General features: G+C 32.8%; 11 protein-coding genes across 25 annotated transcripts in view; 4 read left to right on the top strand and 7 right to left on the bottom strand.

The window, feature by feature from the left end:
• Window positions 1–29858: 29858 nt before the first annotated feature.
• LOC145949175 (U-box domain-containing protein 44-like) lies at window positions 29859–33947 on the bottom strand. The gene is made up of 3 exons (XM_083059444.1): window positions 32712–33947; window positions 32053–32371; window positions 29859–31455 (listed from the first exon to the last, which is right to left on the bottom strand). The coding sequence occupies exons 1-3, from the start codon at window positions 33945–33947 to the stop codon at window positions 29987–29989; spliced, it is 3024 nt and encodes a 1007-aa protein (XP_082915570.1). The 3' UTR covers window positions 29859–29986.
• A 1836-nt stretch (window positions 33948–35783) lies between these two features.
• Window positions 35784–38586, bottom strand: LOC109789600 (sporulation-specific protein). Of its 2 annotated transcripts, none has more exons than XM_020348589.3 (3): window positions 38430–38586; window positions 38196–38344; window positions 35784–36040 (listed from the first exon to the last, which is right to left on the bottom strand). In XM_020348589.3, the coding sequence occupies exons 2-3, from the start codon at window positions 38322–38324 to the stop codon at window positions 35939–35941; spliced, it is 231 nt and encodes a 76-aa protein (XP_020204178.1). In that variant the 5' UTR covers window positions 38325–38344; window positions 38430–38586; the 3' UTR covers window positions 35784–35938. The 2 variants fall into 2 exon arrangements, with proteins under 2 accessions (XP_020204178.1, XP_020204179.1); XM_020348590.3 differs by having other exon boundaries at window positions 38196–38340.
• A 2729-nt stretch (window positions 38587–41315) lies between these two features.
• LOC109789599 (uncharacterized) lies at window positions 41316–42265 on the bottom strand. Of its 2 annotated transcripts, none has more exons than XM_083059447.1 (2): window positions 42110–42265; window positions 41316–41604 (listed from the first exon to the last, which is right to left on the bottom strand). In XM_083059447.1, exon 2 carries the CDS (start codon window positions 41592–41594, stop codon window positions 41421–41423), a length of 174 nt encoding a protein of 57 aa, XP_082915573.1. In that variant the 5' UTR covers window positions 41595–41604; window positions 42110–42265; the 3' UTR covers window positions 41316–41420. The 2 variants fall into 2 exon arrangements, with proteins under 2 accessions (XP_082915573.1, XP_020204174.1); XM_020348585.3 differs by having other exon boundaries at window positions 41316–41597; window positions 42110–42258.
• A 21964-nt stretch (window positions 42266–64229) lies between these two features.
• Window positions 64230–65714, top strand: LOC109789596 (CBL-interacting serine/threonine-protein kinase 7). Its single transcript, XM_020348582.3, has one exon. It carries the CDS (start codon window positions 64271–64273, stop codon window positions 65564–65566), a length of 1296 nt encoding a protein of 431 aa, XP_020204171.2. The 5' UTR covers window positions 64230–64270; the 3' UTR covers window positions 65567–65714.
• A 5914-nt stretch (window positions 65715–71628) lies between these two features.
• On the bottom strand, window positions 71629–82960 carry LOC109789601 (neurochondrin family protein). 2 transcript variants are annotated; one of them, XM_020348588.3, is made up of 20 exons: window positions 82806–82960; window positions 82617–82727; window positions 82307–82484; window positions 81921–82068; window positions 81691–81827; window positions 80709–80812; window positions 80480–80575; window positions 79898–79991; window positions 79330–79450; window positions 79055–79248; window positions 78269–78360; window positions 77552–77607; window positions 75727–75816; window positions 75524–75623; window positions 75147–75251; window positions 74990–75062; window positions 73781–73944; window positions 72417–72459; window positions 72226–72334; window positions 71629–72104 (listed from the first exon to the last, which is right to left on the bottom strand). In XM_020348588.3, the coding sequence occupies exons 2-19, from the start codon at window positions 82677–82679 to the stop codon at window positions 72279–72281; spliced, it is 1914 nt and encodes a 637-aa protein (XP_020204177.1). In that variant the 5' UTR covers window positions 82680–82727; window positions 82806–82960; the 3' UTR covers window positions 71629–72104; window positions 72226–72278. The 2 variants fall into 2 exon arrangements, with proteins under 2 accessions (XP_020204177.1, XP_029125303.1); XM_029269470.2 differs by having other exon boundaries at window positions 82307–82475.
• A 106-nt stretch (window positions 82961–83066) lies between these two features.
• Window positions 83067–89598, top strand: LOC109789594 (putative CRM domain-containing protein At3g25440, chloroplastic). Of its 5 annotated transcripts, none has more exons than XM_020348575.3 (5): window positions 83067–83153; window positions 85988–86196; window positions 86490–86811; window positions 87884–88291; window positions 88898–89598. In XM_020348575.3, the coding sequence occupies exons 2-5, from the start codon at window positions 86072–86074 to the stop codon at window positions 89435–89437; spliced, it is 1395 nt and encodes a 464-aa protein (XP_020204164.1). In that variant the 5' UTR covers window positions 83067–83153; window positions 85988–86071; the 3' UTR covers window positions 89438–89598. The 5 variants fall into 5 exon arrangements, with proteins under 5 accessions (XP_020204164.1, XP_082915550.1, XP_020204166.1 ...); XM_083059424.1 differs by lacking the exon at window positions 83067–83153 and adding an exon at window positions 83330–84346; XM_020348577.3 differs by lacking the exon at window positions 83067–83153 and adding an exon at window positions 85749–85898.
• A 1375-nt stretch (window positions 89599–90973) lies between these two features.
• Window positions 90974–97198, bottom strand: LOC109789604 (tRNA(His) guanylyltransferase 2). 4 transcript variants are annotated; one of them, XM_020348593.3, is made up of 3 exons: window positions 97041–97197; window positions 93597–93663; window positions 90974–92900 (listed from the first exon to the last, which is right to left on the bottom strand). In XM_020348593.3, the coding sequence occupies exon 3, from the start codon at window positions 92666–92668 to the stop codon at window positions 91133–91135; it is 1536 nt and encodes a 511-aa protein (XP_020204182.1). In that variant the 5' UTR covers window positions 92669–92900; window positions 93597–93663; window positions 97041–97197; the 3' UTR covers window positions 90974–91132. The 4 variants fall into 4 exon arrangements, with proteins under 4 accessions (XP_020204182.1, XP_082915548.1, XP_020204181.1 ...); XM_083059422.1 differs by lacking the exon at window positions 97041–97197 and adding an exon at window positions 96937–96991; XM_020348592.3 differs by lacking the exon at window positions 93597–93663 and having other exon boundaries at window positions 97041–97198.
• A 7137-nt stretch (window positions 97199–104335) lies between these two features.
• LOC109789593 (Tetratricopeptide repeat (TPR)-like superfamily protein) lies at window positions 104336–108509 on the bottom strand. 4 transcript variants are annotated; one of them, XM_083060482.1, is made up of 5 exons: window positions 105815–108509; window positions 105518–105583; window positions 105025–105153; window positions 104637–104747; window positions 104336–104561 (listed from the first exon to the last, which is right to left on the bottom strand). In XM_083060482.1, exon 1 carries the CDS (start codon window positions 108395–108397, stop codon window positions 105974–105976), a length of 2424 nt encoding a protein of 807 aa, XP_082916608.1. In that variant the 5' UTR covers window positions 108398–108509; the 3' UTR covers window positions 104336–104561; window positions 104637–104747; window positions 105025–105153; window positions 105518–105583; window positions 105815–105973. The 4 variants fall into 4 exon arrangements, with proteins under 4 accessions (XP_082916608.1, XP_020204163.1, XP_082916610.1 ...); XM_020348574.3 differs by having other exon boundaries at window positions 105518–105566; XM_083060484.1 differs by having other exon boundaries at window positions 105834–108509.
• A 3528-nt stretch (window positions 108510–112037) lies between these two features.
• Window positions 112038–121570, bottom strand: AARE (acylaminoacyl-peptidase-like protein). 2 transcript variants are annotated; one of them, XM_020348580.3, is made up of 18 exons: window positions 121404–121570; window positions 121171–121316; window positions 120782–121091; window positions 119769–119993; window positions 119475–119684; window positions 119315–119383; window positions 118562–118700; window positions 117444–117595; window positions 117267–117349; window positions 117049–117173; window positions 116878–116956; window positions 115099–115276; window positions 114803–114863; window positions 114519–114641; window positions 113212–113409; window positions 112743–112811; window positions 112545–112621; window positions 112038–112341 (listed from the first exon to the last, which is right to left on the bottom strand). In XM_020348580.3, exons 1-18 carry the CDS (start codon window positions 121553–121555, stop codon window positions 112278–112280), a joined length of 2460 nt encoding a protein of 819 aa, XP_020204169.1. In that variant the 5' UTR covers window positions 121556–121570; the 3' UTR covers window positions 112038–112277. The 2 variants fall into 2 exon arrangements, with proteins under 2 accessions (XP_020204169.1, XP_020204170.1); XM_020348581.3 differs by having other exon boundaries at window positions 121171–121313.
• A 5759-nt stretch (window positions 121571–127329) lies between these two features.
• On the top strand, window positions 127330–129076 carry PNSB5 (NAD(P)H dehydrogenase 18). The gene is made up of 5 exons (XM_020348591.3): window positions 127330–127626; window positions 127704–127767; window positions 128399–128461; window positions 128567–128625; window positions 128776–129076. Exons 1-5 carry the CDS (start codon window positions 127402–127404, stop codon window positions 129004–129006), a joined length of 642 nt encoding a protein of 213 aa, XP_020204180.1. The 5' UTR covers window positions 127330–127401; the 3' UTR covers window positions 129007–129076.
• A 12786-nt stretch (window positions 129077–141862) lies between these two features.
• LOC109789598 (serine/threonine receptor-like kinase NFP) overlaps window positions 141863–144179 on the top strand; it is a 3309-nt gene continuing 992 nt past the window's right edge. Inside the window, exons 1-2 of the mRNA XM_020348583.3 lie at window positions 141863–143147; window positions 144031–144179. The exon at window positions 144031–144179 is cut by the window's right edge and continues 992 nt beyond it. Coding sequence (XP_020204172.1) covers window positions 142020–143147; window positions 144031–144179 — 1277 coding nt within the window. The 5' untranslated portion in view covers window positions 141863–142019. The remainder of the gene's footprint in view (window positions 143148–144030) is intronic.

Below are 144179 nucleotides of genomic sequence, written 5' to 3'. Positions count from 1 at the left end.
CTAAGGTACACACACCATAAACATTAAGCAAACTATAATCCAGAATCGCCCACAAGCAAAACAAGTATCAACAAGATTAAAAACCATGCCAAGGCAGACTATTCACAAAAGAACTAACAAAGTAATCACCAAAAAGACTATATATAAAAACAGTTAAATACTAAAATTAAAAGACAGAAAAATAAATTACAATAGACAAAGGTAAACTAAGGTAGGCTCCATCTGCTTCCATCTATGGGGTCTAGTCATCATCATCTTCAGGGGCTGCTCCACCATCATCGGCTCCGTCTGCATCAGCAGCTCCACTACTCCCCCAAACTTAGGAGCTTGGTCCCTAGGCCAACCAGTATATGCCTGAAAGTCCTAGTAACTAGAAGTGGTGAAAGAGTATAATCATGAAAGAACATGGTGAGCATAACAATTAAACACAGTGATGACCATGCAATTATAACCAAGATGAAGAACATCCTTAGACCAAAATTAAACACAACAAACAAACACAAAGAAGCATGATTGAAAACAGATAAATATGGGGTATCAGGAGAGTGCGCGCCGGGCGCGACACAGGCGCGCCGGGCTTGTTATCAGTAAAAAAAATAATAGAGGTTTCAACTCTGATATCGCGCCGGGCGTGACTGATGTCGCGCTGAGTGCAGTTTCAATTGTGCCCGGCGTGGTGGTTCCAGAGACCATAAATCGAGTCTTGCACTGGGCGCGAGGTAAATCGCGCTGGGCGCGTAACCCTGATATGGTCAGTTTTTGCCTAAATTTTTTTTGAAAGAAGGCCTTATAACCACCCGGAAACAGAGTTACCTCATCTCTCACACTCTAAACAAAATATACCCTATATTTACTCATTCAAACATGATTCAAACACTTAACAATTAACACAAACAACACATAACACAACAACATATAACACAAAACATATATAACATAAAACAACATATAACACAATCCAACACATAATACAAAACAACACATATATCACAGAACAACATGCAACACAAATCTAAAACACAGTTCAGATCTCTGGGTTGCCTCCTGGGAAGCGCTTGTTTACTGTCCCGAGCCTGACGATGACCAACTTGAAGTGCTCTACTCTCCTTCTCCTCCTGTTGCTCTTGTTCCTCCTTGCTTTGTGCTCAATCTGAGGATTGCTCAGCAACTGCTCAGAGGAATTGGTCAATCTAGTTCACAGTACCTTGCATACAAGAGAAAGCAGAGGACTAGAGCGCACAGGTTAGCTTCAACAATTCATTGCCAGCACACAAATAAAAATAACAATAAAAACAAAAGAATAAGTCACAAATAGCTACAAATACTAAATCGCCATTCTAATCCCCGGCAACGGCGCCAAAAACTTGTTGAGTTTTCCGTTGAAGTACTTTTGTTATAATTGTAAATCAGTTTGATTCAATCAACGGTCTGAAACACGGCAAGTATACCGGCCGTTCAAGTAGTAAAAATATCGTATCCACAGGGATTAGAAGGTAATATAAGCATTTATTGACTATTCGTGACTAAAGAATAATTCAAATTTCATAGTTTGTGCAGTGAATTCAAAGTTGTGACTATTGGAATGAAAGCTGTAAATAAATATTGTTTTGTGAGTGGAAAAGGTAAGGAATGGTATTGTGGTATTGTGAGGTTGTGGGGGTCAGATTTCACCAAACGTAACACTAATGTATCCTTAATCTCTTGTTGAATTCATTGCTTAGTCAACCCAAGAGTTTACTCAAACCTAATCCCTTAGAGAAAGAGCCTAGGTGCGGATATTGAATATCAATCCCTTGAGTACCCAATATCTACACCCGCATTACGGGCTAGGGTTTAAGACTACTAATGGGTCAAGCTCTATCCCTAGATACAATCACCACTAGGATATGTTTCAGAACTAGTTTCAAAGGTTATTTTCCAATACCCATGGAACCTTAAATCATGCAAAGGGTGATCAATCCAAAGCAAGCATTAAGAATAGAAACAAACACAACAAAGAATAAAACAACATATATATATATATATATATATATATATATATCATTAAAACCGTAAAGATTACAATAGAGTACGTTGGTTACATCTAACCCCACAAAAATTGGGTGAAACCACTCACAACAATGAGGGCAAATACAAAATAGAGATGGAAGAGGAAGTGAAGAACCGAAGGAAAGATCCGCACACGGACGATCCCAAGCCCTGGGAATCCCTTCCGCAGCTCCTAGAGGCGCCCAATGTGAGAATGGGGGTTTCTCCCCCGAAAATGGCTTCAAATACGGGCCAAGGAGATCAGATTAGGTTTTCGCGCCCGACGTGTAAGTCTTCTCGCCCGGCGCGTACTCTTCTTTGCACTTTCTGCCTCAGTGTAAGCCCGACGCAATTTCCTTTTACGCCCGGCGCGATGTCTTCCAAAGAGTTTCAAGCACTCTCTGTCTCGGCCACGCCCGGCGCATGTATTCTCTCACCCGGCGCCATGGCTTCCAGGCTCTGTTGTTACCAAGCCCGGCGCGAGTCATCTTGCGCCTGGCGCAATTTCTTCTCTGCTCCTTAGCCTCTTTAGTTTCCAATCCTATGGATCTTCAATCCTCAAGTCCCTAGCTCAATACCTGCACAAAAAATGAGGTGTATTAAGGTATTGTTAGCTAAATTTGGGTTAGTTATATCTGCACACAAAATGAACCAAAAAGAGAACAATTATATTGCAATGGTTCAGCGGATGAGTGGAATTCGTTCAATAAGTCTCATCCAAAAAGAGGTAAAATTGAGACTTAACATGATGCATTACTAGATGTTAATTTTGTTTATAATATTTAATATAAAATTTTTAAATATTATTGTCAATTAAGTAAAAACCTATAGGGTCACACACATAGAGTAAACATTTAGGACAAAATATTAAATTAAATATTAATTAACTGTGATTCAATTAATTGGCGGCAAATTTAATTAAATGGACGGGATATTGGACTTGTATTGAACATGTCTAACAAGGAGGAAAAATAGGTTAACAACAATCTATTAATAGACAGGTTAGCATAATCACTCCTATGCATATTTTCTAAGAGAGAAAATAGGTAAGAGACTCTAAGACTTTTGTGAAAGGCACAAAACTCTAACCTTGTCCACTCGTGGCTAGCACCAAAACCTCACCCTCTGCATAGCTCGTATAGACTGATTAGAGGCACCATACCTTTTGGTGCTCGGTGATTAGAAGAAAGAAGGCTTTCATTCTTCAACTGCATAGAGGAATATCCAAAAGGCATAAAGCATGTTATAAAGGTAAAACCCTAGACCCTTAGTATGATTTTTGTGTTTAATGTGATCCTAGGAAAGAATATTCCCACTTATAGATTCCATTTTTTTGGAAATTGTTTTTGAATACTACCTATGAAACTCCAATAAAGACCACCTTGTTTAACAACTCAACCTATCCCACGTTTAGGGACCACTCATCATTGAGCAAGACCACCTTGCTGAGCGACTCACACTCACCCCTTCGAGGGACCTATACTAGTTGAGAAAGCCCTTCTCACTCAATAGAGCTTCATCATTTTCATTAGGCTTTGTTGGGCGAGAATTCGATTTTCAGCACTTAGGTTTTTAATCTATGAAGACCCTCCCACCGATGTTCATCTAGTAAGCAATAATGCTTTACAACTACAACGTGCAAGGCACTTCCAAGCCTCATCTTCCACATGCAATCTAATAAAGAGCAATTAACCAACATAGATTCAACATATCTAGCTCATAATAATACATGCAATAAGTTTTGGGGCTCCAAAAACCCAACTCAAGGACAACTTAAATCACAACAATTCTCTCAACAAGACAACATTAAACAACAACAAAAATAACAACGTTTATACAATATGTATAAGTTATAATTAATATTTTCTTATCTCAATCGAGTTCCCCTATCAATAAGAATTAAGGTAGAAGAGAAACTTCCTTTAAAACTCCCAACTAATGCTCCCACAACTTTGATCCTCAAGATCTTAGCTCCACAATCTTCCTTTGACTTCAAGATATACCAATCTCAAGCTTTGGGAAAGATCCATAGTCTTAGGGACAATCACAAGCTCAAACAACAACCTAAAATCTCATAGACCTTTTCTCTAACTTCTCTCTAGAATTCTAAAACACAAAACTTGTGAAGTTTCCTTTTCAAAATTTCCTTATATAACTCAACCTCCTTAGATCAACTCTTACACACTTAAACTATATAATTTATAACTCAAGCTAAGGTTATCTTAACACTAACCGACCCCTTACGGTAGACAAAATAGCATAAAACAACACAAAACAATACACATAAATACATATATCACAAATATACATATTTATGAAAAATATAGTATTACAATTAATCTTAACATAAAACCTTTAAAAAACAAATCCAGCGTGATGTCTTAGGGTGGTTTTTCTTAACACAATTTAGCCTTCATTTGATAATGTTTATAATGCATTTAGAAAAACACAGCTACAAAAATACTTATTCTATTTGTTATTGATCATTAAAACTATTTCAAGAGTTATGTTGTGTGGTAATTCAGAAATAAGACATGTGTAGGCATAGGTTGCAATGCAAATTCCATTATTATTTTAATAAAACCAAATCACCTCATTACGTATATATACTACTATCATTAGCAATAGGGATTGTTTATGTTGCATCGATTAAGGAAGAAGAAGGAAACATAGTAACATGTTTTGGACATTCCCAAGTATTTATTTTCTAAAACTTTCAACTAGGACCTAAATATCCATGATGGGAACATATGCTTGTGGAGGGACCATCCTCTAACCATATTTATCACACTAGAAAAAGACCAATGGGCTTTTCTTGAATCTAATAATAAATCCTTCCTTTAGAACTTCCTTTGTATTGTAGATAGATCTTTATAGAAATGAGTTACTTAGTTTAACCATAAAATAAAGAATTCACTAGATATTGTTCAACTTATTAATTGGTGAGACTAAATCATTTTGTCCATATATTTGAATGATCCGTCATATAGATTTACAAACATTCACCACATACATATATACATACATATATATAATATGTATGTATAATGACTTAAGTGAGAACACTTGATTTATAAAAGCATGAGGGTAATTAATAATAATCTTTAAATCAAAATAAATGATTTAAATTGAAAGATTACAAATAAAATTATTATGTATTCTCATCATATATGGTTATTCCCTATCTTTATCATTATTGTTATTATTGTCATCGTAATCACTATTATTACCACTACTATTTTCACACCACCACCACCGCATTACTATTATCATGGTCATCATCAATGATGATGATGTGATAATAATGATGGTAACACGATGGTTTTTACTGCAAGGCCATTTGGGCCTTTGCCTTATGCCAAAAAAACAATTTATGTATACATTATAACTAATTTTCATTTATTGAATTTTATATGTAAAAACCTAAACATAATTCATTATTAATATTTAAAGAAAAGAAAAACTATGAAGATAAAATATCAAATAAAAAATTTAACTATAATTTTGAAAAATTAAAAAGATTAATATAAAAATAACAATACTAGTAAATAATTTTACAACTTAAAATGATAAATAAAAAAAATCAATACATAGTGTTATATTGTGTTTTAATTTTTTTGTTTTAGGCTCAAAATTCTTTTACATAACTTTGGTTGACAACATTGGTTGTAGTGGTAGTGACAATGACGATTACAATAAAATTGGTGACAATAATAATGATAAAAACAACTATGATGATGATAATACATTATAACTATATTTAAAATATTTTAATCTAAATCGTTTATTTTAATATAAAAATTATTATTAGTTTTCATATAAATATATATCCTCACTTGAGTTTGCCCTATGTATAAAGATACATTTTCATTAATTGTAAGTCTTGAATGAAGATTTTCAACGATATATAGTAAAAATTGGAGATAGCAACCAACCTAACTTATTTTGGCTTGCTCAACAACAACCATCCTGAAAAAAATGGGATAAGATGGTTGATTTGCAAGTTAAAAAGGGGCCAAAAATATTAGTCCGCAAAAAATAATCAATAATAATAATAAGGCATTTGCTATTATAAAACTGTTAATTTTTACATTATTCTATGGTAATGGTATGTTATTCTTTCTTCAACAGAATATAACTTTAGCTGAATTTAGCTAAAAAGATCGTCCATTATGTTCACCGGTGGTACTCCCGTCAAAAGGAAGAAATTCATTTCAACCAAAAATGTATATTCACTAGCAACCATAGATTTATAAGTACGACAAGATAAATATTAGACGCATAATACAATTATACAAACCGTAGTCACTTTTGTTAAAATAGAAGATTACATATTTATCACTCAATTCCATTTGCCAATCCCACCCAACCCAACATAAAGCTACACCAATATTAAAGTCTCACCCTCACACACGTGACCCACCCTAACCTTAAAAAATAATATTTAAAATTCAAACTGAGGAAACCAAGATATCCATCGAACTTCTTTTTTATAATTAAATTTTTTTTTATTCATGAAAATGCAAATCTAAGATTACAAATTTAAAAGCTAGCATATATCGTCAACATTCATTCATAAAGATTACAAATTTAAATAAACACCCACATCAATTTATTTTACGTAAAGGTTTTTTTCTTTATGATGATTGCATAAAATAAAGTTGATTTTGAAGCAACGCAATTTATATCTAGATGTTTTTTATTTTAAAAATAAGTTAATTGTAATATTTAGTATAACATTTTTGGTTCAACTTTAATCAATGAATTCTGAAGTAAGAATCAAATCCTCAACTTAAAAAAAGTATTTAAACATTTTGATATTAGTTAATATTTGATGAGAATTGTAATTAATTAATTAAGGTGGTAGGAAAAAGAAAGAGAGTTAGGGTATTAAAATAGTGACAAGTGTGAGGCATGAATTGTTTGACTTTGGTATCTAGAAAGCGTGGCGAATTGAATTGATGAATCCAACAAACTCCTAACTATTTGATTCTTAAATGCAGAAGCTTCCCACCAAACACCCACCTATGGCCAAAGCCAGTTGTTGGTTGCAGTTGCAGCGTGTCAACGTCTTTTCCCATTTCTACAAGTAAATGAGACATTTTTAGGTTCATAGGGAAATTAATTACTAACTTTATTTGGACAATATGCCTCACACGAAACAACCTACCATATACTATTATTATCACTTTACCCCTCTTTATATATCACAATATCATATATTGCATTTGGTCCCATATATTTTCAACAGTAAAATTTTAATGTTCTAAACTTCAATTATTTCATTTGCTGCCTATCATATTGCTTGTCTCGGTGAAAGATAGTGAAAACAACTTTTCTCATTATTGCTTTCATATATATGTACACATGGACTTTTTTTTTTTTTTAGTCTTTATAGTTTCACTTATTTTATATTTTAGTCTTTATAATTTAAAATAGACTTTTTTAGTCCTTATATTTATATTTTTTAATCCTCTTAAGTCCCTATAATTTAGGATTGATCTTTGTAGAGAGAAAATACATCAGGGGGGGGGGGGGAGGTGAATGAATAGTGTCAACAAAAAAATATTTTTTCTGAAACAATGAAACCTTACGAGTGTAGCTGAAGAGTTAAGAAAAGAATAAACAATATTTTTATACTAGTTCATCTAAATAACCGAGACTATGTCCAGTTCTTGATCAACCCAATCAAGTTCCACTATCTTTCACAATGCTACAAAGTGTTTTTTTTACAATTCACTTTTAGGTCAATAACTTAAGTATTTTTTGACTTGCTTCTTCAAGCAATAACCAAATATTCTTTGAACACAAAGTCTCTCTAGGCTTCAATAATCAAGTATTCTTTTATAGTTAAACCTCATCAAGTTTTAACAATCAAATATTCTTTTACAGTTAAGCATTTTCAGACTCAAAACAATAAAACAAAGTTAAAGTTAGGAAACACTTTGTTGTTTCATCTTATTATTAAGACGTGATACAATCAATTAAGTACAAAGCTTTTACACAAAGAATGTATATAAATTTTTATAATTATTGTTCTTTTTATATGTGTGTCTTTATTCTTTTTAAATCTTCAAACTTCTTTATATAAGTGTTTCATGAAAATGATCATTGCACCTTAATCATCTCTCATAGGTTTATTTTGTTTGTCTTCATCTTTGTTCCTTATGGAAGGAAGTGTCCATTGGTATATTAAATATAGGCAATAAATATATTTTATTAAATTATCACTTCTTATCTTATTAGAAAAACTATTTATCACCTTTTTGGTACCAAAAGAGAGAAATTGTTGTGTGTGTCAGTCCGAAACAACTTCCTTTGAGACTTTACCTGTTTCGAGGGATTTACTTGTCCTTTCTCTAATGCAAAGCATGTTTGTGTTCCTTTTTTTTATAGTTTGAGAAGAAGTTTTTTCGATCTATTAAGGAATAACATAGACAAAAATAATTTGATTATCAAACATCATAAATGATATATATTAGATGTTTTTGCCTTATAGATGAAGTAATTCGTCCAAGAGTCTTACTATCAAAATAATCAATCGTCTATCAATATTCGTCTTATAGATGATCTAAAAATCTTGTTCTCTTGAAAAAAATTTGAGATTGTGATCATTAAAACTTATATCCAAAGGGACTCAAGATTGTCTTTTGACCTAATAATCTTTTTAGTCCCATTACTTGCCATTTTTTAATCTTTTTAGTCTCCATCATTATTTTTTTTAATATTCTATTTTATGTTGACTTGGTAGAGGTCTTCAATTTTGTGAGAGTAAAAGAAATGGTTTCTCAACAATCAACATTCTAGGTGAGGATACAAAAAAGACACAAAGCGTCAAAAGACTTGATATAACTCCAACAAAATAAATTTGTCATCAAACACAAAGTTGAATTAATAACTTTGTCACATTAACATAAAAGAGACAATGTTACAAAAAAAAATTAACGATAGGATTAAAAGGATTAAAAATTTGTAAATATAAGGACTAAAAAGATCTACTTAAACTATAAGAACTAAAGAGGATTGAAAAATATAAGTATAAAGACTAAAAATTCTATTTTAAATTATAAAGACTAAAAAGTAAAGTCAAACTATATGGAGTAAAAAATCATTTTAACCTTTTACTAATGTTAGACTACTAGTTTGGTTATGTAGCCTATGATTTCGAAGGATCTTTAATTTGTTGAAAGAATAATTATCTGTTATGGAGCCTATGTTCAAAAGATCCTTGTTGAAGGATCAATTATGGAGTTTACGGGTTTGGAAGATCCTTGTTGAGGGATTTGTGAGTAAAAATGATATCTTTGACTTGTGATTGAGATATACATGGTACAATTTTGAGTAAAGATGATGTGTGATAATAGAACTTGAAACTCAATAATGTTTATGATGTTATATAATTATGATATACATGTATCTCTCTTATATGATTATTTCTCTTGATATCAAGTTTACTCTTTTGTCGTATGTTTTAACTGTGATGATCGTGTCTTTGACACGAAAGCAGATAAATAATATTTTGATAAAGGTGGCTTGGAGCTATGAGAAGATCACCTAAAGATGATTGGAGTCTTGATATGTTGATATCTTGGTTGTTATATAGAGTTTTAGACCGATTATAAGGTGTTTAAGTTCCTTTTAGCTTATGTATATATGTATATTAGGAATGCCGTAATCTTATAAGGGAATTTGTTTTATTATGAGGCTCAAATTCTCGCAAGGGTATTAAGTATGCCTTTATCGTTGAATGTAGCTACCAAGGTTACCATCCCGACCAACGGAACGGGAATGGGATAAGGCCTTGGCCCTGTTAGGAAGTTAGTTAATTCAGGTTAGTTAGAAGTCAGTTGAAAGAAGAGCTAAATTAGATTTTTGCCAATTTAGCTCTATAGATTGTAATGTGTATAAATACACTTCATTGTGATAATAAATAAGTATTCATTCAGCAATTACTTTCTAACAATTGGTATCAAGAGCAAGGTTCGATCATTGAGGACCGTGATTGTAATTGATTGTGGTGATCAATTTGCAAGATTTTCAAGATTCCATGAGGTGTTCATCATTCTTCTCATTGGTCCGAAATTCTGATTAAAGTTGGTGAAAATGGCAACTAATGGTAATGGATTTAGGGGAAATTTTCTTGGTAATCTACCCATGTTGGATGGCAAGAACTGGGATAGATGGCAGGTGCAGATGAAGGTTTTGTTTGGGTTTCAAGATGTGCTCGAAGTCGTGGAAAATGGAACTCAAGAACTTGGGAAAGATTGTAAAGCCCTTTTCCTCATTCATCAATGTGTGGATGTGGCTCATTTTGAGAAGATCTCTTCTGCCAAAAGTGCAAAAGAAGCTTGGGATAAGCTTGTTCAAGTTTATTCAGGAAATGAAAAGGTCTAGAAAGTTAAGCTTCAGACCTTGAGAAGGCAATATGAGTTGCTCCAGATGGAAGAATCAGAATCTATTAGTCAATACTTCACAAGATTGCAGAGTTGAATCAATCTTATGAAGGGTTGTGGAGAAGAGATAACAGATCAAACAGTGGTAGAGAAGGTTTTGAGAACTCTCATCTCAAAGTTTGATCACATAGTGGTAGCAATTGAAGAGTCAAAGGATCTTGCAAAGATGAATGTCCAAGAACTGCAAGGTTCATTGGAATCTCATGAACAAAGATTAAATGAAAGAAATGGGGAAAAGAACATTGTGCAAGCACTACAGACACAGGTAACAAAACAGAAGTTTGATAAAAAGAAAAATTGGAGTAATAAGGGTAAGAAGGGAAATTGGAAGAATAACAGTGATGGTTCAGCAAAGAAGGAACAAGGTGAGAGCTCGAATCAGAATGAGAAAGGGAACGATAATCAAAAGCCAGCATGGAAAAAGAAGATAGAATGTTATAATTGTGGCAAAAAGGGTCACTTCAGTAGAGAGTGCTGGTTCAACAAGAATAATAAGGGCAATCAGAAGCATGAAAAGGCTAATCTGGCAGCAGGAAGTGATGACTCTGGTGAAGAAGAAATTGTGTTGATGATCACTATTGATGTAAAGGCTTGTGATGAAGATTTCTGGTATCTTGACACAGGATGCTCTAATCATATGACAGGAAATAGAAATTGGCTGTTTGATGTTGATCCAACAGTGAAGCATAAAGTCATGTTTGCAGATGGAAGTTTTACCAAAACAGCAGGACTTGGAAAAGTTGCAATCAAAAGGAAGAATGGCAAGCCAGCTGTGATAGAAGATGTACTTTATGTTCCTGCAATGAAGAGTAACCTGATCAGTCTTGGACAATTGACTCGTAAAGGTTTTGAATTTGGTACCAAGAAGAAGGTGTTGAGAGTGTATGATGAAGAACACCATCTGGTTTTCAAATCAACTCTTACAGGAAACAAGACCTTTAAAGCAAAGCTAGATGTGGCTGATTTCCAGTGCTTGATAGCAACTCATCATGATGATGCTAAGTTGTGGCATCTCAGGTATGGACATCTCAACTATGACAGTTTGAGTATGTTGCAAAGAAATGATTTAGTAAAAGGGCTACCTATGATTAAAACAGAAACTAGAATTTGTGAAGGATGTTTGCTAGGTAAACAACCTAGAAAGAATTTTGCCAAAGCTGTAATTGAAAGAGCTACTAAGCCACTTGAAATAGTCTATAGTGATGTTTGTGGTCCCATAGAGCCTGCTACTGTGGGAGGAAACAAATATTTTGTATCATTTGTTGATGAATTTACTAGAATGACTTGGATTTCTCTAATCAAGAAGAAGGAAGAAGTATTCAGTGTGTTCAGGTTATTCAAAGTGGCAGTGGAGAAACAGTATGGATATGAAATTCAGATCTTTAAAAGTGATGGAGGTGGAGAATATACATCAAAGGAGATGGAGAGTTTCTGTCAAGAAGCTGGAATCAGTCATGAGATCACTCCTCCATACACACCACAGTTAAATGGCTTGGCAGAAAGAAGAAATAGGACCCTGCTGAACATGACAAGGAGTATGTTGAAAGCAAAGAAGTTGCCCAAGGAGTTGTGGGGAGAAGCAGTAACAACTGCAGTTTACTTGCTGAACAAGTCACCAACCAAAAGGCTGGTGAATAAAACACCTGAGGAAGCACTCACTGGTAGAAAGCCATATGTTGGTAACCTGAAAGTTTTTGGATCACTATGCTACAAGCATGTGCCAACAGAGAAGAGAAAGAAGCTTGATGTAGAAGTGAAGCAATGATTCTGGTAGGCTTCCATCACATAGGAACCTACAAGCTCTTTGATCCAAGAACTAGAAGGATTGCCATTAGCAGGGATGTTGTTTTTGATGAAGATGGCATATACAATTGGGAGCTGCTAGAGGAGAAAAATGTGAAGAATCAAGTTTTGCTTCCAATAGAAAACAACACTGAAAGTGAAACTGAGCAGAATCCTTATGAAGTTGAAAGAAGAACTGGAAGGCCTAAAAGAACTAAGAAGCAATCAACAAGGTTGGAGGAGTATCATGTCTTTCCAGATAGTGCTATCACTGATGAAGGTGAACTGGTTGAAGAACAATTTCTGGAGGATCAACAGCAGCAGGAAGAACAAGTTCACTATGTTTTTCTTGCTGATGTTGAGCCTATAAGTTTTGAAGAAGCTCAAGAAGATCAGATCTGGAGAGATGCAATGAAGGAAGAGTTAGCCTCAATTGAAAGAAATGAGACTTGGGAACCTGCATGGTTACCTAAGGGGAAGAAACCAATTGATCTAAAGTGGGTGTTTAGGATAAAGAAGAATCCTGATGGTACTATAGCAAAGTACAAGGCAAGATTGGTGGCTAGGGGTTTTTTACAGAAAGAAGGAGTAGATTATGATGAGGTGTTTGCTCCTGTAGCAAGACTGGAGACTGTGAGAATCATCACTGCAGTGGCAAGTTTCAATAGCTGGCCAATGTATCAATTAGATGTGAAATCTGCTTTTCTGAATGGATTTCTAGAATAAGAAGTCTATGTAACTCCTCCACCAGGTTTCAGTACAAGTGAAGATGGCAGAAAGGTGTACAAGTTGAAGAAGGCCTTGTATGGTCTTAAGCAGGCTCCAAGGGCCTGGAATAAAAGAATTGACAATTTCTTGCAGAAGATTGACTTTGTTAAAAGCAAAGTAGAGTATGGAGTGTACACACTGACCAAGGGAGATGATGTTGTTATCATTTGCCTATATGTAGATGATTTACTTATCACTGGCAGCAATGAAAAATTGATTCAAGAAGTAAAGAAGAAGATGATGCAGGAATTTGAAATGACTGACCTGGGAAGAATGTCATACTTCCTGGGACTTGAATTTAAAGATACTGAAGCTGGCCTGATACTTTATCAAAAGAAGTATGCTACTGAGATGTTGAAGAGATTTAACATGTTGAACTGTAATGCTGCAGTGACACCAATGGAGACTGGATTGAAGCTTGTGTCAAATTCAGAAGAAAAGCAGGTTAACCCAACTCTTTTCAAGCAGATTGTAGGGAGTTTGAGGTATTTGTGCAACAGCAGGCCATACATTTCATTTGCTGTTGGAATGATCAGCAGATTTATGAGTGATCCAAGACTCTCACATTTGCTTGCTGCTAAGAGAGTTCTAAGATACATAAGAGGAACTCTGGAATTTGGTTTACTGTTTCCAAAGAAACATGATCAACAAAAGGTTGAGTTGGTTGGTTTCTCAGACAGTGATTGGAGTGGTGATGCAGAAGACAGGAGAAGCACTACAGGATACTTGTTCAAGTTCCTTGGAGTGCCTATCAGTTGGAGTTCAAAGAAGCAATCAGTGGTAGCCCTATCATCATGTGAGGCTGAGTACATAGCTGCTGCCTCAGAAGCTTGTCAAGCAGCATGGATCAGATTCTTGTTGAAGGACTTGAAGGTGAAGCTCAACTCTACTGTGAAGCTTCAGGTAGACAACAAATCTGCTATCAACTTAGCTAGTAATCCTATTGCACATGGGAGGACAAAGCACATTGAAAGCAAATTCCACTACATACGAGATCAAGTTGAGAAGAAGAAAATTGAACTGCAATATTGCAGCACAGAACAACAAGCAGGAGATGTGCTTACAAAAGCACTTGGTGGACAGAAATTTAAGATGATGAGAGAACTACTTGGAGTCATAAACATGGATAACCTGAATTAAGGAGGTGTGTTAGGAAGTTAGTTAATTCAGGTTAGTTAGAAGTCAGTTGAAAGAAGAGCTAAATTAGATTTTTGCCAATTTAGCTCTATAGATTGTAATGTGTATAAATACACTTCATTGTGATAATAAATAAGTATTCATTCAGCAATTACTTTTTAACAGGCCCGACCCATAGCTAATTATGAGCTAATGGTAATTCTCGATAGGGAATTGAGTAAGGCCTAAGCCAAAAATAATTGAAGCAAAAATCCAACAATAAGAAAATTCAAAATATTTTATCCCTAAATTAACCATATGGAGCCACCGTCTTTTGCCAACGTTGCTTTATGATGGCCTTGAAAGCCACTATTCTTATCTTTAATTTCTCAATAAAACATTACATTTAAATAAAATAAAAATATATTTTAAGCATGTTGACTTGCCAATCTGTCGGCAAGTTGATCTATCTTTTGGTGAGGCAACAGTATGATGAACTAATTTGACTCGTTTTGTCACTCTTAATATAAAATAAATTATTATTTAATTATAAATTATTATATATAATAAATTTGTTAATTTTTATAATAATTAGCTTAAAAATTATAACAACAATAGTTCTTGATTATTTGATAATATAATTTTTTTATTTTAATAATGCATGACTATCAAACTTAAAAAAAATATGCAATTATTAAAAATAAATAAATTATTTGTTAGTAAAAATCACAATCTTGTTATTAGGGATGTTCACGAATTAGATTAGATTGATTTTGAGGGAGAAAATCATCTAATTGAATCTCTTTAATTTTGTTTATTGATCATTCAATCAATTTGGTTTAAAAATCAAATTGAATCCAATTCGAACATATTTCAATTTTGATTAGATAGGTTTTTAGTTTTTCATACATTGTTATAATATTTTTATGAACTAAAAAAGCTAAAATATTTTAGTGGACAAAAATAATTATTTTTTTTGAAGGGGAACAAAAATAATTATTAATATCATTAAATAATAATAATAATAATAATAATATAAGTCATATATACAAAATTATGATTTAAGATAATCTATCAATATTCAGTAACACGATAAAATCACTAACTTAAAAAAAATAATTAATATATTGTTTACCACAATATAGAATACCAAATAAAAACAAAAAAAAATACAGTAATTTTTTCATTGGAACAAAAAACTGATCCTATCCAATTAAAAAAACTGATTTTTTTTTTAATTTTCAATTTTTTTGATTTTCAATTTTTCAGTTTTCAGTTTTTTTAATTTAATTTATATGATTTACATTGGATTGGATAAATTATGAACACCTTAAACAAGTATAAAAAATGTTAATGGGGAGCGGCTGTTTGGCAGCATCCTATGATAATTTGATTTGTTAAATGGACCTAAATCTATGATAAGGAAGCTAAATGACTACACACTAACTGGCATGCAACAGGTACTATATAGGGTCCAAAAGTCCACGTATATAACACTACACGTTTGCATAACCCTACTCCAAATTAATTTTGAACAAATCCATGAATTTGAAAGGTGGGTTCAAGATCATACATCAACTGATATCACTAAAATCATATATGTAAGTGAAAGTAACCTTTACTTAAAAGAAGTAATCTGCTTCAAAAAAAAAAAAAAAAAAGTAATCTTTGTATGATTAAGTTACTCTTAAAACTCACATTTGTAAGAGGATTTTTTTTTCTTTGAAAACATAAGAAATACTAGAATATATCACACTTTTAGATACACTTTTGCCAACACATTATTTTTTATTGGTTGAAATCTATTTGAAATTACAACTTTATGAATCTTACATGTTAATTAATGATTCTCTATTGTAATTTTATAAATTTTAGTAAAAAAAATATACCAGAAAGTAGATTATTAGCCTGATCCTTCTAAAGAAATGCAGCTTGCATGTCTACAATATGTTAGCTGACAATCAAAACAGATTGGTAAGCTATTGTAAACTTTTTTTTATACCATGTTTGATTTCTATGAATTAAAAAAATATATGTTAGCTGTCTTGTTCTGAGTTCTGTCTTTTGGAGTTGTAATGCTGCAATATGATTGTCATCGATAATTGTTGAACGTGAAATGTTTGCAAATTGTTGAAGGCTCGAATATCAAGTTTAGTTGCATCTATAGAAGAACGTGAAAATGTGGGGGGAATGTTTGGTTGTTCAAATCTACGATTAATTTTGTTACGAAAAATACGTTTGACTAAAAGCAAGAAAATGTAATTTTGACACTGAGTTTTTAAGATAATGTATAAAGTTATTTTTAGTTCCTCTAAAATTTTTAAATTCGCTTTTAGTTTTTTAATTTTTTTATTAAATTAATTAGTTTCTATAAAATTATATAATGTTAAGATCGATCTTTTTTTTTTCTTTTGAAACCTCACTCTATGTGACAAATAAAAATACATATAGTAAACCAAAATAAAAAGATTAGCCTCTAAAAAATTTTAAATTCTCTTTTAGTCCTCCAATTTTTTTAATTTTTTTTTGGTAAAAAGTTAGTCTATCTAAAAGTAAAACAAGTTAAGGGCCTGTTTGAACACATAATTTATTTAATATCTTATTTAATAAGATTTTGTGTAATAAGAACTTATGTTATAAGTGTTTAAAATTCAATACATTTTTGTATTTGAATATAGATGTTGACAAATACTTATACATTTTTAAAGTGTTTAGATGTATCATTATTTAAGTACTTATAAGATATTATATTATTTTAAAAAATAAAAAATACAAATTAATTTTGATTGAAAAATAAAATAAAAGGTTTTAAAATGTTATTAGTCCCTATAAATTAGTTGATTTTGATTTCAGTTCTTATATAAAAAAATTCTCTATTTTTCATCAATCTAAAATTAAAATTATTATTTTTAGTCACAATGTTTATTAAAAGATTAAATGAACATCCTAGGTGTCACATATGAATGTTATTGATTTTATTTTAGTATTTGACACCTTTAAAAATTCATATAAATTCTTTAAATAATTTGTATTCATCTACCTTAAAATAATCATTAGAAAACAAGATATAATGACTATAAATTTTAGAGGAATGAAAATAAAAGAAAAATAATTTACAAGGATCAAATCAAAAGTTATTTACTTTACAAGAATAAAAAATAATGTTTACAAATTTTAGAAGAATATAAAAAAAAAATTATAGGAATCAACATCAAAACTCTCTAATTTTACACAGACTAAAAACATATTTAAGTCAAATAAAAATATAAAAAGTAACTAAATAATTTTTAAAAAAGATATTATACATCAAAATAAAGTTAAAAATAATAAAAATTACTAGTCACCACTCACCTAATTTTAGTTTATAAAAAAAATAAAATTATTAATGTAATATTATAAACCAATTATATATATATATATAGATGATGATTAAAAATTAAGAATCATAAATTTTAAAAATTTAAAATTAATTCTATATATTTTATAAAATTATGATTAAAAAATTATTGTATAAGTATTAATAATAAAATTATTCTAGATGTGCTATTTTAAAGAAAGAAAAAAAGTTATGAGATTTTCTTTAAAATAAGGGATTTTGGATTTTGGAGGAAAGAGATAAAAAAACAAATTGGGGGAGAGGAAAAAAAATAAAAAAGAACAAAAATTTTTGGATAGAGAAACAAAAATCTTTAAAGGAACAATGAAAATATATAATTAATTTTTAATGAAAAATGAAAAAAAAAATTTATTTATGCTACTGACAAAATTCAAACTTATATAATTTTTAAATAAGTTATCATATAAATTAAATAATAAATTATATTAAACAATTTATCAAAATAAATTCAAAATATCTTATGTACTACTTATGATATTTTATAAATTTATTCAAATACTCTTATAAACATTTTTAATAAAAAAAATTGAAAGATCAAAAGTGAATTTAATTTTTTTTTAAAACAACTAAAAACAATTCTTTTATCACATAGGACACAATTTAGAGTTAATAAAAAGACGAACCTTAACATGTAATATTTTAGAGAGACCAATTTAATATAAAAAAATAGAAGATCAAAAATGAATTTTAAAAAAAAAATAGAAAGACTAAAGATAACTTTTACCTTAAATAAAAGCTTTTGAACATTATGGTTTCACTTCAAATTCAATTTTATTTAAAATAAACTTTGTAAAATAAAATTCATATAATTAAGTTTATAAGTATTCACTCACACACAATGATAGTCCCTCTCCCTACTAATTAACGGCAAGCTGATTTCACATTCGAATTCAGGTTTCAATACAAGACATCTGTAACGACCCGACTGGTCACTACGCCCGGCACAGCACACTAGAAACACCAGACAGATAGAACAAGTATATGAATATAGGATCTAGAATATATAGATATACAAGGTTCCAGTCTGACTAGAGTTAAAGTGTACTAAAGAAAAAATACAACCAAATGCTACTATCCCACGTAGCCACAAGCAAAACAACATCGCCAAGCAAAACAGCTGCAAGGTCCACCAACCTCACCCCAAGACGCACATATATTCCTGCCCTGCTCCCATACACAGTATGATCATCGCAGTCCAAAAACATGGAAAACAACAAAAGGGTAAGCTAGTGAAATTAAAATTCAACATACAATTATATAAATGTCAATATAAATAACAACAGATACAGTTATCAGCACACTTGTACAGCTTATACCACTCAACAATATCAGCACCGCAATGCGGCAATATCAGCACTGCTTAGCAGCAACAACAACACCACTCTAGTGGCTATAACGGCACCGCAAAGCGGCAACAACAGCACCGCCTTAGCGGTTAGAATCAGCACCACATGTGTGGCTAACAACAGCACCGACTTAGCGGCTATAATATCACCCAGCCCAGCATATCTCAGCACAGTACAGCACAGCACAGCACAACAATTCAACACAATTATTACTTTCTACAATTCAGCCCAACGGTCTATAATTCCGCTATACTATATAATTTCTCTTATTAATCCATTGATTCCAGCTCAACAATACACCTCTAATACAACTAACATATTTATCTCAGCTTAATCCCCTAATCATCACAACATATTTATCAAATTCGCTTGGTTCAGCATATAACATCATTGATTAACAATTTCGGCACAACTCAACAGTCAACATCCTATAGATCATCATCTCCTTGCGCGCCCGGCGCACTCGAGGTTGCGCCCAGCGCGACTCAACCCGAGAGCACCAAGGCTCTCCCGCGCCTGGCGCAATTCCAAATTTCGCTTAGCGCCTGTCTGGCAGAGACTCAAGGAGTCTCGTGCGCCCAGCGGAGCCTAACCCGCGCCCAGCGTGGGGAAGGCAGAGACCTACCAGGGTCTCGCGCCCAGCGCAATTCACAATTGCGCCCGGCGTGCCCTTGGCAGAGACTCCCAAGGAGCCTCCGCGCCCAACGAGTCCAAAAGTGCGCCTAGCGCAGTCCAAGTATCCCAAAAACATGTTACTCTTGATATCGCGCCCAGCGCAGCTTGAGTCACGCCCGGCGCGTGCCAACCAGAGACCCCCATTTGCAAGCTCGCCCAGCGCACACAGCCTTGCGCCCGGCGGGCTTGCCTAAACAGAGTCTCCTGGTGGTCGCGCGCCCGGCGCGAAGAACAGCGCTCAGCGCGAACTCATCAGTAACTCTCCCAAGTTCGAAAAATTTCCAAAACCTGCAAAATTTCACAGAAAACTCACATGCAAACGGTTCAAAGTGCCACATTTTCATCAAGGAGCTCGAAAGTACCAGCTTTATGCGCATGCAACAACAGATCAAAGAAAATCTCAAATTTTGACTCAAAACCATAAAACCCCAAAACCCCAATTTTCCAGCAACTCAGCCAAACACAAAATCAATCACCAGCAGCCAAATGAGTTCCTAAACCCATTTTCCAGCCAAAAACGCAGCCAAAATACTAACTTCCCTTACCTCGGTGAAGAAATCCGAGCTTCCGGGAAGAGACGATTGAGGAACGGAGAAGAGAGAAAAGTTGGAGAAGAAGAGGAACCCCCAAATGTTCAGCTAACAACCTTAATCACTCCACACCACCACCTTGAATCCAAGAAACCAAAGTGAAATCAGCCAAAATGAGAATGGAGGGAGAAAAGAGAGTGAAAGGGAGAGTTAGAGTGAGAGTTGGGAGGGGAGTATGGTCAGCTAAGGGTAGGGTCTCACAATCTCCCCAACAACAAGAGTTTTCGTCCCCGAAAACAGGCTTACTTGGGAATAGAAACGGGTAACGCTCTCGGCACTGCTGCTCAACCTCCCAAGTAGCCTCACCAGTAGTTGCATCCCATAATACCTTTACCAGAGCAATGGACTTGCCCCTCAGCTCCTTCAGCTTATGATCCACCACAGCTACTGGAAACTTCTCAAAAGTCAGGTTCGGCTTCACTTGTACATCGTCCAGCTCCACCACATGATTCGAATCATGCACATACTTCCTCAGCTGGGATACATGAAACACATCGTGTAGGTTTGAAAGAGACGGTGGCAAAGCCAACCGATAAGCAACCGGACCCACACGCTGTATTATCTGATAGGGACCCACGAATCTTGGTGTTAACTTCCGAGCCTTCAGCGCTCTACCCACACCAGAAGTCGGAGTCACCTTCAAAAACACATGTTCCCCCTCAGCAAACTCCAAAGGCTTACGCCTTTTGTCAGCATATGATTTCTGCCTACTCTGGGCAGTCCTCATTTTCTCCTGAATCATCTTCACCTTCTCAGTAGTCTGTAGGATCAACTCCGGTCCCACAACCACTAACTCACCATCCTGATACCAGCACAGAGGAGTCCTACATCTCCTGCCATATAAGGCTTCAAACGGCGCCATCCCAATACTAGCATGGAAACTGTTGTTGTAAGTAAACTCCACAAGCGGTAATACTTCCTCCCAACTACCCAAGTGATCTAACACACAAGCCCTCAGCAGATCCTCCAAGGACTGGATTGTCCTCTCCGACTGACCATCCGTCTGCGGATGATAAGCAGAACTCAGCTTCAGCTTTGTGCCTAAAGCTTGGTGTAGACTCTGCCAGAATCTGGAAGTGAACCTCGGATCTCGGTCGGAAATAATACTGGAAGGCACCCCGTGCAACCGTACTATCTCCCTCACATACAACTGTGTCAGCTTCTCCAAGGACCACTTCATGTTGACAGGCAAGAAATGCGCACACTTGGTCAACCGATCAACAATTACCCAGATAGCATCACTATTCCTAGCGGACCTAGGCAACCCCACAATGAAATCCATAGTAATGCTATCCCACTTCCATTCTGGAATTTCCATCAGTTGTATTAACCCACTCGGCTTCTGATGCTCAACCTTTGCCTTCTGACAGGTCAAACAGGCCGCCACATACTTAGCTATCTCCCTCTTCATACCAGACCACCAGAAAGTCTTCTTGAGGTCTTGGTACATCTTAGTCATACCTGGGTGTATGCTAAGTCTACTTTTGTGGCCCTCCTCCAGCACAGCTCTCTTCAGCTCAGCATCATGAGGTAGGCAAATCCTGCCCCTAAACCTCAAGATCCCATCTTCTCCCAGCTCAAAACCAGCAGCTTTCTCGGTGCCCAATAAACCAAGAAGTCTCATCAATTCCTCATCCTGCAACTGCTTGAGTCCAACCTGCCTCAAGAACTCATTAGTTATGGTAACTGCCCCACAACTAATGTGATCCTGAGCTAACTTCACACAGAGATTCAAATCTCTGAACTTCTCAACCAGCTCCAGCTCCCTCACCATCATGCTCGACATGTGGAGGGATTTCCTACTTAGTGCATCTGCCACCACATTGGCCTTGCCCGGATGATACATCAACTGAAAATCATAATCCTTCAGAAACTCCATCCACCGCCTCTGCCTCATGTTCAGCTCTTTCTGATCAAATAAGTACTTCAGACTATTGTGATCACTAAAAACGTTGAACCGAGCACCATATAAATAATGCCTCCAAATTTTCAAGGCAAACACCACAGCTGCTAACTCTAAGTCATGAGTGGGATAGTTCCTCTCATGAATCTTCAGTTGCCTTGAAGCATATGCCACCACTCTCCCGTTTTGCATCAGCACACACCCCAGACCCTGATGAGAAGCATCACAGTACACGTCAAAAGGCTCACCAGAATCCGGTAACACCAACACAGGAGAAGTAGTCAGCCTTCTCTTCAACTCCTCAAAGCTCCGCTCACAGGCATCTGTCCAAATAAATGGCTGCTCCTTCCTCGTCAACTGGGTCAGAGGCGCTACTATCCTAGAGAACTCTTCAATGAACCTCCGATAGTAACCCGCTAAGCCCATAAAGCTCCGTATATCCGTGACAGTCCTCGGGCGCTCCCACTGCAATACTGACTCCACCTTAGCCAGATCAACAGCAATCCCCTCAGCTGAAATCACGTGGCCCAAGAACTTCACCTCATCCAACCAGAACTCACATTTTGAAAGCTTAGCATACAATTGCTTCGCTTTCAAAATCTCCAACACTGTCCTCAAGTGCTCTCCATGTTCCTCCGGGGTCCTTGAATAGATTAAGATATCATCAATAAACACTACCACAAATTTATCCAAGAACGGCCAGAAGATCCTGTTCATGTAGTCCATGAACACTGCGGGGGTGTTGGTCACACCGAATGGCATCACAACATATTCATAGTGACCATACCTAGTCCTAAAAGCAGTCTTCGGTATGTCACCCTCCTTCACCCTAATCTGGTGATATCCTGACCTCAAGTCAATCTTAGAAAACACCGACGCGCCCCTCAGTTGATCCATTAAGTCATCTATCCGGGGAAGTGGATATTTGTTCTTAATGGTCAATTTGTTCAGCTGCCGGTAATCAACACACAGTCGACTACCCCCATCCTTCTTCTTTACCAACAACACAGGGGCACCCCACGGCGAAACACTCGGTCGCACCAACTGCTTTTCCAATAAGTCCTCCAACTGACCCTTCAGCTCAGCCAGCTCAGCAGGAGCCATCCTATAGGGAGCTACTGACACTGGTCCCGCACTTGGAACCAAGTCAATGCTGAACTCCATCTCCCTAACAAGAGGCAACCCAGGCACCTCGTCAGGGAACACCTCGGCATACTCCCTCACCACATCGATACCAGCTAAGATCCTCTCGGTCTCCACACTCGTGGCAGCAAGCAGAAGACAGCACTCTGCCCCATCCCTCAGCAAGGACTCAGCTTGGACAGTTGAGATCAACAGCTCATCCTCCTCTTGAGGAAAGATTAACCGCCTATTGGCACAGTCTATAAGGATGCGATTGGCAGACAACCAATCCATCCCTAAGATTATGTCAATATCCACCAAAGGTAAACAAATCAAGTTCACCTTGTACTTCTTCTCATTCACCACAACTGGACAACCCACGCATAATTCAGAAGCAATCACAGAAGTAGAAGCGGGCGTCGACACAAGTAGTCTCAACCCCAACTCACACACAGGCACACCCAACAAAGCAGCACATGCATATGATATAAATGAATGCGTAGCACCAGAGTCAAATAGAATCATCACATCCTTACCAGCGGCCTTGCCCTTCCCCTTCACAAGATCAGAAGAAGTTGAAGCCTCAGCACCCGTCAAAGAAAATACCCTACCAGCAGTAGTAGGTCTGTCACCCCTCTGTGTATCAGCTCTCTGTGCACTACTCCTCTGAGTATTAGCCCTCTGTACATTACTCCTCTGAGAGCTCCTCTCTGGTCTATCCCTCGTAGGACAATTTGCCGATTCGTGGCCCATCTGATGACATCTGAAGCAACGGCTCTCCGTGTGCGGACAGTCCCTGATAAAGTGGGGCCCAGCACACCTAAAACATCTCAGAGTAGCACCTCCACTCTGTCTACCTCCACTAGCAGCACTGGAAGATCGCCTAGAAACAGAACCCCCTTGTTGTGGTTGGGGCCTGTCATATGGTTTCCTCTGACTCTCACCCTTCTTGGACCCAGATGGTCCCCCAATAGTCCTCACCGCACGGTTGCCACCTTCCAACTGCTCAACTACCTTCGCCTTCTCCACTAAGGCTGGGAACTCCGTGATGGCCATAGGCACCACCATCCTCTTCAGCTCATATTTCAATCCATCTGCAAATTTCCTGCATTTCCAAGCCTCAGGCATACCCTGCGAATAAAAACGGGCTAGGTGCTCGAATTTTATCGCATACTCTGATACTGTCATCCCACCCTGATGCAATCGCATAAACTCTGCCTCCTTGGCATGCCTCACGCTTTCCGGGAAGAACTTCTCCATAAACATTGTCCGGAAGCACTCCCAATCAACTGTAACTCCCCTAGCAACAAGCATCTGATAGGTGCCTCTCCACCAATGCTCAGCCTCCCCAACAAGCATGTATACAGCGTATGCTAACCTCCTCTCTGGAGGACATCCCAGTACTGTAAAGATCCTCTCTTATTCACGGATCCAGCGGTCAGCCACTTCTGGATCCGCATCTCCTGCAAACTGTGGAGGATTACACTTCCGGAACTCAGCAAGATCCCGGCTCTCCTGTGACCCTACAAGTCTTGCTGCACCAGCTGCAGCTCTCTCAGCCTCCATCCTAGCAAAATAGGCATTTTGCTGTTGCATAGCCATGGCCAACATCTCTAGGGCACGTGCTATCTGCTCATTTGTCCTAGTCATCTTCTACAAAGGTAACAACATCTTTAGTAAACAATAACTAAACCACACAAAATCAACAGCACAACAAATCACCACAACAATTTCAGCACAGCAATTTTCAGCACAGCAGACATCACAGCAAAACAACACAGCACAGAGCTAACACAGCAAAAAGCCTAAAGGGACCACCCCCAAAGAGTGTCTACTAGACTCGAACTGCTCTGATAGCACTAAAGTGTAACGACCCGACTGCTCACTACGCCCGGCACAGCACACTAGAAACACCAGACAGATAAAACAAGTATATGAATATAGGATCTAGAATATATAGATATACAAGGTTCCAGTCTGACTAGAGTTAAAGTGTACTAAAGAAAAAATACAACCAAATGCTACTATCCCACGTAGCCACAAGCAAAACAACATCGCCAAGCAAAACAGCTGCAAGGTCCACCAACCTCACCCCAAGACGCACATCTATTCCTGCCCTGCTCCCATACACAGTATGATCATCGCAGTCCAAAAACATGGAAAACAACAAAAGGGTAAGCTAGTGAAATTAAAATTCAACATACAATTATATAAATGTCAATATAAATAACAACAGATACAGTTATCAGCACACTTGTACAGCTTATACCACTCAACAATATCAGCACCGCAATGCGGCAATATCAGCACTGCTTAGCAGCAACAACAGCACCACTCTAGTGGCTATAACGGCACCGCAAAGCGGCAACAACAGCACCACTCTAGTGGCTATAACGGCACCGCAAAGCGGCAACAACAGCACTGCCTTAGCGGTTAGAATCAGCACCACATGTGTGGCTAACAACAGCACCGACTTAGCGGCTATAATATCACCCAGCCCAGCATATCTCAGCACAGTACAACACAGCACAACACAGCAATTCAACACAATTATTACTTTCTACAATTCAGCCCAACGGTCTATAATTCCGCTATACTATATAATTTCTCTTATTAATCCATTGATTCCAGCTCAACAATACACCTCTAATACAACTAACATATTTATCTCAGCTTAATCCCCTAATCATCACAACATATTTATCAAATTCGCTTGGTTCAGCATATAACATCATTGATTAACAATTTCGGCACAACTCAACAGTCAACATCCTATAGATCATCATCTCCTTGCGCGCCCGGCGCACTCGAGGTTGCGCCCAGCGCGACTCAACCCGAGAGCACCAAGGCTCTCCCGCGCCTGGCGCAATTCCAAATTTCGCTTAGCGCCTGTCTGGCAGAGACTCAAGGAGTCTCGTGCGCCCAGCGGAGCCTAACCCGCGCCCAGCGTGGGGAAGGCAAAGACCTACCAGGGTCTCGCGCCCAGCGCAATTCACAATTGCGCCTGGCGTGCCCTTGGCAGAGACTCCCAAGGAGCCTCCGCGCCCAGCGAGTCCAAAAGTGCGCCTAGCGTAGTCCAAGTATCCCAAAAACATGTTACTCTTGATATCGCGCCCAGCGCAGCTTGAGTCACGCCCGGCGCGTGCCAACCAGAGACCCCCATTTGCAAGCTCGCCCAGCGCACACAGCCTTGCGCCCGGCGGGCTTGCCTAAACAGAGTCTCCTGGTGGTCGCGCGCCCGGCGCGAAGAACAGCGCTCAGCGCGAACTCATCAGTAACTCTCCCAAGTTCGAAAAATTTCCAAAACCTGCAAAATTTCACAGAAAACTCACATGCAAACGGTTCAAAGTGCCACATTTTCATCAAGGAGCTCGAAAGTACCAGCTTTATGCGCATGCAACAACAGATCAAAGAAAATCTCAAATTTTGACTCAAAACCATAAAACCCCAAAACCCCAATTTTTCCAGCAACTCAGCCAAACACAAAATCAATCACCAGCAGCCAAATGAGTTCCTAAACCCATTTTCCAGCCAAAAACGCAGCCAAAATACTAACTTCCCTTACCTCGGTGAAGAAACCCGAGCTTCCGGGAAGAGACGATTGAGGAACGGAGAAGAGAGAAAAGTTGGAGAAGAAGAGGAACCCCCAAATGTTCAGCTAACAACCTTAATCACTCCACACCACCACCTTGAATCCAAGAAACCAAAGTGAAATCAGCCAAAATGAGAATGGAGGGAGAAAAGAGAGTGAAAGGGAGAGTTAGAGTGAGAGTTGGGAGGGGAGTATGGTCAGCTAAGGGTAGGGTCTCACAACATCAACAAGCAGTGGTTCAGGACTTTATTATTAGAGGATAAAAATGTTATTTTAGTATATATAATATAAAAATAACAAACTATATAAAAAAAATATATTAAAGAAAATAAATTAATTATGAATAATTAATTAATAATTATTTTTTATTAGTTAACAAAAGTTTATCTATAATTTGAGAAAAATAAATCAATAATATTAAATATAAAGAGAAAAGTGTGATATATTATTGACCTTTTTTTTCCTTCTATCTTTTAACTTTCTCTTTTTATCTTTATCTCTAATTTCTTTAATTTTTTCAAGTTATAACTTATTTTATTTCATTAAAATTTTGAAATCAATATAAATTTTTTTTGTGATGCATCATTATTATTAATTATTTTTTAATTATAGTAATTTTTAAAGATAATTCCTAATCTCCTGAAAATGTATTGTATATTTAGTTTTTTTTATAGTAATTATGTATTTAATTATTTATACATTTTACGATTTTAACTTTGAAAACTCGAATCATGCATAATATTAGAATAATTATTAAATATCATTTTTTTTATTTTTCTCATGATAAAAAAATAAATAAATAAACTCAAGGCCGGCGCCATAAAAAAAACCATAAAGCCAGGAAAAGGAATTGACACTATTCTTACTGTTGTATCTAAAATAAATTTATTCCTTAATGTTTTAACAACTTTCTATTTCAATGGTGTAGTCATTTAAGAATTTACTTTGAACTTTTTAATGCCATGTTAACGCCCTCCTTCAATGGTAATCTTGAGTAAGGATCAATTCTTAAACTAAATAACCTAACTACAAACTTTCATGGAGATAGAGCTTAATCTACCAAATTTAAACTTTTAAATTTATCTTAAAACATATTGTCGCTTTAAAACTTTAATACTTAATAATTATTTTTTAATAACTAAATTATATATATTTTTAGTTTTTAGTTTTTTAGCTTATTTGAAAATTCATTTTGACTATTCATCTTAAATTTTGATTGATTAAATCTTTCTAAAACAATGATCAATTTCAATTTTAGAATTTTATTTTTTTAATTAATTTAAGACATAAAATTTGTTTCTTATATAAAAATTATGAAACTCAATTGATATTTGAATTCAAAAGGTTATAAATATAGTAAAACTCAATTGATAAAAGAAATTTATGGTTAACCAAAAGATAATATGATATTAGGTTTTTTATTTTATTTTTTAGTTTCTTATTAGAATCATTTTTATACAATTTTATAATTTTTACGACTTAGTTTTTAGGACAAACATTAAGTAGTTCAATAGTTTTCATATATATATATATATATATATATATATATATATATATATAAATAATCTAATTAGATAAGTTTGATGTTTGAATCAGTAAAAACAAATAAAAATAGTGTCTTAAAATTAAAAATAATGGTTATTTCAGAAGTAATAAATTAACATAAGTTTAAAAGACAAATAACTAAATCAAACAATTTAAAAGATAAAAAATTAAAATAAATTTTAAAAAAATATAATAAAAGATTAAAAAGTGTATATATTTTTTTAATAGTGCTCTCATTTATGAGTACCTTACCTAAATACTTGTCTATCATAATAATATATGTAATTAATAATCTTTTTATATGTATACATTGCATCATAAGATAAAGAGAAGTCCTATTTTGACTTTCCAAGTTGAGTTGAGCTGTTTTATATTGCATCAGTTGGCTGTATAAGAAAAGTCGCGCCCGCCCTATCTATTCTGATTTAATGGTAAGCCAACAGTTTCTGCAATACATTTTCCTCCTTTCATTATGAGTTATGACCAGTCTCAATGTGTTCCCATTACCACTATACCACCTGTTTCAGGTACAAAAGAAAGTGAATTATCAATGTCTTTGGCTAAACACTTGGCTTTAATAATTTAGATACATCACCAAGCTGGCAGATCAACAGTTACCAACATCAAATTTGAGATTCAAATTTTCAAATGTATAGGCCACATTCAATGAATTAAGCTCCCATTGGTAAACAATTTAATTAACAAGGTCATAATGAGTAATCGAGATGAAAATAACAAGTTAAAATAATTTGAGATTCTCACGTAAACTAAAATCAACCTATACACTTAACTTTTATGATGCTCTCTCCAAAAGTTAAGTTGCATCATTGATCTTGGTTTGTTTCAGAAGTTCAATTCCTTTTCCCTTTTATGAGAGAAGTAAATTTCATTTTTTTTTTCTTTTGAGTGTTTATAGAAAAAATTATCCAAAGCCTTTATATATATTGTTTCTACAATTAAAGAGGAAATTGGATTCAACTATTCTCATATTAGGTTATTTTCACAAATTATCTCTGCAAGCTTATTGAAATAAGATAAATGCGGCATATAGATAAATCGTAAGCTATTTTCATTAGTTTTTCCAAACTCTTGTACAAGTGCTTATGTCACAAATAAGTTGTAAGTTAAGCAAACCCTAAATAGACTTAGAGACTATTTGAATAAATTTATTTAAAAGCACTTATCGAAAAAAGAAATAAAAAAAATTATTGAAATAAATTTTTTCATAAATTAAAATTAACTTATGCATAAATTAATAATAAAATTGCGAAAAAACTAATAAGAGAGAATTTATATAAATTAATTTATGCTTTAACTAATTTTAACTTGTGAAAAAAATCATTTCATTCATTCTTTTTATTTTTCTCTCTAAAAAGTATTTTTGGAGAAGTTTATCCCAACAAACCGCAAAACATTATTTTTTCATTTTATGTTCACTTGATCAACTACTGAGTTAATTAGAAAGTACCACGGATTGTTAAATAGCAAAATAATGCAGAATGGATATGAACCTCAGTAGGGACATGATATAGAGTTGGCCATTTGGTCAACATCCAATATAGAAACTTAGTGAATGTAGACAACTAGTTTAATGAGTTTAAGTTATATAGAAGTATAGCAGATTTTGGAGCAAATTCTGTCCTAAGTTGTAATTCTTGGGCTTAGAACTTCAGTCCAGAACTCCAGAGATTGCAGATGATGATGACTTTGAATAGCGTTCAAGCAATGAAAGTACCCTGGCAGCCTTTCTCCTGAGGTGGCCATCCCCATACACATTCATGTCAGTCAGTAACCTTGCTGTTGTACCATAGTATTCAACCATTTCCTTTGAGACAAACACCTTCTCCAAGAGTCCTAGAGCTTGTGCCTTGAGAGAATCACTTCCCCAATTCAGAATTTCCAATAGGGGTCTCATCGCATTTGACTCATGCAAGACAAGAGCTCCCCTTTGGGGAAAGTCTTCCAAAATCAATGTGGAAAGAGTCTGTATGGCTTCATAAGCAGTTGCATGAACCTCCCCATGTAACAGCTTTATCAAACCAGGCAAAGCATTGGCTTCCAATAGACAAAATGTGGAACTCACACTGCATACACTCCCATGTGCTGAACACAAAGGAACTTGTGATGATCTAAAACACTTGCACCACCAACCATTGGATTTGGAAACAGCAGTGAGCTTTGGAGTGCTCATAGAAAGATCACCAATGAATGCTGCTGCTCTTGCCTTTGCTGTTACTGAACCAGTGTTGAGAAAATTTACAAGCAAAGGATATATTCCTCGTTTAACCAAATCGCGCTGTGACTCGATGTTTGTGGGATCTGTGAACCTGAAGAGTGAACTGAGAGCATTTTCTTTTGCTTCCATTGTACCATTTTTCAAAATGCTTATGATTGCATCAAGGCCACCCAAGTCAATCAACTTCACAGTGAGTTCCCGTTCTGATTTTGGAAGGTTAGCTAGTAAACCAGCAGCAGCCATTTGCACATCATCATTCTGAAGAAACCCAACTAAAGCTTCTAGTCTTCTTGGCCCGAAGAGGTACTCGACTACTCCTGGTTCATGTTGGGAGAAAAGAAAGAGAAGATTTATGGCGGTTTCCCTGATTTCTGAGTCGGAATCATCAAGAAGGGGGAGGATTAGAGATGCCCCATTGGCTGCCACAACTGCTTTTTTAACTAAACTACTCTCAAACTTGCAAATGCCAAGAAGAGCGCGCAACGCAGGCTTACGGTAACAAGAGGAGTTAGGACTCTGATGTAGAGCTAGCAAATTGGTGATGATGTCATCTAGGTCAAGTTGTTTCCCTTCTCCGTCAACAAAGAAATCAATTCCATCATCATCTAAAGCAAGCTTCTCAAGGATTTCACAACATTTAATGGTAATGAATGCCTGTATTCGGCAAGAGAACATTAAATCTAGAACAAGAGGCACACCTCCTGATGCTGCAATAATCCCCTTATTGGTATGCAATCTTGATAGTTTAACCAGGGCTGACAATGACAGTTCTTTAGATTCAATGTTGCCAGATAACATTTCTAGCAAAGGAAGTATTACTCCTTGCTCGCCGAGGAGTTTCAAGTTCAAATCTTTCAAGTCCAATATGGCTTTTGCCATTGACATTCTTGAAGACTCCGATCCTATGAAGACAGAGAAGGACAAATAACTCCATTTAGTAAACTTTCTATCAAAAGGACTGTAATCAGTCAGGCAAAATTGCTTTATTTGGTGCATAATACACCAGATAATTTTAAGATACAAATTTGAAAGGGGAAAAACTGCCCAAATTTGAGTATTTAACTATGTACAAAACAAAATAGAGGAATCTCTATGCATCATAAAAACAAGTATATGAACAAATTAGCCTTTAATTTCAAGCAAGTCAATTTGGTCATCAGAACGCATTTTTAATCATAAATATTTTGACATGGAATTTTAAGGAAATATTTTTAACCACTAACATTGATGATTTTTCTCCAAATCTATGAATGGAAAAGGAATGAAATCTAATACATGGATATTTATCAGTTCTTTTGAATTTTTAATGAACATTCATTTTACAGAAGTTAACAAGAGAAGAAATATTGTATTTCCTCAGCTAGCCAGATGACAATTGACAAGGTATCCTTGTATTTTCTGCCACCGCATGCCAGAAATATGTTGAATAAAATGAAAATGTTCACTGCATGATCTCACCACAATAAAGATAAACTAGAAGAAAAAAAAATATATCTTACCTTGAATCATGCAATCAATAAGTGGTTTGTACCAGCCAAACATTGCAGCAGCTGAAATGATTTCCTCGTCTATTTCAAAAAGCTCCACCAAAATCTTTTTGGAGACTGCAGCTGAATCACTTACAGGACCCGTTAGAAGAGTGACAAGGTAAGAAACTGCACTTTGATGCTCGGAGAGTTTTTTGCAGAAAATTTTATTCCAACCAGATCGGTCTTGAAGCAGCTCATATAGCAAATCAATTGCCTCCTTTGAAGTTCTAGAGTCGCTCCCTAAGCAGGAAATAATGTGATACCAACCTTGAGATTCAACCACTTTTTCCTATAAATTTTTATGCAAATATTGAGTTTAAATTGGTATTCAAGTTTGCAGGTACAAATAGAAATTTAAGACTCAAGAATCAATAAATGGGGTAAAACGGTGGAAACCATACAAGTTGGTACCATGGAATCAGTGAACCAAACTAAACAAGTAACTACTTTAAAAGTGTTGTGCTCAAGAAGATATGATCAATAGCATATTCAAGGAAACTCACACACATATTAAACCATAAACTGCAAGAACCTAGGTGAAAGTGGGGGTCTAAATGAAGCAAGGAAGAAGATGCGAAGAAAATTAGTAGAATGCTGCCTACACCTCAGGGCAGCACGTGTATTCATACCTTGTTTCTTGAATGCCCCTCTACAGCATCCTTCAAAGTAACCAAAATCTTCATCTTCGTATCTCTGGAATCAGAGTTCCCAAGGATAGAGATAATAATATCAGTAAGCTCTCCAATAGAAATCCAATCCTGGTTAATGGAATTCTCTCTTGTGAGAGCTTGCATTTCGCTCAGGGATTCTTGCACTAATATGTCAGAATTGGATAATAGGCTTTCCCTGATAGACCTTATTCTAAAGCAGTAATTAACTTCTTTCCACTCTTCTATGGATTCTCTTAATCGAACATTTGATCTAAAGGTAGTATCTTCAAGAACCTCTTTTGTTTCTGGATCAGTCCTGTTGCCATCATCAAACCAAGCTTCAATGGCAGATCTCTCACATGTAGTACCAGTGCAAAGGCTGACAGGATCTACCATAACAGCTCCAGTTATGGGACAAAGGAAAGAATTGAGTGGTGGTATATATTTTTCCCTTGAATCATATCTCTCTATTACCTGAACCCTTTTAAAATATTGCTTCTTAACTTCTTCATAATCCCTTGCAGCATCTGCTCGTGATAGTAGCTCAATTATATGTTCCAAAAAAAGAAATTCAGCTCTTTCTTTTCTGTTGGCTGCTTCCTCCCTTTCCTGCCTAATGCTGGCTAGCTCTTTGCTAATCTCTGAAGGCACCACTGGCACCCCAACTGCCCTTGCTATTTCCTCAAGCATGTCATTTACGAAAGCCTGATCTAATTTCTGCTCCCTCATTCCATGGTTCAACTTGCCAACAATTTGAAACTGAGATTGTGAAGCCTCAAACTCCACCTTTTGTATCTCATTTTGTAGTTTGTCAACCTGATCAGAAATTTTTGATAGGACTTCAGTGTTTGCAATGGACAGTGCAGCTACAGACCTTCCAATATCCCTCGTGACTTGTTCAACCTCCTTGACTAAGCATCTGCACCTCACCAGCGGGTAAAAGCGGCCATGGTTCTTGTACTTCTCAACCAAATTATTCGCCTTTTTGACATCTGATTCAAGAGACTCCAGAGCAACCCTTGTAGCTTGAGACTCATTCAATTCCTGAAGCTGTAATTCCTTTAGGACTGGTGCAATATCAAGCAGGTGTTTTGAAAGGATCTTGAAACTTTCTTTATCCGTAACAACATCGATTGCTGTATTAGCTGATTTCACAACATGGCTGCTTAGAACAGACAAAATTGTACCTACGGGTATGAGTTCCAATCCAACCATGGTACAATATCAGTACTGAATTTCTAATCAAACCTATTGCCCAGAGGTTAGAAGTTGAAACCAACACCGGAAAATAGCTTCTCTTTTTTTCCTGCAACCAAATTCCTCTTGATCAATCTTCTTATAGAGCATAAAAGAATTTTCAGTATTAACTCATTAAATAAACTAGTAAAACTAACAGATACCATGACAGATATATTAGGAATATTTGAGATATTTTTAATATTGAGATCTTTATGATAATACCTCTTGCAGCAATCTGCTTGAAACTTACAAAATCAACTGTAATATTCTGTTTAAACTTTTGCAAGTATATTGAAAATTGCAATACATGAATTCTTATCCTATCTAATGGAAAATGCAAAATGTAAATCACAAGTATAGCTTGAGTATGTAATTCAAAACAGCCGGAATCCATATGTTTCTACCTTTTCAAATACAATTGATCTCTATTTCATTTTTGGGGTGCTTAACACTACAAGCAATATAACAGAAATTAACTGAATATGAGAACCAATCCCCAACAGAAGCAAACATAAAATTGTACCCAAGCTGTAACCAATATAATTCTAACATGAAGAGGGCAATGGTGTTCACATGACAAGGTGGTGCATAATAAATTGGGGAAACAAAAGAGAGGGAGAGGGAAAAAAATAACAATTAAATAGACATGAAAATCATGACAGAAATCAACAAAGTAAAAAAGAAACACTATATTCATATAAGACCTTTCAAGTATAGATTCAAGTATTTTCAAGCATATACAATGAACTGCAACAATTAGGCCTTTCCCACTCCCTTCAAAGACTGAATGAAATGAAACACAAAATTCTTGCCACTGATTCCTGGGCACCCCATACTATTTATATGTTAAGAGAGTAAACAAACAAAAGCGTAGCACGTACGTTCATTTTCATCATAATATCATTCTCGTTCAATTCAAAATCTATAATCATTTCCCAGCAGGCTGGTGGGGACAAGGAAGAACCAAAACAAATGGAGTTGTGAAGGTGTATGATGAGGGTGGAAACGACTTTGAGCAAGTCAATATTTCCCGGGAAAAGCATAGGAAACTCAGGTTTTTCAAGAACTCTATCTTTCAAGAGACTACATGAGTTGGGAAAGTTGGGTTTAAAGAATGCTTAGAGAAGCTCCATGGAAGTTAGGTGCAGATGACCATTTCAATAAGCTAAACTGCTAAACTGAACACGTTTTCTCATGTAGTGCATTTCACTGCGAGGTATCTGACGTTCATGAGTCCATGCCAACGTCTATAATTGATTTGTCGTGTGATAATGAAAATGTTAACGTTGACTCGTTTACTTAAAACTTTATTCATTTCTCAGTAGGAAGTTTCACTGAAAATAGAAAGTTTAGATAAGCCATCGTAACATTCATTAACATGAAATATTTCCAGACAAGTATCAAATATTTATGTCAAACAAACACGATAATTGAATAAAAAACCAAACATGAATAACTTGACAGCCCAATTTTATGCGTGAAGATCGTGCAAATTAAAAATGGATAATAAAGCAACGAAGAAAAGGCATGCGATTGTGTATTGGTTTCATTAATATAGCTTCAATGGAAGACAAGTTCATAGATATGCAGAACCAACCATTGAACCTTACAACGAGAATATCACACAATGTTGCTAAATTTTCCACCATCCGGATGTTTCTCCTTGACTTTCCCATTAGATAACAACCACCGCTTAAACAGAAAATATGATAAAAGCAATCAGGATCACCACTAGCATTTCTTTTTCGCTAGATTTGAAGGTACCAATTAATCCAGAGTGGAGCTTTTGGTAGACCATTGCACCAAACTATCTAAGCTTTTGAAAAAACAAAAAAAAACGTTTATTTTTATTTAGAGTGGTCTATAAATCATTATTTATTATTACACATAATAATAACCATATTTACTGCATAATAAGTGATACTGTTACACAACCACTGGTGCAACCAAATCAACCACATGGAGCATCAGGAACTGCTCCTTTTACGTGCCATCTCCCGCGCCATCTCCCTAAGTTCCTCCGGTGATGGTGGCCTTTCTGCCTCCGGGGGATATTCAATGTATGACTTCTGTAACATAATAAGAAAATATGGTTCAGAAGCCATATAATAGATTATAGATCAAAACAATTACAAAATGATTGCATTCATGCCCAGTATAATAAGAATTCAAAGCCATCAAGCCAAGATAATAAATTTGGCAAACATGCTGTAGCTACTGTAGTATAACATAATATTAGGCCATCTCTGGTGAAAGGCTCTTATATAGGTTCTTAAAATAAGAACCAGTTCTTTTTTTCTTTTTTATCATTTGAGTACAGTGACATAGCTTCTACGTGTAAAATTGATTCTTAAAGAACCCATAAAAACCGGGTTCTTGCAGCTAAAAAAGAAGAAAGTAGATCCATTGTTGAACCCACATAAATTGAATTAAGAATCAAAGTTAGATTCTTCCACTAGAATAAAAACTAGAAATAGTTCTTAAATCCTACAAGGCATTTAAGGGCCCACATAAAGGGCATAAAGAACCTAAAATAGGTTCTACTATTAAAGATGCTCTAAGATTTCATTCATGAAAACTTAATTAGCAATCTAAATTTATATCCAACAACTAGTCACTAGTATGTAACATATTGAATACTAAAGGTACAATTCAATAAAACCCCAAGTTATTATACTTCACTTGCTTATTGCGCATTTAAACTTACTGGTTAGTTTTATCTGAAATTATTTAATCCGATTTCAGGTTGCTTCAATGTGCACAAGTGATAGATATATCGTTCCACCCTAACAAAATACTCTATTTCTTTGATTTTACCAATATTTATAAATAAATTTTGCACTTCTATAAGTTAAATTGTTGCACCCTCACAGTCCAATGTATTTTAGAGAATTTATGATATGTTCTGAATCTGAAGGAAGAAAATCCAACTTCAGCTCATGATTCTACCATTTACTTCAATCCTTCAAATCAACAATGGAGTAAAACGAACTTCTCTAACAATCTATGAGTTGTCACCTTTTAAGGACAACATAAAGATGATCAGGGGAGACTCACTCTAAATCTCTCATGTTTTTTCATCACAAGTGATGGAATCAACACACTGTCCCTTTTTTGTTCAGAATGGAAGCATCACTCCAAGATTATATTACATGTGGATAACCCTCTACCTTATTAGCAAATATCAGATTTTTGGGTGAAGCAATAACTCCTCTACTACCAAATGCACACAATCAAGCATCTTTGGAGAAACTAACTTTTCTATAAATTTTTGTAAAGCAATAAGCAAGTTTGGATAAATTTTTCCAAAAGCACTTATAGGAGAAAAAAATATAAAAGAAAAATGAAATTAACTTTTCTATCAATTAAAAATAACTTTTTTGGAGAAACTAATATGACAGTTTCTACAAGTTAACTTATACATAAGTTAATTTTAGCCTTTAGAAAAACTAATTTCATTTATACTTTTTATAAGTATTTTTGAAAAAGTTCATCCAAATAGGTCCATAGTATCCCGTCATAGATAAGTACACTCTTAATTCGCAAAATGCAGAGTAGTGATGTAACAAATCAATGCATTTTCAATCCTGTTATTCGTAATGAAGTCCCAAGACTTCCATAAGACTTATGTAATATCAGTTATACGGTAACCTAAGAAAGCGGCAAAAATATAAACCATTCATGAATTAGCCACTGCTTACTCTCTGACCAATGCCCCAGTTTACAAAATGCAAATTTGAAGCACATAACACAACCAAAAAAGTCTTGAAAAAAGGTCAACTAGATCTGTTTTATCTTGGCAATAATTTATAGTTTGTTGGGATAAACTTAATCATAAACACAAATAGCAAAAAAAAAAAAGTAAGAAAAAAAAAAAAAAAACTTTTGCACAAGCTAGCTATACAGTTAAACATGAATTAAAATATAGTTTTGAAGAAGCTAATTGAAGACAACATCTACTAATTAGCTCATTCATATACTAATTTAAATTTTTTAAATAAGCTTTTTTTTTTTCCCCCTTCTTATACTGTTATCTTTATAAGTTTATCCATACAAACCCGTTTAAAACACAATTAAGAGAATTACGAAGTCGTGAATCAACAGAAGTAGCTCACTCAACAGAGGCATAAAAAAAATGAATGTTTTGGTGAGCATTGATTAGATAAAAGTACATAAAAGCTAAAAAGATAGAATTAGATATGAGAAGAGGGAGAAGGAGAATACATGTCCCATGAACTTGCGGAGATTTCCGGGATTGTTGGCGAAAGTGTACATGAGAATGATGGGAACGGTAACATACACACCGAACTTCGCAATCTCTAGAATCCCTTTCGAAGTGCCCAGCGATGACATCTTTCCTTTCTTCTATCTATCTATCACAAACAAATATCAATAGCAAGTGTTTCAAATTTCAATTCAATCAATGATGCAAAATCAAAACCCAAACAAATATTTCACCTGAACCGACTGAAGTGTAGTGAAGCCGATAACACAAAACCAGGCGGTGGAATGAAATGGAACACAAGACACTATTAAATGCCTTTTCTTGGCCCAACCTAACACACTTCCACTTTTCGGACTTCCTATTCACACCCTCTTTTTCTCTCTTCACACTCATGCCGCTTTCTTTTGTAATTAAAAAAATCTTAAATATATATTTACGGACATGTTTTAATTTTAGTCTTTGCAAAAAAAAAATTTCATCTTTTCAAAAATTTTAACATTATTTTTTTTATCTAAAATGAAAAAAAAATGATTTTGATAAAATATTTTTGTTTCATTTTCATTATTTTGAAATCTAAAGCCATTGTTTATAATCTTTAACAATCATTTTAAAGTAGTTAAACAACACTTATTTTAAGAATTTATGAAAATTTTAGAAGTTTTACATTTTAAAATAATATCACAAATAGTTATGGGTATCATATTACTTAACTTTCTAAGAAATATATAATTAGTAACAAGGACTAAAATCAATTATTTCAAAGTCTAGAGAGATGAAAAATAAAAAAAAATAAAAATCATAGGAACCAAAATCAAAATATGCTCAATTTGTAATGACTAAAATAAATTTAAACCTTAAAGAATAGAATCTATGAAAACTAATTTTTGGAATTTTTTTCATAATTAATAAACTTTTGAAAAGTACTAGGCTAATAATAAACTTTTATTACATAAGAAATTATGTCATAAATTTAATTGTGAAATTTATTAAAATAAGTTTAGGAATAAATCAGAAAAATCATTAAAGAGATTATGAAAATCATAACCTATTTTTATAAATTTAATTTATTTCTCTACACACCTTCCAAATGCCTCCAAAAGATAATAAGATTGTAATTATTTTAATTCTAACGTGGGCTTATTAGCAGAACACATGGGCTCTCTACTTCGTTTCAACCCAAATGCTTTTAAAAAAATCCAACTAAAAGAATAAAGTAGTATTATTACTTCCTAAAATAGTTAAAACTTTGAAGGTTGCTGAGAAGTTGACACTGTCAAAACCTTCCCTTTGTGCTCCCTTTGTTTGTTTATAATATATAGAATAGACATGGATAGAAGTCCTGTAGAATAACAATCAAATAAGTACGTTGATATTATATATAGGTATGTAAATTTAAGCGTGATAAATCTACATTGTTCATTTTTCGTTTCATCAGTGAGCAAAGCTCATATTATTTAAAGGCCCCTATGCTTGCTTAGACCCGAAACTTGTTTTCCTGATCATTTCAATAATTAACAAATTCTCAAACAAATGACATGAGGCTTGTTCATAGACGATGTGCAATAGAACTAAATAGTTCTTAATTCCTTTTTACAAAAATAATTTATTCCTAATATATTTGTCTGGTATTCAGAAGAATGAACCTTAGATATCTCGTGTTAGAAAATGATTACGGTGTGCTTCCTAGAAATTTGAACATAATCAAATCGGGGGTTTCTAAATCCAGTTGACAGAATGCAATCTTTATGTTAGTTAATTATCTCAAGATGTCAACATCTCGTCCAACAAAAAAGAATAGAAAAGTTAGTTATGCACCTATTAATTTCATCAATAAATCACATGTTATTATTGTTAATCAAAAGTCACGCCTTCCTAGCAAAGCAAAACACTTAGATATCAACATTGAAGAAAACTACGATCATTATCCAATATTAATCTCAGCTGACTTTCATCCTCATTGGGCTAAGTTATTTTTATTTGAATTAATCACTTACATACCGCAGTGTAAAGTTTTTTTACACTGACAACCAATTATATCTTTTAATTATGCCATATCACTATAAACACATTTACTTTTAACAGTGACATGACACAATTAAAAGATATAATTGATTATCAGTGTAAAAACACTTTACACACAGTGTATAGGTAATTAACTCTTTTTATTTATTATTACGTGTGGGAAATTAATGAGCAAAGGAAAAATTGTGTCTCGGTTCTCAACATGCAGGGTTCATCAAGGGTTTACACGAGTAATATAAGAATTCCAATGACTGTTTCCTTCTTTATAATATCTTAATGTATGCCCACCATCGTATCGAATATGATAGAGAGAGAGGGAGAGAGAGAGAGAGAATTAAAGGGATTTCTTGTTTGACAGAATCATGTATTGTGAGTAAAATGTGCTTTTATGTACTGTTATGGTTGCAAGGAAGCATTTTTTTTACAAATGTTAATTCCATATGCTAAATTTTCATCTTCTAACCAACAGAAATGATGTAGGAAAAAGCTCTCATATTTGGGAAGAAGCAAATTCATACTGGGAGTGCCGGTACTAGAGTCAGTGAAGCTGGTGCTATGTGCAAGGACATGTGCATAATAATCTCTGTTGAGCACAAGGGAGAGTATACATAATTGACACAAGAATTGTTTGTTTATAACTTCAGTTCTAACTGAAATCAAACAGGAGCTAGGGAATTGGTGAGAGTAACAACCAATGAGCTTTGCTATAGGCACAATAATTTTTCCCTGCTATGTTGAAGCTCAAAAGCAAATTAGTGAATCAGATAGGCACTCATCATCTCAGTCTCAGATGGATCTTGTACTGTACACAAGTTTGGAAAAGTTAACTTTGTAGAATTAAAGTGACTCGAAACCTTCAAGTATTTTTGTTCAAGCAAGCCTTCATGACAATTCACAACCTGGAATGGAATGGAATGTTATGGAATGAAAAACTAGCTGTGCTAAGCCTAATGGTCACAAGATCTGTAATAAAAAAACAGCACATAATTTGCTTCCACTTATTGTAGGATGCTACTAATGGACTGCTTAATTGGCTTTCAGAACAGGAAAAAAAAAATCCGCAAACTCAATCTGATCAAGAAAAGAATAGAGGCAGAGACAGTAAAAGGATGGGCCTAATTATTCAACCTACTGTGACAATCATCTCAAAAAACAGTACAAGATTGGTCCGTTACAAGGCATCCTTGAAAAGTGCCCTATCATCACTTCATTTTAGCTTCTGTAAACAGCACATGTCGATTAACCCTAGGATCATATTTTCGAAACTCAAGCTTCTCTGTGAACTGTCTTGGTTTCCTCTTAACATAGAAGAATCCAGTCCCAGCAGCAGACACTAGTTTCACAAACATCTGAGCCTTCTTCTTCTTGTCACCCATTCTCTTTACTCTAGCAAAAGACAAATGAATCACTATCACAAAACCAATAATTGCTTAACACGATCAGCTGCAATCTTTGTTTCCTTTTACCAATTAAAAAAGTACACCTGGGAACTACTTCTGATAACATTGTCTTATAAGTTGAAACACCAATTCTATTCTATACAAAATCAACCTAAACTTTGAGGTCCACAAGATATAGCATCAATTTTGGTTGTGCTTGGGGAATAAATATCATGAATTCAACTCCAAGATAAATGTATATGCTAAGAAATTGGGAAGAAACTGCTATCGTTGAAACAGGTAAATCATAAAAGAAAACCAGGATGCTTATGTTTTTTTCTTCACAGTTTCATGTTAACGATAAACTAATGTCGACATACAATACAACCTTGGTCAAATGTACGAAAAAACAATACATTCAAACAAATCTTACGGAGAATAAAAATAAAAACAAAGAGAAAGACATCGGTGAAGAATGAATCAATGAAATCATAATGAGGGAAAAGGAATACCTGTAATTGAGAAGATACGAGATCGAGAGGGACCAACTGAGATCAGCGTTTCTGAATGAAAAGGGGAAAACGTGGGTTAGGGTTTTCTGTCATCTATAGTATGTATGATCCTCTACTTGCAACTAATCTCCTACTCTCTCCAACTTTAACGTGGACCGCTAGATATGTGTAATAAAATAATTGTGAACCGTTGGATTGAAATGAATGAGGCACCATAGTTAGTTAGGTATTGTGTACAAGGTTGTGGAACAGTCCATGAACAATTGGACATGCAAGTGGAGTCAGACTATCGTGGGCTTATGCAAGATTCCACCTAATGATGGGCCTAAACAACCTCAAAAGCCCAAATAAATAATTTCAAGGGTGCTCCCATACCCATTCCCATATACAAGGATATGTTGGAAAATATACTAGACTTTGTCTCAAATTATATATTGGAGAAACAAATAACCTCAAAGGATAATGGGTTGGTAAAGTATCCTAATTGTTTTATGCGGCTCTAGTTGAATCAAAAGGGCACCTAACCTAACCCCCTATTTCTTTTGGTGAGATTGTCGTTTGGGTGTTAATCCAGTTTAATTAAGTGGCCTCTCACTAAAGCACAGTACTTTGTTTGCATCAAATGTCTTTTCTACATTGATTTGTTCTTCTAATTGTCCATAATGAAGCTTATAGAATAAACTAATGACATGACATGGACATAATATCTAATACCCTCTTCTTAATGGTTGAAGCCTTGAAGGCATCTAATAATATCCTCTTATTAAGCCACCTCGGCATTGACCTCTCATCAATCATTCCAAGCAACATAACAGGTTTCTCTTCACATCTCACTAAGAAAACAAAACCCTATTTGCCATTTCTTCTTAAATCCTGCTTAGCACAAGTTGTTGCACTTTCTTTATTGCAGATATTTTTACTTTGATGTTGAGATGTGGTTTAAAATAATTACAACTTACATCGACAAGAGCGACATCGCACCTTGTTACAACAATAATAGCAGCTAATTTGCTACGTTAATCGGATTTCATATTTCAATGTTTAAGCTGGCTAATTTGTCGATCACTAGTGTCTTGAGTAGAGGGAATTGGAAATAATATCAATGAAACAGTTGATTAGGAAAAACAATGTTCTTAAAATTGGATATTAATTAACTCGATTGTTGACTTGCAATTTATGAAGCAGATTTCAGATTTGAAGATTGTTCCAAACTTCCTATATGCACAATACCTATATTTATACATATGTTCCACCGGATAATATTGTTCAAAAATACTTAAAAATCTGAAAGAAAATTATTAAAATTAGGTTCTCCATATATAAATTAAAACTAGTTTATGTATGAGTTAAAAATCAAATTTTAAAAAAGTTAGTAAGAGATAATTTTTAGTACGTTAATTTTAATTTATGAAAAAATTAATTTTATTTTTTTCTTTTTTATTTTTATCGTAATTCTGGAAAAGTTTATTAAAATTGTAAGTAACATCATTCTGCTAAACTAACTGTACGTATAGCTTTTCGGGAGTATTTTTTTTTTCTTTTTTCTTTTCTTTAATAATGATAAATATATTTTAATTTATTTTTACTGAAGGGTGTCTAGTTTAGAGAGTCGGGGTTTAGGGGGAGTATGAGTATTTCTCTTTACAATTTACATATTATTTCATAAGCACGTATTTGCGGTATATTTTGGTCAGTTTGTATTTTTTAATAAAATAAAATATTTTCATTTTTAAATATATTTGTATAAAGCATAAACTTTATTTTTAAAGCTATTTTCTATTTTTTTTTAAAAAACAACTTCGATATACTTTGTAAAAATTTACCTTTTTAAGAATCACTATTTTTAGAAACATTTTTCAAAAACATTCGTAAGAATTTGGGAAAATAGCCTTTATACATATATATATATATATATATATATATATATATATATATATATATATATATATATACATTATTCTAATAAGATGAAAACTAAACTCTTTAAAATAGCTGATAAAAACAAAGCAAAAAAGTTATCTTGAATACAATTAATTATTAAAATAATATATTTTTTACGACTTTCCTAAACACACATCAGTTTAATAAGGAAAAAAAAATAAGCACAATCTTAAAAAAAAAAGTAAATTAAAAGTCTAACTTAATCTACAAAATTAGCTTATAAGGTAATGATTATTCTTTCATTTATATACATTATTATGATCTTATTTTTTGTTAATGTGGTATCTCCAACACACCCCCTCAACACAAGAAGTGGACATCTCAAACCTGAAATTTGCAGGACTGGACATATGTAAATAGTCTAATAATGAGCCAATAGTGGGTGACCTAATAAATTCAACAACAATCCCAGACTTTATCATGCATTGATACCATCTTAAGAAAATCGATTATGAGTCTAACTCAATCCTATAAAATCGATTTGTAAGATGAAGATTACTCTCCACTTATATATACTATTATGATCTTATTCCTAATTAATATAAAATCTCTAATACACAGATCAATGACTTATTTTTATCATTTGAGTATCATCACAATGTTCTAACCATCTAAAAGATCACTAAATAAATAAATAAAATTTGCTATTGATAAATTCTATATTACACACAAATATCTAACTAGTTAAACTTTAATCTCTAAAAACATTTCATCTTTTTTTTTTTTTTATCAAAAGTAAATAGTATACATCAACAAAATTTTTACAAGTCTCTTAAAAGAAGTGATGATAAAACACAAGACACTCTTCACTAGCTAGTAAAGAAAAACATGTTATTTTACAAAATTGAATGTTTTAATATTGACAAGAAAGTGTGTATATGTGTAACATGGAGAGGCTACATAGGGAGAGGCAGACAAACAAAGAGAAAATGAGCTTTAAATGTTACCCTGCGTTTTATGACATTTCAACTATTGTTTATCAAGATTTTAAACAATTAATACTACAACTTTTTTTTCTTTATATCTTCTTAAAATCAAATTGCCATAGAAAATGAATGAAAAAGATCAATTTTACTGCTAATGTAAAGTTGTTGCAAAGACTACTTGAAACGTTCAAACTTTGATGCTCTATTGTTCCCACATCATTTTTATCTTATTTTAGTACACTAAAAGCATTGTAACATTATTTATAATAACACTTTCTTGTTGGAGTGTTGTTTAATGTGCTCTATATATTTTTAATACTACTTTAATTTATAAATGTTGTCTATGTTGTGTTGTTATATGTATTTTTTGTAGTATTGACTGATGCACAGTTGAGAATGTTATCATTTTTATAGGTCTTAAGTTAAATAATTTATTATTAAAGGATTGTAAATAATGGTTGTTGATTTGTTGATCTGGTTACTAATATATATGCTTATTAATTGTTTTTTTGGTTCTTATAATAGAGGAAGGTAAAATGGAGACCAGAGTATGAAAATAATATCAAAAAGCATGATAACACAAAAGTTTCTCATAAATTTTCTGAGATATTTATGGAAGCTCAAAGGAACAATAGGAAACCATACTAGATTGGAGATCATTTGTGGAAAACTTTATTAGAATATTGGAATGCACCTATATTTCATTCTAAGTGTATACAAATCCAAAAAAACTAGCATCTAAAAAGGGTGGGTGAATGCACACATGTGGCTCCATTAGCATCCATGAACATGTCCTTCACATTGTATGTTTATATTTTAGTGGTCTTTTTTAACATATAATTTTATATGAACATTTTTTATTTATATAATGTTTTTATTTACATGTAGAGGAACTTGGTCGACCTGTACATATTGATGAAGTCTTTCAGCAAACACATATATGAAAAGATATTGGTCAGTTTGTTGATGATAACTCTAGGCAGACACATGTGAGTCCTTTGTGTTGCTTATTCTTTTTTCTTTCAATTTTATTAATATTTACTTTATTTTTACACAATGTTTATTTTGATAATAGTCAGATTTGGAAACTAGACTTTCTCAAATCAGGTTTGAAGTTAGATCTATTGTTGGCACTTCTAAATGCACTCCTCTAGACCTTGTTGAGGAGGAGAGACTTAGGAATTGATGTTGGGATGTAGTTGTTGGTAGAAAATATATGTGATGTCATTACAATACAAGAGATCTTGCTCAAAGTTATGAGAATGGAGATGGAAACTTTATGCATCAGATGGGAGAGACATCTTCTAGTCAAACTCAAAATTCATAAAAATTTACTCAATTGAAACAACAAGTTTTAGCTAATGAGGAGGAGATGCGTCAAATGCAGATGCAGTATTAGACTTAGTTTCGAACCTTTGTTAGTGTTGTACTTCCTTTCTTACCACCTACCATGCAAAATATTTTTTTAGCTACAACAACTTAACACTCAACAACAACAACCAAATATGACCCCCAAGAGCAACAACAACATGATGATGGCCACCAGCAACTAACACGTGATGAACCAAATGACCAACATTAGCACTTATCAGGATATTCTGATTATTAAATTTTTAGACAAACTATATTTTAATATATTTATGCTTAATTTTATATAACTAGAATTTACTTTGTTATGTTTTAGTTTATTAAAACCAAACTCTTCAAATGAAATGTTATGAGTGGTTGAATTTGTCTTAGTTTAAATTATATTAATGTTCTTATATTTTATTTATTTTGATTTGGTGATATTATAAACATGTTTATTAATAATTTAATAAAAAAATTAAAATGAGTTTTTAAAACTATATGGGCATTACAAACGGATTTACAAACAAATTTATTCGTTTATAATTTCTCACAAACAAATCCGTCCATAATTACACACGAATATATTTGTCGAAAAGAAAAATATATATATGCAGCCAATGTTCCCACTTACCCATGGATATATTTGTGGGAACTTATCCACGGTTTTATCTGTCGATAAGGCCATGAAATTATAGAAAGATTTTTTCATCGATAATTGTATCTGAATATTACCCACAATGTGAAATCTGTCGATAATAATTTCATACGAGCATTTTATCAATGTAATTTGGTCTGTTTGTAATTTGTGGAAAACTTGACATTACTCACTGATTTACTGGATTACAGACAGATTTTGCCCATCTATAATATCCATATTTCTTGTAGTGAAAGTCAATCTTGCTACAATTTTTTTTATTGATTAACATGCATAAAGCTTGTATGAATTAATTTTAAAGCTTTTTACACTTATATTATATAAAAAATAATTTAGTTTATCAAATATGAAAAATTTTATTTTTTATATTATTTTCTAAAAAATATTAAAATACTTCCTATATCAAATAACACCCTAATAAATGCTCAGAATGTTGACATGATGCTTATTTGCTTGGTGTAGCTCATCAAAGTCATGTTCGTGGTTTTGGATGTTGATTGTTTTCTCATTGATGGTTGCAATTTATGTTTCTAGATATTATACTTTTTTGTTTCAAAATAATGTGGATTTCAAAAAAAACTTTTGTTTTATTTTATATGACACTTCAAGAAGAAATGAAAATGTTAATAATTTTTTTTTATCTCTTGATATTCTTTTAACTGAAATTCTTACAAAAGTGGATTGGAGTTTAATTCAATCAACCTTACAAAATCGACTTGTAAAGTAAGAATTGTTCCAAACTTATGTACACTAGCTAGTATATTCATCTTATTACTAGATGATGTAGGATCATCACCTCTCTCACGTAGAGTACTAGATATCTCACGCACAAAATTTGTAGGACTAAACATTTAGGGATGGTCCAATAACAATCTAATAGCATGTAGCCTGATAAGCTTAACAACAAGAATCATTATAGACTCTGATACCATCTTATGAAAGTGGATTGGAGTTTAACTCAACCTTAGAAAATCAATTTATAAGGTAAAAATTGCTCCCCCTTACAAATATTAGTATGTCCATCTCACTAGTGATGTGGAATCTCAAACATACTCCCTCATGTCGAAAATATGACATCTCAAATGTGAAGTTTACAAGACGTACTAAATATCTACAGATGGTTTGATAACAACCCTATAGAGATTGTTTGATAAGCCCAACGACAATAAATATCAGCTAGGATAGGCTCTGATACTATCTTAGTATGATCATCTCTCACTAGTCGGTGTGGAATCTCCAACACACCCTCAAGTCAAGGATTGAACATCTCAAATGTGAAGTTTTTAGGAATGGATATTTGCGGGTGGTCGGATAATAACCTTATAGAGGATGGTCTAATAAACCCAACAATAATCAATACATGTTGGGATAGACTTTAATACTATCTTAGTATGGTCATCTCACTAGTTGATATAGAATCTCCAACACACCTCCCTCAAGCTAAGAGGGCTGGATATCTTGAACATGAAATTTGTAAAACTAGACATTTATTGGTAGTCTAATAATGGCCTAATAATTGATGGCTTGATAAACCCAACAATAATCTCATCATTTCCTACAGTAAAAATTTCATACCAATACCTTCACTATAAAAAAATAATTTCATAAACTTTACTTTTTAGTCTCTATAATAATAAATGGCAAAATCAAAAACTAAAAAAAATAATATATATATATATATATATATATATATATATATATATACACACGAGAAACTAAAATAGATATCTATATCTATATGAACTAAAAAAAACAATTTATAAAACTACATTTAAAAAGAAAAAGAATTTAAACCTATTAAAAAGAAGAAGAAAAAACGTCATTGTTTGCCTTTTATGGTTAAAAAAGCAGCCATAGCCATCCACTTCTAACATTTCTTTATAATTATTTATGGGAATTATTAACTTTCCTAAAAGTTAAGCAATACAAATCGTAAGATCCACTAACATTACGAATAAAAGTTAAACATTTATATCAAATCTTATACTTTTAATAATTTTTTATATAATGCAAATTTTTAATCGTTGAATATGTTCACTATTTATATCAAATTTCATATGATTTCAAAATTATTTAGTAATTTATCACATTGTTATATTTTAATATATATTATGAAATTTAAAATATGTATAACTATCCATTTTTGGAAACTATATCTATAATAGTTCAAATTATGTGAAATTTGATATACATAATATTGAGCATAATATCACATAATTGAATGGTTGGATAATCAAATTTGAATTATACAAAACGTTACTAAAACTATAAGATTTAGTGTAAGTGTTTAGACTTACACTTAGTATCAATTATCAACGAATCCTAATTTCATTTCATTAATTTAAATTAATGAATAATCATAAAAATATTTTATATGTTGATTTGAATTTTTATAAAAATATCAAATGGTTTTCAATTTTTAAATTTTCTTTACAGGTTTAATTTATGTTTTAATTTTAACGATTAAATCGTTAAAATTTATTACAAAATATAAGTTATTGAATAAAATAAATCTATCTAAACTACTCTTAAATTCATCATACCTCTATATATATATATATATATATATATATATATTAGATTGACTTTTTTATTATTCATAAATAGTGCTTATATTGTTGATGATAAGGATTATTACGATCCTTTATGCTAAATTTAGATATTTATGCCATAAAATAATATTCTTTTATCTAATGGAATGAGTCATCGATCCATTTTAAACTTAAATAATTATATAACTGATTTGAGTTTTTTTTTTTTTGTTCGTCCCTGGAGTATCCACAGTCGACAGCAGTGACTAATCTCCTCGCTACGTTGGAGGCACCTCAAAGGGTGGGATAGCTGGCCCCAAGATTTAATGCGGCTGCATACACAAGGCAGAATTCGAACTCCTGACCTTGCTTAAGCGTGGATCAACCCCTACCGCTGAACCACACGCTTGGGATTACTAATTTGAGTTTAATAGCTCTTTGTGAGAAGGGTTTTATATATATATTATTACGTGTAATGTTGAGGACGAAACTTGAATTTCATATAAACTTATCAAATTTTCATTATTAGGCTTTTATTTTTTGGGAGATAGTGATAAGTAATTTCACCTCAAATCTTATGTGAGTTTAGGGGTTTTTCTGACCTTAAAATTAAAAGAATCTTAATGATCACTTGAATCCTTTTCTCAAAACTAATCCCTTATTTAAATTCCAAAAACTGGTTTCTGATGAATTTATTTATTTATTTAAAAAACATATTACTTTAATCACCTTATGTCCAATTTTTTTATTGTTTTTTAAAAGTGAATTGATTTGAAATAATTTTGAAAATAAAATAAAAATGACATCTATTTTATAATACTTTAAATCAAATGCGAAACCAAAATAGTATTTTAGCATGCTTGACGCTGTACTTGTTCATATCAATAATTGCTCGTTTTAGTGTTAAAATTTTCATTTAGCATTATTTTATAAACCTAAGCTTGTATGTCACTGAATACATATATATATATATATATATATATATATATATATATATATATATATATATATATATATATATATATATATATATATATATATATATATATATATATATATATATATACGAATAAAGGCGTGCTTGTATTAAAATTTTCAAATAAGTTAAAAGCAAACTTTTTAAAGCTAAACTATATATATAACTTAATAAAGTTATTATATTTTATATAAAATAAATATATTTTTTTGGTGAATAAATATAGTAATAATATATTAATAAATTATGTGTATTATAAAATCTTAATTATATTCCTAAATAAAAAAGGTTCACTTGATAGTTGATACGCTAACTATGACTTTTCGGAAGCATTTATGTCATGCATAATTATTTAAGATAAACTTTAATTGTTTGTTAAATAAGTTTAACTAGTTGGCAAAAAATAATTTAGGTCATAAAACTCGACGGAGAATTAAAACTTATACAGTTTTTAAAGGAGTTGTTGATATTATTTTCTAATTAAAATTAAATTACGATAATATACATGATAAAAATTAAAATTGCATTAAAATAATATAGATTATTTAAGAAAAATTCCAATTTTAATGAGAATAATATTTAAAGCACTTAAAATTTTTGTGTAAGTTTTGTCCAAACTCCTCATGCTTGCTGAATTATTGTTACTCTATATTTTTTGTATGTTCTCCACAATAAAATACAGCAAGTGTCATTTTATTGAAAGAAATAAAATATTTATATCATGATTACTTCGTTGATAATTGGTTTGTTATTATATAGTATTTTTATATGAACCACTAATCCTACTTTCCGATCCGCTCCAAAAGTTTCCAGCTTACGAAACATATACTGGCATAAATTAGGAAAAATATCTTCCTAATTAATCAATTTAATGAAGGATACCGTTTGTTACATCATAATTAACCAATTTAATGAAGGACACCTTTGAGGTTTAGTCTTCGCAGAAATCATATATCTTGTTCATCCTCGTCAAAACATTATCATGGGTATACTTGAATATAAAATGCAATTACTTTAAATCAAGAATATTAGTTTTTAGTTTTAAAAAATTCAATTTTATATTTAGAGTTGATAGTGTTATTTTTTTTTCCCTGCAAAAATACTGATACATTTCATCTCGTCCTAATTAAATCGATTTTTTCCATAGTAAAAACTATCATTGAGTCAATTTCACAATGGACTTCTATGGAAATATACCTTAAAGATGTCAGTCAAATGTTCTTAAAATATTTGTTGCGCACATAGTTTAGTTTTCATCTTTTGTTTTCTACCTGAAACGAGGTACTAGGATTTGACTTCTACAAAATTTAAACCAAACAATTTGCATAGCTCACTAGTTTAATTTGGTTATTTATGAGACTAAATCAGGTTCAATAGTTTATATTAAATTAAATAAATTATAAACCGTTTAAAATATTATGTATAAATCTCGCCGTTTTTAAAGATACGAAGACCTTTTTTATGAAATAATATATAAAGATCACGGTAAGGAAAGAACCGGCAGGTCATAATCATGTAGCTTAGCATCGAATTTTTATATTAATCATAATATATATATATATATATATATATATATATATATATATATATTAATTACTTTATAGTCCAATTCTTTACACACAATAAGGACAAACATATTGAAGTGAAAAGTTTGTTGCATGCCTTATAGCTTTGTATACATGTCCCGACATTCAGCTACCAAACAAGGGAATGGTATAATTTAATAAAACCAATGCCCAAAAGAAGAAATGAAAGCAAGTGATGGGCAAGGAGCCAAATAAATAAATACATCAAATCATGATTAAAGAATCCAATACAAAATGATAATAATTGCTAATAAATAATTAGGTAGATATTTTTCTTGGCAATACTTTATATATGCCACTTTCCATAAAATAATATACATGCTAGCTAGCTTGTAATTAATTTTTTTAAAGAATCCCTGAATGGCAAAAGCAAGTTTTATTTTTCTCTTTTTACATGTTCCATAAAGAAAAAGTGAATATGGCAAAACTATACATAAGAAAAAGAAAGATAGTTATCTTAGTGTACAAAAGAGGCACATTTTAGTGGAGAGGTTGGTTAACCAACAATTTTAGGGGCTCGCTATGTTTTTTCATCCACAATACTCGTGCCTTTTTAACAAATTAAGTTTAGGGTTTAACTCGATTTAAGACAATCACAAATCCTAATGTAGATAAAATTATAATATACATAAAATATGAGTGGTTAATATTATAATGTGTTTAAAAAAAGAATGTAAAGATCACCTTAAGTAACGATTCTGACAAAGTAAAGTTTAAGTGATTAAAGAAAATGATAAAAATCAGTTGCTTACAAGTACTCTAATGATCTAGTCACTAAAAGATTTAGTAATGTAACAATTTGATAATATATATATATTAAAAAAAAGTGTAACCATACCTATGACATGAGTCTCTACTTATAACCACAAAAAGAGAGTAAGAGAAAGAAAGTTGTTATCTTACATAAACAATTTATTATGGAACACGTTACACGGGTGAGTTGCTTAGTGTAAATGTGCCTAAGGGTTTGGACGTGACTAAGTCAACCTAGGTGCGGTTAAGTCGATTTGTAAGTGATCACTAAGTTTATTTATGATTAAGTCAACTCTTGTATGTTGTTTGAAAATGCTTATTACTAGGTTGATGGAGTGACAGGTTATCGATTTAGGTGTATTAAAAAAATAATTTAAAATGATTAATTTCAATTAGGTTTGATTCAAGTTTTTGGACTCAATGGTGTCTAAACAAAATAAAAATCAAAGTAATTATCATTCAGACCCAAAAACTAAGCATATTTTGACTCATCTTTAATATTTATTGCTGATGCACAAAAAATTTATTTGAGGGTGTAGTTTGTAACTTTCTTTTTTGTAACATGTACCTAAAAAAATTATTATAATATTTAAATTATTTGAAACCTGAATAATTTTATTCATTTTGAGTTTAAACAAATTAAATAATATTTAAATGAATGAATGTATAAACAAGGATACAAGAATTGAAAAGAAAGATATAATAAATTGGATAAAAGCTTTATTTGGGCCAATTAAATGATTCAAAGTTCAATACATTTCTACTCGTAAAAAATTGTCCGATATATAAAATTGAGACTCGCCTAAATTAATAAGTCATTTGGTCAAGTTCAGGTTTAAATAATGCAACTTGTAGATTATATCGATTTGGGCTATATTTACCCGAAATTGATTGTTGATCACCCCTATTGATTATACCCTCTAATATTTTTATTTTTACTATTCAAAATAGCCTATATTTAACTTTTCTTTAAATTAAAAAAGTAAAATTAAATTAAATTTCTTTTTATATTATACATAAAATTAAAAAAAGTAATAAAATAAACATACATATATTATTTAATTATATATCAAATAAAATGTATCTAATGAAAAGATAACTAGATGGATAAAAATTTAATAACATACATAATAAAAAAATATATCATGTTTAATTTCTATATTAGAAAACACATTTGAGAAATCATTTTTACTTTTTAAAATATTGAACATAATTTTAAAAACAAAATAGAAACATAACACATGAAAATTGGAAAGAAGAAGAGAAAATATCATTCAATTTTTTTAAGTTTACATAAAAAGAATTGATGAATTATAACTTTTATTTCTATTAATAAAAATATAAAAATAGTTGTCAAATATAATTGGAAAAAAAAACAAAAGAAGAAGTTAAATTTAAATAAAGATAAGTAAATAAAAAAGACTGAGTGATTCTTGCATGATTCTCAAAAAATTCTTTGCTTCCTTTTGAAAGTAGGTGGTTATTCATCTATTTCTCATCATATTTCGTATATAGTTAACACATCGAAGAATATCCAAAAAGAATTTTAGAGAATTTCTTGATTCTATAGTTGTTTGTTTCATTTGAAGAATGAAAGGATCTCAACAAAGAATCATCTTTCTTTTAATTATTGAATTTTATTTTATTGATCAATGTGTAATATTTCAACTCCCCATTCCTAATGGAATCAAAATGATCCTTGGATTGATCATAAGATAGAATTTGTTACTTGAATGAAACTAGATCTTATGGAATCATATTAAATATTGGATTATACATTCTTTACCTTGCTAAAAGACCAATACTTGTTTACCAACAACACATTAAATTAATACACTAAATATAAAAACATAACAGAAGGAAAAAAAAAGCATATTAATATCATTATTTTTTCACTTTTTAGTTTACATAATAATTTGATGAATTATAACTTTTATTTCAATTAATAAAATGTTACTATATATCACCAATATTATCGCCACTTCCGCTAGCACTATCATTATCACTAAAACCATTATTATCAGTATCACCATTGTTGTCTATTTGAATGAAAAAAAATGACATACAGGTGCATTTGGTCTTTAAGATAGTCTGGAAATACATGGTAACCAATGAACCACCACAATATTGATGTCCAATGTCCTCAATCTCATTAGTAGTATAACTTTATCACATAAAATACGCTTGTTAAGTCCTAGACTTGGTCTTAATCACATGTGCTATGTCCCGTATTTAGTCTTTATTGCAACATTTTTTCTATGTCTTAGACTTAATCTTATCAGATGATTAAGCCTCAAGTCTTTCACAATTCATATTTGTTAAGTCCTAGGCTTAGTCTTATTGTATGGTTAAGTTACATGTGCTTAGTTTTTCATAGGTCATATATATCACACATCATAATTTTTCATGATAATTGTTAAGTCAAAAGACTAACTTAGATCTCTTAGTTATAATACAGATGTTTTATTTAAGAAAAGTTTTTAAACTATTTGCTAAGATGAATGCTTTTTGTAAGACAAATAAACTAAGATGACCAGTTATCTTGACATAAGTGTCTAATAGATAAAATACTTCATCTACAAGATATTTACTTTGAATTAATATCATTTATGATGTCTGATAACTAAATCATCTTTATGTATATTATTCCATAACATATTGAAACAAAATAACTTCCTAGGTACCTGCAATGACAAAAGAGAAGATAGGCATGCTTTTCATAAATAAAGAGATAAGTGAATTTCATGAATCACATAAATCTTCATAAAAAGTTGTTTTGAATTAACACATGCATGACTTCACTTGTTCAGTACTTAAAAGAGGCTTGACTGTAAAAGAACACTTGGTTGTTTGGGTTTTGGAGAGACTTTGTGATGAAAGAGTACTTGGGTAGTTACTTAAAGAGACAAGTCAAAAAATACTTAGGATTGAGCCAAAAATGGCTTAGAAAAATAATACTTGTATCTTTCCATAACATACTGGAACTTGATCTAGTTAGATCAAGAATTGAATGTAATCTCGATGATTGAAATGAACTAGTATAAAAATACCTTGTGTTCAGCTCCTTTACTTTTTGTCTGCACTCCTTCGTGAAGTTACTATTTCACTATTCAAAAAGGATGAGTTTTTGATTAACACTATTCAACTCCCCCTTCTATATTTTATGATCTAAGCTCACCAAGTTCGTCAATGACTCACTCTATACCTCAATGATAGTCTCACAATTCACAACACACACATGGTTCTTAAATATACAAAAAGGTTTCATTCATTTTATCTCATATATATTTCAACTCAATTCACCTTTTCTCAATCTTATCTAATGATTCTATGGCCTTTATGAGGTGTAAACAAAATATATAGAGTTATACATATGTTATCAAGTTGATCTTTAATTCATTATAAATCTAAGATAATTATTTACAACTCTTATGTTGACCTCAAATATTGGTTTTACCATTTAATACCTAAAATTTCAAAATCGTAATATTTTTTATCTAAATCTGACAACTTGATCTTTACTCACTAATTTGATCATATATTAAGTTTTAGATATTCTTTTTAAGTGATTCCAAAGTCATTAGTTAGCCAATAACATCCATTGCTACAATTTTTATGAAAATCACTCAACCTAATTCTTTCATATATTGCGCTTGATGAGACATTTACCTTACTCAATGCCAAGAGAACATAAGGTAAGGATGCTTTATGAAATTCTCACACCCAACCCCATGTTTCTGCTTCCACCATGATCACAAAGTTTGTACCTTTGTAGAAACATGATTTTTGCAAAATAGAGGTTTCTTATGGCATTCAATTGCTCAATCACTAGTAATTCAACATTAAACAACATACTAAAATGTTTCTATATATAATTTCTAAACATTGAATTCATGTACAATAACCTAAACATACAAATTGTACAAAACTCCTGAAAGTAGTGATGGAAATCCACTTCTTTTAATACACTTATTTTTGTTAGTTAGAATTTATTAAAAACAAAGGAGAAAGAATCCATTGACAACTTTTGGTTGTTTGTCTTATAGACAATATTATGGTATGTTTATGTTCATTGTATGAGTCACCTAACAAGTAGATCTAACAAATATTAGATGCATACTTTGTATAACTCTATGTGTTCAAAGTTTTTCTTAGCATCATGGTTTACAAAAATGAATTTCTAAACACTAAGTTGTAATAAATTGTTTTGTGAAAAAGCTCTCAAGTTATCACACACACAACTCAACTTATCTTATGTGTTTGTATTTATTTCAGTAATTTCAATTTCAACAACTTTCCTACACTTCATTGATATCAATCTTCTAAATAATTACTTCCTTTGCTCTTGCATCTCATTATATATGAAAATGTATGTGTGGTGTTCCTTTTCTAATAGGATGATGACAAAGTCACCAAGAACTTCTAACAATAGCATCATTAGGTTTAGAAAGTGCTTGAGGTTGCTCAAAACAACCTCGCCAATATTTAAAATGAGATAAAAAAGTGTAAAGAAGATAAAGAAACGTAACGACATCGTAAAAATGATAAAATTAGAGAGAATTAATAAGATAGATGAAAAATATAAATACTTAATATAAAAGTAGGGCAAGCATTTCAAATTTAAAAGAACATTTTATATGAATTCACTTTTTTAATTAACAAGCCTAGAATATTCGTTTTAAAGTAGTTAAACTTTAGATGATGTAAAATTCTTTTTGTTACATCAATTAAAAATTAAGAAATTAATCAATGAAAAAATATTCTTTTAAATTTTGAAAAATACTACTGTGTGACTTTCTACGTCATGATCAGTAATTTAACAATTGATTTAAAAAGGCTACCGTAGTATAGCTTTTTTCTTTACTATATGAACATATATATTCCCCGAGATTTAATAAGTGGATCACAAATTAATTGACGCATGAATATAATTTGATAGAACTTTTACATTAATTTAGCCCATAAATTAGAAGATGTCATGTACTAATTTATACGCACGCACACATTTTTATATTGGAAGACTGTCATGTGCGAATTTAGTAACCAAAATTTTAAAATTATTGATGTAGCTAATAAAAATCACATAAAGCATAGCGTCAACATCCAAGTTTTGCGCTGGTCCAATAATGAGAGTAATTTTGAGAAAATAATGAATTATTAGAAAAGAAAATAAAGGTTTATGGCGTCACATGCAAGCATCGTGGCATGCTGTGGGAGGCAGCATTGACCTGTTGTGTTGCTCCTAATTCATAGTATTATTAAGAGAGAACAAAGTAGGTGACCTACATTTTCGTCACGTGGCGTTTCTGGGACCATAAAATGCAAAAATCAAATTGAGCACACATGATTTGATTTTGGAATGTAGCAACGGTTATGGCTGCAACCGCAACGTACTTAATAATAGTAAGTTGGAGACAATTAACCTACACACACGTTCGTGGGGTAGTCTTGCGTTGTACGTCCCTTTGAGGCCTTTGTCCTACCATTTCTTGACACCTCAGCACATGCATCTGCCATTCTTAAGGAGATATAGATTCCTTGCCACTTGGAATTGTATTCCTTAGTCACTTGTCACTATGCATGCTATTCATTTTGGCCCTGTTGCATGTGAAGGGAAGGATTTCCTCAAAGGTATTGGCCACACCATAACCCTACTTCTCCTTCTACTTCCATGCATGTTGATTCAGATATATCAGTTTTTTAAATTTTATTGCATCTTTGGTTCCTCATAAATCATAATTATTTGATTTTACAATTGTGCAAATTGAGTATTATAATTATGCAATTTTTCTTTTTATCAATATTTTAGTCATTAAATATTTTACAAATATTGTTAACATTAAATTGGATGGTGACATGTTACCTAACATATGTTGATGTGACTTCATTATATATAAGTTTTGGTTTCTTAGATATCATAATCTTGAGTATAATAAAATCACATCAACATGTGTGTTAAGTGATATGACAATTGTTGCATTGTCATATAATTTTGTCAGAAAAAATATTTTAAATATTAAATAAAAGATTGATAAAGAAACTAAAATTACATCATTGTAATACTTTATAGTATCTAATTTGTGCAATTAGAACACATATTATGTTTAGTAAAGATAAAAGAAATGAAGAGAAGAAAAGAAAAAGGAAGTGTGAAGAAGTGTAAGGAAGTAGGTAATAAGTAAAGTATAAATAAAAATTGTTTTAGTAAAAGAAAAATAGAGTGAAAATTATTTTTTAAAATAATAATTTTATATAAAAGTAATAAATAAAAATTATTTATAGTAAATTTCATAAAATAATATTATTATAAAAATGGATCTCTCCTCTCTCTATCTATCTATTTATCTACCTTTCTATCTAACACTTATGAGCATGAAATAAAAAAAAAACCTAGCAAAAATAACATACTTACGTGCACCAGATACAATATACTAAGCAAAGAGCCATACAAATCCACAAGCAGCAGTTTTAAACATTTAATTCCCCTCGTATTAGAGGAACGATTTTAATAATGGATCCCAATCCCACTTCAAATTATACACACTTTCTTTCTTTCTCCTCATAGCAAATACAACACATTTTTTCAATTTTCATCCACTTCTTCGAAATTCCTTTCCCTTCTCCACACTTCTCTCTTTCCAAATACACCATTAAAAACAAATTAAAACTACACAATTATAAAGAATTATAAATGCACTTAAACCTATAAAATATATCTTAATTTATGTTTTATGTTTCCTTTATTCTACCATTTAAGTATATATAGTATTAAAATTGATATATTCTTAAAAAATTAAGTTAACTTAATCTTATCTCATATATCATCTTAATCAGGTTAGAATTGAATTAAGTAAATAGTTTTATCAACATTCTCTACACAAAAAATATTACATATAGTGACATATAAAAAGTGTTACTATAGGTACAATATATATATATATATATATATATATATATATATATATATATTTGACATATAGTTATATATAATTTTAGTGTTGATTTTAAATGAGATTTAACAATATATTTTATGTGTCACTATATCCTATACTCACACTTTTTAATAATATATCAATATATATTATATTTGTTGTGTAGGTAAAAATAATTCTTAATGATATGTATTGTGTCACTATAGGATATATGTCAGTATATGATAATTTCCTTGTAATAATTATGTGTTAAATAGATACAAAGATATATATGTCTCTCAACTTTGACATATTTAATTAGTTGAGTCTTGCATTCTTAAATATTAGATATGAATTTAGTTTGATTCTCAAATTTTATTTATTTAAACTTAAAATATATTTTTAATCTTTATAAAATGAGTGATTTTTAATTTTGGACTATCTAAAAATTTTACTTGTGTTTTATCTTTTCAAAATTTATAAACATTACTTTTTATTTTTGTAAAATAGTAAAATTAATTTTATTCCTTATAATATTTTATTTGATTTTGATTCCTTTATATTCTAAAGTCATTATTTTTAGTCCCCTAACTTATTTTAAAATATATAAATAACATTTGACTTAATTATCTATAATTTTTTTTTGGAGATGTTATATATTAACATAGTATTTCTAATATTGTAAGTTACACTTAAAGTGATTATTTAATCTTTTAATATACAAATAAGTGATCCAAAATGATTACATAATAATAGAGATTAAAAATGATAGTTTCAAATTTTAGAAGAATGAAAAAATGAAAGAAAAAATAAATTTTAGACCAAAATCAAAATATACTTATTTTACATTAAAAAATATATTAAATTTTTTGATTTATTGGTAAATAACATATATACTAACTCCAAGCGTGTGGTTCAGCGGTAGGGGTTAATCCACGCTTAAGCAAGGTCAGGAGTTTGAATCCTGTCTTGTGTATGCAGCCGCGTTAAATCTTGGGGCCAGCTATCCCACCTTTTGAGGTGCCTCCAACATAGCGAGGAGATTAATCACCGCTGATAGCGGTTATACTCTAAGGACGAACAAAAAAAAAACATATATACTAATACTTTAGTTTATGCAATGCACATATGTATTTATTATATATAATATAATTAAAATTTATAATAAATTTTATATAAAAATTTTATATTTAAATATATAAATTATATTTAAAATAAGTATATATAAATATTTTTAAATATATAAATTATATTTAAAATTTAAAATAAATAATTTATATTATTAAACTTAAAATAAATAATTTATATTATTAAAAATTATTTATTAATATTTTATTTCAAAATATTAATATTTAATTAATAAATAATTATGATAAATAAAAATTGAATTTGATAAAATATTTAAAAAATTTATACAGTCTCTGCCGTTACTATTTGTTTTTTTAAAAGCACCTTTCCTTGATCTAAATTTTCACGCACACCACGCTGAAAGGACTTGCAAACTATATATATATATATATATATATATTAAATTATATATATATATTAGGGTTGCTTATAAGCAATTCCTCTACCATATCACTGCTACATTAGTTTGGTTCTATTTTATGAGTTGCTTAAATTTTAGTAGAGTTTCTTGTAGAAATAATTTTGCTAAAATTTAAGCAATTCATAAAGTAGGTTAGAACTGATTTAGCAAACTCTTTGAAGATGCTCTTACTGCTTACCGCTGAGTTTGACCACCCAACTCTTTGAAACAAAAGTATAAAATTTAATATTATCTCTCTCTAACTACGTTATCCCACTAAATTAACTGTATACAGCAAAAAAATTCAAAAAAAAAAAAAGAAAAAGAAATACCAATGCCCTAAAAACACGTTTAGTAGTAAGAGAAATATTTTAATTTAGAAGAGACTATTTATATTTCAATAATACTTCATATCTTTTTCTCAAGAAACAAATTAAATTATATATGAAGTATAACAGCTACTAGCTTCAACGTTAAACTGCTCTTGCTGCAATGGGTATGATTCATTGAACCTGAAAAAGGCAACTTCAACGTACTTGCAGAAACAAGAAAATATAAACCATTATTGAAATAGAAAATGTAATTGAACTGGTCAATAGAAAAGATAAATTAACCATCGAAATAACAAAAAAGCAACCAACTTAAAAAGATAAAATTAGTTTAAATTATTAATTATTTAAATATATTTTTAGTCTAAGAAAAAATGTCTTAGTGTTGTAATTTCAAAACATATTATTATTTCCCATTATCAAAAATATATATATATATTTTTAATTTCTCATAGTCATCAATAACATAATTAACAATAATAAATTAAGATGATTATATAATATTTAATAATAAAAAAAACTAAGTGCAATATATTTAATAATTGTGAGTTTTATTTAAAGACTTTAAACATAGAGGTTAGAGACTAAAATGTTTTTTTCCCCTCAAATTACATAGGATAAAAAATCAGTTTTAATTATAACTTTATATTTAAGAAACTAAAAGCTAATATGAATTTAAATTTAAAATTAAAAATAAAAATTTTGAAGAGGAACTGATATTCAAAGTACGAAAAGAAAAGAAAAGACCTGAAAACTTCATCTATACACAGAAACATTAATTGACAATGAATGAATCCGTGAATGTTGGGGAAATTAAATAAAACTGGGAGGTGTGGCTGCAGATTTCATTGACTAGGGTGGTTCTATTATATTAATCCACTTGCAAAGGGTTGGTTCATGCATGTTTGATGATTATGTTATGCATGTGGTGAAATAAGAGAGGTAAAGTAACAGTGATTGCCAGTTAACACGTGTTTTGCATATTCTAATTCCAGATTGTCACACATTTTCTGGAAACTGTTGTCATCGTTCCTACACAATTCCCCAACTCAATTCCAACACTCCATAGTTATACACAACACGCCTCTATCAATAAGAGCTATTCAAATTGCTGGCTCCTCTTGGTTAAGCTTTTTTTAAGTCAGAGATATTTCTCTTTCGTTTTCTCTCGTCTTGTCGGCATTAAAATCAACCATCATTGTTACATAATACAACCTTCTCATCTAACTCATTTTATTATAAAATTTGTTACTGGATTCATTTGAACATGTATCTAATTACATTCAACAGTATAAAACTAATATTTATACAACTTTAAACGGGAATGATATATGCAAGGACAAACATCTGTCAATAATTTGTTCTTTTTGCGGTTCTTTAATTAAATCACCTATAATGAAATTCATTTTTAACAACAAAATGAAAATTATATTAAAAGAGATACCTCAAACCTTACATTAAATAATATGTCACCACCATCATGGCAATGCCTATAGTTATGATGGTGATGTAGTGAAGATGTAATGGAGGTGAAGTTGATGAAGATAACAATACTCATAAAAAATTATAATAATAAAAATAAGTGATAATTTTATTTGTAACCTTTTTTAATATAAATAATTTATTTTAATTTAAGAGTTGTTAAGTATTCTCATATATTCATATTAATAAATGCTTTCAGTTGGATTCCCTTATATATTATTTATTTTATTCGTTAAAGGATCTAACTAATTACAAATTACGATCATTTTCCTATAAATAAATAATTCTATTATATTTTTTTACTTTTCAATATCAATTCTTATATATTAAATATAAACATCGTTTTATCTTATACGAGAACCTTTTTGGAGACGATGAGCGTATTTTTATAGATTTTTTAATTTTTATATAATTCAATTTTTATTTACGATATTTATCTGTAATTAAATTTCAATATTATTAATATAAATTTAATGAGAAAATTATTAATGTTTTTTTTAATTTTTTTTATTTAATTCAATTTTTATTTATCATATTTATCTATAAATTAAATTTTAATAATTTTAAAATGAATTAATTATTTAAAAAAATACGTCGATATAAATTACTTATTATAAATTTAAAATATAATTTATATAATTAAACTATTTATTTATATAAATTTTAAATATAATTTATATATTCAAATATTGTATGTATATATATAATTTATTATAATAAACGTCTACATACTTAAAATATTAGTTAGCAAGTGTGGTACCGAAAATTAAAAATGAAAGTGATAACTTTATATTTTTTTATCTTGAGATATTCTGTAATTTCTTCCTACGTAAAGATATAACTGAAATCAATAATATAGATTTGTTTGGATTTTCTTAGATCCAAATTTTAAACAGAAGATAGGTGTACGTATAGTTGCACAGATACAAAGTTAAGATGGAAAAAATTTAACCTTGATAATGTGTATTGATATATACTGATTAATTAGTAAAGTAATGATAAAAAAATGAATTAATGAAGTCTTAAAAAAAAGGATTATTGATTGAAAAGAATTTTATAAGTGGGGACTGGGGATGGTAGTTGGTTAGTGAAGGCTGAAGGGTAGAACAGGAATTAGGAAAAGTGAAGAAATTTGTATATAAAGCGTAGTGGGGATGGTAGTTGGTTGGCGTTGTTAATTGTTTCCCACAGCAATGGAGCAACCGCCGTCGCCGCCGCCACGCACCATCCTCGGAAAGTACCAGCTCACGCGCTTCCTCGGCCGCGGGAACTTCGCCAAGGTGTACCAGGCGCACTCGCTGCTCGACGGCGCCACGGTCGCGGTAAAAGCCATCGACAAGTCCAAGACGGTCGACGCCGCCATGGAGCCCCGCATCGTGCGCGAGATTGACGCCATGCGCCGCCTCCAGCACCACCCTAACATCCTCAAAATCCACGAAGTCCTTGCCACCAAGACCAAGATCTACCTCATCGTGGACTTCGCCGGCGGCGGCGAGCTCTTCTCCAAGCTCTCCCGCCGCGGCCGCCTCCCGGAGTCCCTCGCGCGCCGCTACTTCGCGCAGCTCGTCTCGGCGCTCCGCTTCTGCCACCGCCACGGCGTCGCTCACCGCGACCTCAAGCCGCAGAACCTCCTCCTGGACGCCGGCGGCGACCTCAAGGTGTCGGACTTCGGGCTCTCGGCGCTCCCGGAGCACCTCCAGGACGGGCTCCTCCACACCGCCTGCGGCACGCCGGCCTACACGGCGCCGGAGATCCTCCGGCGCGTGGGGTACGACGGGTCGAAGGCGGACGCGTGGTCCTGCGGCGTTATCCTCTACGTCCTCCTGGCGGGCCACCTCCCCTTCGACGACTCGAACATTCCCGCCATGTGCCGGCGCATTTCCCGGCGCGACTTCCAGTTCCCTCCCTGGATCTCGAGAGCCGCGCGGAGCCTCATCTACCAATTGCTGGACCCAAACCCTAAAACCCGAATTAAACTAGAAAACGTGTTCGACAACGCGTGGTTTAAGAACAAGAATTCGGCACGTGTGAACGCGGAAGAGAGTGTTTTCGAGAGTGACTTGTATAACAAGTGCTGCGACGGTTATAAGTTGGGGATGAACGCTTTTGACATAATCTCCATGTCCTCGGGGTTGGACTTGCGGGGGCTGTTTGAAACGACGTCGGATAAGGGGAGGCGGTGGGAGAAACGCTTCACTTCCGATAAGAGCGTGGAGGCCGTGGAGGCGAAGGTGAAGGAGGTTGGGTTGAATTTGGGGTTTAGGGTTGAGGTTGGGAAGAACGGTGCGATTGGGTTGGGGAAGGGGAAGGTCGCTTTGGTGGTTGAGGTGTTTGAGATTGTGCCTCAGCTGTTGCTTGTGGCTGTTAAAGTGGTCGATGGTGGGGTAGAGTTTGAGGACCTTCATTGGGATGATTGGAGAATTGGCCTCCAAGATGTTGTTCTCTCTTGGCATCATAATCATGACAATTTGGTAACCCTGTCTCACTAGAAGTCGTAGCTGCTGTTGCTTGCTTTGTAATTTTTTTTTATTAGATTATTACAAGACAGGGTAATGTACAGGACAAAAGTTGTGCTACTCCTAGTGTAGTGTTTCTGTCACGGTTCCTCTTTTCAATGAATAACACAATTTTATGTCATCTTTACTTTTTGTTGAAATCTGTATATACAAGTGAACAAGTATTTTAGTAAATCAGGGTAATGAAGATCTCAAATTTATTAAAGGAGATGACTTGTCTTTTCGAATGTTTTCCATATATGAAAACAAGAGAAGGCACATAACAAATCTGATGATTCGCTAACAATGAAAAAAGAAAAAGTAAAGTTTATGACTTGTATTGGCTTCTTGTCTGTCATAAATTTAGTTGGGTTCCAGAATTACATGAGTTGTAATAATTTTTGCGTGGGAACTGAATAATGGTTTAAGACGGGTTCTACCGTGGGAGAGTGTCTCATCATCTCATGTCTCTCACGGTGGGAAATAATTTTTTTTCTGTATGTTGTACTCTTTAAATAGATGGTTGAAAATTTTCATCTTTTTTTCTGTTTCTCAATTTGTCCTGAAATCCTAACCTCAGCTTCTCTCTCAGTACCGCTCTCTCTATAACCCACAAGGCTCTCTCCATTCCACTCGTTGCTTTGCTCGTTGCCGTCTCTTTCTAACTCAAGGCTTTCCCCACTCCACTCGTTGCTTTGCTCGTTGCCGCCTAGTGTTATTACTAGGATTTTAGAATGTTTATGCAGAGTGTTGGTCAGAAAATTATCAGGGATAAAACGTGTTTTTTTCTCAAAGAATGTGAGGTGCATCAAAAGTAACATACTAGTCAGACTTTTAGTCATACTTTTGGATTTCAATCCACGGGAGACTTGGAGAACTATTCGGCTTTTCCAATTCTCCACCACAGAATATTTAGAGAAACTTGCAACTTTATCATGACTAGAGTAAACACCACATTATCAAATTGGAAAGGTTATAAATTTTTTATCCGAAGATTTACTTTGGTCAAATCAATTTTGCAGACTTTATGTTTTTATACTATGCAATTTAATAAATTATCTTCATCTATTTGTGATGAGATAGATAAGAAATGTAGAAGTTTTCTGTGGAGAATTTAGAAATGAGCAGAAAGATTCACATCGTAGTGTGGAGTAATGTGTGTAAGTCAAGATATGTTGGAGGATTGGGGTTGAGATCGTCTCGAGTGACCAATCAAGCCTTTCTCATAAAGTGTGGATGAGAGTTATGGATGCGATGCCATGTTCTATGGGTACAAGTTATAAGAGCCAAGTATCAATGTGGGGACTTCATAATTCCTTCAGTTAATTTGAATTGGATGGGTTCAAACTTCTAAAAGGGATTCTATAATTACTGGTGCCAAATTAAACAAGGTATTACTTCGAGTATTAGTAATGGAGAACTGGTGAAATTCTAGAATGACGAGTGGATTCTAAAGTTGGGGAGATTGATTGAACAAGCAACAAAAGTCATTTTCCACCTTCGCATTAGTCTTAAGGTGAAAGATTTGGTTATGGAAATAACTAAATAGAATTTCCTACTTTTAATATGTTGGAAGAGCATGTTTTAAATTGTATCCATGCAATCCTTCCTCTAAATGAACTAAGTCCATGTGTTATCCTACAAAGAAACTTCAACAAGTGATTTCTCCATTTCTTTAGCATATGCACAACTGATAGTTGGCTTTGATTTAAAAAATGAAAGTAATTCGTTGTTTGTGACAATTTGGTCTTGACCCGAGCTTAAACGGATCCACACTTTGTTATGGAAAATTGCAAATCCTACCTTATTGACTAATGCAATTAGATATGGTAAACATTTAACAGAGGATCAATCTTGTTTGCATTGTGAACATTGCATTGAAGATGTGGATCATGTTATGCACTTTTGTCCCCCTTTTAAAGCAGTCTGGTATGTTACTCTCCAAAAAACAACATTCTTGGTTTTTTGACCTAGATTTTTTGTCATGGCTGCTTGCTAATTTAAGCAAGCCTTCTAGTACAAATAATAGAGGATGAAACACTTTTTTTGAAGTGGCTTTGGATGTGTTTTGGAAATGTAAGAATGAGTTTGTCTTTCTAGATAATACCTCACGGCCTACAAAATTAAAATTTTGCATTCTTGGAGGTGAATTGTCTATTAGGTCAAGTTACTTGCGTATTGAGGACACATCCAAAGCTATTCAATGTCACTTGTTGAATTATGGGTAATTCATGTTGGTACACCTATTGCTTGGAATAAAGGGTCTAGAAAACTTTCTAGTGGAATCAAATTCAGTTGTTGTGGTGACTTTGTTGAAGGAAGGATGTGCTCCCTATCATCTTTTTTTTTTTTCGATTGGTGCAAAACATTATTTATTTCAACATGGCAGGTAGAGGATTATTTGATCTCATGTGTTGCGTGAAGCAAATTAGATAACTTGTAATATGATCAATTTTGGTTTGATTCTAGAGGATAATATTTGTGTGTTTGATAATATCAAATATTTTTTTGTTTTGTTTATAAGAATTGGTGTTGCTCATAATTTGTACCCTTGTGATTTTAATTGATTGCGTTGAAGTGTTTTTTACCCCCTTCAATTCACCAAAAAAATAAAAATAGATTCACATTAGATAAGGAATTAAAAAAAATTGACTCAAGAAATAATGTTATATTTAATATATTGTTCAAGTTATTATCATAAAAGTTAAGTGGTTTAAAGTCATATTTCTTATAAAGTCATATTTGATCATTTTTTAAATAAATTTTATATTTCTTTGTCATGTTAATGTCACATTGCTAGTTAGTATTATTCTTATAATATTATCTCATCAATCCATGGGACTTGCCATGTCATTATCAAAATGACATGTTATCAATTCATTTAAATATTAACACGGTATCACAATTTAATTGAAAAGTGTACTAAAATTTTGTGATTTTAAAAACTGAAAGATCAAAATTAAATAATTAAAAATAGAGAAATCAAAATTATAGATTAAAAATTATAGAAAGATTAAAAGGATAATTTAACTTTTATTTTATTTTTTAAAATTCAAGATAAATAATTATCGTTATAATTTTCTTCATTGACATATTTATTTAATTTATTCTACTATTATATTTTAAAAAATATTAATTATTTTTAGTATGAAAAGCATTTATATATAATGTGTTATTTTTATCAACCATTTTATGAAAGTTTTAGTAAAAAAGTACCTATATATAATATTTAACTATTAAGATATAAATTTATAAAAGTTATGATTTTATTTAATCTTTGTTGCTTAATTATTAAACTTTATTACTCAGTTAACAATATTAAATAAAAACGCAAACAACCTGTTGAAATAAGAATTTGGATCCTCTCCTACAATCCTCTCTCTAGCAATAATAATAATCATTAGATATATCTAATGGTTCAAATTTAATCTTATAAAAATCATTTAAGAAATTACATTAATTTTAATATTACAAAATTAATCAAAATTATTATAATATTATTTAAAAAATATTAATTTTGTAATAATATTTTTGGCCATGCAATAATAAAAAATATTTAAGAAATATATGCAATTATATTGATAATAGTTAACATTTATTTTAAATTTTTATAAGATTGATAAAATAAATGTTAACTATTATCAATACAATTATATATATATATATATATATATATATATATATCTTAAATAATTTTGATTATTGCACAACTAAAAATATTATTACAAAATTAATATAATTTCTTAAATAATATTATAATAATTTTGATTAATTTTGTAATATAATTAATGTAATTTTTTAAATAATTTTTATAAAATTAAATTTAAATTATTAGATATATCTAATGATTATTATTGTTGCCGAAGAGAAGGTGGAAAGAGAAGATTGCATGAGAGCATCTAGATCCGTGCATAAACAGAAAAGGACAAAAAAAAAAAAAAGGGTGATTGATCATAAATGATGAGCGAAACATCATGAGAAGCACCTATGTTGGCCAATAGATTCGCACAATTGTTTCTTTCTCTCAATGCATGCTTCACGGGAACATCTCAATTTCTACCAAAGAGATCTCGAATGGACGAAATGATAGTGTGGTAAGCATGTGTCATTAGTGGAAGATAAGAAACAAGTTGAAAGGCATAGGATGAGTCTGTGTAGCAGATAATTTTACAGAATCTTCGATCACAGGCAAACTCCAGACCCTAAAACCCATTATGGATATGATTAGTACCTCAGGGAAACTTGAAAACTTATATTGATGTTTACTTTTCTTTTTATGTTAAAGATTTTTTTATTTAACAAATAATGAATCCTTTTACTTGATGGACTGTTTTAAATACCTTTTAATTAAATGAATTTAATAAAAATATTTATTGATTATATTTTAGGGTAGAAAAGTATCATAATAAGACTAATTAAAAGAAAATAAGATACTCGATATAAAATATTTATCTATTAAAAATATTTATTTATTTATTATATTTTAGGGTAGAAAAGTATCATAATAATGATAATATAAAAAAAAAGTGATTTGTTATTCATACTAATGACCCTAAGAAAATAAGGAAATAAATCATGATACTATTAAAAAAAGTAGAAAAGCTAATCCTATGGGATAATTGGTCTATTTGTTTAAACTTTTTTCTTCTTATAAATTATTTTTCAAATGAAATAAGCATTTTTTTAATTATTTATGTGTTTATCTAAAATTATTTTTAAAAAAGTAATTTTCTATTTTTTTAAAAACAATTCTTACCTATTTCTGAAGAATTGTTTTCTTAAAAAAATATTTGTTTTAATTTTTTTTTTAAATTTAAACAACTAGATCTAAAATATAATGTAAAATATTATAGTCAAAATACTATACAATATATTAGAACATAACTCTCAACTTAATCCATTAGTGCATAACATAACTCAGTTCATATTTATTTTATTATATAAAAATATATCTTATTTATTTTAAAAGTCAAATTAATAAATTAATTAAGTTCATCAAATAAATATTATTATAAAAATCAAGATGTTACATGTGATGTGAGGGTTGCATAATAAGCATGAGAATGAAATCATAGATTCTGACGCTAAGAAAAAAAAAAAAGAGCCTCTCTCTAAAAGAACCTTATTAATCTTAAAAGGAATTGCTTAGTTGTTATAATTTTTATTTTTTAATTCTGTTTAAATAAAGTTTTCCATAAACAATTTTTTTATTCTGACTACTAGGGTTAGTCTAGTGATTAGGTAAGGAAGGGTTGGAGTACTAATTAAAAACATGAAGACCTAGATTCAATTCTCATTGCGACCATCTTTGTAATCTTTTCTATCTTTACTTAAAAAAAAAAAAAAACAATTTTTTTATTCAACATTAGATGCGTTAATTTATTGAATTCCATTCACAGCGCTTTGGATGCTGTCGGAGTATTTCGAGGGAAGAGTTATTGATCACTTTCTATTCTACTGTATCTAGAAAATAAATATTTGGATAAATTTATTATTTACATGAATTTATAACTGTTCTCTCGTCTTTATATTTTTAGACTATTTTTATTTTAAATAATACAAATATTAAAAATTAACTACGAGTAACAAATATGTTAATTATCTTTAACTACTCAAATTCTTAAACAATTTTATAATTTAACCTTAATTTTTATTTCATTTTGAAATATTTAAATAAAGCATAGAGACAAGTATTTTAATCTCACTAATAATTTATAAACAAAAAAAAAAAATTCAAATATAAGCGATCATGATTTTACGTCTACGATAAAATTAATTTCACGATATATATTTAATTGTGTTTGATTTTAATATATTATAAATATAGCCTTTTTACACTGTAACATTTTTTTAGGACATTCTACACTGTAACATGATCATGTGTTAATCATTTATCTTCATTTACTGATATTGATTATATTACAGGGTCAAACTCGTGAAAACTAATATATAACCTTACTATATTAATAAATGTATGCAGTTACGTTAAATTCCCATAATATATCATAAAACTTGTAAAATTCAATATTAAAACTACGATCAAATCTAGCTACCAATAAAAAAAGAGAGTGAATGCATATAAATTACAGCTCAATACCAAAGGAAACAATTAGGATCCAAAATCTAATGGGCAAAAACCACATGAACTAAAATGTTATCCAAACCTATAACTCCTGATAGAAAATAATGGTACAAAAGGTTCGGATATACAGACTAACTATGTAATGTTATTTTTCTATCCTGTCCTAAAACCAACAAATTTTTTTCCCCATTAAACAAGGGTCACTAGTCTCTGCTCAAATTTCTCCAGTTTGGATGATCTCGTCAGATTATTCACAATATGTGAAGACAGGAAACTTTTGTAGCCTGACCATGATTTTCCTACCCTGTAATAGGTCTGTTCCCTTTTTTAAGGGATTTGTAACCATGAGCTTAAATCATCTGATCTGAAGACCCTTACACCCCATCTCCACTAGTAGCTATTTTACAATTCAATGTATTGGCACATCATTAGTTGACTTTAACAATGAACCTGGTAATTTAAAGTTGTAACAAGTAATTAGATAATAGAGTAAAAGATGTTTATACTACCATTGAATCAAAATTAATCTCATTATTATAGATCTTTGACCAAATGAATTTAGTGATGCTACCTTGGAAGTTGAAAGCATCCACCTATAACCAATCCAGATCAAGAGGATCAGAATCAGTTCTTGACAGCCTCTCTGATGTGGGGATACCGATGAGCCCATCGAGAGAAGCCTGCACAATTTGAGTAAGAATATGAAACTACCTCAAAAAGCCTTTAGTGCTCCAATGACTAGCATAAAGTAAACATAATCACCCGAAGATATAATCTCAGAAAGATCCATATCCGCTTTAGAATCCTGCAACAGAATATAACAAATAACCAGGTATTAATTATAGCATTAAAATAAAAAAATCTAGTTCACTGCTAAGTCTTAACATCAAATGCATGGCTTCAGTAGAGTTCAAGAAATAATTAAAAACCAGATTTGGATGCAAGGGGGCAATAAGCTTTCTTTAAGGCCAATCCTGGTTTAGGAATGGAGTAAATTTGACTGAACAAAATAGTAAGTATCAAAACCAATGCGTGATCAGAAGTATATGTATACTGTATGTGGTGTTCACATTTAACCTCTTTCAAACATTTTTCATAAATAATACTACCTTTGGTCCTAATTACAAGTAACATAAGACCAATCAAGATCAAAAAAAGTAATTAATATGGTTACTTTTAAATAATTCTACCATAAATTCAAGTTTTATTCCAAATAAACTCTTTACTTTAAGTGGTTGTCATATTTAATATTAGTTGTAAATGAATGTATATGAAATAAAGTTAACAATAAATGAAAGGTATAAAAGAAATTTAACCCTGAGTAACTTTAAAAATTAATGAATGTTACTTATAATTAGGACAAAAGAAAAAATTAATTTGTTGCTAGGACCACAGGTAATATGATTTAGTAGATGAGATGCAAGACCTGGAGATCAAGTTCAACAAAACAGAAACTTGTCAAGAAATCCGAGGCCAACAATGTTTGATATCTTGAATCAGTGTTGGAACAAGATATGGAAAATCTTATTGTCTTAATTAGTGACTCCAAATAGTAGATATGTTAATACTTCAGAATTATGTACAATCCTTCTTTATTTTGATGCACGAAGTAATGTTGTGGCTGCACTAAATTCGACAGGAAAAAAATTTAAGCAGTGAAAGGTGGACTCATGCAAACAGGTCAGCAATTTTTACATTTCTAATGAAAACATTAGGTCACAATCACATTAAGTGCGTTTGATGTGATGAAACAATAAAGAGAGAAAGAGAGATAAAGGATCTTCAATAGCTAAAGGATCATGTCACCAAAGATTGCTGCAAAACCATTATCCTATTTGGAGTGACTGAAAAATCACACTACGACTACATAAAGATAAATATAGTAGAAAAACGTTGATGTTGGGATAGTGAGATAACAAATCAATTATTTTAAGAAATATTACTTTTATAGACAACAAATACAAAAGGGAAGGGATACTATTGAAGCTAAAATTAATCATTTATGGCTGATTCCTACGAATCATGTGCAACTGCAACAGTATCTTCTGAATCAACAAAACAACTTGGACCAAATTTATTTTACATATTACTTTACGAATAGTAATGAAAGGGAATTTACAATTCACCTGTTCTGATGAAGCCAGACATCTTCCAATGAGCTTATAAAGACTGCTAAGAGTTCTATAGTTGAAATCAGGACGGTTTAAAAGAGCCTCTTCTGATGTATAATCAAATATCAGTGCGCAAATGCTTGAAGCCATCATCAAACATGACATTTCATCAGTATTTTCTACAAACAACATTTCAGTAACTAAGTTAAGATACATGTGTTATTCCATACTGGCAATTCAATAAATAAAGTAATAAGCAAATAAACATTAAAAATTAATGTTGATGATACTTCCCAGAGTTAAAATCAACAGTATAAGGATCAGTTAACAACATCCATAAAACTTCCATTGTTAAATGTTTCTAAGCATAGTAGAAGCATTTAATCCCATCTACCAGGATTTTTCAAATTTTGAAACTCATAATTTTTTCATGGGGCCTGATCACGCATGATAATCACTGGACGAAGCATATTCACATGAAATACCAAGATGAAGGTTTTTCCAAATCCCAATCTTCAATAATGTCTGCAAGATTACTTCCCTCTTTCCTTTCAATATTTGATTATAGTATCTTAGCAATGATTGAACAATTCCCTTATCATGCTTTCACCTTTCAAGACTCAATTTCATGTTTTTCTTTGTGAGATTTAATTGTAAAAAATTATCTTCACTCTCACTCATTGATGACACCATACTAGGTTTTGATAACAAGAGTTTCACTTATTCTTTATTCCATATAACCCAAAACAAAACATAGATAAAATATTAAACAATATGGGATTAACTTATTGCTACTACACAAATTAATAGCAAAGATTCACTTGGTTATAAATTAGGGGCGTAAGCAGGTTCGAGTTCAGTTGACTTGACTCACATACCTGGCCAACCACAAAACTTCACATACACTCACAACTCCGGGTAAATTCTCATGGATGATGTTCATATGCACTTTCTACACAATTCTGACCCTAATGCTATTTCTGGCACATGTTCACTAAAAGCTAAACTGAAATCTTCCAGTAAACTACAAGGTACTAAGGTAGTCCAACCTGACAAACATAAACCACTTGCTTTTATAGATGCATGCTAATACAGTTGCACCAGGGCACCTGTTACTAATTAAACATGCATATGCAAACAAGTAGATGAACAAGAAAGGAATAGGTCATGTAATGATGCAAAATGAAAAACACTCATTTTAATGGCTGTTAAATAGTACCATACCTGACCAATAAGCCAACGTTTTAAGAAGACCAACAATGGCTAATTCATCCAACATTATCTGCACTTTGTCTTTCTACAGTATAAAAGATGCAACTTATGTCACGATTTTGCACAACCAATATAGTATAATAAGGCTGGTTTATGATAAGAACATCACCTTTAATAGAAGATTCATTATTGTATCACATGCCAAAAAGATGCAACCGTTATCTTCAACCAGAAAAGCATGTGACCCAACTAATTTACTGAAGCAATCTGAAACCTACAAATGTATCCAATATATTTAGTAAAAAAAAAATTTTCTTTGCTAATAATGTTATTAAAGGATGTCATTGCAACACATTACACATGTAAAAGACAAAGCTACAATATTAAATTGAACTAAACATCAATCAAGCAATCATTAGAATTTGTTGATTTACATGCATAGATCCACCTTTAGGTTAATGCAGTTATAAATCAACAGAAAAGGGAGTGGGGAAAGATGAAGTGTAAAATAAAAAATATAAGAATTTGAGCCAGAAAATAACTTACGGCTTCAAGTCCTTTGCACGAAGCCAAAGTTTTGCATCCTTCAATCTCCATAGTAATTTGACACAACATAGGTAGCAGAAAGCAAACAGCAGAGAAGGGCCTGGAACACAATTAAATTAAGCAAAAGCTATTCATACTCCAAAATACACCTTACTCCCACAAAACAAAAGAATTTGTTAGCAATAATTATCTATTCAAGATACCTCTGTTCATCTTCACCTTCAACAGAAAGCATATACCCTAAAAGATCTTGAACCTTCTCCTTGCATGCTACAGGCGCTTCTGCAAGATAACTGAAAAAAAAAAAAAAAAGAAGCTCATACTCTTTCCCCCTTAGACTACAGTTGCTTTAAAAAAAAAGATAAAAACTTGCAATCTCCTACCATATTATATGCAGCAAATATAAGAGAATGTTATCACAAAACTATAGTTTTTCAAATTGATAATGATATATGTTACAGATATTGTGAATATATTATAGATATTGTGGATACATATATTATGGCTATTATCCTCACTATCAATTAGGGATATGATTAGATTAGTTTCCATAATATTAGAGATTAGTATCTCTATTATTTATTGTATTCACTCTATAAATAAGATTGGTATGTGTACAACAATACACACAATTCCTGAATTACAACATGGTATCTAGAGCTTAGGTTTTTCTTTTAGAATATATTTTTCTCTCTTCTTGCAAAGGCCCTTGCTGCCACCTCCGGCTGCCGCCGGCCGCCGCGCCGGCGGCTACCACCTCCGATCGCTGTGCCGCCGATCACCGCTTCTGGTCGCCCACTCTGACCGCCGTCGGCCGTTGCGCCGGCGGCTACCACCTCCGGTCGTCGCACCGCCGACCGCCACCTCCGATTGCTACCTCCGACTACAGCCTCCGGTCGTCGTGCCGCCAGTTGCCGCGCCGCCGACCGTCGCCTCTGGTCGCTTCCTGTCACCGCCTCTAACTGCCGCTTCCGATTGCCACCTCTGACTGCCACTTCCGGTCGCCAACTTCGACCGCCGCCTCCGGTCATCGCCTCCGGTCGCCGACTCCGACCGCCGCTTCTGGTCGCCAACTCCGACCGCCGCTTCCGATCGCCACCTACAACCGCTTCCAGTCGCTGACTCCGACCGTCGCTTCAGGTGGCCGTCGCCTCCGATCGCCGCCTCTGACCACTGCCTCCGGTGACCAGTTAGCAGATATGTTCACAAAATTGCTTAAAGGACCTCGGATTGATTACATTTGTAACAAGCTTGGTGCATATGATATATATGCTCCAGCTTGAGGGGGAGTGTTACAGATATTGTGAATATATTACAGATATTGTGGATACATATATTATGGCTATTATCCTCACTATCAATTAGGGATATGATTAGATTAGTTTCCATAATATTAGAGATTAGTATCTCTATCATTTATTGTATTCACTCTATAAATAAGATTGGTATGTGTACAACAATACACACAATTCCTGAATTACAACAATATACATTCTTTCATGACTTGCAACCCTTCCTTCAATCCTTGACATGATATCAAAGTGTACCTTCTGCACGAGTTCTATTCAGTGAAGGGCGTATTAACTATAAAACCACTCTTAGACCTGCACCAGCATCTAGAATAGTTCGTCCTTGAACAAAAGTACCCTTTTTTTTTTAGAGGATGAGGATGAAAATCGACAAAACAACTATCTAAATTATAGCTTAAGATGCTCCATACAACTTACAATTAGGTTTCAGAAAAAAAAATAAATCAAATATGCATGTTTTTATTGATATAAAATTTCAATGGTATAACACAAGTTTAGTCAAAGCATGAATTACAAGTTAAAATGGTCTATCATTGTTAAAACTTCTACACAACCACAAATGCCACATTAAAATATGAAATATGTCTTCTACATATGAATAGAAATAAATCATTTAATGGATTGAAGAAATGCTAACACAGCACCTTGAACTACTAATCCATCAAGTTCTAGAGACAAGTACAAATAATGCAAAGGGAGCAACATCAAAACATCATACCTCCCAATAATCCGCACAGAAGCCAGTAAATCATCCCCTTTATTTTGCCTGTGTTCCTGTACAGTTTCACCATTATACTTTGCTACCTTATATAATCAAGGTAAAGAGAGTAGGAAAAAACGTATTGTAATGGAATCAACAGTATACAGTATACCACAGTCTCCATGTGTATATTATATAATGCTACATTAAAGGGATGTTTGATACATGAAAAGTTTTTTCTTTCTCAAGAATCTGACGTTGGGAATGTTAATTTCTTATATTTGCTCTGTTATTTAAAAAAATAAAATTTCTAGGAAACATTGTTTTCTGGGAATGGTTTTTACATATGTTTCCCACATAATTGTTCCTGTGAGAGGAGGTGGTAAATTAATAATTCTGAGTTATTTTTAATGTGGTAAAAACATCATGTTACCTTTATATGCTTATTTATAACAGTAAAAATCTTTGATTCCCAAGTAATATTTATAAACATTCTAAAATATTTATGATCAACCAAACAAATTTTCATCATTTTTAGAAATCATGATTTCCAAGATTTATGATTCCCAGATATGAAAAATTTGTTGTGTATGAAATGCCTCCTAAGAGCACAGTAAATATTACATATGAATTGGGCCCATACCCAATAACCTAATGCTAACCCTTGACACTAACAATGACTCTTAACAATACTAGATGTTAAAATCACATTAAATAATTAATCATCAGCATTACCTTTGCATCTTCTAAATACTCTAGTACGACAGCAATTGTCTCATTGAGTTGGAGAATCAGCTTTGTCAGTGTGCCTTCATCAAGCGGGTTTCCTAAAAAAGAATGAGTATGATGAAGATGCATTATACCCAATTCACATGAAGTTACCCACAAAGACAAGTTTCCCACAGTGTCATCACCAGTTTCAAAATGATAGATGGGTATCACATTCTCAAGCAAATCAAAATTGCAACAGAAGTAAAACCCAAAATTCCAAATAGTATCTACATGTTGATGGTTGACAATGGTAGTTTGCTATACGGGAGTATAGACAACTAAGCCAGCATAATTAAAAAAAATGCATTATTGTGGAAATCCAAAAGTATCATTTGAAAAGTACTTAAAAGTGATGTATTCATATTTTCTCCCATACATGTTCCAAAAGTACTGAAAACACTAGTCAACCTAAAACCAATGATATTAATCATCCCCCAGATTACAGATAAAAGAATTGAGAACAAACCCTCCTGCCCAAATTCATCTTTTAAAAAAAGATATTTTCAAATGGCTGTTTGTAGCCCAAAATGTCAAACAGCGTACATTATCTGTGTTAAAATATATAAGAAGTATGTCATAATATCATATCACAACAATATAGCCTCTTTTATCTCTTTTCCCCTTTACCCAAGTCCCTATAATTTCAACAGTATGATCATGATTGAAGGCCAAGTGGACTGAATTTGAGCAGAGGAGGAAATGGAAAAGCAGAATTTAAAGGATGCATGAATTGAGTTTCTTTGAATATACCATCATCAACATTAGATATTAATTTTATTATCTTCTCAACCAAAGAGAAAGCAACAGCCACATTATGTTGCTTAGAAAAAATTGCCTCGGCAGTAGCTGAAGTATCTTGAGGTGCTTCGTATTTTAAATAGGCCAACTCATTCAGAAGAACAGCAATTTCTACCCTTGACTGCTCCAAGACAAGCAACAGGCACCTAAAATGGGAAGAGGGAAAATGAAGTAATGAGCGCACAGTGCAGATGACTTAAAAGTTAACATTAACGAGCATAGCTTACATGTCAGCTGGAGCTGGATTTTTTGCATCATTTTTGCTTACTTGGCTCACCAACCAATGTTCTCCATACATGGAAACCATAGACTCAGCTAAAATGAGAGCCTGCAGCCTTTCAGCAGGAGCTGCAGATGAATAACAAATTAAGCAATTCATATAGCTTAGTGTTTTATTGTTTTAACTCAAACCTATAATGCAGTAGAGTAAGATAAGGGCATTTGCTAATTCTATAAAAGTAAAACATCAAATTACCCATGTGAACATGCAAAGAGGAAGTTCCTTTTCATCCACAACCCTTCCCTCAAACAAACAACCTTATTTAAACTAACTTTTCCAACTTGAGAACAGAAATCAGGCCCCGTTTGGAAGAGATAATGAACAACTTATTTGTACTTATCTTGTTCCATAAATACTTATGAGTGTTTAGACAAACCTATAAAATATCTTATGAGTAGCTCATAAGATGTTTTGAGTTTATTTTGGTAAGTTATGTCAACATAATTAAGTTTCTTTGTGCAACATAAATACTCAACATAATTCATTGTGCACATAATTAAGCTGTGTCAACATACCAACACGATTCTGCAAAATAGCCATTATACCAATGCGGATATTGGATGACCAGCTATCTTGAGGAAGCAACCGGAAGGCATCACGGAGTTGTGACTGAAAATATGAAGAAATCGCAAGGTAAATGAATCAATGAAACTCATAAAAACACATATGCTAAAGGTATATAGATTTGAACCCATGAAGGTCATGAAAAAAAAAATCCAAATAAATCAGTTAAATTTATGCAACTTTGTGGTCATCCACATAGCAGGCTCGCTAGACATATTGATCTCATAAGGAATATGAACTATCAAACCAAAATAGACACTCTATGAAAATTTTCTTTATTAGAGCCAAATATTTTAACAAGCAAATGCACTAGATTTACACCGAAGAGAGATGACTCAAAAAATATGGAGAACAGCATCCAATTTCTTATCCAGAAGTAATTGGATGAATATCAGGGAAGAGAGTACAAACCCAAATATATCAAATTTCAGTGCCATAGTTCACATTTAACAGAGCTTTCTTCATCAAGTATATTAGAATCACCGCACCATAAAAACCATAGGACTGAAGGAAACGAAGACAAGATTACATACTGAATCTTTTGAGGAAAGAATGGCATTTAGTAGATGGAGAGCTTCAAATTTCAAGGAATTGTGCAAGACAGCAAACTGCCTTGCTATTGCTGCCACCTGTAGAGAGACATGTAAAAGTATTTCTTCACCAAGGATGTTATTTTTGTTTGTTTAGCGTGACACAAGATTAGCAAATAAAAATAAGAACAAATTAACAACAACAAAAAAAAATTAAAAAAAACACACTTACAATAACTGAGATCTCAGATAAGACATCATTCTGGATTATGTCCAAGGACTTCCTACTCAGAATCAATTGCAACAGTTTGAAAGATAATTCCATCAGATGTGAACCTGCATAGTGTTTAACTATTGTGAATTATGATGCATAAACAACAATTAGGAGCAGAATTTCCATGTTAGTAAATGTGTGTATATATGCACCATGAAGATAGTTAATATAAAAAAAATGACAATATTAATGTTACTGAATGCTATACAATGAAATATCTAGAGACATTCTTGGAGACATCAAAGACAATCCCCAAGCACAGAAATGAATTGATTGACTCTGAAAAGATATAACAATAATCTTTTTTTCTTTTTTGGGTGAAAAGCAGAGGATCGAGCATTGGTAAATGACACATGGAAATCATAAAGAATCTTAACGTTGGGAATATGTGATAGTACTGGTACAAAAATAACAAAAAAGATCAAAATTGATTAACTCTCATTACCAGTTTCCTCCTTAGTGGTATGGCGACAGTGGTGTGATGATGATTTTATAAATGGGCAGGGTAGGTGGCAAAAAGGGAATGGATCAGAGGAGAATTAATATGCTTTTTTTGTTTTTTCGAGGGGGTGGGCGGGGGCTGACACAGTAGGTAAGAGAAAAGTAAGGTTGATTTTACAGGCAAGAAATCAGGATGCTCAAAGTTCCTGCAGTATCTCTAGTTTTTCTTGTATTTACCTATTTTGTGAATCTGTATACTACATCTGGACCCCTATCTTGTTGATATCAGCTCCAGAGGTCAAACATAGATAGTTATACACAAATAATAAAGCCTCAGTTTCAGATACATTACAATTCCAAGATTCTGTACATATTGTATTAGTGTATATTACCCCGATTTGAAAAAATTAAAAGACACTAACTGCCCAGCAGTTTCACTGAATCCCCTATTTTCCAGTATGGAGCATGCAAGCATTACCAGCAGACAATTAGATCTTACCATCTTCCATGGAACACATTTGAGAAGCTAGCATTTTCATTCCCCCAGATTCACAAAATCTTGTGATTCCATCTCCAGAAGCAGCTGATACCAAGTACAAAAACTCATAGCATTCTTCAAGAACAGACAAGCCAGACCTAAACAAGAAATTTTAACAAAATATATAAACAATGTTCAAAACAAAATAAAGACTGATGGCGCATGAAACCAAGTGCAGTGCAGATCATTACTGGGTGGATATTGCTTCCAACACAAGTGGGATATTCAAAACCATGTCTTCAGTGGAAGCAATCTCCGGAACACGGCAAAACACAGCAAGAACCGTGATGGATAAGCTCAAATATGCATCCCGATTATCGTTGGTTCCACTTCCCATACCTAATTCATATAAGATAGTATCAAAAATACATTAATAGACAAGGAGAAACCACCATTGAGGGATTGTTCCAGCTTAACCCAAGTCCTAGAATGCTGCTGCTTAAATACTCGGGGAGAGAAAATTTTAGAGTTTATAATAGTCCTACCTACTCAAACAGGATTGTCTCTAATGAAAGATACATATAACTACACCAACTAAAAAGGAGTAGAGGAGGAAAAGGGAAGAAGAAGTAAGTACCAGTTCTGAGTAGCCGATACAGAAAACGAGGGCCAACCGCATCATACACCCTTCGAAGTGAGGCGTGATCATCAGCTTTGCAGAACTTGGTGACCAGAAGAAGCCCGGCGAGACGCTGTTCGTCTCTCTCTCCTTTGAGAAGTTTCAAGCAGTCCTCCAGATTCGGACTCTGTGTTCCCTTCATTCATGAACACCATTTACGACTTAAATACTCAAAGCATAGAGAAATTGAAAAACGACAGCAACATATGTTCCATCAATTTACTTTTGAATAATTCACAAAGGTGAAGAAGACACGATTTGAAAGTACCTCTTCAGTGGAAGGGTTACGCTTCGGAACAATGTCCATCTCTTGCTTCCCCTTCTCACCCATCTTGTCCTCAGAAATTAGTTCAGTTATTGTAATTTGTGCTAGTTCGTGCTATCACATGACAGTGAAATGGATAAGCATCATAGCTAGAAAGTAGAGACTATGCTATTCATTGGAATGTAAAAATACCGAGAAAAGAAGGTCGCCGGAAAACGTAGGTTGCCGGAGGTGAAGTTTTCGCCGGCGAAGATGGGAGCGTTTTGGAATGCGAAAGAGAGGTCTCCTCTACACTTTTCTTGTCGGGTTTTACAGGTTTAGGTTTTCGGAAACCCAAAACCTTTTCTTTTTCAATATTTTATTAGGGAGAATTTAAAATTTTAAATTTTCTAATAAGAAATTTAATTTTAATTAACTAAAAATATGGGATTTTTTAATTTCCAACCAAAATAAAAAGAGAGAATTTCAAAATTTTCACGCTCGCCCTCGCTCCCACGCGGATTCACTCGCTCGAGCCACTCTCTCTCACAGTTTCTTCTGGTTCGTTCCTCTCTGATTTGTTTCTACATTTCTTGTCATATCTGATTTCTTCCAATCTGGGTTTTCCCTGATTTGTCTATGTATTTCTTCTCTAATTTAGGTTTTTTCTAAGTTTTTTTTTTCTCTAAATATGTTTAGTAATTTGATTTCCATTTTTAATGATTTGGTGCCTTTACAACTTTAAGCTGTTTTACTGAAGTCACATTTGATAGGTGATTTGTTACTTTGGAAAATTGTGTGTGGTGAAAATAGTCGTGGTTTATATTAGGTAATTTGTGGTGAATATTGTTGATGTTTTGGAAAAGGAGTTTCTGTTTTTTATAATTTGTAGGCATGGTTAAATTTAAGGAATCAACCTGCTTCCTAATACTACTTCTAAGCTCCAGTTCATCGTCGTCACTGCACCAACCATTCTTTTCTACCCATCTTTTGAATCTATTCACAGGATTCCTTGCCATCTTCCAATATTCAATCTCATCAATTGGGCGGTACTGAGTTGAATCATCGGATGTAGAGTGATGTCTTAGTGTCCTACCCTATAAGTGAGAGCCTGAAGGTTATGTAACAAGTAGCATAAGATTGGTGAAACACTAAAATGCTGTGGTATTAAACAATGACCATCTTACTATGAAGGGAGTTCAATACACCACATTCAATCAGTTGCGTGGTAACCAACTATTTCTAATACCCAGGATATTTCATAACTATGCTTTCATGCACCTCCATTTTATAATTCCTACCATATTTAATTCCACGACTCCCCATCCTGATCTTTCGGGGATCAATTCTGGTTTGTGGCACATGCTGCACTTGACGAAAATGATTTGGATTATGGTGTCTTTGGGGATTTGAGGAGTTGTGATGTCATTGTTACCAGTGTGTGTCTTCTGAATTTGGCAATGATGTCATGAGACTGTGGTGGATTCTGTGTCAGTTAGATCGTGGCACTTGTTTTGGTTGGGGATGCCAAGTTTGATGAATTCCATATTGAATATGCAGGCGAAGAGGGAGAAGATGACTAATCTAGTGTGGGGAGAATGAGAGAGACGTTCTAGGAAGTGGCATGTTGAGGAAGTTTGGTGTACAGATGATGGGATGCTTTATGATGGAGTTGTTAATGAGGCCGGGGTTTAATGTTATGTGGAGTGATTGTTTATTGAATCTCATCAGAAGCTATGAAGCTTGCAGCATTGGTTTGGTTCCCTCTTAGATCTGCTCATTTGGCTTGTTTGTCGGTCTCACATCTTGTGTCATACGAAGAATAATGAAAACTAATTAATGGTTGAAAACATGGATTATAACGGTTCCAAATAAGTATTGCATTGGCCATATTGGAGTATAAGAAAGGTTGTCTAGCATGTAAAAATGGGGTGAACATAGTTATTCTTATGGGTGTGTTTATAATAGAGAATTTACCTCACAATATACACAGTAAACACGGAAAAAAAAATACTTGTTTCTTATTAGCTTTACCATTACAAAACTGCTGCCTCCTCATTTTACAAAGACAGAGTAGTGAGTTGCTTGTAAATTGTTATTCAGTCAAGCAAGGGAAGGTTGGGGAATTTTGTTTATCAAGTTACCTTTTTTTGTGTCCTGTTGGCATGGTCTGCCCACTTGTTTTAAGTTTTAAGTTTTACATGGGGTGTATTGGATTAAGATTTTAAAAAAAAAATTTAGTTAGAATGAAACAGTAGTACAGTATTATATATAAATAGTAGTACAATATTATTAGCAGAAAAAAAAATGAAAAAGACAAGAGTATAAAAAAAAAAAAAAAAACTCACTTGAAAATTCTTAAAAGACTTAAAAAGTTACTTCAAACAATCCTCTAAAATTTGATGGGTTTGGATGAGATTGTTTTATAGATTTGATATTTATGAATACCACTAAAAAATCCTTCAAAATCTCTTTAATACAACAATCTTTTAAAATTTCTATATTTTTTTAATATCAATAGGTTGTTTTTAAGTTATAAAAAGTCTCAAATAAATATCAATAAGTTTTAATGGACTCTTTAAAAAGTCTTGAAAATCAAGATTAAATATTACTCGATTGTTAGTGACAAAATCTTGATTAAATATCGACGTACTTTTTTACTCAAAAAAAAGTCTTCTAAAATCTTATGAAATCTTAAACCAATACACCTCCTTTAATCATTTTTGGATGAATTAAATAGGACGCTTTCTCTGTTTAATAACAACTTGAATTGAATTTTATTTTTAGTTGATGAAATGGGGCTTGGAAAAACAATATAAACAATATAGCTGATAACATATGAAGCACGAGGGTGTAACTGGTCACTACTTGATTATTGCTCCAATGGCTGTTATGACAAATTGGATCAATTAATTCACAACATGGGTTCCTAGGTATGCCCAGAGCAGACGTTGCAAATTATTTAAAATATATTTTTTAAATAATATAATATAACTTATAAATGAAAAAATAATTATTTTTTTTGAACAAAAAACTTTATTAATGAAATAAATTTAAATGTTTTATTCAAATATAAAATTTAAAACATGAAGGAAATTGTTTTTTTTTATTTAAATAAGAAATGAAGAAATTTAATTGTTTTATCCTAGCACAATATTTTGAAAATGAAGGAATTTAATTTCTTTATCAAATAATTAAGTTTAAAAATGTAGGAATTATAATTGAAGGAATTAAAATTCTAAAAATTTAGAATTCTAAAATTCTCTATCGAAACAACCTAATGATCCACACTTCACTAAGAATCAGGTCAGGAAAGGATTACATATTCTCAATGGTGGGGTGATCTATATTGATATTAATATTAATATTTCTTACATTTGCCGCAAATATTTCAGATATCGTATTGGTAGGAAGCAGAACCCAGCAAATCAGTGAAAAAGAGAACCTTAGTTGATTGCGACATTCAGAAGTTGGGAAATATGGCATGGAGGCTTTTGGCAGCATGGCCTCTCACTAAATTTCACTTCCACAACAGCCTCTCCGCAAATTCTTTGCTTCTCACACCCCTCTTTTTCTTCTCCAAGTCATTGTTCCCCAAAACAAGGTACCTCTGTCTTTCCATCATGTGCTCTGTCTCTGTAATTTCAAAGTGTGTTTAATATTGCATTTTATTTTTGCGTTTTCACCTACTTAACTAAAATGGGAATGCCAGAAAGACAAGCCTCAGATTTGTAGTTAAAATAAAATAAAATTGGAAGGCAATATTTCACTTACTACTAATCAAATAATCATTTTGAAGGTATTTTCTTCTTCTTTGGTTTAGCTTGTAATCTTGTATGCGAACCAAAAAAACTTTGAAACAGAAGTTTGCTTCATTATTGACTTACAGTTCTGTAGCTTGGACTATGTTGTATGCAAGGTTCGTGGCCAGGAACTTATTTACGGTCACCTCTATTACATGAAAGAATCTCCTTTCTCGGGGAACGTAAGCTTTCATTCAAGTCCATTTCTAAAGTATAATGATAAGGTTGTAGAGCAAAAATATCAGGATTCTGAAAAGGTCCCTTGTGCTAATGATGATGGTAATGCCAAATTAAAGAGGAAAAAACTAAAGGGGAAAAGAGCAGTTGTAAGATGGATGAAGTTTTTTAGATTTAAGAAAAAGAAAGAGTATGAAAGGATGACAGAAGAGGAAAAAATCTTATATAAATTGTTAAAGGTAAGTTCTACTTTTTTTTTAATTTTCATACATTAATCCTTTCTATTTTTTCAAATTGTATGATTCTGCTGATTCTTTCCTTTTGCACCTTTGCCATCCTGTGCTTGCTATATCTAGATACATTTCTTTTTCTTTTTAGTATTTTTCATACTACACGTGGCTTATATTTACTTTTTAGCATAAGAACTTGGATCCTCACTTTGTAATAGTGATCTTTAGACTAATGTTAAAGGTATGAATTTCTTAAAATAGTAAAGCTCTTGATGTAAATTAAATCTATTTTTCTTATGTTGGGAACTTAGTCATGCAATTTCTTGATTATGCATGCAAAAGCCTGTTTCTTAAGAACTCAACAAGAATACTAGAAGAGTAGAAGCCTTTAAAGCAATATCTCCTGCAAAGAAGATAGAACTGCTTAAAATTCTTGAACAATTGTTGGTGTCACTAAATTTAAAAATAAAGTTTTGGATCTCTTTATTCAATATTAGAATCTGGCATGCACCACTATACATATTCAAATTCAAATCTTAATACACAACTTCAGTTAGATAAAGATGATAAAGAAGCAAAATTTCAGTTTGAACAATGAATTACAGAATTATTTTAGTGCGTTCATTTTTATAATATGCATAACACATTGTTATCTAATTCCTCAAGTTAATCTTTTTGTTCTCAATAATTTACCGAAATTTTTTTTGTCAAATTCAGTTTTGTTAATGATTGTTTGACTTCTAGCTTTTTATAAAATTAACACTGTTTTGGAAAGATATTCAATTTTGCCCTTGATGTTGTTGAATCAAAATTGTCCTTTACTAAATTCAGTTACTTCACTCCAAGATCTATCATTTTCCGGTTTTTATCTGTGCTAACTGCCATGTTTTATCGCTTTTATGTTCTCTGATGACATAGCATGAAATAAATTCTTTTTGTTTCCCATTTTTTGCTTTCCTCGAGAGTGAGAAAGCTCTTGCACTCTCGTTTATTTTTAAATCAAAGTTTTTTGTTAAACATGGTTTTTACTTTTTATGTTCTGTCAGTTAATGAACATACAATGCTTTCTCCATCATTCTAGGCTCGAAAAAAAGAAGAGAGATTTTCTGAAGCTCTGAAAAAGATTGAGCCTGCAGAGTCTTCAGAAACAACCCATGATCCTGAGATATTGACCCCAGAAGAGCACTTCTTCTTCTTAAAGATGGGTCTCAAATGCAAAAATTATGTGCCAGTTGGAAGACGAGGAATTTACCAAGGTGTAATTTTGAACATGCATCTGCATTGGAAGAAACATCAGACTTTGAAAGTGGTGGTGAAAACGTTTTCAGCAGAGGAGGTCAAAGATATTGCTGCTGAGCTGGCAAGATTGACTGGAGGTATAGTTCTTGACATTCATGAAGAAAATACGATAATAATGTATAGAGGGAAAAACTACTCTCAACCACCAACTGAGATCATGTCCCCACGAGTCTCTCTCTCAAGAAAGAAGGTACTCTGTTGTGTATTCAAGTTTTAGTGATTTATGAATAAATTATGAATACAGGATAGATTCGGAGTTTACCTGGGAATAGAGTTTCAAAATTTCTCCAACAGTTCTAGGTCTTCATTGTCCAGAATCTTTTTGGGAAAATTTCTGCTACATAATGCTTGACTTGCAGAACCACTGCTACGTCTGAAATTCTGCATCTATAGTCCTTGAATGTATATATGGAATCTCTCCTGTTCATGCTACTTGTCTATTTCACAAAAAAAATGTTTCTTTTCCAAAATTTACACTCTTAACTTCATTTTTATTTAACAACTCTTCGATGCCTTGTTGGTGCTGGTTCTCACTGTATCTCCTGGTATCTTGCAAGAAGGGGTTGTGACAATTTATTACCCTGGAATTTGCACTTGAATGGAGGCTTTTACTTTTATCATTTTCATTTCTCTATGAATAAAGATTTATATATGTTTTGCTTCTTCCAGAAGTTAACATTAATTGCCCCTGCATTTTTCTATATTCTTCTTTATACTCTTTACTATGGTAGAAGAAAAACATTTCAAATGGTGTATTCAATTGTTTTTTTTCATTTTTCTGGATTATCTTATGCAGGCATTGGATAAATCCAAATATAGGGATGCCCTCCGAGCTGTGAGGAGATGCATTCCAAGACTCGAGCAAGAGCTTGAAATTCTTCGAGCACAATTTAAAAGCATGGCTGAAAGTAATACAGATGCTGCTGAGGCAATTCAGAACAGTAACAAAGCGAGTATTGAGTCTGGTAGTATTTCAAATTTCCAGCTAGAGAATTCTGATAAACACCGTGAGATGATGAATGATAACATCGAGTGCTCAGAGGAAGACATAAATATGAACTCTGAATGGGAGTCTGATTCTGATAAGTTATCAGATTTATTCGAGACTGATTCAGATACAGAGATTTTCGAAAAGGAGGAGAAACCTCTTTATTTGGACGAGTTTGATAATTTTCCAGAGCAAAGCAATGGAGAAACAAATGATTTTGAGGAGCATCTGCGACAAATGTCTCTGAACTCAAAAAACATGGAAAAAGACGTCGACTTACCTGAGCTGGATGAAGTTGACAAGATTTTTCTGCGTGCTACATCCTTTTTAAAGAAAAAGATAAAATGATAAGTTTGCAAAAGGCAAGTCTAATCATTGTATTGGATATAAAACAAAATAGTGTAGCTTGGGAGAAATTACAACATACAACAATGAAGTAGCATAGCATTGTGTTTGACTCATTTTTAAAACAGGAGATGAATATTTAAATTTAACACCTTTTTGTTTGAGACCCTTGTATTTAAAGTTATATTAGATCATGACTAATCTGAGATGAGTTAAGTAAAGCCATCTAGGTGAGGCGGTGGGTAAAGTTCTCCCAACACTTTTTATTCCTATTTAGAAACTCAAATTTCAAATCTTGAGGAAAGTCAAGTTTTTTTTTTCTACTTATACCATTAGGCAATGGTGTCACTATTCCATTTTTATTATGCAACATGAAATTAAGAGTTTGGGTACTTGAAGGATTAAAGATCATATGGATAACTTGAATAATTTTGATAGCAGTTTGGCATGTATCTCTCTCTGTTCTAACTTGTCTCTTTATGGAGCATGGCAACTTAAAAAGCCGCTACAAGCCATTAGGAATTGTTCTAACTAATAGAAGGGACAACAAACAAAGAGACAACGGACAAAAAACAATAAGACAAAATAGGGAGGAGCAAAATATGTTGACATAATGCTCATCCACAAAACACTATAATGTTACCTGTAAACTTAAAATGGAAACTTATATTGCCTAGTGGTGGTGGGTTGATGGGAAAATGTAGATGAAGCATTATAAGCGGGTGATGTCACTAGTCAAGGTGGATGTCTGAATTGTTTTGCATCTATATTTTTTTTCTTTTATCTTATATTTTGTTTTAAATTTAGTAAATAGTCAACTATTAAATGTGGCAGCTTCTTGCCCATGATAAATTAAATTTATTAAGATGAACAAACTAAGAAACTCAATCTTTTACAAAATTGCAAAGATAATTTAGAACTTAAAAATTACTGCTGTGGTTGAAGACTTATCTTAAGTTACAAAAAACATATATAGTATAATAAGAATAAAAAGCAAAGAACAAAGTGTTAATTAAGAAGAACAAGATTGGGATCATGTTGAAGAGTCAGTAGGATTTGCGTTGAAAAGTTCAAGAATGGTCATTAACACATTCCAATGTTCCAACGATTTTTAAACACCTTTATTGGTCAATTCTTATTACACGGTTACACCAATGAAGATTTCAGTTTGCCCTCCTCCCGCCAATTTTTGGGGATGGGTTCTAACAATCTAACATGCTCTCGTGACTCCATATCCTTAAAAGACATTGGTAAATAACAAATCACAAAATCACCGACTTAGTGTTGTTCAAGATCATATACGGAACAAACAAACAAATATAAAGTAGACACAGCTCACTCTTAAAAGTTTTATATATTACATAAATAGATAGACAAATTATTCATCGGCGCACCTTTAGTGCATAATAGTTAGCAGGTTAGAGTTCTATGGAGTTTGGTAGCCATGGTTGAATGCTGCAATGGTGCAACCATTCTCCTTCATTGGAAGGAGAAAGTTAAGGGATCTAAGGCTTGCATGCGTATTTACACTCAACACAATAAAAGTTATGCAGCACTTCCTGATTTCATGTAAATTAAATAAGAAAATATAAAAACAAAAAATCCATAATGTTAAACCAAACTAACAAAAATTTTCAGCAACGAGAAATAAAATACTAAAATTTAATTAGCATACTCGATGCTACACTACACATACAGCTATTCATCAAGGATGTTTGGGTGTTCCAACCAAAATGTTGGTCCAATAATATCAATATGCTCAACAATGACCTTTCCATAACATTCAGAAGATTCACCATTCTCCTGATGAATAAGAACATTGTCTACCTTTTCCCTATAAACTGAGGATCCTTGTCGATACATGATTGGTAATTTATTGTAGTCAATAGCCAATTCCTCAATTTTCTTTTGCAACTGAGCACCCTTTAAATTATTCTGGGCTTCCCTTTTGCTTTTTCCAGATGCAACCAGCTTCCAAAAACAAGAGTTATATTGATTGTTGATGTGACAATCCACTTGTCTCCATGAAAGGTAGTCCCGTAGAATATTGGTGGATGGATAACACACTGCTCGTCCATCAAAGGAAGGAGGGTACTTTAACTCACTTTGTGAGAAGAAATCTTTCCATCTCATCACATAAGTGGATGTGAAGAAAGACACAATAGCTGAAATCATTGTATTAGCTCTCCTTTGATAAAGATTACTGGTTTTCTTAAGAATAAAGCTAAACTCATCACTGACCCCATACGCAAAGACTATATCCTCCCAAAACTTTTCTAAGACAGCAACTGCACACAAATTCATCAAGTTAAGAGCTCTATCATCATTTGGCTTCACAAATTCATGTATCTCAGAAAATCTGTGGAAGTGGCATCCATCTATTCGAACTACAATCCATGTTGATGGCATCAATTTACCATCAAATTCAAAGGACCTCACATACTCTGGACTCACATTGTGAATCTCTTCAACAAAACTACCAAGCTCCTTCAAAAGAATCGTCTGCTCATTCCAAAACCTCTTACTCGCTATTTTCTTGGAATGCACTGTGATTATCTTTCTCCTGTGCCTTTTAATTGGTGCACCATTATCTGTGTACTTCACAATATCCTCTATCATTGTCTTCAGAACACAAGACCCTTGGCGGTATATTGGCTCCAGTGTATTGTAATTAACATTGAACTCATCAAATAAAAGATTGTTTAGATCACTTTTGTCAAAACCCTTTATGAAGTCCCATGCTTCCTTCTCATTCATTCCACGTTCAACAAGACGCCAAAGGCATTGCTCACGTTGATTACCCAAATGACATATATTCTGCCTCCACAAAAGATACGCTTGAAGAGCATCTGTGGACGCACAAGGTATGACTCGCCCATGGAAGGAAGGAGGACATTGTAGTTCCTTTTGTGGAAAAAATTCACCCCATTTTCTCACAAAGACAGATGAGAAAAAAGAAGTCACAATTGATAGCACTTTACTAGCACGCCTTTCATAGAATTTGGAGGTCTTCTTGAAAACAAAAGTATACTCGTCACTGAACCCATATGCAAGGACTACATCTGCATACTCTTCAAGAACTTCAATTGCACAACAGTTCATCAATCTCAAGGTGTTTACATCACAAGGTTTTTGAAGTTTACAGGCATTGATCCAAACAAGGATGATGTTCGGAAACATGACCTCATCCTCAACTTCAAAACACTTGACATACTCATATTTGCTGTTTGCCATCCTGCATGCAAAAGTTTACATATATATGCTCTTTCTTCTCACACAAAAAACTATCATTGCTTGCTGGCTTTGTCCTTGTGCACGGAAATCACAAGCTGCCACTCATAGTCATTCATAAACCCAATGTCAACTCATTAAATGCAAAATCTTCAGTCTTCCCCGTCAATCACTTCAAATAGCACTTAAAAGAGACTGGCATCATAGTAACAGGTACAGTGGGTGGCAGCAGTGGCTGTAATTTAAAAAGAATTAGTATTGTGAATAGCAATATATTCTACCGTTATAAAAAGTTTATTAGCAAACACAAGTTAACAACAAAAGCCTTATCCCATTAGGAGCACACACACAAGTTAACAAAGTAAAATAATTTTTATGCTGTGCCAAACATTGGCTTTACTTTGACAGCCAAGCCCATTGAGTAGGAGAAATATTTAGTTCCAACACACATCATCACTCACAAGTCACAACTCAAAGTGTGATCCATCATTATGATTAAATAACAAACACGCAATTGGTCCTTCACAATTCACATAAATAAAGATTCAATTCAATTATTAACATGCCCAACTCTTGGTGGGGCTAAAACTTGAGTAAAACTGATCAATGCAGAATTTATAGTATTCAGCTCAAGTGTAAGGATCCATCCAAGGCATGTCATCAAACAGTTGGTGTGCTAAAATAAAATTTGCCAATTTGGGGGAAAACCAAAACAAGTTATAGCTGTAATTAGATGACAGTGGAGAAGGAATGAGTGGACCATGTCATGTGCTTTCATATATAGTCACTGGGTTCACACGGATCTTCATAACAACATGAGGAGTACCAATGTATCACATACGCAGTAAAATTCGTATAAAATTTGGAATATGCTATAGCTACCCTACAATGGAATTGGAAAGCATAAATGGAGTGGGGGAATAAGCCATACCTCACTGCATAAATGTCTAAGAGAAGAGGACACTGAAATCAGAGGGGGGGAATGTGTGACAGGCGAGCTATTTAAAAAGGAGAAAAAAGGCTAATTAAGTAATTTTATATAAAAATAATTCAGAGCAAAAATAGTAAAAGCCTTCAGCATTTCTATTCTGTGTTGGGCTTGGTCCAGCATTTTGTGCGTTGAACTTGGACCGCTCCCACTATGCATGGATGACGCATAGCAATTGCATGAATGTTAATATTTAAGGAAATATAGTAATTTATTAACATGTCTATTGTCTACACTAAACTGCTTTACTCCAAATAACTATAATGTATACCTGATAGCAATGGACAACATAAAGCAACTAACATTTAGCAAAATGCCAAAAATTGGAGTAGATATTTATAATTGTCAATAAAGCTTATCAAGTTACCATAAATCCATCCAAACAATAAAATTGAAAGAGTAGATGAAAATTCCTAAGATATGGACATTGGCTGATTCCATTGCATCACCACTCTACAATTGGAGCAGGAGAAACCTTCTACAGGCATATTCATATTTTCCACTGTAAAGCTGTAGCGTGTTTAAGTTGCAAGTGATAATATTTTGGGACAAATTTGAAAATTTTACCAGAAGTTTTTGGTGCTCTAGCTAAATTTATTTTCAACAGGGAGTAAGGACAGGCATAAATGAGTACTTAGTCACCAAAGCATTAATTATTATTGGTATATGAGCCAATGGTGGCACAACACATCATCAAGAGGGAGCAGAGGTTCTTTTAATTGGCTACAATGCAAGAGAAAGGCTCAAGTCTGTTTATTACACGATGATCATCTGTTTGTTTTGGAAGTATATATAAAAAGTAACAGCAAGTCTCAGTACAGCAAGGTGGCGCCCTCTGATTCTCACAAGAGAACAAAACTTAAAATGGGAGCTCAAGGGAATGCTTGTCCTTACACTAGCCATACAACCCAGGACTTGTCTGCAAGAATTGTTCACCTATCTCTAATGTCCCTCTTCAAAATGAAGAAAATGAAAATTTGACCAAAGAATACATTTAGCTAGCTGTATGTACACAGCAAATTGGTAAGAATTAAGCATGACAAGTAAACTGCTTTCTGGCCAAACACAAAAACTGTGCAACTAGAGTCAGCTACTAATTTTATATCTGCAGTGGGTCCAATTTGATACTCAAAAGGCAGATTGTTGTGGCTCTTGTTAACGAGATAACAACTCTTGTAAGATTCTAATAATTTTAAGACCAATCCCCCACTCTCTTATATGAATTGTGGGCCCTTATCTTCTCTCCTAATATTCTAACATAGACATTCTTGTCCAGTTGCAAACACAATTCATAGCATTGCTTCTGAGTTGAATGAAACAAGTTTTTAGAACTCTAGCTTTCTCATCATTTGATCACGCTATGGCAAACTACATTGGTAGGTTTTGATATTCAGTAGCTAGCTGAAGCAGCACATACAAGGTAGCTATGTCCTCCTTTGATTCCTATAAAATCAACTCTGCATTGTATACCATAGTTATTGATCCCTATAAAGCACAAACATGCACCAACATCTTAACACAGAAATAAGAGGACATATTTATAGTTGGACTGTTGGACATAGGTGAGAAGAATGACTTGCTAGGCATAAAAAGGGAAAGAAAAATAATGAAAACAAGGACAAAGAAATTAAGGGAATTATCTCCTCAATGACAAACATTTTTCTTTTGAAAGGATTCGCATCAATTTGGTGTGAAGGTGAAGATGTTACTAGAAAAAAAGTGGTTTTGTAATGTGAAATTTCTTTTATAACTTCAGGTTCATCCAGATATTACACAAAAATTGCTATTTGTGACCATATTCGCACTTTTTCCAAGAGATATCTATAGGATGTCATTAATTTATAACATGTATTTATGCCCATTGCTTTTGATTTAGCCTAAAGCTCAATGCTTATCCTTTCCATGGATATATATGATAAGGAATTCTTCTTGAGCCCGGTGCCAAGGTGTTTAAAGGACGAGACTGTTCTCATCACAACCTATGAAGGGAACCATAATCATCCACTACCACCAGCAGCCAGACCTTTGGCAAGCTGAACACCAGCTGCATTGAACATGTTCCTTTCTGGCTCAATCACAAATTCACATGGCAGCACCACTCTATCAAATTCGCACTGTTTCTCTTTCTGTCTACTATTTCCCCAACTGCTGTGAGTACTTTCTCCTAATCTGCAACATGCCCCACAGTAACACTGGACTTAACCCAGCCCCTTAATAACTATTTGCAATTCCAAAGGGTCACCACTTCACAAGACCACAGACAATCACTGTACCTTCTGTCACTGCATGGCCACCCTCAAATTTCTGAGGGGTTGCAGTTGTATTGTAAGTTTCCAACCATATCAACCCCAGAGTAAAACCTTGCCTAGGTGGATGTCGTCACTGAAGCTATAGCCAAAGATCCTTCTCTCAGGAAAGGACTATTTTCATCCATTTCCTCACTCACTGGAGAACCACAGAACATGAATAACCACAGCCAAAAAAAAAACAGTAAGAGTAGTAATGGTTATGACCCTTGTTCTAAGATGCCAACAATACCACCTCATCTAGACTTTGTGCCTTAGGATCAACTAGACTTTGTGCCTATCCTAAGCATTGTTCATTTGAGGTTCACTGCAGCAGAGAGACTAGCATGCATGACAGTCTCAAAAGAGCCATTTGATTAAATAGACAACACTAAGCACAAACTAAGCCTTCTCTTCAATAACACTCAATCATTCTTCAGCATCACCAGTACATTGTAGTTTTAAAATGTCACGCAACATGAATAAAGTAACCAATTGAACTCTCATTGTGATGCTAAAACTGAAACTATTCTCGGACCTAAACCAGTCTCAAGAAAATCTAATATAGCTATACTGTTCAGTGTTCAGTAATATTTTTTAATCAACTTTGGAAAAAGAAATATCAATATTTTTTATAAGGGAAAAAGAAATATCATTAGATCAGCAAGAGCACTCCTGGTTCTTGGTTGTAACCAGCTTAAGGGCTACAACAAGTTAGCAACAGTGTGAGATGTCGGAACAAATATGATTTGTCACAAGAATTAGATGTGCTTAATTATCAGGGGAGATAAATTACTATTTTGACCAAGTTGAAGAGTGGTACCATGGTACATGGTACCTAATCAGGAAAAATCTGATGGAGCCTATAACACCAAAGTGGCACAAAGCTTTACAAGCTACCACTCAACCACAGTTCAAATAAATAACAACATTTAATCATAATTGCAAGCAAGGATCCTAGTCATGGTAGAAGAAGACAAAGTCAAAACCTATCTTACCTAAAGAGCAAAATCAAACACATAAATCAACAAATCGAAGAGCAAATATAAATGAACAAACCCTAGCAAGAAATGTAGAGAGATGAGAGAGCAGAGAAACAAACCAGAGAAATTGTCAAGTCAGACTCAGCGAGCGACGAGAATCAGCGGGCGGGAATCAGGGAGCGAAAAAGAATTATAAAATTCTTCTTGTTTTTTTTTCGAAGGAATTTAAATTTTAAAATTCTGATTTTTTTTAATAGAATATCCAAACATGATACGATACTTTTCTTCACATAATGAAAATTTTACATGAAATCCCTCTAAAATTATCAACGTGTTACGTGATACTGGTCTTACTTGTAAGTAATAAATTTATTGTTTTTTTTCTGAAACTCTAAATTTTAATTAATAATGATTAATTTTTAAAATTATTTAAAATTAAATTTCTATTTTTACACCAGATTAAATTTCTTTTAAACACCGTGGCTTTTATTTTATTTTTTTATACATTATTGAAAATAAAATTTGAAATTGGGGCGGGTTGATTGGGTTTCTAATCTAACAGAACTCTTGGATCAATAAGGAGTTGCTTGCTGCTACAATTCCTTGGGTGGACAATATGATGTGGGCCTTCAAGTTCATGAGTCATGACCTGTGGGATGTATGGAAAAAATTTCAAATTTTATATGGAATATAGATAAAACTATTTTATATGGAATAAAGATAAAACTATTAAAAAATATATAAGTGAAAGACAACTCTCACTTTATAAGTCGATTTTGTAATTCAACCCACATTTTAAAATGATATAAAAACTATATAAGTCCACTCTAAAAAATGTCACCCACCATTTGTAACACAATTACCAAGTCTAGTAGTGTTAGGTGTGGTAGGATGTATTAGAAAAAATTCAAGTTTTGTCTATCCTAGATCATTTAAAAGCAGTGTTTTAAAACCCGGACCGACCCGGCCGGTCGGACCGGTTGGACCGGGAACCGGTGGTCCAGCCGGTTCGAATCTTACGTTAGATCGGTTATGCAGTTGACCTGTTTCAAACCGGATTGAACCGGACAATTTTTCGGTTCAACCGGTGAACCGGTGGGTCAAACCAGTTCAACCATTTTTTTTTTTTAATAAAATTTTTTAAGGGATCATAAATCACAATAATAATAATAATAATTGAATCTCTTAATGGAAAAGTAAGGAGTCTTATTAAATATAACAATAACTACTTGTTCTAATATATTTGTTTGTAATATATACAACTTAAATAACTTTTATAGTATATTATTAATTTTAAATTATATATTTAATAATATAATATCTATGTAAATATTACATATATTATTTTGTGATATTAATTGCAAGCATATTATATATGTAAATATTATTTATATTTTTAATTTGTATTAATATACCGTTCAACATATAATTTTTTATGTATTTTTTTATAAAATAAAAATAAAAATAATTTTAAATAAGATAGAAAAATTAAAATTTAAAATAAGATGAATTTATTAAAATTTATAAGTATAAAATATATTTAATATGAATATTTTTTTAATATAAATAAATAAAAATTGAGTCATGCGGTTCAACTAGTGACCCACCAGTTCAACCTTTGACCCACTGACCCAGTACCTTAACCGGTTCGATGACCGGTCCGATTTTTAAAACTATGTTTAAAAGGACACCCACCATTTATCCATGTATCAAGTTCAATAGTGTTAGACATGAAGGATTGTATTACGAAAAATCGAAGTCTCGCATCAAATTAGGGATAGCCAAAATATCCGCACCCACAGGTATCTGTGGACAAAATCCGCTACGGATAATAAATTGATAGGCTAATTGGGTGCCCACGGATAATGGAGACAGATAATTTTTTACCAGTTTATAAATGGGGCGGGGGCGGGTATGATGATATTCATATCCGCGGGTATCCGTTTAATATTATTTCTTAAATATCCTAATTATCTTTGTACCACATAATCCTAAAACTACATTCTCTCATCTTATTTTCTTACAAAAGTGAGGTTGATGAAGTTACCGACATGTGTTAAACATGTTATAAAATTATGTTGGATGTAATTTGATTAATTTTCTAGCTTTGATTGGATCAATAAGATTTATGTATTTTAAGTTGTTTACTTTCATTTGGAATTATGAGATTAAATTATTGTAATTTTGTGATGAGACTTTAACTTACTTGTGAGATTGATATATTTTAAGTTATTGATTATCTTGAATTTTTATTATTATTTCAACAAAATTAACGTTAAATAAAAGTTTAAAATTAATATTGAATTTTTATTTTTAATATTTCAATGACATTAAAATATAAACTTAAAATTATTTGTAATATAATTTTTTTAATTTCTTAAAAATTTTATAAATATCCATGGATATCCGTGGGTATTCAAGAAATTCATGAATAGCCATTTAATGGATACCCGCGTGAATATGAGGTGGGTATGGGACTAATTTTCATTCAGCGGGGCGGGGGCGGGTTTACTATTACCCGCTCCCATGGGGCCCCATTGTCATCCCTACATCAAATAGAGATAAAATAATTAAAGAATATATAAGTAGGAGGCGACCTTTATCTTACAAGTCGATTTTGTAGAGTTGAGTTAGGCTCAAATCTACTTTCTAAGATGGGCGTGAGGGCCGGGAGTGTATTGGTAAAAACTCAAGTCTCACATTAATTATGGATAAGACAATTAAAATGTATATAAGTAGGGGTAACCCAATCTTAAAAAGTGAGTTTAAGTCTAACTTAATCTTACAAAACTAACTTTTAAAGCGAAGGTTATCTCTTACTTATATATTATTTAATTATCTTATCTCTAGTTGATGTAAGATTTGAATTTTTTTTAATGGTTCTCGGGGCTTGGATAGGTTGTATTTCTCACTTCCAAAGAACATTCTACCTAGGATCCGATCCGCACAACCTCATTTCATTTCTGATATGCCTAATACATGGGGTTGGGGTGGAATATTCAGGGTTGTTACATTGTCAAGTCAACATATGCTTGGCTAGATATGCGAGATGTTACACAGAGTTTAGGGTGTCACCAAGCCCTCCCAAGTCCCAACGTGTGCAATCCTGGCTCATCCAGGAGATTTGTTCGCGCTCGTAACAATTAAGCATTGTCTCTTCTCTCGTCCATACAACAAGGTTGTTTGGCAGTATGGGCAAGCATATATATGGACTTCCTAGGTGTTATTGGCCTTGACTAGGTGGGTTGGTGGGAGTATATAGGTAGGAACCTTGGCTGGGGGGGTTTTCATCTTCATATGGAAGATTAGGGGTGACCGAAGCACCCACATTTTTGAGGATCCGGAGGTAGATGCATGTGACTATTGTCAACAAGCTTTGTCCTTGTGGAGATGGTCAGAGGAGGCTTTTGGGGGTCAACCCCAGCCGCAAGTCGCTAACCTGAGGACAATAACATTGTTACATCCTCCCTTAGGAACAGTTGCGTTACATGTCGATGATAGTATGCATGGCACGTCAGGTCAAGGAGGCTTCAGTGGTTTCTTTCACCACATGCGTCGCTCGGATCGTTTGCACGAAGCCTTGGTGCTGCATGCCAAAAATTTGGCCTTACTACATGGTCTTCGCCTTTGCTAGGAGATAGGTTTTCGTAGGAATATGTATGCACATTGGCAAAACATGAAGCTTTTGCATCATAACGAGGTCAAGGTTTTAGCTGTTGCGCCTGCCTTTTTAGAGTCTCTTTTGTTTGTTGATAGTATTGGGTTACCAATATTGAAATTTAAATTAAAAATAAAAGTGTGAATAATAATGTAACTTAATACTCTTAATGTGAATTACGCTCTTCTCGTATGAGAGATGTAAGTATTGCACTATCTATCGTCCATATATTAAAATATCAATTAAATTACATTTTATCTCTTAGAGTTACAAGTATTTTATTATCACTCTCTTATTATATTAACTTAACATCGTCAAAAAATAATCATTATAAATTTTTTTTAAAATAATTTTCATTTAATTATTTATAATAATTATAATTTAATTATTCATCAAAATATTATTTTAATTAAAGAATTAAAAATTGTAAAATATTAATTAAAATTTAATTAATTTTATTAAAATAATAAGTAAAATATAAAATATAAAATAAATTATATATGTATACTTTTATATATACATCAATATATATAATTGTTGGAGAAAAAGATACACACTAGAAGGGGGTTGAATAGTGTACATCAAAAACTCACGTTTTTTGCAGTGAGAGAGTGAAGAATACAAATAGACGAAGTATTGAAGAGTAACTAGACGAAGTAATGAAGTAGACAAAATGACACACGTATTTTTATACCAGTTCATCTTCAATCCAAAGACTACGTTCAGTTCTTAATTCAACTAGATTAAGTTTCACTATCTTATGCAAGATACAAATATTCTTTACAAGCCACTTTTGGCTAAACAACAAATATTTTTTACAAGCTATTTCTGCCTAAAACTCAAGTATTCTTTCAACAAGTCTTTTCAGACTTAAATCCAAGTATTTTTTACAAGCCACTTTTGACTAAACAATAAGTATTCTTTACAAGTCATTTTTGGCTAAAATTCAAGTATTCTTTCAACAAGCCTCTTTCGGCTTAAACCCAAATATTCTTTTTCACAAGCCTCTTCAAGCTTAACCACTAAGTATTCTTTTGCACAAGTCTCTCTAAGCTCAATCCTTACAAATAAGCTTGATAAGATTTACAAGTATAGCATCGTCTCTTTTAGACGTGATGCTATCAAGATACAACACAAAAAGACTACAAAGATCTAGATACAAAATTTACAAATGTGATTATTTGTAGTGCTTCAGCTTGATACTTTAGTGATTTTTTTCAAAATGAATTGCTCAAAAAATGTTGATCTTTTATTCACTAACGCTTTTTCTTCGTGTATATATATATAGTATGTGTTCTTCTTTTCTTCCTTCTTGAAGGCTTGATCTTTGTATAGCAGCTTTTGGGAAGATGACCATTGCAGCAATATTCAAATTTAAACGTTCCAGATTTCTTTACCAGTTGCTTCATTTGTCTTCCTAACTAATCGTAAAGAGTATTGTTGATGCATTAAATGCTTATCAGGATGTCTGTACCTCTTATTTGATTCAGGAAACTACTTATCATCATTTCATTCTACTTTGAGTGTAGCAGAGAATGTCAACCTAGAACAGTTGAGACTGGTGTAGAGCAGACCTTTTCAGATGATATCCGAGATTATGCTTTTGACTTCTCACAGAGATTTTGTTTTTTTCCTCATTAATGCTCTTCAAGAATTTCAAAGTTCCTTTTTGTTTGGTCTGTCGAGAAATAACACATTAAAGCAAATGCAATGTTAGTCTTATTCATTTAAGAGTTAATTACCTATACACTGTCAGTGTAAAGTTTTTTTACATTGGCAACCAATTATATCTTTTAATTGTGTCATGTTACTGTATACACATTTACTTTTAACAATGACATGACACAATTAAAAGATATAATTGGTTGCCAGTGTAAAAAAACTTTACACTGATAGTGTATAGGTGATTAACTCTTCATTTAATGTAAGTCAGATGGATTGTATGATTCGTTTAATTTCTTTCATCTTACGGATGATATGTATTATCTTCATATTTCATCTGATCTATTTTATTCTTGAAGAAAGCTGAATTTTGTTTTAAAGAAAATTCTTTTGTTTGTCAACATTAAAACTTAAAGAATCATCTGTTGTCTTTTTTTTTTTAGGGGATCGTCTGTTGTCTTAAAACAAGATTTTTATTTAACAATAATATAAATTAATACACACACACACACACACACACACACACACACACACATATATATATATATATATATATATATATATATATATATATATTAAATTTTAAAATAATTATATTTTATTTAAAAATAGAATTTTTATTTAAATATATTTATTTAACAGTTATATATTTAATATACATATTTTAGCATTACATTAATTAAATATAATAAATAAAACTTTATCATAAAACATTAGTTTATTTATATATTATTAAAATATTATATTAATAACATCAATCAAATAATACCTTAATATACATAATACATTTAATATATACAATTAATACTATATAATAAAAATACTATTTTATTTAAATTTGATCAAAATATTACATTAACTACGTTGATGAATAATATCTTAACACTTGTATTTACTTTATTTATATATATATATATATATATATATATATATATATATATATACTTTGTTTTTTTTATATATTTAACATTAAAAATATTTTGTAAAGATAATAATGAAAATATATTTTTAGGATATATATAGTTAATTTTGGTAAAATTTATAATAATTTTTTAAAATAATAATTAAATATGTAAACCAAGAGATACATTTTTATGCAACATTTTTTAATATTATTCCTAATATTTTAGCATATACAATGCACATACATGTGTATTACATATAATATAATTAAAATTTATAATAAAAAATATATAAATAAATATTATGTTTGAATATATATTATATTAAAAATTAATATACATAAATATTTTTAAACATATAAATTATATTTTAGATTTATTAATATCTAATTCAATTTTTATTTATCATAATTATTTACAAATTTATTTTTAATATTTTTAAAATAAATTATCAATTAATATTCCTATATATTAAACACGAGCTTCTATCTTGTACTATAATAAATTTAGGTATTTTTCTTTAACGAAAGGATTTTTAGAAATTTTTTTAATTTCTTGTCTAATTCAAATTTTATTTATCAGAATTATTTATAAATTAAATTTTAATATTTTTTAAAATAAATTATCAATAAATAAAAATTCAAAGAAGCTACATTTTTAGTTTTTGATAATTTAATTTTAGCATACTACTCCAACTCCACAGCTACGTGCATCAGGTTTTAATACATAAGGTTGTCTGATCCCACTGTTTCTGATGATTTTTTTCTTTTTCTTTTGGGGATCTCACACTCAGTTCCTTACCACAAAATCAAATGTTACTGGCTTACAGTAACCGTGGTTAGTATAAAATCAATTATGGAAGAATATTTCATGCTATGTACTATGTAGGACTTTCTGTTTTAGCATGATTATTATAGTATTTTTATCCGATATTGATTGTAGAATTCCAACTATATTAAGCAAGTATAAACAAAAGTGTTAAATTTGCAACACTTACTACATAATAGATGCAGTATATGGAGTGTGATCTCAACTGTTACATAGCATATTGAGATACTCAGGTGCATATATCTTATAGTAAATATTTTTAATTAGTTATTCTTTTAATTTATCTGGATAAAAGAAAATATGCATAAAACACCACATAATACAGAATAAAATACATTACAACATCTTGTTCGAGAAAGAAATATATCAGAAGGAACTTTATTGCATTATAATATTTAAATGAGGGAGCTCTGTAACTTTGAAAACAGTATGAGAGGGTTAATGCAATTATGCTCTGTAACTTTATTGCATTTGTAAACTTGGACTTTACAAATTACTCAAAGAAAATTTTATAATTGGCAAAAATCAAATGCGGATGCAAACATAGCTTTCCATTAGACCTGCTGGCAACAAATAATTTTTTCTCCATCCTGAAAAAAGGAAAAAAACAGTCATAAACACCAGTCATAATGGAAAGGAGGTCTCCATAAAAGATAATTACTTACTTTTTATTGGAACGAAAACGTAAAGCTTAGACTTGGTCAAATGTGTATGATTAACAACTGTAAGATTCAGGGACTCCGTGGAGTACATGGCCTTTTGAGTCCTAAAATGGGCTGAAATACAAAGAAAATGTCTTCACATTCAAAATATCATTAAACTGTTTGAATTGCTTGAATATATAAGTACGACACTTTGACAATTGACAACCAACTCGTTGAATAAAGACTTATTTGCACATGGAACAACACAATTTTCAGGATGGAGGTTTATTTAGTTGCAAATGACACCATAATGCAGCGAAAAAAATAATGGTGGTTCAATCTATAACTAAAAGTAAAAGAAAACATTTTGACAGTCGTGGTGGCTTTCAAGTAATCATGTTAAATATACCTGAACAATGAGGTGTGCAAGATTAAGGTCCTCTATTCTCAAACCATATCCACTCCGGACACCAGAGAAGGAAGCATGCAGGACCGATGTCTCCAGAGAAAGAACTTTTCAAAATTGTACACAATTTATCTGATCATTTGTACGACAAATATCATCCAGGGTTAGTCATGAATATTACATAATAGAAAAAAAAATATGTATACACATTTGAAACGCTAAACACCTATCATTAGATATAGAATTCATTCATTGGAACAATAACCTACGAGTACGAGCTGAGTTTAGTTTGAAAATCACTTTTGATGAATTTTCTTAAGATGCAGTTCAATATTGTGATGATATTTCTAGATATCTTTTCCTTTTTTCTTTTAGTCCTTCTATCTTTATTCCTGATATATACTTGATTACTTTTGTCCTTGAAATGAAGAAAAAGGGGAAAGAGCAATTCACGTAGTTTCAAAGGGGTTTCAACAATCCAATTCCCATTACTGACCTTCAAGAATACTCATAGAAAGAGTCAAAAGTAGTTCCATCCTAGAGTCCTGCAAAACAAACAGAGCTGTAGTCATGATTAAATAAACTGATGGCTCTTTCAAATGCTGGAATTATTCTGGTGGAGAAAATGTTCACTGAGAAATGAAGAGCAATGTTCAGTAACTGTGGAACAACATATAACTATATGAATTTATCCTATCATCATATTTCAGATATCCCCATATATTTTGGTTCATTTTATAGACAACTATTCAAACTACCATGCCATATTATAACAGATTATTAAAGAGATTACCAGTAGCAATTCTAGATACCGTGATTGGAATGCTCAAACTATAGCCTCGGCCATGTAGCAGTAAAAAGACAAACAACCAGCTGCACAGGAAAAGCAGACCAGGTAAGCTCCAATCATGCCTTTCCATCTGATGTAGGCTCCACCCATAATTAACGGCATCTATTTATTTGTATAGTGACCTCCTTCATAAACAGATGAGAGTGCCAGCATCCATGCTTGCAAACCTCCCGGAGCATCCCTTTTCACCATTACTTCTAGCCTGCCAACAGCCTGATTTGAAGCTCCACAATTCAGCAAAATGTGTGCAAGAGCTCTGAATGTAAAATCATCTGGTTGAATGCCAGATTTTATCATTTCCTTGAAAGTCTCTGTAGCTTCCCTTAGCCTCCTATCCATAGAATACAAGCCAAGAACATTATTATAGCTCAATATATCATTCAAGAGTCCTAGTCTTCTCATCTGTGCTGCAATTTGAATGGCTTCATCCAATCTTCCAATTTTCTTATACATACATAGCATCATTGCATATGAAAACTCGTTTGCAATGTCATTCTTCTTCAAGCTCTCGAATATCTCTTTTGCTTGTTCTTCCATAAGTCGCTCAGTATAAAGATCAATCATACAATTAGAGGAAAATAAAGAAGGACCTTCATCTAATGATTGAAGCAACTTGTATGTTTCTTGTGCTTCTTTCAGGTAGCCTACTTTAGAATACAACTTTATCAAAGAGTTATATATTGCTGGATTCCCTGGCAAGCCTGCCTTTCTCATTTCATCAATATAACTGATGGCTTCTTTAACACTTCCAGCATCAGCAAAAGCATTGATAAAAACGCCATAAATAATGACATCTGGCTGCACGGCATATCCAAGCATCTCCTTGTATAATTCTTCTGCCATTTCCAGTTGGCCTAACTTTGCAAAGCTTGATATCACAGCACAATAAGGGACGCAGTCACTCACAAGTCCTGCCTCCTGCATTTTTTTAAGATAAGATCTTGCAATGTGCGGCTTGTCAGCAGTGGCCAAAATATGTATGAGAGAACTATAGCTACATTTGTCTGCAACAACACCAAATTTCTCCATACAATCAAACAATTGACATGCTTTATCATAGCATTTTCCTATCCCATAAGCTTTAATCATCACATTAAACTCAAGGACAGTGAGTTTCTTCTTCTCTTTACAGCAAATAAATACTTTCTCTGCTTCCAAAGTGTACCCTCGCTCACCATATGCATCAATATTAGCAGAGTAACAATCAGAACTGATATTCCCAGCCAGGTGAAACTTCCTGAACCACAACCATGACTGCTCAAGCATACCAGATTCTACATACATTCTAGTCAAAGCAGATTGGGTGAATTCATCAATCTCAAGACCCCCTTCATCCATCTCCCATATGAGCTCTTCCGCTTCTTGGACCATTTTCCTCATTGAGTACGCATACAAGAGGGAACGGTAACTCACAACATCCGGCTCAAGGCAGGCCTCTTTCATCTTTGCAAGATATTTACCTGCCAAGTTGACATCATTATTCTTAATATAAAGTGAAATGAGGATGTTATATGTCCGCGAGTCGGGTTGGCACCGAAGCTCTCCCATTTTCTGGAACAGCAAACAAGCTCCCTGTAGTCGTCCACAGTTTCCATACAAGTGAATCATTGTATTGAGTGTCACTGTAGTCAGGGCTACCCCTTGTCTGATCATCCTAGCAAAAGTTTCGCATGCTGCACGAAATTGACCACCCTTCCCATACGTGTCAATCAAGGTAGTATATGTACGAGAGCTTAAACGAACACTGGTATGTAAGTGTAATAATTTATCATCCACTGCATAACCATGATCAATCCCTAATCTGAAAGGTGCCACTCTTAACCATCTCCTGAAAAATTCTTCGGCTTTTCGAAACTCCCCGGCCCTCTTGTGCAACTGAACAACAATCCCCATGGTGACCTCATCAGGCTCCATCACTTGACTCTGCATCCTTTGAAGCCAAGCAAGTGCTTCTTCTCTGAGTCCACCTTTGCCATAAGCATCAATCAAGGTCCCATACGTGGAATTCACTGGTGCAACCCCTTTTGCATTCATTTCACTCCACAAGCTCTCGATGAGACCCCATTTCCGCGCTCTGCCAAGGGTCCAAAACATTATGTTGTAGTGAATCACGTTCAGGTCATAACAACCCTTGTTCTTGAACCACTCGAATATTTGCAGAGCCCTCTGCCAAGAGACCTGGGCCTTGAGAATGACGCTGATTTCCTTGCTGGAGAGAGTCTCCTCCCATTGTCTGAGGGCGCTATCCAAATCGTGAATGGTGTTGAGAGCGTGTAGAACTGCGGGAGTGCGTCCACCGTGAGAGACCCATTTCGTCAAACACTTGGAGTGCACATTGTTATTGGCTGTCTTTTTTAGAGGCCTGGAATTGGCATTTTTCTCCAAATTCGGTTTCTTTGGTCGATATTCGATGGGAGAATGAGACAGTGCGTGATTGGTTTTGTTGGGAATGGATACCGAGCTTTCGAGTGGAGCGTTGGTGAAACCCAAAAGATTGGTGTCTAAAAGTTGGGACTTCACAAGCATTTCACCCTCAGACTTGAGTTCAGTTGACACAGAACAGGCGATAGTAATTCGCTCTGCGCTCCCGATTCAGATTATGGTTTTCTTTTCTTTTATCTCCTTTTATTTTTAATTTTCTGTTATGGACATTGGACGGGGTTGAGTTTAAATGCCAAGGAAGTGTTTTGGGCCTTGGGTTGGGCCCCTCCTCTGTTCGTAAAGAAGGCAGGCAATTATTATTTGGATCATGATATATACACCTCCTTTTTTTTTATAAGCACACCCCCTTTTAAAAAAATAAATTTTAAAATATTCTTAATTTTTATTTTTTTAATTTTTTTAATTTTATACTCCTAACATTTAATTTAACACTTTTTTACATATCACTTTCCATTATTTTCACATGCACCTCCTTAATTTTTCTTTACTCCCAACTATTTTGGTAAGTAATTTTAATTCTTTTAGTTTTACATTATTCTTTTTTCCTTCTTCTTTCAGTTCTTACTGATTTCACTATTCGCATAGTACTCTAGAATAGTAAAAATGTCTTTTTCATAATACTAAATTTAATGTTAAGGTTTTTGGAGAGGTGAAAGGAAATGAAGTGTTGGAAGAAAAAATGTGTGTCTAATTTGATAGAAACTGTCGAGGAAGCTACACGTACCTACAATATTATCGCCTACCGGTTCTATGATTTGGGTGCATGTGAAAAAGTGAAATAGATGAGAAAATAAGAGAGTAATATAAAAATCGAGAGAATTAAAACTACCAATCGAAATAAGTGATGAATTAGAGGAAGATAAGATGATACATGTAAAAAATGGAAAAGAGAAGGTGTGTAAAAAGGAAAAAAAATAGTAAATTGAAAGTTAGAGATGTAAAATTTAAAATTTAAAGAATAAAAAAAATATATAAATATTTCAAAAAAAATTAAAAAAAATAAATAAAGGAGGTGTACTTATAAAAATAAGGAGGTGTATATATCATTAGCCTTATTATTTATATATTTTTAATTACTATCCCTATTTTAATTTAAAGTAAGATATGTTTTTAGTCCTTCTAAAATTATAGACATTTAATTTTAATTTTTCTAAATTTATTTGTTCTGTTTTAGTCTCAATTTTAAAAAGGTATTACTTTTAGTCTTCTAAATATAAATAAATATAAAATACTATTTAAATTACTTTAAGGATTAAAAGTTGTGCATTTAAAAATTAAAATAATTATAGAAAAAAAATTAGAGAAACTAAAAATATACTTGTACCATCTTGGATATATCATCTTAGATATAATTTGAGATTGATTTAATAAGACGCTATGAACAAATTCATTCGCCTTTTAGGCTTGAAACTGGTAGACAAATGTACCATTTGAGATATACCATCCTAGATACAATTTGAGATGAACTCATTGAGATTGGTTTATCGAGACACTATAAACAAACTCCTTCGCCTTTCAGGCTTGGAACTAGTAGGCAAGTGTACCATCCCGAATATAATCCAAGATGGACACACCGAGATGGATCTATCGAGATGGGATAAGTTACTCGATATATTATTTCGATGTAGAGAATATGGGCCAAATCTTATATTTGAAAATAATATATCAATATATGATACTTAAATTATCTTATCAAATCTCGAAACTCTCAAGACTCGTAAACCTATAAACAATCAATTATAAATACTTTAACCCTAAGATAGTGATGGACAGATTACACTCTTGAATGCTCTGACTTTGGTAGCTTGCCTAGAATAAACCTTAGACATCCTCTAGATCAGAACAATACTTTATCCTTTAATTTAAATTGATCAACCCATTTAGTATTTTTTTTTAAAAAAATATATATTAATTCACATTCTTTTATTCTTGATGAAATACTAAAACTTTTACTCTAACCTTGTCCCTTAATAAATACTAGGTTAAAATGTTCTTTTGATCTTTATAATTTTACTTACTTTATTTTTTAATTTTTATAATTTAAAATATTTTTTTTAGTCCTTATACTTGTCTTTTCTCAATTCTTTTTAGTCCCTAAAATTTAAAATACACCTTTTATTTTCTATATTTGCAATTTTTTAATCCTTATAGTCCTTGACGATAATTTATTTGTAACATTATCTCTTTTTTGTTGACATAACAAAAGTATTTAACTTTATATTTTTCATGTCAAATTTATTTTATTAGAGTTACCTTAAATTAGGTCTCTTGACATTCCATACCTATTGTTTAGCCTTACTTGTGATACTCATTATTGAGACTAGACATGGCAATCTAACCCGCTCCCGTGGATACCCGCTCGAACCCGTCTCGATTTGGATGGGGAAAACCCGTGTTTATCGGGTTCGGGTTCGGGTTTTCCCCGATTAATAAAATCGGGGGCTGGAGCGGGGGCGGGGATGTTAATACCCACCCCGCCCCCGCCTCGCTTAATAATATAATTAAAAAATTATTTATATATATATATATATAAACCAAAATTAGAAATATTTATATGTAAAAATTTATATTATTTTACTTTTCTTTTATTTTTTTAAAAAATTGTTCATATTTATTTAAAAGAAAAAAAGAAAAAAAACATAGGAGCGGGGGCGGGGGTGGGGCGGGGATGGGGACCCAAATTTTATCCCTAGCGGGTATCGGGGACGGGGGCGGTTTAAATTTGCGGGGATGGGGGCGGGGAATGTTGCCATGCCTAATTGAGACACCATTTCTTCAATTTTCACAAAATTAAAGACCTCTACCATGTCAATACAAAAGAGAAGACCATATCAATACAAAAGAGAAGACCATATCAAAAAATGAACATCAATGACTAAAATTAATTGAAAAAGGTAAATTTAAGGACTAAAAAAGTATATCTTAAATTATAGGGACTAAAATTATTTATTTTAAACTATGAGAATTAAAAGGTAAAGTAAGTAAAATTATAAAAATTAACAAAATATTTTAACCTAAATATTATTATCTTGAAGTACTTAATAAAGTATTTATAATAATTAAGAAATAGAGTAATGATACTTTTAGTAAAATTGGCCAATGTAAACATTGATATAAGAACATGAGAAACTTTAAACCCTAAATAATATTATTTTGATATTATGTCTTGTATTTGATATGGATCAGAAAATGAATAGTGATAATGATAATAATAATAGTGACAATGACAATAATAGTATCAATGAAAATAATAATAATATTGAAGTGATGACGATAATAACAGTATTGACAATGATGTAACGATAATAATTATGATAACGATAATAATCATAATAGTAATAAAAGTAACAAGAATGATGGTGACAAAAAGAGGAGAGGAAAGGTAATTATTCTATCACGAATTAAACTCCTTCCTCAAAATAAGAAATACATTACACAAAATGAATAGGATAGAAAAAAAATGATTATGAATGGGTACCCCGCACATGTATGGGCATTGGAGTACTCGTGCATCATTGTCCAAGTGCATGGTTGTATCCAAACAAATTCAAATAATCAAGTAGTAGGGTCTGTCAAATTGAAATTTAGCCGATAGTATATTATCGACCTATTTTCCCGAGTTTACCCAAAATTCTTATTGTGGACATCCAATGTTAATGAAGTTGGAAAATCTACATAAAAGACAACCGTCCTTGGTTCACGCAAAGTCAAAATGAACTGTAAATAAATAATGGAAATTTTATATTTTTTATTATTATATTTAAGTAATTAGAGTCTCTAGTACTTTTCATAACACAAAGCTACAATACGACCTTCAGTAGAAAAAATAAAGATAGCAATGATAAATAGTCAAATACAGTTTGTTCCACTTTCTTTTTCAAATATAAAAAATACACACTGCCCCAGTAGCAGATTAATATTAAGGCAGACTCCGATGATTCAATCACTAGTCTGGGAATGCTGCTCATTTGCAATACTTGTTGAACCAAATCGCAATGCTAAGGTAGCTTTCAAAGTCGGATTGTGGCCTGTACAAAAGTTAAACCAAACAATATTACCAATTACAATTCTGCTTGAAGTTTGTTTGGATGAATATAAGTTTAAAATAATTTTTTAAAAGTTTATTTATTGAATATAAAGAACTTCCGGTAGAGAAACTTACAAAAATTCTTCTAAATTTGTATCCAAGCAGTATCTTAAATGAGAGATGTTTATGTAAAGATTTGTTTACCTGTCTATTCCGTGAACATCATTTGGAAACACGATGACTTTGACCTGTACTCCTTTCTCCCTTAAAGCGCGAGCATACTACAGATTTAAACAAGTTCACTGTCATACTGGTCTAGTTTAAAAAGCAATCACCTAAGAGGCTAAGAGTTTACCGATATTTGTTGAAGCTCACAAATTGAGAGTGGATCATAATACTTACTTGCAGTCCTGTCGAAATTGGAACACGGAGATCTTGGGCACCTAGTAGAAAAAGCGTTGGTGTTTTTACCTGCAGATATCATCAGAATATAAATCTGCAATGCCAGAATTTAACAGCAAGCAGCATGAAATATTATAAATAGGCTTCGATATTAGTTTTAGTATGGTTGATGCATTAACCTTGAGACCAGTTCTCTGGATAGTACAACTTCACAAGCAATTCAAACGAATGAGGAAAAATTGAAGTAAGATAAAATTCTAAGCAAGAAAGGTTTCGGTGCCAATGAAAAATTAAAATAGTTAATGCATTTGCTCAAAATATTAAGCCTCTACTATTCCTTGATGTTTGTAGGAATTATTGAACCAAAGTGCTCATGCAATTGTTATTTTCTAGTTGTTTGGGGCATTGCTTAAAATACTGAGTAATATAAACGATTTAATATTTCAAAACCTTATTTGGGTGTACAGACCTTTGAGAGGTGTGCAATAGGAGATTTGCCATAAAATTGAGTTAGATCCTCTGCTGAAGGTGCTTCAGTAAACTTATCTCTCCCCTTGGTTCCATAGGTCTCCACATAGCACCAATCAGGGATATCAGTTGTACCGACCATCAGTGCAAGGTTACAAACAGGATTTCTAGCAGCTGCTGCAACAAATTTCTCTGGTGCCTACGGCAATCAGAAAGACAAGATAAAACAAAACCATAACAGATTTGTAAAAGCCCAAACTTTAAGTAGATAGAAATCTCACCGCTATTAAAATGAAATTAATTTTGCAGACAAGACTGTTAATATACACCTTTCAGAAGTTTGTATATAAAATTCAATGTTTCTTTTTTATATTATCTAATTATGTGTAAGAAATAAAAATTAACTGCTTAAATTCTTTCCTACCATTGAAAAGTTACTTCTGTTCTCAATTAATTCTAAGTTGAATTCATTGTTCTATACTATAGTTGATGTAGTAGTTCAGAAAAAAATTGCAGAAAACACACTACATACGTTTGTTGAAAATGTTCAAGAAATTCTGGTCATCAACAAATATTGGGGTTCAAACCCCTAATTTCCAGATGCATCTTAGAAATCACAACTATTATGCTGAAGTCGTTGTAACAATATCAATCAGACGATAATAAAAAGGACTGCTACTAAAAATAGATAAGCAGTACCCAGCATCCATAAACTACTAAATTTGAGACTGTACAACACAACAACAACAACAAAGCCTTATCCTACTAAGGTCGGCTACATGGAACACACAGCCATTTGGCACTTATTCCACTGTTCAATCTTCAGCCCAAATAATTATGTGCCAAACCCATTTTTAACGTAATTTTACTATAAATCCAAGGTTCAATGATCACAATTACATGTTAGGAAAAAATTATTTCCCACTACTTCAGCTGTCTTTTAGGGAAAAAGAAAACTATTGGCAAAAAAAGCCTGTATGTTCGGGATAACAACCAAAATTTGTTAACTTTTTTTTTCTTCTGAAAAATAAGTTATTTTCATTTCCTGCACTGATATTTTGAAGTTTATAATCATTCTCCGACAACCTTTCTACTAAAATTGATGTATTACGTAAAAACTGATTTTTTTTATTATATCCGTATGAAATTAAATGTTTCAAAATTGCTTTATCCAAAAAAAAATCATTCTAATTATAAACAATTATAATAATAATTAATTATACATATAATCAATTATTGAAATAATTTAATTTTCAAACTTTTCTAACAGTTACAATCAAAATTCAAAAGTAGCAGTATTAATTGTACCTGGCCAATCAAGTGGGTTGTCAGAAAGCCACCATGTGAGCCTCCGAGCACAGCAATCTTTGAAGGACTGGCAAGTCCCAATTTAATGACATGATCAATAGCAGTGAGTACATCGTTGACATCCTGCATATAACAAATTATGATCAAGATCCAACCTCATCCAAAAAAATATGGCCATAATATGACAATAGTTTTGGCAGTTCGAACTTGCTTTCAAAGGAGAGCTGTTGTTGGATAAACAACTATATCAACTAAAGAATTTAAAAGAAAAAATCACCATGTACCTGAGACCCAACTTTCCCCGGAAGAGACTGCAAGGCTTCCTCACCAAATCCTAATGAGCCTCTGAGAAATATTATCATGTAAGAAACTTGGAAATAGATTAGTACTAGACATATCTTCATCTATAATTGGATATCTATGAGGCTTTAAGTGCTAAGATCATGCAGGCTATCATATAAAAGTGCCAACAATATTATTCCATTAAAGCATTTAGAATACATAATATAACATACTCATTGTTAGAATATTGTGGTTAATGTAAGTCTTATTTTTAGCAGGCTTGCGCTAGTACCATTACCTGTAGTTCACAATTAACAAGCTATATCCAAGTGAAGAAAGATAAGCCAATGGCTTTGAAAAGCTTGACAATGAGACAGAGTGTGGTCCCCCATGAAGGATCACAATTAGTGGATCGCATGCATCACTTTTCTTAGTTTTTGATGACACAAATATAGCTTCATAAGGTTGGCTAGCACCTGAAATTAAAGTTGTGATAAAAAAAAAAAAATGAATTCCTGAAGAAAAAATTGACTATAGCCTTATATTGTGCAACCAAAGGGCAAGCAAGTCTTTGCCTTTTCAATATTTTTTTTAAACAACCCAACTTTATTGTGTGTTTTATAGCATTTAGGTATGAACCACGACTAGATCAACAAATGACATCAATATTATATAGAAAAGAATTATTAATTCTATATTTACTGTTTATCCATGCAAGTTCAGCCACACTTAACACTACTATCCATACATGAAAAAGTCTATCAGTTCTGCTCAAGTTTCTCCATCTTCATTGTCTATTGTTTCTTACTTTATAATTTAGAGGTTGTTTGGTTTACCTATTTTCTATTTTCATTTCGATGAAAATAGAAAATATTATTGAAAATATGTTTGTTTCAAGTTTTGAAAATATTTTCTCCGAAAATATTTTCTAAAATAAGCTCAAAATTGAAAATTTAAAAAAAAAAAAAGTCATTTTCTGCATTTCGGTAAAAATGAAAACAGAATATTGAAAACACAGTGGCATTCAGTGTAATTTTAATAACAACTTCTTTTGTAACCCCTCTAATATAAGTCACATAATGCACACACATAAACAGTGAGTGGGTGGCAGTAGTGCAGCGTTGCCCAAAATGATCCTGGCTTATACAGGGGAAAAGTGGTCTTCTTATTTTATTATACAGTTAAGTTAATGATATTTTTTAAATTTTGCTAATAAAGTAAGATAAAGCCGATAATAATTATTTGTTGGGAACAATTTTAGTAAAATAGTTTATAAACAGTAATTGCAAGTGAATAATTTTGTATGATAAATAATAATATTCATCTAATAATACCATGATTAAGGCTATATATATATTATAAACTTATTTTATAAATTATTTATTAATAAATATATAGGTATATTTTTATAGTTTAAAATTTATTTTAACCTTTATATGAAGAGTATTTATAACATTTTATTGAAAATAGTTATATCAAACATATTTTCAATGTTTTCATTCTGTGGAAATAGAAATTTAAAAGTGAAACTCAACATATTTTCTAAATTTAAGAATTTGAAAATGAAAACTATTTTTAGAAAATAAAAACAGAAAATGAAAATAGAAAATATTTTCGGAAACCAAAGGCACCCTTAAAATAGTTTCTCCATCTTCATTGTCTATTGTTTCTCACTTTATAATTTGACTTTTCTAAATTTCCATTTCAGTACGTTTATACATATTGTCCTTCTATTTAGCGCTTAACACTATCTTCATTATAATCTTCATGAATCAATCAGAAACTCTTTTTCTTTACTTTTGATGAAGGGATGTAGGAAGGTACAGAAGAATGAATAGCATTTCTCATATACCAGACTACACAAATTGATATCCCATAAATTTTTTTGCAGGGTTTCTTCCCTTCTTCTTCCTTGAGTGTTCAATTCTTTTTGGTTGAAGAAATATTGCAGATACGATGCACCATGTAATACCATGAGATGATTACAATAGCAATTTATGATAAGCAGAACACAAGAGCTATATTAAGGTAAATTTGCACATTTAATCAGCCAAAAGACTCCAAATAAGCTAAATACCTTTTGTTAAGTTTTCAGAAACATCCTTGACTGAGATCTTCATTACACTGAATGTAAGAGAGGAGATCAAGGATCTAACCTGTAGCCAATTTCAGTCATACAATTTTAGCATGTAGAACTATTTCTTTTAATTGATTCATACAAATATTCCAAAAGGCAAATTAACAAAACCTTCTCAGAGCATTTAAATATGGGATTTGAGACATCTGACCAACTCCATTCTTTGCTATTATTAGCTGCCTTCTCAACAATGGCTCCATACTTGATTTGAGGAACATCTACTGGACTGCTAGAAACTGAATAAAGTTGAACAAGTCAGAAAAAACTAACACGTGTAATATCTCCAATAGTCTAGGTCAAAGATAAACTGAGTGTCTAATGATTAGTACCAGCAAGAATATCGTTCCCATCCAATGTAAGGAGACTCCAAGAGAAATTTGAGTCAGCAGGGGTGATACGCAATATTTCTCCACTACATTTGATGAAGATGTACAGAGTTGATCATCTTGCTTTGCATAAAGGTTTACACGAACATAACAAAAACACATTCCCACTGTCATAGCTACCTTAACACATTGACGGAAAGTAAAACTTGACTGCTGTGCCAGATAGAAGCTATAACCAAAGTGTAGCCATCGGAAAGCCATGGATCACTAAGGATAGTTGAACAGTAAAGCCCAGGGAAGCAGCCATCCTCAGCAAACAACACAACTGGAATCTTAAAAAATTGATACAAGATAAAAGCCAAAAAATTTAGTACATGTTTGGGAAACAAATAAAAGAAATTTATCACGTAGCACACAAAAACAAAAGGAAATTTTCCACATTTATATTTATTTTATAAGTGATATGGAAAATATATAAATGAGTTTAATGTTTATCTTTCCTAGCCAACTAGTATTTGGTTTTTAAAACATTGCTCACAGCTAGAATTCCTAGAGGCTACAAGAAACAGCCCCATGAAATTGATCCTAGACATGAGTCTATGTATGATATCCATACCATGTAATATCTTCTATAGAAACTGAAGACGGGATTCAGAAACAATAACAAGAAAAAAAAAATTAAGTTATACCTTGTTGAATATACTAACCACAGGCACCCATTGGAAAAAATTCTTTTCTTTCAGTAAAGATACCGAAACCAATTGTTAAATATGTCCCAAGAAGAAGAAAATACAATGGCTGTGTGTAGATATTCAACCAGAAACACCCTCCCCCCAATTAAACCATCATAGAAAAAGGTTTAACATTTCACTTACAATCAATACATGTATTAAAAACAAAACTATGTCATGAAATACCATAAACATACAAAAAGAGTCATAGTTTACATTTTATATTTTCCTAGGCATGTTCTTAAGCATAGGATAGCAAAGAAGCTCATACTCTTAAAATGAGCAAGAAAAATGCTAGCAACATACTTTCTAACACTGATTTGAACACACACCCTACTATTGGCTTAAATTTATTGGAAATCATAAATTTTAGTGTGTCTTAATTCTCTTTTGATGACTCTCTCTCTCACTCTCTTAATTTTGTAATTTTCAATAAATTTCAGCCAAATGTTGAGTGTGTGTTGCTAGCACTCCTCAATGAGCACATAAAATAGAAACAAAAGATGTAAAACTCAATGGCATTTGTTCAGACTAAAGTTAAACTCATCAAAAAAAAAAAAACCTTACCACTTCATGAATATTAGCAGATTGATAAAGCTTTGTATCTTTAGGCCAATCAATTCTATGAAGTGAATCAGTAGCAGAATGGGCTCCAGAATCAACTGAGCTTCTTGCAGATACAAATACAAGAAAATTTCCATCTGGGCTGGTAGAAAATTCATGTATAGGAATCAAGATCACAGAAATCAAATTCACATACTTATTACTAATAACTCATTGCTTAAATTTCTAAAAGATGAACAAGTTCCATGTGAGTAAAACAGATAAGTGATAATGTGAACCATTTTTGGAGGTAACCAAACTCTCAGGAGAAAGTCTGGAATGATTTGATAGCTTTTGATCATCATAAGTTTACACACATCTTACTGAGAAACTGATAATGGAGAATCTATGCTTGTTTCAGGGAATATATGCCTCAACGATTACTTCCATAGACCTTTCCGAAGAATAAAAACAGAAACAAATAACTTGTTAAAATAAAAATTATTTTCTAGAAAAAGTTCTTTGTTCTACTTTAGCCGCCATCCACCTCAACCTCACCCTCAATGCCATGTATTGCTCCTGAGTCTGGAGATTGATAGAAGCCACTAACTCCTTACTTTCATCATTAGCTAACTTTCGTTAGAAAACTAAAGAAAATTCAAACTGTTTTAGTGGGGCCAGGAGGGTAATCTTGTTGCTCCAGCATATGAAATAAATGGAATAAAAGAAAAATGAGTCTGTCTCTAATGTGTATTGGGAAAGTGAGAACCAGCTTACCTGAACCGTGGAAAGAAAGCGCTACTTATGGTTTGAGTTAGGTTAACAGCCTGAACATCTTCAGTCGAGCTACATCAGCACACCTTCATAATTTAGCACAACCAAACTCAACAAAAAAATATTCACTTCCAAAATGAAAATTAAATCAGAAGTGACTTACTGAATATCAGCTTTTGACTCATGATGTGGTGCTTTAACAACATATAACGCACACGGCCTGTTATAGCAGTACTTAATACCAAGTTTTCTCGTCTCAAATGACCATCCAACAAAAACCAAATACTGTGCAGAGCCTTCAGTTGATGGAGCCCATACAACTTGTCCCACACTCAAAGACTTGTCAATTCCTTTCACAGCTTGTACCTCTCCACTGTAAAATCACCATAGCATTTTCTATCTAAAAATACATCACTCATTATCAAATTAATATAAAACAATATATATTATATAAAACCTGGTTATGTCGATGACAAAAAGTGCAGGCTGCCTCTTCCCAGAATATGTCTCTCCCCAGTCCTCCTCCCATTCCCCTTGACCTTTCCAGGTACCACTATCCTTGTCTGGAGAACCACCTTTCTTGTAGCCACCCAGATCATTGAATGTAGGCTTTGCAGGGGATGGCTCTTCAGCTACGTACGCTATACAGGTTTCATCTGAATTCCAAGAAATTCCCTCAAACCTACAATAACACGGAACAACACTCCAGCTCATAAATTTTAGCTCGCGACAGAGTCTCAAGCACATACTTGCTTTAGCTTATTTTGAATCAATAATTACTCGATTTTCACAGCTTCCTTTTAAAAAGTAAACAATTATATATCCAGAAATAAGCAATTCCAAACATTGCATGTCAGTTTAATATTACTATTACATCCTGCAGACAGTTAGAAAACAGTGAAGCACTGTAAAAAAAAAAAAAACTAATAACAGTATGACATTAAGATTGTGTTTGGATAAACTTCTTCATCACTTACGGGAGAAGAAAATTAGAAGTTAAATGAATTAAGCTTCTCCCATAAATTAAAATCAGCTTAGGGTCTGTTTAAATAAGCTTATCTAGAAAAACTTCAAAGGGAAAAATAATTAAAAAATTGAAATAAATTTTTTCATAAGTTAAAACTAGTTTATACATGAGTTAAAAATAAGATTTTGGATAAGTTAATACAAGAGTTTCTACAAATTATCTTATACACACGCTAATTTTAACTTATGAAAAAGTTTATTACATTTTTTCTCTTATTTTTTCTCCGTAAAAGTAATTACGGAGAAGTTGACATAAATAGACCCTCATGCACTTTACTTTTATTGAAGCTCTTTCATCTAACTTGTTCAAAAAGCTGGACTGCATAAGTTGATTTCAGAAATTCAATTCATTTTACCTTTATTTTTTATTCTCTTATAAGTGGTTACGGAAAAAAGTTCATCCAAGCATAGTCCTGTAGTAGTGTAAAACAATAACAAATTTACCATCCATCAGCGTATACGGAACCATGCTTGGATTGGGGGATATGGAACTCCTTCTCGAGTTGAGAGGAGCTCCAAATTTCCAAGCGGCAAGGACCTTCACTCTCGGGATTTCGGACAATCAGAAGCTTGGAGCCAGAAGGTGACGGAACCACAGCGGAGACTCCGCACATTTCGATCGGAAACGGAGCCCACTGAAACGCGACGGAGCCGTCGTTTTGTCTGAGAACGGCGGCGGAGACGACGGATTTCTTCCTCTTGTTGACCAAAAGGTTCGGTTGACTAACGCAGAACATTGCCTGCGAAGCCGAGGCTGCAATGCAAAATCAAAATGAGAATGGTGAGCATCGGAAACCGAAACGGGAAGTGATGATTGTGGTTTATGCCGCTACCGGTGTGGGATTTGAAGAGCCATGCCTTGTCGATGGCGGAGATGGCGGTGAATTCTTGAAGCAAGTTGGAGTGAAGTGCGTATTCTTGCTCCGTGGCTTCGTCTTGCTTATCCATGGCTGAAACGGGTGAGAATGAAAACCTTCTGCTGCAGATAACACCACAGGAAGTGAAAATGAAAAACGGTATAAATAATAGAATGGAATCTTAGTGAGATTAGAGAAAGGAACGTTACGCGATGAGAGAAATAGAGAGGGTTGTGGGAGTGATGAGCGTTGACGATGATAAATAAAAGGGATTAGGATTAGGATTAGGAGGAACAGAAATTCGGGGGAATAAGCTTATAGTAGTAGTGCCACCCAATATGGAGCAAGGAAACCAACTCATATTTATTTATGTATTTATCCATTATGCCTTGTATATATTATGTTATGTTATCCTCCCTCAACTCTTTTTAATTTTCACACTCATTTTTCTTCGACACTTTACCATTTTTTTTTTTTTTGGATGAGATAACTGCCCCAAAACATAACCTCCAATCCATATTTATGAGACACCCATCCAACCTTACTCCCATGCTACCATTTTTCCACGTGAATTGATAACCTATATCTATCAACCTACCCATATCCACAAAATCCCTGAAATTGCCCATGTCTCTATGAACAGAAGTTGGTATAGATTTGTATTTTGATTTATTTTAATTTTTGCATTTATATAAGTTGAATTGGGCTTGATAGGGATGAACTTGATTAAAGTACCATTGTGAAATTTTATTAGTATTTGTTGATTTTTATTAATTTAAATGATTATGTGATTAGATGTTTACTTATTTTAAATTTTATGTGTATTTAGATGAAAAATTTTATAAATTCAAGCAATTTTAAATTCTTAGTATTTGAATTACTTTGATTTTAATATCTATTATTTTTAAAAAAATTTGTTTGGATAAGTTAATTCAATTTTTAAATTGTTAAACTGGATATGATAATTTGATTCTATCATAGTAAAATTGATTTTAAAAATATTTATATGTTGAAATTTTTAAATTAAATTTTATAAAAATAAATATTATTTAAATTTTAAATATTTAATATTTAAAAATTTTAATATTAGGTAATATTTAATAATTTTAAAAATATTTTTGAATATTTAATAATTAAAACATGAAGAAATAAGAGATAAGATAAAAATATATAAGTGAAATAAAAAAAATGAGAAATTTTAAATTCTTACTTTTTTGAGAAAATTTGAAATTCAACTATTTCAAAAAAATTCACAAATACTTGAATTTTAAATTCTTTATAAATTCTTCATCCAAATAAGGTATTTCACCTCAAAGAATTTGAAATTCTTCAAAAAAATGAATTACTCCATTTAAATTTTTCATCTAAATACACTATTAAGAATTAAAAAATTCTTATGAATTTAGTTGATTAAGAGTTGTTTTGTGTTGAAGTTAAGGTTGACCAAATTTAAAGAAATGTATATAAGATTTTCTTAAGACTTAAACTTCATAAGTTTATTTTCTTAAGAAATCTAGAGAAAATCTAGAGAAGCTCTGAAGCAAAAGGGGCCCTCTTTCCATTCTGACTTTACCAGACTGCTCTATTTCTTTTCTAGAGCTTAGATTGATCGTAGCTGAGTTGAGATTCAAAGTTTGTACCACCAAGAATCACATTCGTAGTGTTTGTCATGCAAAGTTAGCTCGGGAGGTCCTGCTCTTCTTCTTCCTCTTTTTCTAGAAATCAAGATAAGGGAAGTTTATAGATTAAACTTGTTGAGTTGTATGTTTTGATTCATAATTGTTCTTGTTAATTTGATAGCTTTGATTGTTGAATTTGAGAAGTGAAAATGAGATGTTCTTGGTGTATGTTGTTCTTGAATAGAATGAGAAGGAAATTGATAGATTGTAATATTTTATGGTTGCATGTTTTTCTTCTTGATGAATTTGAGTTGCTGGTGATGTATATATGCATTTTTGTGAGTTAAATACTAGTTTTGTGACTGATTTACAGATATATGAAGCCAATTTACAATTCTATCAAGTGTGAAAATCACCATTGCGTTAGACGTGAGATAGGTAGCACCAAACATGAGTTAGAATGGAGCTTTCTATCTTGGCCACGCTTGGCGGGGGTTGAGGGACAATGGGTGTGATTACCCTCAAATCTCTCTAAATTGGTAAGGTTCGACCCAAGATGAGTGTAGTCATGCCTAATCAAGTAAGGGACTCTTTGCTTAAACAACATCGAGTGCATGTTTTGTGACGTTAGGCATGGATAAAGTAAAGGCTCTTTGTCTAAATGACGTTGCATGTGAGTTTTGCGACACCAAGAGTGTTGTACTCAAAGACTTCTTGTCTCATTCACGTTGGGCGTAAATGGTATGGCATCGAGCGTGGGTGAGCTAGAGGCTCTCTGCCTCACCAACGTCGGGTGCTGGCTCAATGACGTCGAATAAGGTTTTATTGAATGAAAACCTTAATTTAGTTGATTTTAAATGTTGAATCATGATGATAATTGCTTCATGTGTTGATGTTCTTAATTGAGTAAGTTGAAAGTTGGTTTGTAGTAGAGTTGTATGATGCTAAAATGTATAGTGTTGAATGAAGTTGTGTTGTGAATGCTTGATGCATGTAGTTGTACTGTTTTGTTGACTTAGGGCTAGAAAAAAGGTGTTGTTTTAATAGATGAATATCCCATTGTGAGGATATGTTGTTGTGTTACTCTAAAAGCCTAGTTTTTCAAAAACTTTTCTTGAGTTTAGTTGTCTCTTGAAGTGGAATATTGAGTATTCTCTTGGTCCTTAATTGATACGGTATAGGGGTAAGGTCATACCATATTGGTTTAGAAGTAATCAATCAAGTAAGGCACAAGGTTGGGGGCTAAAATCCCTAACTAAGTACTAGAAATGATGCAATATTTGGAAGATAGTTGGGGGATTAATTCCATATAGGATTAGTTATGTGTGCTAAGGTCATAATAGGCTCATACTTAAGTTATTCTATCCCCGAAAAAAATACTAGATTTTTCTAGTCCAAGTGACAAAATCCGAGAAATCATGTTATGTTGTAGATTAATATCCAAAATTACTATTGATTTAACAAGCTCAAAAAGATCGCGTTGTAAAGTTGATTCAGTAAAGTCAAATTAGACTACTCACCTCGTTATAAGAGATATCTTAGTTGAAATGTGTAACGATGCATTATATTGTCATGTCATATTGTAGTATTGTTTTAAGTTGAAAGGTTGATGAGTTGTTTTGTGTTACTTATATGTTGTGTTAACATGTTGAAAGCGGTTAAGAAATTAAATGTGAACCTATGTTGTATGTTGAGATATGCTACTAACTAGGCATTGAGCCATAGTTGTATTGCTTTATTAATATGTTGTGTAGTGTTCATATGATGCAGCGTTAATAAAAGGGTACATTACATAAATATTACTTGTTGTTTTTGTTGTATTAAAGCTTACCTTGCATTTTATTTTGTGTTGGGCTGCAATGATCATATTTATATGAGAACAAGGCAGGACAAAATTGGAGGATTAGTTGTTGGAGTGTCATGTGGAGATGACACTTCTTTTGTTGAAGGCTACTTGTTGTAGCTTGTATGGAGCAATTACTTGACCAACAACCTAAAGTTTATGTCTTTAGTCTGGATTATTATATGTATATATGTGTGTATATGTGTAAAGTTTTTAGTTATAGTCTCATTGAGAGATTTACATACACACACATATATATATATATATAGTAATTATTTTCCTGTTAATCCTAAGTAAATAGATTTGTTTTCTGCTAATTAGAATGTTGAGTTGTAAATTATAGAGACCTATCAAGTTATTACAATTATAGGTCAAGAAAGCTTGATTTTTTTTTTCCAAACATTATATTTTCTTTCAACTTCTCCTTTGCCGACAAGGCTTTTTACTTCTTGCAATCTTTTAAAACACTAAAGTTAAATAATAATAATAATAATAAAATTAAAAAAAAAAAAAAAAAAAAAAAAAAACCTACCCATAAAGCCTGTTCCCTTCCACTTCTCAAATGTAAAAATATATTTTGTAACACTTAATCTAAAGTGTTAAAACTGTGTTCTATAACACTTAATCTGGAATTTTGTTTTTGAAATGGAATGTTAAATGTGTTTTGAAATGTACGCTGCATAAAAGAAGGAACAAGTAATAATATAGTGAAGAACCATAAGTAATAGTGTAGTGTTATTCGTTGGTAGTGTGTAATTGTATTGTTTGGTAATTGGTATGGAGTTGGTTTTGGTAAGTAGAGGTGTGGACTGTGAGTGATTTATGCGATTGAAGTTTTAAGAAAGAGAGAAACATAGGCTTTGTAGATATTCTATCTTGTTTGATTCTGATTCTATGAATAAAATAAGTTATGAAGCCAATGAGTCTTACATATACACAATACAATTTTTGGTTTTTGTTAAGGTATATAAGAACAGGAATAATTTTGGCATATATGCTTTTAATTTTTTAATACTAAGTAAATTTATTTTCATTCTCAAATTTAAAATTAATTTTTTTAATTTCTAAAATTTGAAAATAAAATAAAATTAATAAATCAGCACAAAAAATCTAAATATTATTAAATTTGTTGTACAAAATTCATCAATTAGTACCTTTATTAGTAAAAAAAATCACATTAAATTTATATGTGAAAGTGACATGTTAGAAGCTTTTGGCAATAATTTTTAGCCGACAAAGAAAAAGTAATTAAAAATATTTATTGCATGTGAATCTTTATTGGTTTAGACAATTTGTGAATCTAGATAACAGTTAATAAATTTCTTTAGGATAATGACAATTAATAATCTATTTATAGATGATTAGTATATTATTGTTTTTATTAAAAATAAGGATATTTATGGTGTGATTTGGTTTAATTTTTACTAAAAAAGACGTAAACTAAACAAAAAATTTAAGTACAGTGTAATTTAATTTAGTTTGAATGAGTGAAATTTGAATAAAAACAAACTAGTCTTTTGTGATTTGGTTTAATTTGGATTTTTCAATATTAAAATTTGTTATTTAAAAATTAATTAAAAATATATAATACTATATTATTTATTTAAAATTATACGTTAAAAATAAAATTAAAAATATTATAATATTTCAGTCACTTAATATATTTAACATCGCTTTTATTTTATTTTTTTAGTAAAACATTTCTTTAATATAATTTTAATTATCATATTAAAATATTTTGTCACTTAAAAAATTTATTTTCAAATGTTGTAAATAATTCATAATTTTTATTCTAAAATTCAGTTTAACAACTTACAATTTTATAAAATATCTTTTAAATATTATAATATATTTAAAGAGAAATATTTTTTAATAATTTACAATTTTATAAAATATTTTTTATGTTATGTATCAATTATATATATATATATATATATATATATATTATATTTGAAGAAAAAAAATATTTACAGATTACTTGGTTTGATTTGATTTAAGATACTAAAAATCGAATCAAACCATTCCATTTTTAAATTTAAAAACCGAAGTAAATCATTGATTTACGATTTTTATGAATTTCAGTTTTTCTATCGGTTCGATTTTTTTTCTTTCAATTGTTGCGTTTTGAACACCCCTATTTAAGAGTATTATTCCTATCGGTGAAGTTAGTTATTATTTATTCATATAGATGTTTTCTAATGTTTATTTTATATTTTAAAAGAAACCCACTCTTGCGTGCATTTAAAGAAGAAAATAATATTTTATTTAGTAAATAGGTCATTTATATTTTTATAGTCGTGTATGGTTATTTGAGTGCATGTGCAGTCATTAAAAGTAAAATAAGTAAGAAAAAATTGGGCTATTAAATAAGATTATTTCCTTATTAGTATAAATATTAAATTGTCAGCCTAATGCTTCTTGACATGGGAAATAAAGTTATATGGAAACATAATTTTAATAATCTGAATGGGCAAATGCTTATATAAAATTCAAGTAGATAAACATAAAAATTAAAATTTATACGTTTAATTTATCCAGAGGACAAAGTTATTATTATTAGTGTACAATTGGCAATTTAGTGTAATAGATATGAAACAATTCCACAATAATATCTTGATAAGATAATAGAAGCAAATGATGAACATAAGGTAAATTGAGATGTGTTGTTGTGTGGAGCGTGTTATAAAACAAGAAAAAGGATAAGTGCATCGAATAGATAGAGCAAAGCAAGCAATTAAACCACACATGGCGCTATGTTCCTCACTCTCACTTCTCCCTCCCATCACTTCTTCTCAAACCAATAAACTCATTTCCAAAACCTTCTTATCTTCACCACCACCCAATTGGCATGGCATCTTGACCAAGACTAACACCTCAACAGGGTTCTTTTTGAACGCTGGTTTTAACGAGATCGAACCTGACCTCAATGAAGATGCTAGAGACCAAGATGCCACCAATGGCGTTGATCCTGTACGTATCTCAATGCTTTTACTTGCTTCTCTCTTTATCATCTGTCCTTTTGCTTCTGATTATAGGTTTCATTTCAGGATGATTTTGTGTATGGAATATATGATGACCATCACACTTACAATGAAGGAGAACAGAAGAAAGGTTTTTGTTTACTCACTATTGCTTACTTTCTTAGTTTAGGTTTCTTTTCACTTTTTTTTTTATCTCACTGTTTTAATGGAAATTGGAGGAAGTCTTGCTTTTGGTTTATATTAACGTATGAATTGGTGTAAGTAAAACTGTCACTGAGAATGGTAATTTTTATTTTGACTTTTTGTTAGACAGCCAACATTTCTAATGAAGTAATATAGCTAAAATAGTCTATAATGAAGATCAACTCTTACAACATGAGTTAGTTTTTAGAGTTGAATTAAATATATATTCATTCTAATGTAATATCATAATCTATCATATATCATAATAATTGTTGTTGGGTTAGTTTGACCACTTGAGCCATTATCAGATCCACCAAAATAGTATATATAAATAAATAAATAAATAAGATTTTAACTAGCTAGCTTTTGGGGTCTATTCAAACTCAAATTTTAAGATTTTGATAAACTATTACTAGGCCTTTGCTCGTTTTAGCTGTAAAATTGATGCCAATTTTGTCAAGTTCAATAGGAATCTTATTTTTCTGAGGCTGTGTATTTAAAATTATGCGTAAAATGAAAACTTTCCTTCCTTAGTGCATTTTGTTTTCCTGACAAAGTTCATAATCAATGCATTTTAGGAACATTTTGGGGCTCAGTTGCGGAAGAGATAGCAGCAGCAGAACCCCCCACAGGATTCCAGGGTGTGTTTTCCATACACCATTAATAATTTATAACATTTTCATTTTAATGGTCATTATTATTATTATTATTATTATTATTATTATTATTATGTATTTCTTATGCAGGGATTATGTCCTGGCTCTTCCCACCAGCCATTGCTCTTGGGGTGTACTTCAATGTTCCGGTAATTCTAAATGTTAATTGGCATTTACGAAGAAGGACTCAATCTTTAAATCAATTGGCTACTTTCTGTGAATATAAATGGTGTATTTGCATTCCTATTTTACTTGGGGGAAGAAGTAACGATATATTCTAACAACTTTCTTTCTTTCAGGGGGAGTACTTGTACATTGGAGCAGGCATATTTACAATCATATTCTGCATTATTGAGATGGATAAACCTGATAAACCCCACCACTTTGAACCTCACATATACAATATGGAAAGAGGAGCTCGAGACAAGTTGATAAATGACTATAACACCATGAGCATATGGGAATTCAATGAAAAATATGGAGACTTGTGGGATACTACTATCCAGAAGGATGATATAATGAAAAGATAATTGTATAAAGTTCATGATATTTAACGACAATTCCTACATATAGTGATTTGAATTTGTTCTTTTGTTTTCACTTTTTACTTCTCCCATTTTTCTGTTTATGAAGAGGTATATTCCCTATTTCTATCTTATTATATTTTATAGAAAAATCAAAATTGTTAGTACAAATAGTTTAATATTTATATTCTTTAATTAAATATCAGACTTAGACATAAAATCAAAATTGTTTTAAAAGTCAATCTAATATAAAAAAAGTTATACTTCCTTAAAATTAAAAGGAAAAAAAAAATAACAACAACAACAGAAACTCAAGTGCCATTTTTCTGGCACATGATTGACCATTAACTGCTCCAAGAAGAAGGTGACACCCTTGTCAAAAGTCTTGTAAAGACTAAAAGATTTCGGGTCTAGTAAGTTATGATGTCACTGCATCTTTTATTGAAGCCTTGACCATTTCTATTGTTGAAGACATCTAGAAATTCAGCTTCCCATTATTTCAGTGCTTCACATGGATGATTTTATTCTTTATATTGGAAAATTTGGATGAGTCAACATCATACCGTCACAACTGTTTGTCAACTAAGAGGTTAACGTTAACTATACATGTAATTGTTGAAGAAAATGAGAGCTTATCAGAAATTTATGCTACAGTCTAATGATCATTTGGCTTATTTTGCATCTCTGTACATGCTTCAACTATCACATGCATAAATCTCAATCACCAAGAAATTTTTTAGATTACAAATAAAAGAATCTCCAATCTAGTCAACGTGGCTGTGGAGGGAGTACTGGATTTACTCTTACTTCATATTATTCCTATTTTTGACAATAGTAATTCGAAAAATATTTTAGGTATATTTAGATAAACTTCTTCTTAAGTATTTCTAAGAGAAGAAAAAAGAATGAGATAAATTTCTTTATAAACTAAAATTAGTTTATATATAAATTAATTTGTAGAATCTTTCTTATATTAACTTTTTTTATAGATTTATTTTAAATTTATGCATAAATTAATTTTAGTTTATAGAAAAATTTATTTAATTAATTATTTTATTTTATTTTCTTCACTTAAAAATATTTATGTAGAAATTTATAACAAACTTTTAAATCTTAATGAATGAGAACGCAACTCATGTGCAGTGAGTAATCAGAGCAAGATTTTTGAGTCTAAGGATAATATTGGAGGCCATATTATTATATTAAAGCATCTGAGAACACATCTTGCTTCTAAAACACATGGCACTGTGAAAAAACAAAAAAGAGTTTAACCAAGAGAATGAAAACAAGTTCCAAAACCCAAAACCTTTGATGTGCACTCAGATAATGCAGATCACTTGGACTTAAACTTCCATAGATCCTCTGGCTTGCTTTACAAATTCCAAATAATCCCATCATGACAAATATGATATCAGTTAGGTCACAAACCAACAACATCCAATACGACACCGTTTTCACTACTCAGGACTAGTGGTCACATAAGTCTCCCACTTTTTTCACATTAAAAGTCACCTAAACTTAAAAGGAAACAAGCTTATGTCAGATGACAACACTTATATAGCTTGAGGTGTGATTCTCCAATTAATATTGGAATTTCACCTCAATAAATAGCACCACAGATACTTAAAAGAATAGCATGTTAATACCTAAATCTTGTTTATGTAAATAAATAGTCTGTTAATACCTTAATTTTGTCCTACGTCAATTGGGCTTAACTCAAGTAATAAGGATGGCTAGCTCTGGGGTTGATTTCAGTGATTCAGTCCTCCTAAACTTAAAAACTATGACATTTCAACTTTGATTCATCGGAAACATTTTCCATCTGTATTTCAAAATTTACCATTGTATTAATAAAAAATTACAATCCCATCAACTTTGCAAAGTCAGTGTATTTTTTATATTTTGTAAGTTTTAACTCTCTGAAGTGGAAGGAATAGAAGTTAGTGAATAGTCATCAATTAGAAAATCAGTACAGTTTGTTACATATTCGTACTACAAAGATTATTGTAATGTTTTTTTAAACACCAGATTAATGTACTTAAACCGTTGACTTTTCTAATCACTTATGTAATTTATACTTTACTGTATAAAATACATCATAGTCCTTACATTTCCAATCCTTATCACTTATTTATCCACTTGGGAAGGTCGACCTGAATTGTTGATGATGCTCCATTATGATATCTGGTTAAATACGTCTAACCATGACTGAATTTTCTGCCAAAAGTTTATCTTTCTTAGTTCAAAAGTCGTATTGAAATTGGAATCTCATACAAAAAGAGAAATAAAATAAAAAAGTTGGACTGAAATAAAGTTATGACCAAGTCAAGCCAACTCACAGCCACCATAACATTGGAAATCCGAGTGCTACATCAAACAGGGGTTATGAGATATTTTTTCCTAGAGTTTCTATAATTTCAAAGTTTCAACTCTTAAGACAATGGGATCAAGGTTGGTGTAAAAAAATAATATAATTTTTTTCTTGTCATGCATATTCTCTAGTCTACTGAATTAGAGATTAATCTTATTCATGATTCAGCAATTATAATTTCACAAATTTTTGCAAGTTGAAGAAATTGAATTAGTATCCTTGCTAAATAATACCAAGTTTGACATTATGTACAATACTTTGCATAATATTTAATTAATTAACAAATAATTTATGCAGAGTACGGAGTCCTCCACTTCTAGTTCTAAATGACTGAATTTTTTTCCCAATGAATGTTCATATTCCAAAAGTCAAAAGTAAAACAAAGATAAGTATGGACCGAATTGTGACTCTCATGTAATGGCCATGCTTTATATCTGACATTTGTTGATGAGTATTAAGTGATGACCTCTCCAATACGTTGAGTTCATCATCATGTTCCGACTTCTCACATTTAATGTTGATTGCTTGAAGTCAAGGTCGTTCTGTACACAAGGAGACCAATTAAGCATCTAATTGCTTACACACTTTCACGGTTTTCTTGTCATCACATATGACATTGCTCACTGTAGTTACCCCTCTCATGTGTTAAAATATCAATTATTATTCTAGATTATTCCTTCATCACCACCTGACAAATGGAAACAACTAGAAAGCTATATTTTTAAGCAATTAAAAATATCTAGAGTCATTAATTGTGAAGAAATATTTAGAGCTTCCAGTAAGCTTCCAAACGGACATTGGGAAACTATATATAGGATAGTGATCATGCTTATGTGCATAGTGAAAAAGAAACAAAGTAAGTAGTGAGTGAGAGTGATGTGAGTGTATTTGTGAGAAGTGAGGAATATATATTGAGTGTGTGTATCACCAAAATATAAATAGTCTTGTGAAGAGTGTGTGTGAGTAAGTAAGTGAGTGTGTTGTATTAGTGTAAAAAAATTAGAGGTGCTGGGCACCAATATTTTTGTATTTGCTCTTGTATATTAATAAAATTAGCCTCCTACTTTTTCAACATTTGGCATCAGAGCTGGTTTAGTCAGGACCAGGAACCAGTTTGCTCGAGCTAGTACGTTGGTGGAAGTTGTGATTAAGGGTTGTGTTTAGGAGATTCCGCAAGAATACAGTCTGGGACTGTAATAGTTGTTGATCATCAGGATCACAGTAAATTGGTTGAGTGCTGGGCGCTAACCAATCATCATGGCAGATCTCGCATCCTCGACTAGCTCACTGGAGAGGCTTAACAACAACAATTATGACACATGGAGCGTTCGGATGAAATATTATTTGCTCGGGCAAGATCTCTGGAGCATTGTTCGTGGTGCGGAGACGACCCCACCAACCGATAAACAAAATCTAAAGAAATGGAAGGTTCGATGTGGAAAAGCTTTATACGTGTTGTCGATCTCCATGGAGGATGAGTTCTTGCAGCAGATCAAGGACCTAACGACACCGAAGGAGGCGTGGGATACATTAGAAACACTCTTCACAAAGAAGAATGATGCTAAGTTGCAGCTGCTAGAAAACGAGTTGATGTCACTAAGACAAGGTGACATGGCGTTAAGTTAGTATTTTACTAAGGGTAAATCAATTTGTAATGAGATTGCAAAATTAGATCCTCAGAATGTAATTTCTGAGACGAGGATGAGGAGAATAATAATTTTTGGATTAAATCCAAAATATAATGGAATTATTACTGCCATTAGAGGTTGGGCCACAGAACCCACCTTGACAGAGTTAGAAAGTATTTTGGCAAATCAATAAGCTTTAGACAATCAAATGTCTAAAGTATCAATTAATGAGGAAGACAAGGCCCTTTTTAGTAAAAAGGGAGGCCGAAAGGAGGTTAAGGCAGCTGCAAATTCAGATAGCGAAAGTAAAGGCCCACAAAGAAGACAATGTTGGCAGAAAGACCAACATAAGAAGGGTCCAGAGCAAAGGGGAGCTACGCAATCCCGATTCAGAGACTACAAAGAACAAAAGAGATATCGGCCCAAGGATGGACGATGTTACAACTATGGTAAAAAGGGCCACTATGTACGAGATTGTTGGGCCAGGAAAGAAGAAGGTAACACAGTCACACTTAAGCAGGATGAGAACGAAGAAGAATGGGATGTCCAAGCATCCTACGCGGTAAAGGAATCTCGGAGGGATGAAGGTATAGAGATTGCAGCATAATGCATGGATGAGCCAGTAGAAGAATCAGCATTGGTCACGGTGAGTGAAGCAATCAATTATGATGATGATTGGATTGTTGATTTTGGTTGCTCGAATCATATGACTGGAGACAAAGGAAAGTTTCTAAGTATTTCAGAATATAAGGGAGAAAGAGTTGTTGTGACCGCAAACAACTCCAAGATGCCAATCTCTCACATCGGAAAGGCCGCTATAGTCCCCCGCTTTAGTCCACATCAAGTAGAGGTCGACAATTTCTACCATGTACCTGGGATAAAGAAGAATTTATTATCAATTTCACAATTGATAGCTTCTGGCAATTATGTGGTGTTTGGGCCAAAAGACGTAGGAGTGTATCGAAGGTTCAAGCCTATATGCCCTATAATTATGAAAGGAAGGCGATTAGAGTCTGTCTATGTAATGTCAGCACAAGAGGCATACATGAACAAGGCAAGGAAGAATGAGACAGCAGATCTATGGCACGCGAGACTTGGACACGTGAGCTATAATCGATTAAAAGCAATGATGAAATAGTCCATGCTAAAAGGCTTACCAAACTTGGAGATGCGAGAGAATGTCATTTGCGTTGGATGTCAATATGGGAAAGCTCACGAGCTTCCATATGAAGAGTCAAAATACAAGGCCAAGGCACCATTGGAATTGGTGCACTCTGATGTATTTGGACTGGTGAAGCAGCTATCGATCAGCAGGAATAAATATATGATCACAATTATCGATGACTATTCCAGGTACGTGTGGGTAGACTTTATGAAGGAAAAATATGAAGCACTAAAGAAGTTTATAGAGTTCAAAGAAAAGATTGAGAAAGAGGTTGGACATATGATACGGTGCTTGCGTACGGACAACGAGGGAGAATATACATCAAAGGAGTTCAACCAATACTTACAAAAATGTGGCATAAGGAGGCAGTTGACATGCCTGAACACCCTACAACAAAACGGAATCGTGGAGAGAAAGAATAGGCACCTGGCAGAGACATGCAGGAGCATGTTACACAGTAAAAATGTACCACCAAGATTTTGGGCGGAGTGCATGAAGATCGTTGCTTACATCATCAACAGATTACCCCAGGCAAGACTAGGCTTTGTTTCACCACATGAGAAGTTGTGGAACACAAAACCTTCGGTGAGTTACTTCCGAGTGTTTGGATGTGTGTGCTACGTTTTCGTGCCAGGCCAAGAACGTAGCAAGTTCGAGAAGAAAGTAATCCGGTGTATATTCGTTGGATATGACAGCCAACGAAAGGGATGGAGGTGTTGCAATCCGACGACCGGAAGGTGCTACGTATCCAGGAATGTGGTGTTTGATGAAGCATCATCGTGGTGGTCTTCACAAGCAGTATCGCTACCAGATACAAAGGAAATTGAAGAGCAAGTGCAAAAGCAAAAGGAGGTGCAACGCGAAGATAAAAAAATAGTAGATGACGTCGAATTTTTGCCTGGACAAACTAGAGCAAGATCTCCAGAGAAAGGGAAAAGCCCTTGGAAGACAGGTATTTACACTAGGTTTACAGAGGACGAGAGACCTAGTTAGATGGAGGAATTAGAGAAGGAGGTTCCTCAACCTCAACGAAGGAGATCAACAAGGACTCGAAAGCCAAATCCAAAATATGCGAATGCAACATTAGTAGAAGACAATGAAATTAAGGAACCAAACAACTATGAGGAAGCATCTCAACATAAAGAGTGGAGATATGTGATGGAAGAAGAGATCAAGGCATTGAAACAAAATGAAACATGGGAGTTAGTGCCAAGACCATCCAGTGTGCAACCCATTTCATGTAAGTGGGTATACAAGGTGAAGACGTATCCAGATGGGACGATAGAGAGATACAAGGCTCGAATGGTGGCTCGAGATTTTTCACAAAAGTATGGACTAGACTATGATGAGACGTTCAGCCCAGTTGCCAAGATAACTACGGTACGTGTATTGTTAGCACTAGCAGCAAGCAAATCATGGAAGCTCTGGCAAATGGATGTCAAAAATGCATTTTTGCATGGAGACATTGAGATGAAGTATATCAATACCGAAGGCCAAGTTGCAAATATATTCACAAAGGGACTTAGTGCTACGAAATTTGAAAATTTCAAAAAATAGCTTGGCATGACAACCAGGTCCGCAATAAGAGAAAATAATAATTGAGGGGGAGTGTTAAAATATCAATTATTATTCTAGATTATTCCTTCATCACCGCCTGACAAATGGAAACAACTAGAAAGCTATATTTTTAAGTAATTAGAAATATCTAGAGTCATTAATTGTGAAGAAATATCTAAAGCTTCCAGCAAGCTTCCAAATCGACATTGGGAAACTATATATAGTGTTGGGTATCAGAAAGAATGAGCGGAATGCGGAAGCACCGGATCAAGTTAATTAGAGATAGAGAGAAGTAAGTAGAGAGACAAGAAAAATAAATACACACCAAGTTTACGTGGAAACTCCAAAGACGGAGAAAAAACCACGGGCGATCAAGAGCAAGATAATTCCACTATGTAGAAATAGGAGAGTACAAGAAGTTCTCTAATATCATGAGAACAAAGAGATAATCTCTCAAATATAGACTAAAAATACTCTCTTGAATCTTTCCTCTCTATGTATGATTTTTCTCAAGTGTGTAGATTGCTGAATCAATTGCAATTTGCTCCAAATGCTTGATGCCTTATATAGGCATTGAGAAGAAGCGTATGCACCCAGAATAAGGAAACCTGGAACAAAACAAGGAGCAAAAAAGAGGAAACCATGCATGGAATCATGGCCTAAAATCAAGGAAACGTGTTTTCCTTAAAACAGGAAATATGGAAGAAATTTGTGCCATAACTTTACAATCTCCACCTTGGCTCAAATTTAATAAGTTGCTCATCGCCAGATAAAGCCCCAGAGGGGCAATCATTTGTTGTAGAGACCAACCAAGCCCAAACAATGCTGAAACTTGGCATTCGGAAGTGGCTTAGTAAGCACATCTGCTGGATTCTCAGATGTATGTACCTTTTGTAGTAGAACTTCACCAATAGTAACAATATCTCGGATAAAGTGATGTTTAACATCTATGTGTTTGGTCTTGTCGTGGTAACGACTATTCTTAGTCAAATGAATGGCACTCTGACTATCACAAAATACAGTAAGAACATCTTGTGTGAGACCAAGTTCTTTGACCAAACCTCGGATCCAGAGAGCCTCTTTCACACCCTCTGTTGCTGAAACATATTCTGCTTCTGTTGTAGATAATGCTGCAATAGATTGAAGTGAAGCTTTCCAACTGATAGCAGAATTACAGAGAGTAAAAATGTAGCCAGAAAGAGATCTTCTTCTATCAAGATCACCACCATAATCCGAATCAACAAAACCTGCAACATTATTAGTTGTAGCTTTGTTTCTGTCAAACACCAAGCCAATATTACTAGTACCTTTAAGATACCGAAAAATCCATTTTACAGCACTCCAGTGATCCTTTCCAGGATTATGCATGTATCGGCTCACCATGCTAACAGCATATGCTAAATCAGGTCTAGTGCACACCATAGCATACATTAAACTGCCAACTGCACTAGCATATGGAACGTGTGACATACACTCCATCTCTTCTTTTGTTTGTGGGCAAAGGTCTGAAGATAACTTGAAATGTGCAGCAAGTGGAGTAGAAACAGGTTTACAATTATTCATATTAAATCTATCAAGTAATCTCTCAATATATTTTTGTTGAGATAAGAATAATTTACCAACTTGTCGATCTCTATGAATCTCCATGCCAAGAATTTTCTTAGCTGCACCTAATTCCTTCATCTCAAACTCATTATTGAGTTGAGCTTTCAATTTGCTGATCAAAGACTTGTCACGTGATGCAATCAACATATCATCAACATAAAGTAACAAGTATATGAAAGTTCCATCAGGAAATTGTTGAAAATAAATACAATCATCATATTTACTCCTGGAATAACCTTGCCCAATCATAAAGGAATCAAATTTTTTATACCATTGTCTGGGTGCTTGCTTGAGGCCATATAAAGATTTCTTTAATTGACAAACAAGATGCTCCTTACTAGGAACAACAAATCCCTCAGGCTGATCCATATAAATTTCTTCTTCCAGCTCTCCATGTAGAAAAGCTGTCTTTACATCAAGTTGCTCTAATTCTAAATCAAACAGAGCAACAAAAGCAAGCAAAATACGAATGGAAGTATGACGAACAACAGGTGAGAAAATCTCATTAAAGTCAATACCTTCCTTTTGATAAAAGCCTTTAACGACTAATCGCGCCTTGCATCTAGGATCTTCAACCCCTGGAATGCCATCTTTCTTCTTATAGATCCATTTACACCTTAGAGGTCGTTTGCCTTTGGGGAGCTTTGTCAAATTCCAAGTGTTGTTCTTGTGAAGACTTTCAATTTCTTCATTCATAGCCACTAGCCACTTAGCAGAATCAACACAAGAAACAGCTTCACTATTGCTGGCAGGTTCAACATCATCATTTACCTCTTGTGCAATTGACAATGCATAAGCAGTCAAATTGTCATCAGTGTATCTAGCTGGCAATTTTATCTGTCTTCTTGTCCTATCTCGTGCAATATTATATTCTTCCTGTTGCTGAATAGGATGATCATCACCATGATCATCAATGCTAGACTCAGTGGTAGAGGAAGATGGAACATCAACATTAGGAGCTACAGATTTTAACTCTAACTCCACCTTCTCGCTAGTACCTTGCAGATTATTAGTACTGGAAGAAGACACAGATGATTGTTTTCCAGAAGATAATAATGCATCCTCATTAAAAGTCACATCTCTACTAAGAATTAATTTTCGTGACTTAAACTCAGAACACCATAAACGATAACCTTTAGATTCAGATGCATAACCAAGAAATATGCACTTAATAGCTCTAGGAGCTAATTTTCCATCATTAACATGTGCATATGCAGGACATCCAAAAATTCTTAAATTAGAATAATCAATAGGATTACCTGACCAAATTTCTTCTGGAATCTTGAAATTAAGTGAAGAGTGTGGAGATCGGTTGATCAAGTAGCAAGCTGTAGATGCTGCCTCGACCCACAACTCACGTTGATGCTATAACCCAGCATTTGAGAGCATACAACGAGCTCTCTCAAGGATAGTTCTGTTTAAACGTTCTGCAACACCATTCTGCTGGGGTTTACCTGGAATGGTTTTGTGTCTAGCAATACCATGATTTGCGCAGAACTCATTAAAGTCACCTTCACAGAACTCCAATCCATTATCCGTTCTGAGCTTCTTGACTTTCTTTCCTGTCTGAGTTTCAACAAGAGTTTTCCACTTCTTAAAAGTGGGGAATGTTTCATTTTTGTGCCTTAGAAAATAGACCCAGACTTTACGAGAAAAATCATCAATAATAGTCATCATATAACGGCATCCTCCATAAGATGGAACTTTAGAAGGACCCCAAAGATCAGAATGAATGTAATCAAGGGTACCTTTTGTGCGGTGAGTTGCAGTGGAGAAGCTAACTCTTTTCTGCTTCCCAAAGACACAATGTTCACAAAACTCCAACTTACCGATGCCTTGATTACCAAGGAGACCTTGCTTGCTCAGAAGGTGCATGCCTTTTTCACTCATATGGCCCAGGCGCATGTGCCATAATTTGGTGGCATCTTTATCAGACATAGAAGATGAGACAGCTGCTGATCCTGTCACTATAGATCCTTGCAAGATATACAAACTACCAATACGGTTAGCTTTTAATAAAACAATAGCACCTTTTGATACCTTTAGAACTCCACCTTCAGCTGAATACTTGCACCCAAGAGACTCTAGGGTGCCAAGAGAAATTAGATTTCGCTTCAAGTCAGGAATAAAGCGAACATTGGAAAGAGTCTTGATAGTGCCATCATGAGTCTTGATCTGAATAGTACCTATTCCTGCAATCTTGCATTGGGTGTCATTACCCATCAAGACAACACCACTATCAACAGGTTCAAGAGTGGTGAATAAGTCCTTATAAGGACACATATGAAATGTACATCCAGAATCAAGAATCCATTCAGTTTTGCTCCTCTTATCAGAAGAGACAGATATCATAACATCACCATCAGAATCAGTTTCAACATTAGCAGCTTCAGCAGGATTTTTACCTTTTTCTTGCCTTTCTTGTTTCTTTTTCAAGATAAAGCAGTCGGAGATATCATGCCCAAATTTCTTGCAATAACGACAGGTTTTGTTGGATTTACGCCCTCTGGATTTGGATCTACTTTTCTTGTTACTGGTACTCCTTTTTTCTTGAGTTCTACCCCTAACACTTAAACCCTCACCCTTGTCCTCAAAGTGGATATCAAGATCAAACTTTTCTTTGGACAACAAATTAGATTTAACATCTTCAAAGGATAAGGTATCATTGTTGCTATACAACATAATTTCTTTAAAGTGTTTATAGGTAGAAGGTAATGAGACAATCAACAAAACAGCTTTATCTTCATCATCAATTTTAATTTCAATATTTTCCAAATCCATGATAATAGAATTAAACTCATTAAGATGAGATTGAATAGGAGTACCTTCGACCATACGAATCGTATATAATCTTTCTTTGAGACGAAGCTTGTTTGCGAGACTTTTGGTCATATAAAGAGATTCCAATTTCAGCCACAAAGCAGCAGCGGTTGTTTCATTTGCTACTTCACGAAGAACCTCCTTGGACAAGCATAGTTGGATTGCTGAAAGCGCCTTTTCATCCAACTCGTCCCATTGCTCATCAGTCATGTTGACCGGCTTTTTGGCTTTTCCATCTAAAGCTTTCTTCAATCCATTCTGTGTAAGAACGGCTTTCATTTGGACTTTCCAAATAGAAAAACAAATCTTGCCATCAAACTTCTCAATGTCAAATTTAGTGACGGTAGACATATTGAATCTCTAATTAAACAAGTAGCTCTGATACCACTTGTTGGGTATCAGAAAGAATGAGCGGAATGCGGAAGCACCGGATCAAGTTAATTAGAGATAGAGAGAAGTAAGTAGAGAGACAAGAAAAATAAATACACACCAAGTTTACGTGGAAACTCCAAAGACGGAGAAAAAACCACGGGCGATCAAGAGCAAGATAATTCCACTATGTAGAAATAGGAGAGTACAAGAAGTTCTCTAATATCATGAGAACAAAGAGATAATCTCTCAAATATAGACTAAAAATACTCTCTTGAATCTTTCCTCTCTATGTATGATTTTTCTCAAGTGTGTAGATTGCTGAATCAATTGCAATTTGCTCCAAATGCTTGATGCCTTATATAGGCATTGAGAAGAAGCGTATGCACCCAGAATAAGGAAACCTGGAACAAAACAAGGAGCAAAAAAGAGGAAACCATGCATGGAATCATGGCCTAAAATCAAGGAAACGTGTTTTCCTTAAAACAGGAAATATGGAAGAAATTTGTGCCATAACTTTACATATAGGATAGTGATCATGCTTATGTGCATAGTGGAAAAGAAACAAAGTAGTGAGTGAGAGTGACGTGAGTGTATTTATGAGAAGTGAGGAATATATATTGAGTGTGTGTGTGTCACCAAAATATAAATAGTATTGTGAAGAGTGTGTGTGAGTAAGTAAGTGAGTGTGTTGTATTAGTGTAAAAAAATTAGAGGTGCTGGACACCAATATTTTTGTATTTACTCTTGTATATTAATAAAATTAGTCTCCTATTTTTTCAACATCATGCTACCTCGGACTTTGATTGCAAGAGAAACACTAATGAGACTGTCTTACTAGTATTTCTATAATTCTATGAGTAGTTGAAAATCACTATTTTTAGTACATCCTTAGCAGAAGTACAGAAGAGACTCATAACAAATTTTTACGAGTAACAAAGAGAATGTGAAAAAGAAAGTATTACTATTAGAGAGAGTATAAAGGACACTCTTCTTGATTGCATTTATGAATATGTTGTTTTTGTTGTCTGTTTGCAAATGAAAATTTGAGTTACACGGTAAAAATGTGAGAACTACTTCTTGACAATTTCACTCAATCGTTTATTCCATTTTCTTTCGACGGAAAACAAACACACATTAAATCAAGCTGAGCTCATGATTATGAATTACTTATGTTGTATGCATATACAGATATACTGTTGGTTATAGATTATCTTAGATAAAGAAACTAAATTAAAATCTCAAACTGTTGTTTTGATTTATTTTTAATTTATAGAAAGATGGCAATGATAAAGCAACCCGCTAGGCCGCTAAATTTTGTATAAAAAAAAACATGATCAAGTATGAAGGCAGTTGTAGAAAATTGGAAAGCCTTCACTCCAACGGACCCCACACCTCTCGCAACTTTCAAGCATCTTGACTAGTGATACCATAACAGAGTCTGAAATGAGAATGAGAATATAAAGCAACACTGAACTGAAATCCAAAAACAAAAAACAGCAGAATGAGAGTGTACGGGTTCCTCTCAGTCCTGATGACCCTCTTGTTGGGTTCCTCGAACGGGCAAACCCCGCGACAGCAGAACAACACGGGGTTCAGGTGCACGGGGACACGCAGGTGCGAGGCGTACGCATACTACACCGCTTCAAGCCCGGACTTCCTAGACCTAGCCTCGATCGGCGACCTCTTCGAGGTGAGCCGGCTGATGATATCCTCCCCGAGCAACATCTCAAACCCCTCGACAGCCTTAGTCCCGAAGCAGCCCCTCCTCGTGCCTCTCACGTGCTCCTGCAACCGCGTCAACGCCACCTTCGGCTCCCTCTCCTACGCCAACATCTCCTACAACATCAAACCCAACGACACCTTCTTCGTCGTCTCCACCTTCAAGTTCAACAACCTCACCACCTACCCCTCCGTCGAGGTCGTCAACCCCACCCTCGTCGCCACCAACCTCTCCATCGGCCAGACCACCATCTTCCCCGTTTTCTGCAAATGCCCTAACACCACCAATTTCAATTACTTTATCTCCTACGTCGTACAACCCTCCGACAATGTTTCCTCCATCGCTTCAACCTTCGGGTCGGATCAACAATCCATAATTGACGTCAACGGTGACACTCTCCATGATTATGATACTATTTTTGTTCCGGTGACGCGGCTCCCGGCTCTTTCGCAGGCCGCGGGGGCTTCTCCTACGGCGCCGGGACCCACGGCGGAGAACAGGACTGTTTCGAGTGGAGACGATCGGACGGGGACTGTTAGAGGGCTGGGGATTGGGTTGGGAGTGGTGGGGTTGTTGCTGATTTTGGTGAGCGTTTTGTGGGTGTACAGGGAGGTTGTGATGAAGGAGAAGTTGGGGCCGGGGGTGGTGAGGGATGATGAGGAGGAACAGAGGAAGGTGTATTTTGGAGGGAAAGAGGAGAAGGTGGATGTGAAGCTGATGGCGAATGTGTCAGATTGTTTGGACAAGTATAGGGTTTTTGGGGTGGAGGAACTGGTGGAGGCTACCGATGGGTTTGATCAGAGTTGCTTGGTTCAGGGGTCTGTTTACAGAGGGGAAATTGATGGGGAGGTCTTTGCGATCAAGAAGATGAAATGGAATGCATACGAGGAACTCAAGATCTTGCAGAAGGTAACACTAACACCAACTCAACCTTTTTTTTTTTTTTTTTTTTCAACTATCTTATACATGACAACACTCTTAATTATTGTTGATGAGTAAAGATGATATTTACTACGGAAGTGACTTGTCTTATGAGTGGTCAACTAACCGCCAATTATTTGGTTTTTAGCATAATCAAACCATGGGAATAAACCTCTAGATTCCTGGATACTTCCCCGCGTTACTTGGGGGCGAAAAATAATCGGAATCGTAGCATGAGAATTAATTATTCTGTAGTAACTCTGCAAACAAATATTCGGTTGTTATAATAGAAGAAAAGGGAAAACAGAAGATTACATGTATTTTGTTGATTTCAAAAACTTTAGCAGACTTGATTTATTTTGGTAATTATCCTTTATTTGTTATTTTAATACTTCTATTTTAGAAACGCATCAACAGGAATAAAACAATAGTGGTTGATGGCATTGTTGCTTTTGGTTATTTAGTGAAACATGTTTCCAAGTTCGTCTTATTTTACAGATCAGGATTGATTGATGTTAACAGAGTATGGTATTTCTGGTTTAACTTAAAAGCGCAACGAAAGACAAAAGCGCCGCGTCTTTTTTGTCTGTTTTCCATTTGATGACAATAATGTAAAGTTGTACCATTGGATTTGGTTAAAATACTCCTTGTATTTATATAATCAAAGCAACATTTCTAATAGCTGTTGAGTTTAGGTAGTGACATTTCTGATAAATAAAAAATTCAAATTCGAATAAAAAATATAAATGGCTAAAGCCACTAACCCTATCTCTCTAATAGTTTTAGGCTTTAGCCCTTGATTGATTTATATGTCCATCATGAATGGTGCTTAAGTATTTGATTAACAAATGTGTCATTTTCGGTGTTGAAGGTAAACCATGGGAATCTGGTGAAGTTGGAGGGATTTTGCATAGACCCAGAAGAAGCAAATTGCTATCTAGTTTATGAATATGTGGAGAATGGATCTCTGTACTCATGGCTACATGAGGACAAAAACGAAAAGCTGAACTGGAAAAAAAG

Source organism: Cajanus cajan, chromosome 7 (assembly GCF_000230855.2).
Source record: "Cajanus cajan strain Asha chromosome 7, NIPB_CcT2T_4, whole genome shotgun sequence".
Taxonomy (NCBI): Eukaryota; Viridiplantae; Streptophyta; class Magnoliopsida; order Fabales; family Fabaceae; genus Cajanus; species Cajanus cajan.
Note: the sequence above shows the minus strand (reverse complement) of the source record. Positions and strands in the feature narration are given on the sequence as shown.

Excerpts from the sequence above, each read along its gene's own strand:
- LOC145949175 (XM_083059444.1), bottom strand. The coding sequence starts at position 33,947 with ATGGTTGGATTGGAACTCATACCCGTAGGTACAATTTTGTCTGTTCTA. Across the intron at positions 32,372-32,711 it reads AGGGGCATTCAAGAAACAAG|GAAAAAGTGGTTGAATCTCA; the intron begins GTATGAATACAC and ends AAAAATTTATAG. Across the intron at positions 31,456-32,052 it reads TATTGATTGCATGATTCAAG|GATCGGAGTCTTCAAGAATG; the intron begins GTAAGATATATT and ends CTGTCTTCATAG.
- LOC109789600 (XM_020348589.3), bottom strand. The coding sequence starts at position 38,324 with ATGTCATCGCTGGGCACTTCGAAAGGGATTCTAGAGATTGCGAAGTTC. Across the intron at positions 36,041-38,195 it reads TCCGCAAGTTCATGGGACAT|AAGTCATACATTGAATATCC; the intron begins GTATTCTCCTTC and ends ATTATGTTACAG.
- LOC109789599 (XM_083059447.1), bottom strand. The coding sequence starts at position 41,594 with ATGGGTGACAAGAAGAAGAAGGCTCAGATGTTTGTGAAACTAGTGTCT.
- LOC109789596 (XM_020348582.3), top strand. The coding sequence starts at position 64,271 with ATGGAGCAACCGCCGTCGCCGCCGCCACGCACCATCCTCGGAAAGTAC.
- LOC109789601 (XM_020348588.3), bottom strand. The coding sequence starts at position 82,679 with ATGGGTGAGAAGGGGAAGCAAGAGATGGACATTGTTCCGAAGCGTAAC. Across the intron at positions 79,992-80,479 it reads TTCTTTCCTCAAAAGATTCA|TCACAACTCCGTGATGCCTT; the intron begins GTATGTAATCTT and ends TCATATTTTCAG. Across the intron at positions 75,817-77,551 it reads TCTGTGCGGATTATTGGGAG|TTATCTTGCAGAAGCGCCTG; the intron begins GTATGATGTTTT and ends TTTTTTTTTCAG.
- LOC109789594 (XM_020348575.3), top strand. The coding sequence starts at position 86,072 with ATGGCATGGAGGCTTTTGGCAGCATGGCCTCTCACTAAATTTCACTTC. Across the intron at positions 86,812-87,883 it reads TCTTATATAAATTGTTAAAG|GCTCGAAAAAAAGAAGAGAG; the intron begins GTAAGTTCTACT and ends CCATCATTCTAG. Across the intron at positions 88,292-88,897 it reads TCTCTCTCTCAAGAAAGAAG|GCATTGGATAAATCCAAATA; the intron begins GTACTCTGTTGT and ends TATCTTATGCAG.
- LOC109789604 (XM_020348592.3), bottom strand. The coding sequence starts at position 92,668 with ATGGCAAACAGCAAATATGAGTATGTCAAGTGTTTTGAAGTTGAGGAT.
- LOC109789593 (XM_083060482.1), bottom strand. The coding sequence starts at position 108,397 with ATGCTTGTGAAGTCCCAACTTTTAGACACCAATCTTTTGGGTTTCACC.
- AARE (XM_020348580.3), bottom strand. The coding sequence starts at position 121,555 with ATGAGTTGGTTTCCTTGCTCCATATTGGGTGGCACTACTACTATAAGC. Across the intron at positions 117,350-117,443 it reads CTTTCCGTCAATGTGTTAAG|TGGAGAAATATTGCGTATCA; the intron begins GTAGCTATGACA and ends CATCAAATGTAG. Across the intron at positions 112,342-112,544 it reads GATGTTCACGGAATAGACAG|GCCACAATCCGACTTTGAAA; the intron begins GTAAACAAATCT and ends ACTTTTGTACAG.
- PNSB5 (XM_020348591.3), top strand. The coding sequence starts at position 127,402 with ATGGCGCTATGTTCCTCACTCTCACTTCTCCCTCCCATCACTTCTTCT. Across the intron at positions 127,627-127,703 it reads CCACCAATGGCGTTGATCCT|GATGATTTTGTGTATGGAAT; the intron begins GTACGTATCTCA and ends GTTTCATTTCAG. Across the intron at positions 127,768-128,398 it reads TGAAGGAGAACAGAAGAAAG|GAACATTTTGGGGCTCAGTT; the intron begins GTTTTTGTTTAC and ends AATGCATTTTAG.